This window comes from Callospermophilus lateralis, chromosome 6 (genome assembly GCF_048772815.1).
Source record: "Callospermophilus lateralis isolate mCalLat2 chromosome 6, mCalLat2.hap1, whole genome shotgun sequence".
NCBI lineage: Eukaryota > Metazoa > Chordata > Mammalia > Rodentia > Sciuridae > Callospermophilus > Callospermophilus lateralis.
In genome coordinates, this window is record NC_135310.1 from 149,944,317 (window position 1) to 150,066,212 (window position 121,896).

The window sequence follows — 121,896 nt, forward strand, 5'->3', positions numbered from 1 at the left end:
TCAGCAAACAATCAAATGATTGTTTCCTGTTTATATACCTCTTATTTCCTTCTCTTGCCTAATTGCTCTAGCTTAAATTTCAACTACCACTGAATAGGAGTGGTGGGAGTGGATATATAGAAAGGAACATATATTAGAGGAAATGCATTCAGTTTTCCCCTATTCATTGTTATGATGGCTTTGGTTTGTCACATGTAGACTTTGTGATGCTAAGTTCCTTCTATCCTTAATTTATTCAGTGTTTTTTATCATGAATAGGTGCTGAATTTGTTAAAGGGTTTTTCTCTGTCAATCAAGGTGATTCTGATTTTTGTTCTCAATTAGCAAATTAAACTTATTGATTTGCATATGTGCATCCATCCCTGGGTCTCTGGAGTGAAAACAACTTGATTATGATGTACAGTCTTCTTAATGTGTTAAGAACATGATTTCTTAATATTTTATTAAGGATGTTGGCATCTATGTTCATCAGAGATATTGGCCTGTAGTTTCCTTTTCTTCATGTGTCCTTATCTGGTTTAGGTAGCAGGGGGATACTGGATTCATAGAATGAATTTGGAAGTGTTCCCTACATTTCTATTTCATGGAATAATTTGAGGAGCCTTGACATTTATGCTTCTTTAAATGTCTGATAGAGTTCAGTTGACAATCATCTGGTCCTAGTTTTTCTTTTTTGGAGTTTTTTTTAATTATTATATTACTGCTCCAATCCCATTGCTTATTACTGGTCTGCTCAGCTTTTCTATATCTTCTTGGTTCATTTTGGTAGATCATTAGTATCCAGAATTTATCCATTCCTTCTAGATTTTCTAATTAATTGGAGTATAAGTTTTCAAAATAGTCCCTAATAATCTCCTGGATTTCTGCAACACTGTGATGTTATCTCTTTTTTCATCTCTAATTTTATTAATTTAGGTCTTTCTCTTTCTTTTGGTTACTTTAATCTTGTTTATTTAATCTGGTTTATCTTTTCAGAGAAACAGCTCTGTTTCCTTGATCCTTTTAATTTTTTTTAATCTTTATTTCATTACTTTCAGCTCTGATCTTATTTCCTTCCTTCTGTTGATTTTGGAATTGGTTTGTTCTTATTTTTCCAGGGCCTTGAGATGCATTATTAGGTTGGGTGTTGTTTTTTTTTTTTTTTTTGTAGGCACTCACAGCTATCAATTTTCCCCTTAGAACCATCTTCATAATGTTCCAGAGATTCTGATATGTTGCATCTCTAGTCTCATTTTATTCTAAGAATTTTTAAATTTCTTCTGATTTCTTCCTTTACCCATCCATAATTCTTTCCATTGTGATCTGATAAGATGCAAGGAACCATTTTGGTTTTTTATTTGCTAAGACATATTTTGTGGTGTAAAATTCAGCTGTTGCTGGATGAAATATTCTATAGGTATCTGTTAGCTCCATTTGATTTATAACATTTTGGGTCTGAAGAATCTTTACTGATCTTCTCTTTGTCTAGATTACGTATCTATTTATGAGAGAGGTGTGTTGAAATCACTTAGTGTAGCCGGTCATAGTGATGCATGCCTACAATCCCAGTGAATCAGGAGGCTGAGGCAGGAGGATCACAAGTTCAAGGCCAATCTCAGCAACTTAGTGAGAAGTTGTCTCAAAATTAAAATTTAGTTTTACTCACTCCAGGAACAATGGCAGCCAAGTTTAAAGTACAGATTCTGGGAGTGTAGCTTGGTAAAAAAGAACCCTAAGTTAAGCCTTCTATACCAGAAGGAGGAGGAGGAAAAGAAATAATCTAGTATTATTGGGATTATTGTATTCAGGTCCATGTGAGTCTTGTTGAGTAGTGTTTGTTTTATGTAATTAGGCACATCAATATTTGGGAGACAAATATATGTTTTTATGAGATTGTTCAATTAACCAGTGTAAAGTAGACTTCTTGCCTCTTCTGATTAATTTTGACTTGGAGTCTGCTTTGTCAGATGAGAGAGTAGCTCCTCCTGCTTGTTTTCAGGTTTCATTTGCATGGAATATAATTTTCCCTCCTTTCACTTTCAGCCTGTGGTTGTCTTTGACTGTAGGATGAGCTTCTTGCCAACATATAGTTGAATCTTTTTAAAAAATACTTTCTTCAAGTCTGTGTCTCCTTTTAATTGGGGGCTTGAATCAACTGGCATCATTATATAGGGAGACTGAGTGATTCCTGTCATTTGATTCACTTGTTATGTTTGATTTGGTCCTAGTTCTCACTTGCTTACCTGCTCTTCTAATGGCCTTTCTTCACTCAAAAGTTCTGGGGTTTGTATTGATTTCTTGTGTGTGCAGAATGTTTTTTGTCTTTATTTTTATTGATCCTTTTTACTTATACAAGACAATAGAATTTATTTGACATAATTATAAAATCATGGAATACAATTTGTTCTAATTCAGTTCCCAGTACTGGCTCTTCTCCTCCCTTCCTCTCACCCCTTTCTCCCTTCCCTCTACTCCATTGATCTTTATGCTGTTTATTTATAGTTATTTTTTAAAATTAGTGTCTTACTGTGATCTATTTATATATGTACCTAGGAAAGTTAGGTCAGATTCATTCCACTGTCTTTCTCTATCCCACCCCTTCTCCTTTCCTTCATTCCCCTTGGCCAACTCCACCAATTTTTCTTCTATTATTTTTTTGTCTCCCCACCTTATTTTGTTTTTATTGGTTCTTTTTAGTCATACATGACAGCAGAGTCCATTTTGATGCAATTATTATAAGCATGGAATATATGCTTTTCTAATTAGTACTCCCTTCCTGTGGATGTACATGATAGTGAGATTCACTGAGGTATGTTTATACTTGAACATAGGAAAATTATATCAGATTCCTTCCACTGTCTTTCCTATTCCCATCCCTCCTCACTTCCCTTCATTACTCTTTTTCTAATCTACTGCACTTCTATTCACCCTGTGGGTTAGCTTCCACATATCAGAGAAAACATCCAACCTTCAGTTTGAGGGAAGTGACTTATTTTGCTTAGCATGATAATCTCTAGATCCATCCATTTACTGGCAAACATCATAAAGTCACACTTTTTAATGGCTGAGTAAAGTTCCATTGTATATTTACACACCACATTTTCTTTATGCATTTATCTATTGAAGGACACCCAGGTTGGCTCCACAGCTTACCTACTGTAAATTGTGCTTCTATAAATATTGATGGGGATGCATCACTGTGGTATGCTAATTCTCAGATCCTTTGGATATATACCAACGAGTGGGATAGCTGGATCAATGGTGGTTCCATTCCTAGTTTTTTGAGGAATTTCCATACTGTTTTCCAGAGTGGTTGCACCAGTTTGCAGTCCCACCAATAATATATGAGTGTACCCTTTTCCCCACATCCTCACCAACATTTATTGTTATTTATATTCCTGATAATTGCCATTCTAACTGGAGTGAAATGAAATCTCAGTGTAATTTTAACTTGTATTTCTCTAATTGATAGAGATGTTGAACATTTTTTCATATATTTGTTGAGCGTCCATATTTCTTCTTTTGAGACATATATGTATAGTTCCTTTGCCCATTTATTTGGTTTTTTTTTTTTTTGGTGTTAAGTTTTATTAAATTCTTTGTATATCCTGGATATTAATTCCCTATCTGGGGAACAGGGAGCAAAGATTTTCTTCCATTTTGTAGGCACTCTCTTACACTCTTGTTTTTAAGAAGCTTTTACATTTGATGTCATTCCATTTATTGATTTTTAAAATTTTACTTTTTGTGCTTAGGAGTCTTGTTAAGAAAGTCAGTTTCTAAGCCGATATGTAGAAGTATTAAGCCTACATTTTGTCTAGCAGGTGCAGGGTTTTTGTTCTAATTCTTAGGTCTTTGATGTACTTTGATTTGAGTTTTGTACAGGGTGAGATAGAGAGGTTAAATTTCATTCTACTACATATGGATTTCCAGTTTTCCCAGAACCATTTGTTTAAAAGGCTATCTTTTCTCCAACATATGTTTTTGGCAGCTTTGTTTAGAATGAGATAACTGCATTTACATGGGTTTGTCTCTATGTCTTCTATTGTGCTTCCTGCCAGTTTGGGTGCTAGAACCCTGCTGTTTTTGTTACTATAGCTCTGTATTATAGTTTGAGGATTGCTATTGTGATGCCTCTTGCTTTGCTTTACTTGCTAGGAATTGCTTTAGCTGTTCTTGGTCTCCTCTTTTTCTAAATAAATTTCATGGCTGCTTTTTCTATTTCTGTGGAGAATGTTATTGGAATTTTGATGGAAATTGCTTTGAATGTATAATGCTTTTGGTAGTATGATCATTTTGACATTCTGCCCATCCAAGAACATGTGTTTCCATCTTCTAAGGGCTTCAATTTCTTTCTTTATGTTCTTTATTTTTTATTGTAAATATTCTTCGCCTCTTTTGTTAGATTGATTCCCAAGTATTTTACTTTTTTAGGCTATTGTGAATGGGATAGTTTTCCTACTTTGAGTAGAGTCATCATTGGATTACAGGAACACGATTGATTTTTTTTTTTTATCCTGCTACTTTGCTGAATTCATTTATGAGTTTAAAAGCCTTCTGGTGGAATTTTTTGGGTCTTCCAAAAGTAGGACTGTGGCTGGCAAACAGATAATTTGAGCTCTACTTTTTCTATTTATATGTCTTTAATTTCCTTCTCTTATCTAATTGCTCTGGATAGTTTCAAGGACTATTGAATAGGAGTGGTAAAAATGGATGTCTTTATTTTTAATTTTTTTCTGTTTTTAAAGGAAATGCTTTCAATTTTTCTCCATTCAGAATAATGTTGGCCTTGGGTTTTTCATCTATAACCTTTACAATGTTGATGTTTATTCCCTCTCTCCCTAGTTTTTTTAGTATTTTCAACATGAATGGTTACTGTTTTTTCTCAAATGCTTTTTCGGCATCCATTGAGATAACCATGTGATTCTATTTTTTTTAAGTCTATTTATGTGCTGAATTACATTTATTGATTTCCATTTGTTGAACCCACCTAGCATCCCTGGAAGGAAACTCACTTGATTGTGGTGCACTATCTTTTAAATGTGTTTTTGTATGTGGTTTGCCAATTTTATTAAGAATTTCTACATCTATGTTCATCAAGAATATTGGTCTGAAGTTTTCTTTCCTTGATGTGTCTTTGTCTGGGTTTGGTATCAGGGTGATACTGAGTTTGTAGAATGAGTTTGGAAGAGTTTCATCCTTTTCTATTTCATGGAATAATTTGAAGAAAATTGGAATTGCTTCTTCTTTAAATGTCTGATAAAACTTGATTGAGAATCCATCCAGTTCTGGCTTTTCTTTGTTAGAATGTTTTTGATATCTGCTTCAATTTCATTACTTGAAATTGATGTCTAAGTTTTATATATCCTCTTGGTTCAATTTGGGTTGGTCTCATGTCTCTAGGAATTTGTCCATATCTTCAAGATTTTCTAACTTATTGGAATATAAATTTTCTGATATAAATCCAGATGTTTCTGATGAGCATCTGGATTTCAGTAGTGTCTATGGTGATATCACCTTTTTCAACTCTCAGATTTTATTAATTTGAGTTTTTCCCCTCTTTTTTGATTAGTTTAGCTAAAGGTTATCAATTTTGTTTATTCTTTCAAAAAAACCCAATTATTTGTTTTATTCTTTTACATCTCAATTTAATTGATTTTTAGCTTTGATTTTCATTATTTCTTGTTTTTAACTATTTTGGCATTGGTTTGTTGTTCTTTTTCTAAGGCCTTGAGATGTAATGTTAGATTATTTATTTGATATATTTCTATTCTTTTAAGAGCTATGAACTTTCCTCTTAGATCCACCTCCATACTGTCCCAGAGATTCTGATATGTCATATCACTATTCCCATTTACCTCTAAGTATATTTTTTATTTCTCCCTTAATTTCTTCTGCTCTCCATTCAAAGATATATTATTTAATCTTCAGGTGTCAGGGTAATTTCTATTTTTTATCTTATTGTTGATTTCTAACCTCATTCCATTATGATTTGATAGAATGCAAGGTAGTATTTGTATTTTTTTATTTACAAAGATTTGCTTCATGACCTTAAATATGGTCTCTTTTAGAAAATGTTCCACATGCTGCTGGGATGAAATTGAGTTTAGTCATTGATGGATGAAATATTCTATAGATATCTGTTAAGTCTAAATTATTGATTATATTTTTTTAATTCTATAGAATCTTGGTTTTTGTTTTGATGACATATTCACTTATAAGAAAGGTGTAGCTTACCAGTGTTTTTGTATTGTGATCTGTTTCATTCCTAATATTGAAAAGGGGTTGTCTGATGTACATTGATGCTCCATTGTTTGGGGCACAAATATTTATGATCTTTATTTCGTGTTGCTGTGTAAATCACTTCAGTCAGTATGAAGTGAGCTTCTTTGTCTTTTCTGATTAATTTTGGCTTGAAATTTACTTTATCTGAAATGAGAATAGTAACCCCTGCTTGTTTACAAGATCCATGTGAATGGGATGTTTTTTCCCCCATCGTTTCACCGTTATACTATGGGTGTCTTTGCCTGTGAGGTGAGTCTCCTGCAAACATATTGTTGGGTATTGGTATTGATTTTTATCCAATCAACCAACCTGTGTCTTTTGATTGAAGATTTTAGACCATTTATATTCATTATTATTATTATTGAGAGATGATTTTTATTTCCTGTCATTTTATTTCTAGTGTTTAAATTGGATTTAATTCTCTTTTGATCGACTATTGTAATTCCTTCCTATGCTGGTCTTCTTTTTATTTTTCATTTCTTCTTCATGAAATATTTTATTGAGTATATTTATAGTGCAGGCTTTCTGGTTATGAATTCTTTCAGCTTTTGTTTTTCGTGGAAGATTTTTATCTCTTCTTCAATTCTGGAGCTTAATTTTGCTGGGTATAGTATTCTTGGTTGGCATCCATTTTCTTTCAGAGGTTGGTAGAGTCTGGGTTTAGAAATCAGTTAAAATCCAGAATGGTTTATCTGTGACCAGTCATTTTCCCCTTGCAGCTTTTATATTCTATCCTTATTCTATATATTAGGCATTTTCACAATAAGGTGCCTTTCAGGGGAGGGAAACGACAGCCAGTGTCTCAATAAGGGGGTCCTTCTTTCTGCCCAGGAATCCAATCCACCCTAAAACTTACAATCTCAGATAATTAGCAAGTAACAATACAAAAGATACACAGAAATATATTAACATAATGCAAAACCCCTGATAGATCTAGTCCACCTGGGTTCTGGAACTAGACAAAAAGAAAATAGCTCTGGTGGTTTATTGAAGACAGTACATCAAAGGTAGGGTTGAGGTTTCCAGGGCAGAGTCTTGCTTCATGATGTCTTGCAGTCAGCAGGTTGATTGACATCTTGGCAGGTCACACCCATCTCAAGTGCTGTGTGGGCTACAGGCAGAGTGGGAAAGAGATTCACATTGTCCCTGGGCAGTTGACCAGAGGAAATGTCCACTGGTTATTCCCAGATACCAGATGTCTCTATCTACAAGGCTTCCATGCACGGTGACCCACATGCAACCCATGAATGGCTCATGACAGGTGCCTTGGAGTGGATCTGTTGTGATTTTGAATATCTGGAGTCCTATATGTCTTCTGAGTTTGAGTTTCCATTTCATTCTTAAGGTTTGGAATTTTTCTGATATTATTTCATTGAAAAGATGTGCATTCCTTTAGTTAACCTTCATCCACCCTGATGAATCTTAAATTTGGCATTTTAATGTTATCCCAGATTTTTAAAATATTTTTATTGTCTCTTAATATCTTTTCTCTATGGTCAACTTTATTTTCAAGATCACATACTTTGTCTTTGAGGCCTGAAAATTTATTTTCAAAGTTTTCTAGCCTATTTTGATACTTTTAAATTGACTTTTGATTTCTGTTTGGTTCTTTTTCAAAATCCAAAATTTTTCAAATTTTGAATTTCTGTTTGGTTCTTTCTCAGAATCTCTATCTCTTTATCAAAGTGATCTTTCACTTCCTATTTTTTTTCTCTGATTTCAGTTTTTACATGGTCTTTTAGCTCATATAACAGTTCAGTTAAGAACTCTCTACATTCCTTCCCTGACATTTCCTCCACTGTGGTGTCCATGAAGTCTGTTGTTGACACATTTGGGGTGTTTGGGATGGTTTGGTCCCTTGTTTTTCATATTGTTTGTATGTCTACTCATTTATTGGTATGGTTCTGATTTATTTTAAGTGAAAGACTACTTTGTAAAGTTCTTTTTCTTAAGAGCCCTGGGTCAGGTGAATATCAAGATAAAATGATATTTTAATTCAATGCATGACCTCTGTTGATCCCAGTATCAGTACCACTTTAAGAGATGCCACTGATCTACTATTTATCGATAATCACTTATTTATCATAATCACTTCTGAGCCAAACCTCATTCTATTCAACCTTTATAAGAACAAACACTTGTTGCAATTATTCTCTGCAGTTCCTCGAATTCAGGTAAGTACTTATAATAAAGTTGTAGAATATGTTAAAAATTTAGTTGTTAAATTTAGTGAACTTAACTGTACCCTTAAGTGAGGGCCAAAAGGAGGGAAGAAGAAAAATGGGCAAATAGGAGACAGAAAAAGGGAGATTTTATATTTATTATATATATATATATATATATATAAAATGTTTGTGTGTGTATATATATGTATATATGTGTGTGTGCTTATATATATATGAGAGAGAGAAAAGCTCTAAAATGGTAACTTACACTAAGATAAAAAAGAGTGATTGATGGGCTGGGGATATAGCTTAGTTGGTAGAGTGCTTGCCTTGCATGCACAAGGCCCTGGGTTCTAATCCCCAGCACAGGAACAACAACAAAAAACGAGTGATTGATGAATGGGTATTATTTGAGGTTGTAGCAGAGTGCAAGAGGATGAGTATGGGGTAAGAGAAGCCAGTGTAAACTAGAACTAGGAAAACAAAGATACAAAGATTGGTTCCAGTTAATGCTTTAAACCATTAAATAAAACACATTCAAATGAGTTGAAGGTACAAGGTTGGCTATTTGGTTAACAATTATCATTCAAGGAATTATTTATATGATCAAAGTTATCTAGGTGAAGAAAATTCTTGTTGAATCTTGATTTGGATTTTATTGGGATTTGGACATTTAGCAGATGCCCTTTAGTTTTGGGCTATGGATCTCCCCTGAGTTGCAGTGACACAGAAGTCGACATCTTAGTTGATGTGAACCTGCTATTAGAGGCCTGCAGCTGACTGCTCAGAGGATGGAGTGTAGTGGGTTGGCTGTTTCTGATGTGTGCAATAGCTCAGTTCACAGGTTCTGGAGTGTCCCTGTGATTGCTGTGGGTCATTGTGTACCTCTTTCTCTCTACTGGATCCTTTCATAGTAGTGAGGATCCTGGTGGTTGTCAGTGAGTGCCAGAACTCTGGTTGTGGATTTTCCATGGTGTCCTGTGGTGCAGAAGCATCCCCCACAGCTCACACAGCTCTCTGAGGTACTATAGTCAAGGGTCGCCAATGGTTCACCTGGACTTTAGTATCCACTGTTACAGGTTGTGAATGGTATGCATCAATTTCCTTTGCTTACTAAGTCTGATGTAAGATCCCACAACTATCTGAACAATGCCCTGTCACTTGTCAGTTGTGGTCACGGTTCAGGCTGTGCACCTGTTAAGCCTGGTATCAGCCCCTTTCTTCTGCATAGCTGCAGGCTCACTTCCGCCATCTTCCGTTCCCTTCTGTGTGAAATATTTCTTTAAGTACTTACTGCAGTGATGGCTTAGTAGTAATGAATTCCTTTAGTTTATGCTTATCTTGCAAGGTTTCTATTTCTTCTTTGATTATGAAGGCCAGTTTTTCTGCATATTGAAATCTTGGTTGACAGTTATTTTCAAGGTTTGGTAAAATTCAGCAGTGAAGCCAGCCAGTCCTGGACTTTGATTTGTGGGAGACTTATTACTGATTCAGTCTCTTTACTTTTTATCAATCTCTTCAGGTTTTCCTGATTATCAAGTTTCAATTTCTGTGGGTTACATGTATCTAGAAGTGTATCCATTTCTTCTAGATTTCACAATTCCTTGGCTCCTAGTTGTTCACTGTGGTCCCTAATGACTATTTGTCTTCCTATGGAGTCTGCTTCTGTTTGTGTTTTGTTTGTGTTTGTCTGCTTCTGTCTGCTTCTGTTTGTGTTTTGTTTGTTTGGGTCTCCTCCCTTTTTTTCTTGTTTAGTCTAGCTCAAGCTTTGTCAGTTAATCTTTTCCAACAAAACAACTCTTCATTGATCTTTTGTAATTTTTTAGTCTATTTTATCTATTCATGTTCTGATCTTTGTTATTTCTTTCCTTCTACCAATTTTTGGTTTGGTTTGTTCTTGTTTTTCTATTTCCTTGAGTTGCAGTGCTACCTTGTCTATTTGAAATGTTTTTATTTTTTATGTAGGCACTTATTATTTCCTTCTTAATACTGTCTTGATTATATCCAGCAGGCTTTAGTATGTTATGTTTTCATTTTCTTTTGTTTCAATAAATTTTTGACCCATTGGTTATTCAAGAGTGTTGTTTAGATGTTTTTACAATTTTTAAAATTCCTCTTGTTGATTTATATTAATATTCCATTGTGATCAGAAAAGGCACATGCTACAATTTTAAATTTTTGCATTTTTTGAACTTTTTGAAACCATAAATATAGTCTACCCTGGAACTTGTTCTAGGTGCTAATGAGGACAGTGTGGGTTCCACAGCTGGTGAATGAAATGTTCTGAAAATGTCTGTTCAGTCCAATTGGCCTGTGGTAAAGTTTAACCCCAGAGTTTGTTTCCTTATTTACTTTTTGGTCTAGATGATCTGTCCATTGATGAAAACAGGATGTTGAAGTCCCCAGCTACCATTGTCTTGAGTCTCTCCCTTTAGATATAATAATGTTCACTCTATAAAATTGGGTACTGCATCATGGGGTGCATATATATTTAAAATTGTGGTTTTCTCTTGTTGGGGTACCTTTATTATTATACAGGTGACCTTCACAACTTGACGTCAGGTCTGTTTATCTGATATAGGTTCAGCAGCTGGCTCCTGGTTTCCATTGGCAACATGTGTCCTTCCATCCCTTCACCTTCAGTCCATGTGTGCGTCTCTTGCGGCAGCATATCACTGCATCTTTTCTTTAAGGGTCCATTCTGCAAGTACATATATTTTTAATTGGGAAATTTAATCCATTTCCATTTGAGGGTATTATTGACAAGTAAAGATATACCCCTATCATTTTAAATTTTTTTTCTGGCTCTTTTGCATTTCCTTTGTTCTTTTCTCCCTCTCTTGTTGTTTGGTGGTTTTCCTGTGCTGATAAAGTGATTCTCTATTAATTAACTAGAATTTTAATGCAGATTTCCTTTAATACAGTCATTAAAATAATTAGGTCAATCTTATATGCTGATGTGAAGAAATGTCTTTAAAAGCCATATTAGGCAAGCTCCAGAATAGTGTGTAGTTTATATACAGTCAGAGTTTAGGCTCAGAAGTCTTCAGTAAGACAGGGTTCAACTCCTCTAGAAATTGGAATTGAGGGTTTAGGATGGAAGGGATTTTAACTTTTATTGTATACTTTTTTTGCACTGTTTGGGTTAACAGATTCCTGTGTTATTTGAACTTTAAATTTTTCCACTCATTTAATCATTTTATTTGGTGTGCTTACTGGGTGGTAGTAATTAGAGTTGGGATAGTGTTGGGATCCAGTTTCTACCTGAATATTGATTCAGATTGTGTGGTTTAGTGCCCAGACCTGCCTGTATTAAGATGGTCCTTTTTGATTATGATATGCAGCTTTTTGATTATGATATGGCTTCAGAACAAGATGTACCTATAGAAGATGTTTGTGGGCTTAAATGATCAGAGAGTTCTTTGTATGTCAGAATATTTATTTTAAACTAATTATGTCATTATTCAAATCATATTTAGTAAACATTGGAAACTGTATAGTCTGGAATAAGGATTAGGCAAAGGCCATTTCTGCCAAATTTGGGGTCTGAACTTTTTTTGGTGCCATATTTACCTATAATCTGGTGAGATTAGTGATTAGGAATAATGACTTCCCTCTCTCCCTGAAAAAGTTTTTAAATGTGTAAAATAATATGCATATGTTTTCAAAGTATCAAGTTATATTGCCACACAGTTATACAAATTCAAAAGGAAATTGTTGGTAGAGCAATACGAGTTGTTTATTGAAATATTAAATGATAAAATCTGGTTCTACTCTAGTGATTTCCATAATTTCAGAGAAGTGATGAAAGTAACTGATATTTTAAGAAATCTCAAAACCAATAATGAAATCCAAAAATATGTATGAGTTCTGATGGTGATAAAATCACAGATAGTGTCTTCTTGTGATTCTTTTTTCTTTTTTTCGTAATACTGAAAGGAAACACTAAATCTCATTATTTAGTGAAAATCAAAATGCGTTTTCCCCATCTAACTTCAGAGCCTCCTGAATTCATCCGCCAGGCCAGGAATCATGGGTCTCACTGAAGGATGGAGGGGCAGGGGCAGGTAACAGAGCGAGGGCAAGGTGGGACAGGAGAGCAGGCTGGGGAGGAGCAAGATCCAGCATCAGGGAAGGGCTGCCTCTGCCTTGGTGTCCCCCTGGAGGATGGGGAAGAGGTGGACGCACATACGTCAGGTGATGGGACAGGGAAGAGGCTCTTCTTGAATGGCTTCAGACTGGACGCATGGATGGATGAAAGAAGAGGTGGTTGTGTTCAGGGAGGGAGAAACCTGCACATCACAGAAAGCCAGGGAGTCAGAGGACCTAGGGTGGATCTGGGGATTGAGTCAGCGAGTCCAAGGCAGCAGAGACCTGGCCTAGATGAGGCCAATGAGCTCCCACTTCTGCCAGGCCTGCTGTGCTGCTGAGGAGAAAGCAGGTCCCAGGGACAGGTAGAGGGGAGGTTGTGCGAAGGCCCCAGAGGCGTTGGGGGTGCCCACCAAGTGGAAAACCACTGAGTGGAGAGGGTGTCCAAGGGGACGAGCAGCCTGGGAGAAATGGCAGATGTTGAATCCATGAAGATGTCAGGTTTGGGGGATTTGCAAGTAGGAAAAGGAACAAGAAAGGGGGTGGGGACGCAGGTTCACTGGGGGTCTTAACACAGTGTGACACCCTGGAAACGTCCCAGCCAACAGCGTGGTAGCTCCTGTCAGAATTCCTCCCTGGTTCCTTCTTATCTGCCATCCTCCTCCTCAGACAAGCTGTTCCCGGAGCAGAGTTGCAGGCCTGCCAGCCCCAGAGGAAGCAGATTTCAGAATCTTGTGCCAAGTGTACTGATCTCCACAACCTCCGTATCTCAGATGCACAGCCCTTTGGCCTTTCATCTGTTCATTCCCTTTTATCTATTTTTACCAGTGGCTTGAGTCAGCCTCTGCCTGCGCTCTCCTCCCCTGGCTGCCCAGTACCACCAGCTCCTTCCTCTTTTTTTTTTTTTTCTTCCTCTAGCATCTTCTTATCTCCCTCCTACTCCTACTTCTCCATGATCTGTATGATTCTAGCACTCCACAGCTGGATTCATCCACAGCTGCTCTCACGGGGTTAGCTCTGTTTTCCGCTTCGTGGCAGAAACCTGAACTTCACGCTCAGATTTCCACATCTGCACCCTGAGGACTGCCTCAGAAGACACAGTGGGCCCTAATTCTGCCTTCCCTGGGTTTCAGTAGCCATTGTGTCTGCTTGGTTTTTGCTTGTGAGAACTCTGGAGTGGTTCACCAGTTTCCAAAGGAGACTCAAAGAGCCTCCGTCTGATTTAGTCCTGATTGAGACCCTTACGTTTGCCTAAGAGAGAGTTAGTGACTTGGGGAGAAGGGTCCTGAACCGAGCCTGACCTATGAGCTCGGTGCATGTGGTCTGCACAGTTGCTGTAGCCACGTGAGGCCTTCTCGCAGCTCCTCCCTCCTGGGGCACTTGACAAATGGGTTGGAGACAACAGGGCGCACATACAGTGCATTTCAGATTGTGATGCTAGGACTGAACCCCATCTATGACCAAGGAATGAGTTAAGCTATACAGGTGGCCCTCCACATCTGTTGGTTGGCTGCAGATTCAACCAACCATGGATCGAAAATACCCACCCTCCAAATCACATAGCTATAAAACATCTAAACTTTTTTCCTTTCATTATTTCCTAACCAATATAAAATAACAACTGTTTACATGGCATTTACATTGTTTGGGGTATTATAAGTAATTATGAAATTATTTAAAGTATACAGGCTATGCATAGGTCATAGGCAAATGTTACGCCATTTATAGAAAGGACTTCAGAATCCATGGATTTTGGTATCCCTGAGGAGACCTGGAATCAGTCCCCTCAAAGATATTAAGGGACAATATAACTGCCCAAGAAAGGCTCCAAAACAGTTATTTAATTTTTCATTTTCACACATGGCTGAAGGGAAAGAGTTTTGTTTGACCCAAGGGGATCAAAACTTGCATAAAATTAGGAAAGGTATTTCTGTGCTTAGTGTGACATTTTAGAGGAAGCCTAACAACTAGGTGAGCTATGGTGGGGTGTGTCCGGCAGAGCTGTGGTCAGACCTCAGCAGTGCTACAGAAGCTGACATGGCGAGTCTTTACCCAGTAGATGGAGACTCGGAGATAAGATAAAAGGAAGCATGACTGAATGAATGAGGCAAAGGATTTTGAATGGTTTTAACTTGCAGCAGTATTTTTGTTTTGTAGTTTGGGATCAAGTAAGCTGCAACACTGTCTCTCTGATTGTGACTTGGCACCAACCGTTTGCAGTGATGCCTATTTTTCATCTCTGTTGTCTAGACTTGTTGGACAACCTTCCAGCAAGAGTTGGGGCAAAGCCTAGGGGGAGATCTGGGCAGAGGGGTCTTTTCTGCTTAGCAAAGAAAAAGGTGACTGTGGGCCCATAAAATGTGGCCCCCTATTCAAGGTGAGGTGAGCTTTGTGTTTTCATTTCTATACAGATTTCTGCAGACTTTGCACATATGTAATTCATTCTCATAGCAATCATGGGAGTTAGTTTATTTTTCAAACTGAATCACCCAGCCTTATCACAACAGTGCTAAAAAATACATGAGATAAAAGCAGCAGGCAGCGAAACAGAAGAATGGTTGTGTTTCTAGGTGGTGGGTGGACAGACGTGCAGAGTTCTCCTTTGACCAGCAAAGAATACCCTGAATGATCTGCTGTGCATCTGACTGTTCATTTCAGGCAACAGTTTGGAGATAGTAAAAGCTGTGCTCATCATATTTTGCAATGTAGTAGGAGGCAAGGCCAGTTGAGTAGTCCTTATACAAGATACTTGGGACCCAGTGTTTTTTAGATTTCAAACTTTTTTAGATTTTGGAATATTTGCAAATGGTTGAGCATCCCTCATCTGCAAATCCAAAAATATACAAAATCTGAGATGTTTTGAGCATGATGTTGCTACTCAAAAAATTCAGATTTCAGAGTATTTGGGGTTTCTGATATTCAGATTAGAGTGTCAACTGTATATTCTCTGGTTTATGTAGCGGGAAATAGACCTTAACTGGGAGGAATCAACATCATGGAGAACACTTACATAAATGCTCAGAAGATATGAGGCCTACTGAAGGTTGGTTGGTTCTTCACTCTGATGGAAGATACAGAGAGACTGGACCTTAGACCCCATCTCAGCGGTTCTTCACACCAGGGCAGATGGTGCCTTCAGCTGTGACATAGCATTTGTCCTCACTGCCCTAAGCAGAACCATTATGAGAGTCCCTGCTGATTGCGCACAGCATGGAACATTCTCAAACTTTATGATCTCTATGGATGCAGGGGTTTGCAGCAATCTTATTATCTTATCAGATAGACTGAGTTCTGAATGTTAGGTTCAGCCTGCTTATGAAGGAGAGAATAATGAGATTTTAGGCCTTGTGGTGGTTAATTAACTGTTTATGTAAAAGGAAAACATGGACCAGAAGCAGCACTGTGCATATTCTGTAAGATTCAGCAGAGTGTGGAAAGGAAGGGGCCGCCCATCTGTGGGAAAGTCACATATGCAAGCTTCAAATTAGGTTCACAATGGCTGTCCTTGAACACCGATACAAAAGTAAGCAAAGATACTCTCTTACATAATCAAGTAAGTGTCTTCAGAGCTAGGTTGTGGGAACTTAGGGTGTAATATTAAGATGACAAGCAAATTTCAAATTTATTCTCCCAATCTAAAACTGTGTCGCCACCCTCCTCCCTGGTCTAGCTTTTGACACACGCATGAACGTATACACGCATGTACACACACACACACACACACACACACCAAGAGGCTCTAGGGAGCTTCTCTCCTCTCCATTTCCACTTTTCCAAAGTGAGGGTTTGAAGCAGTTGGCTGTGAAGTGCCTCCCACTCTCACATTCAATGATTCCTGATCAAAAGTGGAAGGTGATTTGACCCCTGGCTCAGCTTCCTGGGTACTGACACACGAGAGCCGCCTCCAGCACACACACCCCTCTGACACACCCATTCACGCTTCACATCCCACAAATCCTGTAGGTACCTAAATTATGAGCACCTGAGCTTAGAAAATGAGAAAGAACTGGGACGACTGCTGCTGCTTTTAAATCTTTATTTGCCACTTGTATTCTTTATCCCACCAATGCAAATTGTGGAGAAGAGCGAGGGGCCGCGTTTGGAGCCACACAGGCGAGCAGGCAGAGGGATGTGAACCCCTGGCCCCAGCGTCTTGTAAGCAGTAACGGAGATCTGCTGGGTGGGCCAGGGTAATGGCCGCCGAACCTGCTGGAAGACTGCCTCCCAACTCCCACAGTAGTTTGTCTTTTAAAACACTAGGAACAGTTGCATTCATTGTCCTTTTCTTTTTCTTTTTTTGCTTTAATAATAAAAAAGAAAAACCAAAATCTTCTATAATTTATAAGCTATTTTTGCTATCTACATTATATATAAAATATAGACTCTGTTTATAACACACATCTTTTCCCCTTGATAAATAACTCTTTAAAATATCTAGTATACATGCCTTGACTTTTTATATATAAGTCTGCTTTTATACATATACATACATATATACTCATGTTTGTAAAACACAATAAATACATACTCGACAATGACGACCCAACCAATGCAATTTTGGTTTTAAAAAAAAAAAAACACGTACACGCAAAACAAATGAAAAGCACCAGGCAGCAAACAGAGAGTCAAAATTGCTAGAAACTTCTCCCACCCCTGGACAAGGCACAGGGCAGAATAAGGAGCAGGTCAGATCACAAGCTTTTGTTTCTTAACCTGGGATTAGACTCAGCATCACAAATAAATTACTGCGTTTATAAGGAGGAACCAAGGGGCTCATTCAATGATTTAGCCCTTGAGGTGGCTGCAGAGGACAGCAAGAACTGGACAGAGAAGGGGAGAGACAGAGACGTCAAGACTCCATGGCTCTGTGTACTTCCTGCCAACACCTGCCCAGGTGAGCTCGGATTGCTGCACAAAGCATCAGGCCAATGCATTCAGCAGGTTCTTTTTGTTATTCTATTCACTGCTGGTGGAAACAGAGAGGACTGTAGCAGATTCCAGAGTTTTCAATAATGCAACACCTCAGGAGCCTGAAGGAGAGCCAGCCTCTTCGGCCTGCCTCGAGGGCTCTAGCAGATAAGCATGGGGACACCGGGGAGGAAAATGTCAGCAGTCTACTACTTTCCACTCCTAACTGATGTGATCGTGCTCACTCAGCTATGGCACTGGCTTTACAGCCAGATTCCAATGGGAGCACCAAACCCATCATTTACTTAGAGAAGCACGGGAGGTCTCAATTCCTCTGTAGAGAAGTCCCAGAGACCCAGTCCATCTGGACTGTCCCCACTGGTGGAGACTGGGCTCACAGTGCAAGTCCATAGGACTTATCTTTCATCACTCTCCTTCCTCTCCCCCAAAAGGAATTGAAATGAGTAGTTCTGATAGTTGATCGCCCCTCACTCCACAAGCTACTCAATGTCATGATTTCTGCCCTGTCAACTCCAGGGCTTTACAGGCACTGAGTGACGAAAGAATCCTGAGCTAGTGGGAGCGAGCCTCAGGAAATCCCAAAGGTGAATGTCCCCTATCCTTGCCAAAGAAAACGCCAATTAGAGATCATTCACATTACAATTACAATGGAAAATTTTTAAAAGCTAGTTTTCTGAGTATATTTGAGATATAACTGAGTTCATGAAAAATGAATTTACCTGTAAGAGCTCAGGGAATGCAGTGCAATGGAGTCCCAACCTCTCTACCAAATAGCTACCATTCCCCGTCCAAATCTCTGAGGGTGCTGTGTGAGGCAGGGTGAGACTGGGCTGGGGTGACATTAGCCACCATTTACCCTCTCTGGGATACAAGATGAGGGACTAAATGTATTAGCTGTTGAAGTCCCTTCACATGAACTGGATTTACTTTGTCCCCATGATAACATCAGCAAAGCTGATTTCCTCCTATGCCCATCAAAAGAAAAGAGATCAGATCAGAAGCCCCATCTATAATCACAGGTCAAATCCAAGAGCTGCAACTATAGGATAAGATGGAGAGAGTAAAAGAAAACAAATGTACAAACGCACGGCTCTAATCCCAGTCACAAGAAATCAACCCTGAAAGCCCCCCTCCCTGAGAAAGATATTTTCCTATATTATACTCAGCCCCTCAAAGCAGAATCTAAGGCCATCTCTGACAGTCAGCCAACAATGTTTTGAACATCTCCAACTCTGTGGTTTGTCTAAGTTTTTTGTACATTTTTTGTACTACAACCAAAAATAAAATTGGGAAGTTCGTTTTAAAAGAAGTTGAGTGCTATTTCCATTTGGGGAGGAAAAGAAAAATTGATCATTTCTATTTGCAGCTCTAATAACGAACTTTCTGGCAAAACACCAAATGTTGCATCCTGCTCGACAGGAGGGACGTCAGCAGTGAAGTGGGCTCCAGGTCTCACTGGAGTCCACTCAGCACAGGGGGAGGGCAGCCCCTCTCCAGGGCTTGAAGGGCAGAAACAGAACTGGGTTTGGAGAAAAAGGTGGTAAATTCCGGTGAGTTCACTTCTGCTTACTGGCTGATTTTTGGACAGTTGCTTTCCAGTGTGTCAAAAGGGATGATAACCCCCGGTAGGGCTGTTCTTATGGACTGAATGAGACGCTCTGCATACTCTATCTGCTGCCAGGTAGGCCACCCTAGATCTGAGGTGCCCCACGATGCAATCCTCCCAGCAAGGGGAGAAGTCCTGGAGAAACAGTGACCACAGCCTCCAAAAGTTCCAAATAAGCCCAGGGCATTCCCTTCTTAACACTGTGCCTGCCTGAAAAGAACCCTGACCTGCATCTTCTCTGAGAATTTGGAATTTAGGACTTTTGTAGAGGCATCTACACAACGAAGGGTACCAGACAGTCAAAGGGAAACTGAACGTGAAGACCTTAAAGGGCTGCCTCCATTACAGCAGGCCCTTGAAACACATTAAAGAAATGCGCTGGGTTATTACTGGGAATTAGTCCTAGATCAAAGTCAGCGGAGGGTACCCAGACCCCTGAGGGTGCCAAGCTGAAACAAAGTCCTCAGGAATTTCAGTCTCACCTTGCTGCTTCCCACCAGTCTTTGCATGTGGTAGGACAAGTGCAGAAGGAACACTAAAGTATCTTAAACTCATTTGCTGTCATTTTTGTACTAAAATATGAGCTACCTAGGTCTTTTCTTCGTTTCTGTATCAACCTACTACATTTATCTATTTCAGTAGATAAAATTTGAGTACACTTACTAAAAATATTTTTCATGCTTCTTTTAAAGTATATGCCTTTTATATCCCCTGGCCTCAAACAAGAATTTTTGTTTATCACAAAGCTCAGAGACCTTTGCGTGGGGTAGGGGGAATCTCTAAAGTACTATGGTTAAGTACAGAAACACAAAATGGAAACTCCAAGAATATCTACTTAGACTACAAATGATGTAGAAAAATGAAACCTGTGGAGTCACCTAGTTTTATTTCCCTTCATCCTTAATCACAGCCTTTCAGGCAAGCTAGGAAAAAAAAATTCTTTCTACAGTTTTCACAAAAACTACTTCTCCAGAGGGCAATTTAGAACAGAAACCCAAATAGTCCAGAAATGGGGGCCTTTGCTCCAACTAGCACTGGGACACTTTCCATCCACTACATCTCCCAATTTTTGAGTGTGTCAACCTATCAGGGAACATAACCATGTCATGGAATTTCTGCTAACAAACCCCACCATGTTGCAGTAGGGGAACAGGGTGATTCTTCCAAGGAAAGCAAGATTTATTCTTTTGTCCTAGAAGATGAACATTTCCCTGGTGCTTAGATACATCCAGGATTATTCCTGTGTGTAGGAGCAGCCTGGGGGCTTTGAAGTGTATCGACTCCAGGGAGGAGGACGGAGGACACCTCTATTGGGACTGTTCCTTTCAAATGTTGCCCATTTAGAGGCTGGGAGTGGGCTCCAGGGCCTTTAATTTCCTTCTAGTTCTATTGCTGGTTATCCAAAAGAAAGTCTACACCCCGGCTATATGCCAAAGACACCTGTTTGACTTCAGAAATCTGTGAACAAAAGCTACGTAGACTTACGAGGACTAGTCCCCACACCCAGCCTCACAAATGTATTATGGGATGGGTGTGTGTGTGAAAAGTTAGCAAAGACAACAATAATTCCACATTTCAAAATGTACTTGACTTGGTCTTTCTTTCAAGATCAGACCTGAATTTTAAAAAACTGATTTGGGGGACATTTGATGATGGTAAGTATTTACAAATGAGTGTATGGGCCCATGCGACTAGCCGTTCCCTTTTGGCACTGCCCACTCTTGAGCTTGCAGTTGGCTGTCGCTAATGGAAGCTCTAAAAAGTGGGTGAAAATACAAGAGAGCCAGGGGGCAAGTAGAAGATTTTCCACCTTCAGCCTGATCTGCCCTGACATACAGCCCTCCGAGGCCTCCAAACCCCCATTTTAGAAACACTGAAAATCATGTTCCTTGATATCTTTTTTGATAGGTATTAGTAGTTTTCAGGTGTCGGAATTCTAGAAGCCAAAGCTAAGGGAAAGAGCCTTGGCTTCTCATCTTAAGAGAATTCTGAGTGGAAATGAAGGCTTCCCTTTTCAATCTACCAAGCTGGGAGGCCCAGCTTGGTGTTGGAGCCCAAAGCAACTCCAGGGCTATGCTCATTTTCCCTGTTTGGGGACTCACACTGCAACCCTGGGGCACAGTGGCTGACCCAGCTCCGGAGGGCAGTGTGGGAACCTGCAGTCAGACCCACACTTGGTGCGGTGCTGTCTGAATGGCTCTCACTCATTCCGCCTTCCTGGAAAGGTTATAAATCAGTTTTTGCATTGTTGACAAGCTCAGAGGGAGGGTTTACTCTCTGCCTCACCTGTTCCCATGCAGTGTGTGTTCTTGCTCACCCCTTTCAGCTTAAGGGAACGCTGCTCTCTGCTGCCATTCCTGATCTTTCCAACATCAGCCAAGGGACAATACTTCCTTACCCCACAGGGAGAAGGATAAGGAACCAGACATGCCCTAGGGCTCCCCATGAGGAAGATCAATCAAGGAAGCTAAACCCTTTGCTTCTAAGGAGTTTCCCTTCAGACACTTCAAGTAGACTAAAAAGTGCCTCACTAACCCAACCCACTTCCATCTCTCCCTAGACTGTTAGGCTTATGAGGACATGAGATGATGTGCCATCTCCTGCCAGTGGCAGGTGTCGGGGGAGCCTGGCTCCCATGGCCTTCCCCCTGATGCAGGGCCATTTGTCTTGCAAAGGAGGCCAAGGTGTGGGGCTGGATGAGGTAGGGAGGGAAGCAACCCCTCCTTGCTTCTCAGTAAAGGGCAGCAGAGGCAGCAGCCTCCTCCCTCTCATGCAAAACCTGGCAAAAGACGTGTGGAGGATGGCAGGCCCTTCTGCCTAGGCCCTGGCTGTGAGCTCAGCCCACCAACACTCTTTATTGGGGGCCCTTACCTGGACTGGGGCTCACCTTCTCAGATACCATCTACCCGTGTTCTGTCCCCAACTCCCACGATCCCCGTGACCACCACCCTCTCACCCTATGTGTTTCCCCTTCTCTGGGCCCCGCACGGAAGGTCTAAGTCCCGCAGGTCCTCGGTCTGTGCTAACAGTAAAGGGACATCCGGCTGCGGCGCATGGCCTCGCTGATCAGGTAGGCGGGACTCAGCTCCGGCTCCTCGGTCATGATGGCAATGTTCTGCCACTCGCCGGTCTGGCTGGACCTCTTGATGGTGTCCACCACACACAGCGCGTACAGGCAGTCGTCGAAGGTGGCGGCCATGGTGAGAGGCCGCCCGTCCCACGTGCGCCGGTCGTCCTGGTCCTGGAAGGCCTGGCGCACGGCCTGCATCATCTTCATGGTGCCACGAAGGTAGGGCGAGGGGATGTCGCTGAAGGCCTTCTCGGGCAGCAGGGAGTTGCTCACGGGCGTGGCATCCTGCAGCAGCAGCTCCTGCTCGGGGGCACTGTTGCGCTGCCCGTACAGGTCGGTGCCCACCGCCAGCAGGCGCCCGGCCGAGCCCACCACAGTCACATCCTGCTTGAACTCGCCGGGCACGTTGAAGTTGAGGGTGACGGTGCAGCACACCCCGCCCTCCAGCACCATCTGGAAGGTGCAGAAGTCGTCACTGGTGATCTGGCGGATGCCCTTGATGTGGTCTGTCTGCTTGACGAAGGTCTTGAGCAGTCCGTGGACCTTGACGGCTTTCTGGCCCGTGAGGAAGGTGAGCAGGTCGATGATGTAGGTGCCCACCGAGTGCAGGCCGCCGCCGCCCATCAGGTCGTCGCAGCTCCAGTTGTACTTCTTGCCCAGCAGGCTGCCGCTGTGCACCTGCACCTCGCACACCAGCAGCTCGCCCACGTAGCCCTCCTCGATCAGCTGCTTCATGCGCACGAAGGCCGGCAGGAAGCGCAGCACGTTGCCCATGATGCTCATGAGCTTGGGGTAGTAATGTGCGGCTGACATCATGCGGAAGGCGTCCAGCGGCGTGGCTGTGCGGTCACAGATGACGTTCTTGCCGATGCCTGCGGGCGGGAGCAAGAACAGCGGGTCAGTGTTCACGGTGGAGTGAGCGGTAGGGGGCGCTGTGGCCGCCGGGGCGGGAACCACACCTGAGCAGAGCGCCCCCTGCCAGGTTATTTTTAAAAAATATTTCCTAAAACCTTTCATTTATATAAAAAATACATCCTACATATTTCAATATTAATTTGGGGAGTATTGGGGATTGAACCCTGGGACACTTTACCACTGAGCCACATTCCCAGCTCTTTGAGATAGGGTTTCAATATTATTTTAAATAAGTTAAAGTATTTAATTTTAATATAAAGCCATGGTATTGACTTAAATAGTAAGTTTTACTTTAATGTATTTATATAGCCTGTGTTTTTAGAAATATTTTAAATGGCATAAAATGCTCTAATATTAATATAAATCTATATGCATTTTACATGTATAAAATATATTAATTTATATTTTAATATTTACATATAAATTATGGTTGTATTTATATATACAAAATATTTTGCTAAAATATGAAATGTTTTACAATAATTTTTACTAAAGATGCATTATTTTAAAAATCCTACATAGAATATAATCTGATAGAAACAGGATGTAAGCAAATCCTAGCCCAGGGAGTGTGATTGACACCCTGTGAAGGTATAAGCTTTGGGTGCTGTCTTCCCCCTCCCCCAGGTCCCCAGGATGGTGTCTGGAATGTTATCTTGTTTATTTTGCATTCTGGATTAAGACTGCCCTAGTCCCATAAAGAACACATATTCATTACATTTGGGGTGGGCAGTGCCTGGTTCCTCCCCCACCCCCATCTGTCTCAGGGTGGAGTCAGTGGAGTGCTGGCCAAAAAAGAATTAGTCTTGAGTGATGTCTATCATGGGTTTATAAATTACACGGAGCTGCAAGTTGCCTCTCTGAGCCCTTTAGGAGACTAAGTGGTTCTGGGTCTGGAGAAAACAAAGGATCAAAGGAAAGCAGAGTGACAGGGAATGAGAAAGGGATTTATTCTGCAGAAGCAGAGTCAGGGAAGAAGAAAAACAACCCTGCTAGCCTGGGGAAACAGCCAACTGGAACAACAACAGAAAACTGTACAGGTGCTAGCAAGCCAGATAAGACGGATGCCAGGTGAGAGGACATGGGGGGCGGGGACTCGGTCAAGGTGTGTTGCCTGCCTGGAGCAGTTCTCTGTGATGCTGTCATTAAACCTTCAGATGGAGACCCAGGCACTCCAGCCGCAGATGAGGGAAGGACCCCAAAGAAATTGGGGTAATGAGACACATCCCCTGGTCCTACCTGTCCTAACTGAACATTTGATTGACAAAAATTGATAAGCTCTTGAAACAAGTGGAGCTGAGATGGGGTTTTGCCCAAGTCCTTCAATTAAAGATGCCTGACCAGTAGGGGGCATCACAACAAGGCTGCAGACTGGCACTTGGCACTCTCATTTTCTCCAAGGAAGAATCAGCTGAACAGCAGAAGTGATGGGGCAAAGGGGAGAAAAGACGTACAAACGATAGTCACCAACTTCCACATGCACACCTAGTTCTGGCCCCAAGTGGAAGTCTGGAGCCTGCAGAGTGATCAAATACCCTTTTAACGCCTAGCAGCCAGGTGCAGACTGAAGCACTGGCAGTGACTGTATCACTGGAAGTGCCACGTACCTGCATGACAGAATGTTCCAGCAAATATGATCTCGTAGGCATTAAGTTCATGTTGCCAGGTCAGAGTTATATGTAAACAGGTTGGTAGGTCACTGAAGGGGCAGGTAAAAATTCTGCCAATCCCTGCCTCACACCTGTTGGGTGTAGGCTCCGGCCTCTGCTACACCCTGACCCAGTCCCTGACGGCCATCTCCTTAGTTTACTGGTCATATGAATGACACTCAAAGACGTTTACTTTTTCTATTATAAAAACTATAAAATAACAAAAGGAGAAAAGGATAAGTAGAGGAAAACATTCACCTTCCTCTAAACACTCACTCCAAACAATCATTGAATGGGTAATTATTGGTCACTCTATAGATGAAATGATTCTGCTGAAAGTTCCAGAAAATGCAAGAGGATCACACAAATTGTGCTTCATCCTGAAATTTGTGCCGGGATTCCCATGAATATAGGAACCCCTCTCCTTGGACTATTGTTATATATTGTGGTTGCAAACTATCCAGTAGGGTCCTCAAGGATAAAGACCGGGTCTGTCATTCATGAAGTCTTTCCTATGCTCACAATCCTAACAGTATGTCCTGAATGGGGCAGAGACACAGCAAATGTTGTCACCTGACCTCACCTCTCTGCCTGCCATCTTTTGTGACGTCCATGCTTTATCGATGGGTCTTGGTAACACCTTCACATACAGAAGTCTCAACAATTGGAAGAGATGTCTAGGAATCCATCTAAGCTTTGTGCCTGAAGATGCTGTTCACTGTGTGACAATCTAGGAACACCGCAACTGCCCAAGAATGGGTAAGAAAACTGGAGACCAGCCATATAATAGAATACTGGGCAGTCACAGAATCTGATGCCTAGGAAGACTGTCCAGGGGCCAGCAAGATGACTGTGAGATCACGGTCCTCGAAAAGGCTCTGTTCATAAACTACTACGATCTCAATTTGCCTTAAAGAGACAGAAGGAGAAACCACGTAAAGGAATACCTCAATGCTTGGAGTGGTGAATGCTGATCAGTAGGACGATGAGTGGTTTTTCTTTCTCTTATTTTTGGAGCTGGGGATGGAACCCCGGGGCCTTGTGCATGCTATCAGGTGCTTTACCACGGAGCTACATCCCCAGCACCAACATTATCCCATAGTTTCTAACGTTAAAAAAAAAAAAAAAAAAAAAAAAAGACTAATAATCTTTTTTTATCTTAACTGGTGAGATGGGGCCTTTGAAGGACAGCACTTGCCCTGACAGCAAAAAGACCTTCGAGAATCTCTGATGGACGGGCAGCTCCAGTTCTTACAGACCAGAACTTCGTTAGCTTCAGTAGCTCAGGCTCTGTTACCTACTCTGCGGCTCCAATTGCTCAGAACCTCTTTATAAGGGGGAAAAGACTGCCCTGGTCTCACCTTGCATAGCCCAGGGGACAGTCCACTTCCTCACTCCCAGAGAACAACTTTAGCAAAGGACAGGAAGGCCATCCCTGCCGCCCTATATCCATATGCCTCACAGAGAACCACACCAGACACGCCTGCTTTAGGTTTCAATTTATGTCGTCTTGTAGCAAAATGTGGTGCCCTCCTTCCAAGACAAAAGATCAAAACCTTCAGGCCTTCAGACACTCTTACAGAAAATCATGCTGCATAGAATTCGGCAAAAGCACTTCAAACAGATGGATTCCATTTCACTCCGAATACAGTCAGTGCTGGGAAAACAAGAAGTGCCTGGAAAACGTGTTTTGTGTTTTGCCAAGGGCTGATCACTTCTGAGCAGGGCAGTTCAGCTAAGCCCTCTGCAGTCACAGTGATATCAGAGGAACAGGCGAGCTGTCGGGCATGCTGGTGACAAGTGGCCGCCCCTGCCTGCTTCCACCCAGACCGCATACTCCATGCTCAGCTTGCTCCCTTGGTGGTCTGTCCCTGGGCCCAAAAATGGATGTCGTGGTGGTGGCAAAAAATACACAGGGACTGCCCTGGATCTTCTGAGGAGCCCTGCTAGCCCTCCTCTGTATAGACCATGACCCCTTTGTAAGGGGAAAGAGGGCTTACGCCAGGTCTTTTGGGGAGATTTGGACTTGAACCAACCTGATTTTTCAAGACAAGACTCATTCAGCAAATAAAGTAAGAGCTATGTGCCATCAAATAGAGTCGGATAACTTCCCATCTATTCACGGAGCTGAGGTTGGAACAGTGGGAGACTAACAGGGAGCCCTCAGAAGGTGCAAGTTCTCCCAGCAAAGCAGGGTGCTTGCTTTCTGTCAGAAGCGCTTGAATTCAGTAATTTCCGTAGCAACTACACTGCCCTCCTGGGAGATAGGGGCACTTGGCTTCCTCCAAGCTACAGAGCATGCTTTCTGTAACTGAGCTGAAGTACCCATGGCCCTCTTGAGCGTGCATGCTAGAGAGAAGACACCAAATACCACCTGCAATCGGCTGCCCCTTCACTCTCTGAGCTCAGGCTCTGCAAGTCAGAGGTCGGTCCTGGCTCACATCTGTGCATCTCTTGATGCAAATGTTGCCCCCTGGGAGCTTGGGCAACGGCTTTTTCATTGACACCTCTAGACAAAGACACAGGCCCTCTGCTCTCCCACAGAGCAGGTGCTCTTTGCTGATCAGGGAGGCTCTTGCAACCCAGATACTGGACCTATTCCCTAACATAATCAGCCTGGAACTTCAAAGCATGTCTCCCTGCCAGCACATTTCCAATTACATACTCCCTTATCTAATCACACTAGAAATCTCTGAGGCCAATGCTACTTTCCCACCAGTTCTTCCTGATTATTCCACTTGTGTTGACAGCCCCTTATCTTGTGGAAGCCAACACAGATACTGGTCCTACAGACCAGCTTGCAACTGTCCCAGCATACAGGCAGAGCCCTCCAAAGAAATCCCATCAGACAGGGCTTCCCAAGTTTCCCTACAATTCGCAGAGAGATGTCTTGCTCTGCATTTCAAGGAGGGAACTCATTATCTTCAGGATATCTGATACCTGTTCCTTCAATGTTCCTGGCACTGGGACCAGTGAATGAAGAGGAAAGCTGATTGGGAGCCATAACCTAGTAGAGAAGAAGAACCCAGGAAGTGGGAAAATACAGGATGCAAATCTAAGAGACAGAGGAGCAATGAGAAGGTGGGCTGCTCAGCTGATTTGGACCAGGAAAGCAGCTCTACTGGATAGATGACATGTCAGCAGGGTTCTGAAGCATGTGCAGGAGTTTGCCTATTTATCAGAAGTTCAAGTCATCCTTCAGATGTTGCTCCGTTTAGAAAGTGGGATCTGAGAAATCTCTACAACTGGACTGTTCACAAAGATTGTGTCTGTCCTGATGTGTAATTTTCTGAGGAAAAGGGCCATTGGATTCTTGAGAATCTTGCATTCAAACAAAGATTAAGCAGAACTGGGGTTCAGAAGAGTAAGGAGGCACATCAAAGACCAACATCTGGTTTTAGCAGAACTAAGCACTGTATGTGAACAGCCGGGGTTACTTGTGATCTCTCCAGCCAGCACCCAGAGACCTGGGACCTTCCATCGGCTTCATTGGCTCACGACACTGGCCATGTAGTCCAATTCTGTCTCCTGTCCTTGCTCCAACACAGGTGCACACACACCACTTCCTTTTTTCCACTTATAAAGTGCAAGAGAGTGGCCTTATTGTAAGCAGAGATGACTCATCTACTCCCACACTGCCCGGCCCAGTGTAAGCTGGAGAAGAGCCCCACGCAGAGATGAAATCCCCAATCTTTAATCCCTACGAGAGTTCCTGACAAATACAACTCCCCAGCTCAAACCATTGGTCTGATCTGCGCAGAGTAATAATGACACACGATAGCAACTGCCGCCGCTTATTGAGCACTTTATGCAAGGGGGAGGGGCGAGTGTCTTCCATGCGTTTGCATTTTTCAGCCGACATAACCCCCATGAGATGACACTATGACTGTCCCCACCTTCCAGAGATGGGAACTGAGCCTCTGAGTAGGTGAGCATCTGGATTGAACCTGGATTGTCAGGCTTTGGAGCCAGCCTGGCCTCTGCCATCTGCCCACCCTGTCTTAGGTGTATCTAGCACCCATGTCACCCCGAGACATGCCGCCACCCCCGCCAGTTCACACAGGTGCAGCGTCTCAGCTCACAGCACAGGAGGGCTCAGGACAGCCCAGTGAGTGGCTGGCTGCTGCAAGGAGCAGAAACCAGGGCAGACTGGTGGGGGGCTGCTCAGCTGGGGGACAGCTGAAGGCCCAGAACAACTTAAGTTTCCATCCTAATTTTGAACTTGAGATGGAAATGGGTCAGGGTGACCCACATTCGACTCCTTTGTCAAGGCCCCGTGTCATCAATGGGCTCTGAAAGGAAGCAGCCCAGCTGGCGGTGATGGTGACGGGCTTGAGGCTGAACTGAATGATGGCCAAGGGCTTCTAGCTGGAATCCGTCTTAGGGCAGCTCCTCTCCCGCCCACCCCCTTGATGCAAGCCTGTTTGTTGGCCAAGCCCTCTTTCTGCACAAGAGCCCACATCGTTCTTGGATTTTCTCAAGCTGCCTCCTCTGCATTAGTGTCACCTAGCCGCCAAGTCTCTCACATCCATAAGAGGGACAGGGCCAGGGGATCCCGCACATCTCCATCACTGCAGGTTCTGGATGAGACTGGGGTGAAGATAAGATGTTAGGGAGCCCCTGGCCAGCTGCTTCTCACTGGGCATTCCCAGGAGAGAGAAGGAAAACTACTTTTTACCATCCCAGGAGAGACAGACAGAGGGAAGCAATTCAGCATCAGCAGATAGATATGCAGGAGGCAGAGCCCTGCAGGCTAGGGGCCAGCTCCCAGGTAGATGGGCCTGGGCCACCCTTCCCTGCCTGTCGGTGGCACACACTGACTGGAGTGGAGGGGGCATTGAGATGGTAGGAGGTCAGAGGACTGTGAACTCCAAAAGTTGAGTCCTGCTGCTTTGTCTTAAATAGCCAAATAACACCCACTGTACTTCAGTGGTCACTACGCTGGGGGTCAGCCTGGAGTGGACACTCTTGAGCCTATACTGCCATTCCACACATGGACAGGCCAGAGGGCACCAACTGGATCCAAGGGACATAGCTAGAGCCACCAAAGCCACCCTTTCTCTGCAGAAAGTAGCCACCCCAGGAGAGGAGGGTACAAGGGGTGAAATGCAGAACCAGAGCCACCAAGAAAATGAGCTTCTCAAAGCAGAGATGGTGACGGTTGGATGAGACTACAGGAAGGGACCGTCATAACAAGACAGAGAAATGCTGGGTCTCTTCTCCAGAGGAGGAAACTAGCACGGCAGTAACGGGCCGAGCTGTGTGCTGCCTCTGTAGTCAAACGGCAGGTGCACCGGTGTGTGGCATGGCAGTTCTCTAGTGCCACCACATTCAGCTACCACAGACACGCAGCAGCTTCACCCAACACCCGCTCGCTATCTCTCAGGTCACTAGGTCAGAAGTCCAGAGGGCTCAGCTGGGTCTCTGATTAGGGTTTCAGACAGCCATTCTGGAGAAGAATCTGCTTCCACACACATTCAGGGTGTTGGCTACATTCGGTTCCTTGGGGTTGTGGGACTGAGGTCCGTTTCCATACCAACAGTCCAGTACATCTCTGCCCTGTGCCCTGCATCCTCCAGACAGCGAGAGAACGCGGACACCATATCCTTCTCTCACTTGGCGTCTCTCTGACTCCCCTGGAGCCACCAGCTACCGAGGCCTTTCCACCTTTCATGCCCTCTGTGATTAGATCATGCCCACCCAGACGGCCTCCTGTTTGAGGCCACCGAACTACTCACAGGGATCTTTCCAGAAGGCCAAAGTCACGTGCCCACCAGTGACTCTGGCCCAGCCTGCGCATTTGTTCTGAGCTCTGGAAACTTTAGAAAGGCTTCCCCCGGGGAAGTCTCTAGGACTGGGCAACACAGAGTGCCTCTGACCTGTGCCTGCACTGCGTTCAAATCTCCCTTTGTTTCTGGATCTTTCAGTCGGTTTTACTCCATCGAAAAGAAAGTCTCAGTGAGGTACTCTGGAGTTTTAAAAATCTTTTCGCACCTTCTTGTTAACAGGAGGTTGTGGCCCTGAGGCCAGGCTCTCTGGGCAGTAGGAACAGGTGCAGGGTAGGCGATAGAGAGGGAATAACAGTGTTACATGCCCACTAGGTGTCATGGGTTCCCACCGGCTCATCTAAACACCACAAGGGCACCATTAACCCCATTTATACAGAATGGGGAAACTGAGGCTCAGGGACTGGGGTTGCCCAAGCTCTGCTCTTGTGTGGCAGGTCCAGGCTGCACAGCTGTGCTACCATCCCCAGCCCTGCGTGTCCCACCTAGAGAGTAGCTCCCTGCAAAGGATGGGAGCAGGACTAAAGCCCGAAGCTATCAGAAGAATTAAGAAACCCTAAGCCCTGGATTTGTTGCAAAGTGACTGTGGATGGCCTTGGAGGGAGGGCAGAGTCTTGCTAGAAGCGGGAAGGGTGGAGAGCAAGAAGAGCCAGGGGCTGGACGTGGGGGAACACAAGGGTTGTTCCCCTGGAGAGCAGCCATTGAGTTGCTCCACATCCGGGGCAGAAAACCAGCCAGAGAGCAACTGAAAGATGGTTATCAGGAAAGACAGTAGCTGGGGAAACTGGCCATCGTGGTGATGGGGTTGGCACAGCAGAGGAAAGGAAGCCCCCAGGGGCTCCAGCCTGCTGCAAGTGGGCGCCTGCCATCTTGGCCAGAGGAACTGGCAGTAGTGGCCGTGCCCCATGCTTCACTTCCATGAAAGTGGGGTAGCGGAGGAAAGTCACAGTGGGCCGTACTCACATGGCCTCAGAACTGCAGATCATTGGGGGGGATAAATACCTCGGGGTGGCCAAAACCCACCCAAACCCAGCCAGTGCTTCACACTTCCTCCCAAAGCCACAGGGAGCCTTGTCCTTCAGCCAGAGGGGAAGGAAGGGTGTCAGCAGGAGAACCATGTTTCTTTACAGTCTTCAACTAGAGCAGTGTGACCTCTCCCACAGCCCGAGGCGAGCATCCAGGCTCCCCCAGGACAAGTGGTGGTGACTACCAACATGGGGTTCCCAGAGCGTCTCCACCAAGTCACGGCCACAGTGTCCACAAGTCAGACGAGGCTTGGGGAGTGGGGGAAAGGCGCTGAGGCTTGGAAACTGACCGTATCCTACTGAGCCACGGGTGTCTGGGATGTTGGGGAGCTGGGTATGTCAGCGGGGGAGTGGACATCTGCCACTTGGAGAAGTTGCCCAGCCTCTGAATCTCCTTGCTATGCTGGGCTTGGGAAATTCCCCTCCTGAGGGTCTTGGTGGGAGGAACGGCTTCTCTCCCCTGCAGCAGCCAAGCCAGCAGCTTGTTTACCCAGCAGCCTTTGCAGCAAAGGCAGGGTCGGGCACACGCCCGGGTTTGCCCAACCAGGGACACCACCTGGGCCTGGTACACAAGGAGGAAGGTGGAGATTGGGGTAGCAGTGGGGAGCGACTTCTAAATTCTAGGCTGGGGTGGCAGCCCTGCCCATGATGGCTTCTGTCACCCAGGGCCAGTATCACCAATTCCAACCATGGAACCAACTCTGACCGTGCTGGATGGGGTCCCTGGGCCAGCTGCCGAGCCTTTCTTTGTTCCTCTGGTTTTCCAAGCCTACTTCCTCAGCCCCCTGGATGTGTCTGTGAGGCTCTCATGTCCTTTCCGAAAATTCCATTCTGCTCAAATCAACCCCATGGTTGGTTTGTTGGGATGTTTCTCGAGTAGCACAGGTTTCCAAGCTTTCTGGACCTTGTCTGAAAAGATTGATTTGAGTGCAGAGGAATCACTGAGTGCCTATTAATAAAGGAGCCCGGGATCCAGAGTGATTTATTAGACAGGGAGGGGAAATGGGGACCAGGGGGTGTGGATGTTCTGATTCCTGCGTTTGCAACATCTGTGACCTGAGCCATTTGACATTGAGGAAACTCGGTTTCCATATCTATAAAAATCAGAATAATAACGCCTGCTTCAAATGGCTGCTTTGAGGATGGGACAACACAGGCACTGTCCGGGCCCATGAAAAGTGGCCACAGATGTCTACTGGAGTCAATCGTAGATCCGGAAATCAACGGCACAGGTCAGCTCTGAGAGCTGCAGGAATTCAAAACAAGCCAGAGGCAGGGAGGGGCGTGTGACAGCGTGGGGGTGGGGGAGGTACAGACTCTAAGCAGTTCCAGGCCTGCCCTGGTGCAGAAGCCATCTGGACCCAGAGCTGATATCTGGCCCTCCAGCTTCCCAAGATGCGGACAGTCTGGAAGGCGCAGCGCAGCCTATAGGAAAATAAGCCTCTCACCAGGACCAAGTCACTGCCGAACACTGCTGCAAATCAAATCCGCGCTCCTCGCCAGGGCCCTGTGGGCTGGGTCCTGACGCCCCTGTGAATGAGAACCACAGGCAGAGCCACAGCCGAGGGTTGTGCCTGGGTGAGCGTTGAGAGGGAGGCTGGCAGGAGAACTTTAGCCAATGTCAAGTTCGCTCCGCGCCCCTCACGGCCTGGCAGAGGCTTGGGCTGGCATTACCGGCTGTCTGGGGTGAACCCAGGGAAACGAGGCTGGGCAAATGTAGGGCAAAGGCTGCCTGAGCGTTTAACTGAGCACCTCATTAGCTGCTCCTCATAAATAAAGCTCAGCTGGACGTGGAAGGCTACCGGTTAAACCTCTCCTGCCAAGGGACAAACTTTGCCCCGGGTCACAGCTGTTGTTTGGACAGCTCTGTGTTACTAACCTCCCCGGGCCTGGGTTCCTTGGGAAATACTCATGTCCTGCCAACAGTGCTTGGAACCTTGAAACTCGAAAACTGGGGACAAGGAGTGAATGACCAGAGGAGGTGTTTACAAAGCCTGACCCCTGACCCCTGACCCAAGCTTCCCTCTGCAGCTCCAAAGCCAGCAGGTATTTTTACTTCCTGTGTCCTCTTCTCTTAAAGGGATGGTGTTTAATTTTCCACCTCAGGACCAGGTGACGACAGCCTGTATTAGGTGGACAGGGTTTTGGCAAGCCCAGCCACTCCAGGCTGAAACACTGCTCACTGGGGATGGAGACCAGTCACATGGCCCTAGGCACTGGCCACCGGTGAGTCCTAGTACTTTGTTTTCTTTTGCAACAATTTGCAAACAATACAGACTGGTGTGTGTGTGTGTAACTGGGATGGAACCCAGGGACACACTGCCACTGAGCCACATCCCCAGCCTTTTTATTTTTTATTTCGAGACAAGGTTTCACTAAGTTGCTGAGGCTGGCTTTGAACTTGCAATCCTACTGCCTCAGCCTCTGGAGGTGCTGGGATTGCAGGCGTGTGCCACCACGCCTGGCTACCAACTGTTTTTAAAGGCAGAAACCTAGTTGGCAGGAACTCCCAGAAAACTGGACGAAAGAGAGTCTGTATTGGCCAACACTCCCTCCAAGCTGCGAGCTGGAAAGCCAAGGCTGGCCTGGTGAGGGCAGGTAGCTGCAGCTCCTTCATACAGATGAGGAAGTGGGCTGGGGATTCAGGGTTAACTCTTTCTCTTCCGCAAAATACTGTGAGGCCCGAGAAGAGGCTGAACTACAGGACAAGAAAGTCCTCAGCCCCTGGAAACTGAGCCCCAATAGGACTGTCACAGTTCCCCATACATCTGAGGGCACTGCAGGGGATTGGGCTGGAACAGGTCTGGCTGGGGGTCCTGAAAGCTCACTCCTCAGGCTGGCGCAGGACCTTGTCAAGCCTGCGGAGAGACGTCTGAGGTCTTGGGCACCAGAGATTCCCTTACAGGTGTGCCAAAGACAGAGAGCAGGGCGCTTGATCTGCTCCACCACAGGGGAAGAGGGTGTCCCTCTCCCACCCTCTTCTCATTGACAGCAGCAGATGAGGCCTTGACATGCATCACCCTGATGGGACAGCCCACCCTGGGGGAAATAGTAAAGACTCGCACAGATGGATTGGAGCACTTACGAGCACCAGGCAAGCGCGGCGCACAAACCATCTCCCTGAATCCTCCCAACAACTGCAGAGCTTCTGTCCTCCCAGCCTCACTCCCACACCATGAAGCCAGGGCCTCGCCCGTCGAGGCCCAGAAAGTGGTGGAAGCAGGGTGCAAGCGCCTCATACCAGCTCTGTGCGTCTGTGCCCATCTCGATTATGCGGCATTGCAACTTCAAATGCAACTCGAGAAATGGTAAAATGTGACTGCGAAGGAATAGAGTTGTAAATGTGGATTTTTTTTTTCTTTTTTCTGTACTGGGCATGGAACCCAGGGTCACTCTACCACAGAGTCACATCCCCAGCCCTTTTTATTTCTTATTTTGAGAGAGGGTCTGGCTACATTGCTGAGGCTGACCTCGAAGTTGCGATCCTCAGCCTTGTACTCCCTAATCGCTGGGATTACAGGTATGGACCGCCGTGGCTGGGGTGCTGTGTCTCAGTTGCATCAACTGAGCAGCTGACCTAGACCAATTATGTACGTACACTCGGTGACGTTCACACAGATCACCTGAGGATGCAGTTCTTAGAACACATGCCTGTCGTTAAGTAACCCGTGACTGTATTTTAACTTTCTGAGGAAAACATTGCCACACTCAACATCTGCTGGATGCTGTAGGAACTACTCACTGAGGGAGGTTCAGTTGCAACCTCAGCAACACTTAGGTCCCTGTCAGGAATATTCCTCACTTGGCTTTATGGATCTCATGGCCAGGATCCGTCTTTAATTGTAAATTGCCATCAAGTACTAAAAAAAGTCTCTACAAGAGGCCAAGAACTATGCTGAGTGTCGATGGACATAAGATGAATCCCCCTTTAAAGAACTTATAACTGTGGTTGGGGGCAAGGGATGCACAGAATGTTCTAGAAAACAGGTTCCCAAACATTCTATGAGTTTTGGGCAGTTGCTGTGATTAGAAACAAACACACCAGGCAAAAACCAAGGTGGGAAAGAAATGAGGGAGGAGGGTTCTATCTGATGCCAAGTTTGAGAAAACTGTTCAGTGGCTAACAGGAACATTTGTACCATTTTAAGTCATAGTTATTATTCAACAGTGAAATAAAATCTTTTTACTCTAAATTTGTGTGATTTTTCCCCCCAAGCAACTGCAAAGTTGTTAGGACACAAACACTTATTAAGTTGCGTGGACCTAATTGCTTACTAAATTGAGATAAGAGTGAACAGAGAATGGTTGTGAAGCTGTGTTCTAGAACATTCTGGGCAGCCCCTATTCCCAACCACAGACACACAGGCCCTCAGCTTGGGAGCCAACATGCTTTGAAGGAAAGAGGGTAGGAAAAGAAATCTAAAGGAGAAGTGAGCTGAGTAGACCTTCTCGACCTCCAGAATACATACAATTTTCTGAGCTCTCTGATGCAAAATAAAATAATCAACAGCCTCTGGTGACCACTGGGGTAGCTCCATCAGGGCTCTCCAACAGGGGTGGAGCAACGAGCTGCCCCAACACAGTCTCCTCCCGCTCTCATTTCTTGAGTCTGGCAACACCAGAACTTACTGAAGTACACGGTTTCACTTACATTGTCTTCAATTACCCATAGTCTACCACAGTCTGAAAATACTAAATAGAAAGTTCCAGAAAATATGTCATAAGTTTTAAATTGTGTGCCATTCTGAGGTCTATGATGAAACCTCATGCCTTCCTGCCCAGGATATGAAGCCCAGCTTGTTAGCCAAATAAACCTGTTTTCTTTATATATTTCCCACACCCAGGTATTTTGTTATAGCAACAGAAAGAGACTAAGACAGGGCCCAAGTTTTGGAAGGGATGGATTAAGCAGGGACTGGCACCCCCCATACAGACACGACAGCCATGGCCTTTGGCACAGCCCTCTCCCAAGAGGAACTGGATGTGCAATAAAGAGCCTATAAACCACCACCTGATAAGCTCATGCGTTGTGGCCTTGCCTCTGATAGGGGACTCTTGTTCCTCCTTTCTTGTAACACCATAGGGATTCATGTAATAGCCACAAATTGAGGTATTGCAGGGTCATGGGTGGGTCAATTAGAAGCTGGACAGAGGCCAGGCTTGCCCCTTCCCAGCTGTGGGAACTCTGACGAGGGAGTTAGTCTCTCAGGGTTCCAGCTTCCTCATCAGTAAAATGGGACAGGGACATGCTGATGATCAGATGACCTCTGGAAAGTGACAGCCAGAACTCACACGTAAATGTTAGCCCCTTCCCCTTGAGATAAAGAGCCCAGGGTGGAGGCTTCATGATGTCCCTGGGCTTTGTTCCCACTGGAGAAACTCCCGGGGCATAAGTGCCAAGTCTCTTCCGCCTCCTCACAGAGTCGTTCCCAGCCGTGGGCAAGGGAAGCCCAGAACCTCCTCGGGCTGCACTGCCCGGTCCAGAGGCACAGGGTGAATCCAGGGTGAGCTGGGGGTGTCACTCAGGCGGGCAGAGGGACTGCAGGAAGGTCCTCCAAGGGTGGCTCTCGCCTGCCCTTGGTCAAATTGCAGCAGTGGGTTTTAAGAATTTGGAAGTCCGGGGAACAGCCTTTCACTTATTTTTAATAACCATGGAAACACCCATGGAGGCCCATCCAATGCGCAAACAAAGCCGAGGAACGAAACTCCTCCCAGGAATCGTGAGACACCACTTATTGAGCACCTACTGTTTGCCAGCCACAGTGCTAAAGCCCTTCTCTCATTTCTCAGAGTCAGCTCAGTGTCATTTTATAGACGGGGAAATGGGGGCTTAACCTGCCCCAGGTCACACAGCCCAACAGTGAGTCAGGAGCTGGGCTCCTGTCAGGTGCCATGGACTTCCAAACGCGCTCACCTCTCCCAGGGAGCACTGTGTGGCTGGGTGACAGAGCTGTACCCACAGCACCATCGCCGGCAGGACAGGTGGCCTTTCCCAGAAGCTGGTGGCGAAGCTGAGTCCTGCAAGGGCTCAGAAAATGGTCCCCCAAAGACTGCTGCTTTGATCCCTGCAGAGATCTTGGAACCCACCTCGGGATCCCAGCCCCAGACCTCCCCGGGGGTCTCCCTGTCCCTGACAGGGAGCATTTGTCTGTGAAGTCCCTTGATCAGCCTGAGGGCTGGTTCCACCAAGAGAACACCATCGACCTTGGACTTCTTACTGAAATTTCATGAACCACGAGGACCTGGACAGACTTTCGTCTCACACTGGCCTCGTTTGGTCCCACAGAGGATCATTTACAAACCACTGTCTGTTTTGTGGACAGGTGGACTATCCCGGGCCACCCTATGTTCTCTAAGCCCTTGAGTTCCCCTAAAATCCATTTACCATTCCCCTAAATTTGGTCTAGGCTCCTGACTCTCCCCTCCTCCTGGGAAAGCCTGTAGCATCTTCTTCTTCTTTTTTTTTAAAGAGAGAGAGAGAGAGAGAGAGAGAGAGAGAGAGAGAGAGAATTTTTTAATATTTATTTTTCAGTTTTCGGCGGACACAGCATCTTTGTTTGTATGTGGTGCTGAGGATTGAACCCGGGCTGCACGCATGCCAGGCGAGCGCGCTACCGCTTGAGCCACATCCCCAGCCCAACTGTAGCATCTTCTTGAGCTGGTGGCCACTGCTCTGTGATCGCCCCTTGCAGATAATACATTTGAGTGATTTCTCCTATTCATCTTTGTCACTTTATTCCAATAAACCTGCAGAGGGCAGAAAGAAATGTCCCCTTTGCCCCTTCTCCTGGCAGGCAGACTGTCACCTTTCTAATCCCTCCAGCCTGTGACTGTCCCCTTTGTGATGGCAAGGAGACTTTGCAGATGTGTTGAAGTTAAGGATCACGCAGGGATTATCCCGGATTACCCAGGTCTGCCGTGTCTCACAATGCTCCCGATAAGGAGGAGGCCAGAGATCAGCATGGACGCAGAAGGCAGAAGGGAGCCCAGGTGGGTAAGAGCCAAGACATGCAGGCAGCTTCTAGAAGCCAGGAAAGGTAAGGGACAGCTTCTCCCTGGGAGGAACGTAGCCCTGCCCTGCCAGGACGTGCGGTTTAGACTTCTTGCCTCCAGAAGCGCTTCAAGAGTAAATCTGCACCATTTTAAGCCACTAAACCTGTGACAGCAGCCAAGAGGAAACTTGGATACCTGGGGATGTTGCACGTCAGAGGGAGGGACAGGTCTCACCCAGGAGGAAGGGTGGGATCCTGAGTGGCGGTGACCAGGGGCGCACAGTGACTCCCTTGAAGACCCAGGCTGCAGAGCCACAGGGAGGCTGCGTGCTGGAGAAAGTGCTGGGGAGGGAGGAGAGAGCCCACAGCAGCCCTCAGGGAGCTCAGAGCCACAAGCGGGGACCTGGGGACAGAAGGGCAAGAGCAGACACTCTGAGGGACCCTGCAGAAGCTGGTCCTCAAAGGAAAAGGGACACCAGGCTCCAAGCCCCTGGCTGCTCCGTCAGAGCACAGGTGAGAAATTGACCAGAACCTGCATCGTATGGCTCTCCAGCCCGGGATGGTCTGGGGGCAGCCTGTGCCATATCCTGAAAGGGGGGACTCTGCTGTGTCAGGAAGCCCAGAGCTGGGCCACAGGAGGGCTGGGCTCTGTTGGAACCTGGTAGGGAACCATCTGGCCTCATCTGCTTCCATGGTTAGAAGCCAACACAACACAGGAGAGCAGGGTGGGCAGGGGACACACGATTGGCCAAATACCAGTTCAGCCTTAGGAATCACAAGAAGATGGTGGTGACCCACTGTGGGTGAGCTGGAAATGACCCCCGGCCCAGGTGGCCTCTCTGGAGTATCATCCTTTTACTTGATGATTTGGGGAGGCATTGAGAGCAGATATTTATAAATTAAACATCTTATAAGAAAATAAACAGGTTCCCTTAGAACCAAAAACAAAGTTTGTATTCATTTTTTAAAATATTTTTTTAAGATGCTGATGGACTTTTATTTTATTCATTTATTTATATGCGATGCTGAAAATCAAACCCAGTGCCTCTTGCGTGCTAGGCAAGCGCTCTACTTGTATTCATTTTTAAAACCACAGCCCCAGCCCTTGTATTCATTTTTAAAAGAAGAAATTTCTGAGTACAAGCCAGGTCCCCAGATACAGACTCCCTCCGCCTCCCAAGGGATGCGTTCCCTTTCTCTGTCCTTGACAGACAGGAGGAAGTCTGAGAAGCCGACTGCTGCCTTCTGGGGCTGTTCTGAGGATGAAACCAGGTCAGGTACAGGCATGCTTTGCAGGCATAGAAGGATACCTGGTTTCACTCTGATTTGCTTTTTTACCACTTCAAAGCCATTGCACTGTTTGCATGTTCAATGTTGGTGGTGACCCTGTGTCCCTTGCATTGAGCAGATCTACTGGGACCATATTCCCAATAGATCAGATGATCACTAGCAATTTTTTTTTAGCAATAAAGTAATTTGAAATTAAAATATGTGTATTTTTTAGACAGAGTGGTATCACATGGTAGACTATAGTGTAGCACAAACATAACTTTTATATGTACTGGGAAACCAAGCTTCTGTGTGACTTGCTTTATTGACACTTTCACCTAACTGCAGAGATCTGGAGTTGAACTCTGGAATATTCCCCCACCGAGGACCCCACCCTAGTCCAGCACCTTGAACCCTGGCAGCTGCCACAGCAGGAGCCACCCAGACCCTAGTCCCGCTCCCAGGCTGCTGCTGTGCTAACGGGCCAGTGTCGGCCATGCTGGATAAGGAAATACTTTCGATGTCCCCTGCCCTCTGGAACACGATTTAGGAGTAATCCACAGCAGATCGTGACCGAAAGAGCACACATTTTGTCTCAATGAAGTGCTGCCAATGGTGGGGGGTCGGGGAGACTTAAAGTGGGAGACACACACCATGTGAAAACTCTTTGTAAGATTTCTCTACTTCTAAGCTTTGCATCAACCCTAATTGCAGACATATGTCTGTCTTTCAGAACGACATTTTAAATGAAGGGAAGAAGGAAGAGTCTTGGAGGACCCAAGAGAAGACCATATCTGGAACTGTATGTGGGCAAGAGGCTCTGAACAATCAGCTTCTCAAGGAGCGAGGCGCCCGGTCCCGATTCCACCCTATCAAAGCATGTGAAGTGAGCGGCGGCCTCTCCATCGCCCTGGGTAACAACTGTCACTGATGCTCGGATATTGGGCAGGGGTGGGGCACCTGGTGTTCTGTCCAGGGTTTTTGCCAAGGTTGATTCTCCCAGCAGGTGCCTGGAGAGCCAACAGCAACATCTCCAGCATCTCGCTCTGCAGGGACCCATGGCCTTACTGCTGCAGAAAACCACTGTCTGTCTCAAATGTCTTTCTAGGAAATGAAGTGGGGAGAGACAGAGCTCCATTTAATGAGGATCATCTGACTGCAGAATTACTCTACGGGAGGTTATAGCTCTGCCTGGAAAATATAAATTCAAACCCTCCAAGCATGAAAAAGAAATAAGGAAAGAAGGGGGGAGGGAGGAGAGAGAGAACAAAGAAAAGAAGAAAGAAGAAAAGACAGACTGTTGGAAAATGGAGAAAAACTGAGAAATGTCATTGCCGAGTGTAAGGTGTGGGCTTGTCTGGACCCTGGCTAGGGAAGGCCACTGTCAGAAGACATTGCAGAGATGATCCAAGAAATGCAAAGCTGAACCACCTAGGAGAGGAGAGCCGGGAATTTGTGCTCCTTGTCGTGGGAGCAGTAGCCGTGGTGTGGCGGCTGTAGGACAGATGAGGAAGGAAGGACTCCTTATCAGTTAGAGATGCTAGCTTCCGTATTGACAGACAGAATGTCACTTAAGTATTTACGAATGGTATGATGCTGTTTCCTTAGAAATTTTTGCAGAAAAATGGAAAAATCTTAAAATTAAATGTGGAAAGCTAGTCCAGTTACAACAGTATCAGGAAGAATAAAATACTGAGAAATAAATTTAAGAAGTGAAAATTAAAAGACATTGTTGAAAGCAATTAAAGATGCCAATAATGGAAATGATACTCGTATCTGTGGATCAGAAGACTTCAGTGGTTAAGATGGCAAAGGTTCCCAAATTGGTATACAGATCCCATGCAGTTCCCGTCAAAATCCTAGTTGCCTTCTTTAAAAACTGAGAAGCAGAAACTATGGGCCCAGAATAGAACAATCTAGAAAGAGAACAAAGGAGAAAGATTTATACTTCATGATTTCAAAATTTATTACAGCCGGGTGAGGTGACACACACCTGTAATAGCAGCAGCTCTGGAGGCTGAGGCAGGAGGATCATGAGTTCAAAGCCAGCCTCAGCAATGGTGAGACGCTAAGCAACTCAGTGAGACTCTGTCTCTAAATTAAATACAAAATAGAGCTGGGGATGTGGCCAAGATAATTCAATGGAAAAACAGTCTTTTCAACATAGGTGCTGGGATGACAGGATACCCACATCTAAACAATGAAACCAGACCCCTTCCTCACACCACACAAAATTAACTCCGTATGGATCAAGGGCCTAACTGTAAAAGCTAAAAGCTATAAAGTTCCTAGAAGAAAACAGAAGAATAAAAAGCTGAGACCTGGGGTCAGGCAAAGCCTTTTCAGAAATGACACTCAAAGCCCGACACTAAAAATTTAAAGAGAGAAAGCAAAAGAGATAAATTGGACTTCCTCAAATGAAAGTACTTGTACTTTAGAGGAAATCATCAAGAAAGTATAAAACAACCCAGAAAGTGGGAGAGAATGTTTCAAATCCTGTATCTGAGAAGGAAACTATATCCGTAATATATGAATAATTTTACATCAATAATAAAAAGGTAAATGAAATCAAAACAGGCAAAGATCTGAATAGACATTTCCCCAAGGAAGACATTCAAGTAGCCAATAAACTAGTGACGATACTCAACATCATTAGTTGTTAAGGAAAGGCAAATCAAAACTACAAGGAGATACCAATTCACTTAGACTAAAAGTGACTTTAATCAAAAAGAAAATCTCAAGAGTTGGTATAGATGTAATTAGAATACTGCTGGTAGGAGTGGACCACGGCATAGTCGTTTTGGAAAACATTCTGGCAATTCCTGAAAAAGTTAATCATAAAGTGACTACATAACCCAGAAATTCTACTCCCAGGCATCCATCCAAAGGAACTGAACACAGGTATTCTAACCAATACATGCATGTAAATGTTCCCGGCAGCACTGTTAACCATAGCCACAGACAGAAACAACCCAAATGTCTATCCACTACCGAATGGGTAAACAAAATGCAGAACATCCATACAAGGGGACATATTTAGCCACAAAAAAGAAAAAAGTTATGATATATGCTACAATGTGGATGGATTTTGAAAATATATGACATCTAGAAAGAGCCTCACAGAAAAGCACACGTGATCTCTCTCATATGAAATTTTCAGAATGGGCCAATCTATAGAAACCAACATTACAGTTGCCTAGGGTTGCAGTAGAGGGAGAGTAATTACTAATGGCTTCTTGTTGGGCTGATGAAATGTTCTAAAGTTCGTTGTGGTGATGGTGGTACAACTGTAAATACATGATATTTTTTGGGGGTGGGGGCAGGGAAAAAAAGTGAAACGATTGAATGCTTCCATATTTTTAAAAGTTAAAAAATGCTAAATGATGACAGTTTGAAATCAAAGTCTAATTTTAAATGAAACCCGAAATAAATTCCTACAATGTAAAAATATTGACTTATCATTTAATGCACAGAGGAGCTGTCTGGAAAAGACTTTGCAAAATGTTGTAAGATAGAGAGCCAGTGAAGGAGTCCCAAGGGGAAAAGTCTGGACCAGGCTCAGCCCTTTCTTGTGACTAGGAAGTCACAAAGACAAGGACTCATCAAATGGTCACCTTGTCCAGAACCTTCTTAGAACTGAGAGAAATTGCAACCAGCCAGCAGTGCTAAGGACTTGCCCAAGCTTCCTGCCTTTCATAAGAGTTTTGTAAGGAGTAAATGAGACAAGGTACAAGATAAAGCTTTAAAATTCCTTGGAATTCAGCCAGGCGGAGTAGTGCATGCCAGCTACTGGGGAGGCTGAGGCAGGAGGATGACAAGTTCCCGGCCAACTTAGTGAGACACTGTCTCAAAATAAAAAAATAAAAACAGCTGGAGATTTAGCTCAGTGATAGCATGCCCCTGGGTTCAATCCCTAGTAGAAAAAAAATGTACCTCTCCTCAGCACTGTGACTATGGCATCTAAAATATGGGGGCTCCAACAACAGTCCTACTCTCTTGTTATGGCCAAGTAGGAGGCTTGATTTTCCTAGACCTCACTTAAAAAGGCAAAGAGGAGCAGGTGGAATTAATTTTAATTGTACAGTGCTCTTCACCCAGTCTCTCCAAACTTTTATTAACATGTAATCAGTTTAAACATGAGACATTTTACATAGATCTTCCAGACTCAGCCCTAGAGATCTGGTATGAATTTTAAGTGGTGGATTCTGGGGCTTTGGTATTAATGGATATGATAGAGCTGGAAATGGAGAAAACTGAGATCGCATTAGTCGTGTGTGTGTGAGTGTGTGTGTGTGTGTGTGTGTGTGTGGTGTATGAGTGTGTGAGTGTGTGTGTGTGTGTGGCATTCAGGGCTTCTATTTTGTGTGGAGTCTTCTCTTTCCTATTTTATGTGCATAAGGGGTGGGGTAGGGCAGGGTTAAAGACAAACAAATACAGAAGTGTATCTCTGTCCCAGAGGTCTGAAGGTCCCGGGGCCAGGAGGATTTTTCCTGTCCCTCCTGGCCTCCCCTCCCCAAATTTGGAGGCAACATTCTCTATCTCCAAAGAACAAGCCTGCTACCTCTGCTATTCAGAGAATATTCTGTTCTCCCAAATGTGACATTTTGGGTCATTTTGGCAGGAGGAAAGATGGGCAGTGGTGGAAAGAACTCACAAATTTTCTCTGAATTGGGAACCTGTGAAGTACAGACATCTGGCCGTAGGATTTTGCTGGCTCCAGGACATCACTGTAAACCCACTAACACTAATTGCTTTCACTTCTGCTCCCATTTCTAGTGGCAATGAAATGCTTCTCTGGCTAATGGAAAATGAAACGCCCGTTTGCTATTTACCACATTACATAAGAGCTCTCTGTGCTACCTCTGCTCCCTGCAGCCCCTGCCCTGAAACCCTTTGAAAGGCATCTTGTGTGAAGCCCGAGAGGGCTCCACTTGGACGGGTAATAAGGCCCCAGAGAGACACCTCATTCCTGCTAGGGCTGTGGAACTCCTGCATCCTAGCCTAGATGGAGTGGAGGGGAGGGGAGGCAGATGGAAAACGGGGAGATAAAATGAAAGGAGCCTGCCTGTTTTAAATTCATGCTTTCTAGAGTATTTTGTACATGTGTACTTGATGTTAAGTACAGAGGCCGAGAGAGTAGCTCCTTGACACTCAACATCCAAGTTCAACTTCTCTGAGCAAGAAGGGGAAATGTGGGTCCAGCTGGAATGGAGATTTTAGAAAATGGACTCTGAACCCATAGGCCTACTAGAGTGGTTCTGAAAATGCTTTACAGATGGTCGCTGGGAAGCTTTGTTTGGGAGTCCTGTTGTAGTTGCTGCCTATATTCATCCCAGGGTTCTTTTGTTTTTTGTTTTTATTAATTAATTAATTAATTTTAATTAGGTATATATGACAGCAGAATGCATTTCGATTCATTGTACACTGGGTCAGTTCTTATTACACAGGGTGGTGATGAGTACAGAGGGCAAGGGCTGTCCTTCTTCTCCTTCCAATCTCTCTCTCCTTCTCTAGTAATAGAACCATAAATTTTTAGCTGGACCCGTGGATTCCAAGAATGGAAACTACATTTCCCAGTCTGCTTTGCAACCAAGGGTGGCCATGTGACTAAGTTCTGGCCAATGGGATAAGAGTAGAAGGGACATGTAAATTTCCCATGGTGCAACTCTCCATTCCCTTACCTTCCTGTGTCCATAAGCACAGGCACAGGGGTGAGGCCATATTGAACCACATAGTCAAGAAGAGTGGGGCAACAAGATAGAGGGTAGTGTGAAGCCACGAGATTGTTACAGAGGGCTTACTGTATGAGAAAGAAATTGTGATTTTTGGATTTGGGATACAGTAGCTGAAGTTGTATGCTTGGGATTTATCTGTCAAAGAGAAGAAAAGAGACTATCCATCCTCATTAACATTAATGATGACACCTTGGGCTTTCCTCTGGAAAAGTCGACCTCTAGCTCCTCCTACCTTTCTCAAGGATAAAGAATCTCACCCTTACTAGCTCCTGGACTACAGAGACTGTATCTTCCCTGTTTCCTTCTTTTTCTTCACCTCCATTTGCCGTCTACTTTAAGAGCATCACTCCTTGACCAGACTGGCTCAGGCTCCCGGAATAAAGGACCGTATTAAAAACCAATGTCAATGTCTCTTTGGAATGCCTTCCAGACAGCCTCTTACAAAGGCCAAGAAAACTGTCCAAGACAGCCAAGTTCAAAGGCCTTCTCCTAGAATTGAAAACCTCCTCAAAGCAGAGATTGGGTTTCTGAGGAAACATCACCTTCTGCTCAGCTCTGAGGCTGTGTGGAACAAACCTGGGGACAGGGAGACTGAGATCAAAGGGACCCAGAGGATCAGCCGTTACAACAGGACCCAGTCACATGGCTTTTCCTGTCAGTGGATTTCATCGTCAGGGAATTGCAAACACAAACCCTTTGTTTAACGTAGACAGTGATGAAATAAATAGGGTGACTCCGACTCAGCCCCGCCCTTCCCCGGCTCACCCAACTGACTTTGGGAGATTGCCCAACCCGAGAGCAGAAGTTCACACAATATCTCTTCTGGGGTCAGCTCCCAAAGGATGGGAGCACTTGGCTTAGCTCCCAGAAAAGCTGTGATCTGGCAAAGGTATGTGAGAAATGCACCCTTCCCTGCGGAACAACGCAGGAGAGTGGCAGGAGCCCTGTCTGAGTGGCATTTGTCCTCCACATGGAGGCTGGCTTGGGAAACAGCCACCTGATCAGAACACAACTGAATGTGACCTTAGACCAGGCTGTGGCCGGCAAAGTGTCATTTCTTTTCCTTCTAAGGGCAGGGCCCAGTCTCAGTTGTCTTGTTTTGCCTAATTAAATCTGCCACACAATATCACAAGTATCTGATCTTGGACAGGAGGCAAAATCTTCCCAGCGAGGGAAGGTTTGACCAGGGGCACGTTTTGTTCACAGACAACATGGACTGCGGGGGGGGGGGTGTAGCTTCTCTACTAATGGCTGCTGTTCTGGTAAACGTTTGTACTGGGCGGTGAGGACCTCCTCAAATGACCCCGAAGGGAGAAAAGATACAGCAACCTGGTAAAGAGCTCAGGTGAGCCAGTCAGGACCTGCAAGAAAGTAGGTCACTGGGTCGAAATAAAACCCAGCCACAGCAAACAACAGATTTGATAGACAGAAGATAATCGGAGGCCCGGGGTAGACCTGGAGCCCTCTACCTCGATGATTTTATGACTGACACTGCTCAGGGCTCACCTGGTTCACACAACTCTGTTAAGGAGTGTTTGTTTACTTTTGGAATGACTTGATGGATTTTAGAAAAAAATGACACCTGCCCAAGTTTTTTAAAAAAAATTAAGACAGGCAAATCTGAAGAAGAAAATGAAACCAGTCCCCAAATCCCAACACCCATCAAGTTCCTATTATTAGGTAAGGGGACTAATTTCAGTTACCTCGTTACACACAGACAGAGCTGGGGGGATGGAGAGATCTATAGGTGGAAATGATTTCCAAGGGAGGATACCACATTCTTCTCTTGAATGAAGGGGTCTGTTGTTTGAACTTGGATAAATCAGGAACTGAAATGAAGTGGAATCTGCTGAATTTATAAAGTGATAGAGACCTTTAGCTTTTTTAGAATTGGAGGGATTCTGCAGGCAGGGTGAACGTCCAGGGCCAACCCGGTCAATGACATCAGAAAGGCAGGTAAGTTGGGGAAATGAAGTCCCAAGCCCCAAGTGATTTGAAGATGTTTTTTCTTGGACTTCTGGAAAGATGCCTTGACTTCAGATAAGGGTAGCAAGCTACCCTGGAATCTGTATTCTAGGAGTCCAGGGTCCTGAGTCTATCAGTGCCCCTGGCCCAGCTGTTTTGGATGGTTATTGGACCAGGTCAGGAAGAGGTGTCCCTCTAGTGCTTGGGAATTCATGTTAAAGTCCCAACCCCCAGGCCCATAGAATGTGACTGTATTTGGAGACAGATTCTTTAAAGAGGTGCCTAAGATGAAGGTTGCTGGGGTGTCCCTAATCCAATCCGACTGATGTCCTTAGGAGATTAGGACACAGACACACACAGAGGGAAGACCACATCAGGACACAAGGAGAAGATGCCATCAGCAAGCCAAGGAGAGGCCTTAACAGAAACCAACCCTGCTGCTACCTTGATCTCAGTCTTCCAGCCTCCACAAGTGTGAAAAAAAAAATCAAGTTCTGGTGTTTAAATCAGTGTGTGGTACTCTTTGTTATGGCAGCCAAAGCAAACTGATACAAACCAAGGTTGACTGTAATTTTATTGGGGCTGATATTCAGGTAACAGGAACCAGTATGGAAGCCAAGCCAACATCACTTCTGATAGGTGTCAGCAATTGTATTTCCAATATTTTTAAGGTCTGCCCCTGCTCCCATGCATTAGTCTTATTCCTGTGGTGTGGGCTCTCCAGCCAGAGAACGGGCCTTGGGCTGGAGAAATCCGTGAGGACACGCCTGCTTTCAGCTCCCCTTTCCGTGCCTTTCCTCCTGGGCTTACACAAGTGCTGAGCGCTCCCCCACTCTTGGGAAGCTGTGATGACCAAGGACAGGGAAGGGATACTCCTCTGAGCAAAGCCATTATCAAACCCTCATCTGAGAAGTCCTTGGGGATCCCGCCTGCTTCAGAGAGTGCATGCTTCTGAGGACTGTGACACGGTTGCTATGACAATGAGCATGATCGTGTTTGCTCAGCACTGTTCACAGTCTCTCAAGCAGTCTCAGTGGCACCCACTGTATACACGAGAAGGCCAAATACACCTGAACTGGGAATGAAGTTTTCCCAGAGCATCAAAGAAACCCAGGCAGATGGCCGACCCCCTTGGTCTGCCCCTGCGCCAGCCTTTATCCACATGTTTCCCTAGAACATCTGTACCTGAGACCTATGTGCTACTTGCACCTGATATTCTCCCTCATTTTTCAAAATACCAGCCACACGATTTGGTGGAGTATTTATCCACCTTTATGAAGGTGCCCCGGACCTTCATGTTCTTTTTGTAGCAGGAGGAAAGAACGGAGGTGACCTGTCCATCATAAAAGTCTGCCTGAGGCCGGGCATGATGGTGCACACCTATAATCCCAGTGACTGAGAGGCTGAGGTAGGAGGATCAAGTTAGAGGCCAGCCTCAGAAACTTAGTGTGGCCCTCAGCAATTTAGTGAGGCCCTGTCTCAAAATAAAAAAAATAATAATAATAATAAAAAGGGCTGGGGATGCAGCTCAGTGATCAAGTACCCTGGGTTCAACCCCCAGGACCAAAAAGAAAAAAGTCTTCCAGGGGACAGACACCGTGGGGACTAGGCTGCCTGTTTGCCAAGGTTCTTCAGCCTGTTGCTGGCCCACGGCTCGCTCTCCTGCCACCAGGGCACTTGAGCACAGCCAGAGTCGGCCTCCACAATGACAGCTAATAAGCATGCATTCCTTGTCCACAGGGTAATCAAAAGAACAGGTCTGATCCAAGAACCACCAATGAAGCCCGGCTGATGGGCAGCCCCCTGGTGGCACTCAGCTGGGTACAGTGTGGCCCTTCACTCTCCTCACCTCAGGAAGCCCAGGATGAGCAGGTTGAAAAGAACAAGCCTTCCGAGGCCAAAGTGGGTGGAACCACCCTCTAAACTTCATTCCAAGGCTGCGGTAGCTGTCACCCCTGGACTGTCGACAGCCTGGGCTCCCTCTCAGACATGCCCAGTGCAAAGCAGCCCACAGCAAAGCCAAACAGACGGCCCAGCCAAGCAGACCAGGGCGTCCCAGAGCTCCACCTGGGTCTCTGCTCTGTACAGAGTAATGGGAACGGCAGCCCCTGAGGGGTGATAAGGGGCAGAGATCCCCAAGACAAAGAGGCCAATACAACAGGCACACAGTGGCTAAGGCCTGAACCTCTCCCAGCAAGTCTGGATTCTACACGTGACGTCTCCATCTCCTGAGCAGTTGCCAAAGCAAACCACATTGTTCTAAAAAGAGATAAGGACTTGTTCATGCCAACTATTACAAGGCAGGTCTCTACCCACCACCAGAAGGGCACCACCCCGCGGAGACCATTCTGTTCCCCAGTTAGGCTGAGTGACACCGAGCCACTTCTCAGTGCCATTCTGGGTGTCCTGGGTAAACTGGAGGAAAAAGCAAAGCTTGGGCCCTGTTCCGTAGCGTCTCGTGACCTGCACGGGGAGAAAAGATGTGCATATTTGGGAATGACTCACGATGGCAGCGGTCACACTGGAGGGCCTGCCAGGTTTGTGACGCAGGTCTGTGAGGGCTGTGAAGCATTTGGCAGAGGCAGCCTGCCCCACTGCAAACCCAACCAGCCGAGTCAAACCAGCCAGCAGGGGCTCCAGAGGCTGGAGTGAGCGGCTTGTCTTGGTGGAGAGTGTGGTCCTTTGGGTCAGCCAGAATTAACCTGCTGTCTCCGGCAGGACACGCAGCCGGGCGAGTCCAAGAGCCGCTTTGCTTGGGTTCAGTTATAGGCACGGCCACCTGGGCCACCTCATATGATTTCTCTGGGCCACAAGAGCCTCATCTGGAAAATGAAGACCAAAAAATGGAGCTCACATCACGGGGTTGCTGGGGGAAGCACATGAGTGTGGTGCCTGTCACTCAGGAAATGCTCAATGAACACTTCAAAAGGGACCCCTCAGTTTACAATCACAGGAGGAATCAATTATATCAGCCCAGTCACATAAGACAAAGTGATTTAAATTTCTAACTAGATTTCCCTGGGTGGTTCCTGGAGTTTGGACCTGAAATGTCCCCCGAAGACTTATGTACCCAAGGTTTGGTCCTCAGTGTGTGGTGCTGTTGGGAGGTGGCAGAACCTTTAACAGGTGGGACCTACTGGAGGCAAGTTAGGTCACTGGGGGCGTGCCCCGGAAGGGGACTTTGGGACTCTGGCCCCTTCTCGTCTCTTTGCTTCCTGGCTGCCATGAGGTGAGCAGGCCTCTTGGGCCACACGCACCCCCGTGATGTGGCACGTCACCACAGGCCCGAAGCAGCAGGGCCAAGCGACCAGCACGGATACCTCCCAAACTGTGAGTCAGAATGAACCCTTCCTCCTTTTAGGGTGATCATCCCAAGTATTTTGATTTCTGTTTGTTCACTCAACAACCACTGGCCATGTTTTTCTAGCCTCAACGGCGTGCAGGACACACTGTGACAAAGGACAGACACGGTCCCGATGTCATGGAATTTCATGTCCCCGACAATAGACAACAGAGAGACCACCTCAGGTGGTGGAGGTGCTCTGGGGGAGACAGATGGAGTGTGGCAATGACAAGAAGGTGTCAGGGGAGGCCTCTCTGAGGTGGCATTTAAGATGAAAAGGATGAGGGACGTTCCCCCATGGAGAGGAGGGGCAGGTCCAGGGAAAGCTGAAGTCATCGCAGGGGAGGTACCACTCGGGGAGGTGGGAGCCCTGGGCAGGGGCCACATCTGTAGGCCTCACAAAAAGCTCAAAGTTCCTCCTACAGCAAGTGAGGAGTCTCGGAAGGTTCTCGTCAGGAGAGGGCAACTCAGCTAGACGTACTTGGGTTGCTTTGGTTATTCACAATAGAACTTGGTATCCACCTCTTACCCAGCACTTATTTGCTCCAGGTGCTCGATGAAAAATTTTACATGAATTATTCAAGCACGACTTGGCAGGGATGAGCCCCAGGGAGGTGGAGATGGGGACAGAGGAGGAGGAGATATGAAAAGCATGAGAGAGGGCTGTCCAGCTTTGCCAAGAGAGCAAACAGGAACAGGGAAGAGCCTGGCCAGACACTGCCACTGGCTTCTCCAGCTCCCCGGGATCACCCTCGTCTCTCAGGCAGAATTATCATTGACCTACGAACAAGACTAAATCAGTCGCTCAACTTCCTTATAAAGCACCTACTGTGACACTGCACAGTGTGTTCAAGAAGAAGCACATGCTAGGTTGCTCTGTACAGAAGTAGCCCCTCATCCAAGGGGGAAACGTTCCAAGACCCCCAGTGGATCCCTGGAACTGTGGATGGTCTAGAAGCCTAAATGTGCTACATATCTTTGCTGCACATACACATCCTCAATAAAGTTTAATTCACCATTGAGGTATTGCCCCGTGTGACTATCCCAGACAAAGGGATGATTCACATCCTGGGCAGGATGGACCAGGGTGGTGCGAGATTTCGTCATGCTATTCAGAATGGTGTGCAATTTAAAACTTAAGAAATATTTTATTTCTGGAATATTCCATTTAATAGTTTTGGACCATAGTTGACCACAAGTAACTGAAAGTGCAGGAAGCAGAACTAAACAAGGGGGTTCACTTACTCTAGAGAACTCTCTAGTACCCTTCACTTGGCTGCTTCTTTTTTACCTACTTCCAATGGTGGAGTCTAGCAATCCTAGTATGTCTATGCCTGTTGCTGTTGACCAACTAGAGCAGAGCTGCTAGTACAGATGGTGCACTGAGAATGGAGGGCTGCTTGTCCTTCACACAGCCTGTCAGGCAAAGACCTCGGATGACATCAAGTTCAAAACAGCATGGAAACCCTGAGCCCAGGGGCACTTCTCATAAATGCAATGGGAATACGGGGTTCTTTAAACCACACCTCAGTAACAATATCAGCTGCCACCTCATCATTCATCAAGACAATAATGCACATCTGGATTTGGAACCTGTTCAGAAGAATTATTTGAAAGAGTCTAACCCACCCCTTGGGTAGCACCCAGCACGCTCGTTTGAATAACAATGCAACAAGATATGTCCCCTGCTTTTATAATTATATCAAAATGGATTCTGCTGTCATGTGTAACTAAAAAGAACCAATAAAAAAGTAACAATGCGACGTGGAAAGCACCGACCACGCCCACTGGTGCACAGTAGAATTTCACAACAGGTGGCAAAGTAAAGAAACAAGGTGAGAGGAGAAACTTTCTAAAGGTGACCACCCTGCTGCACTGGGAAGGAGGTTTTAACTTGGCAGAAAGAAGAGGGAAAGGGACTGGGCCAACCCCAGCTGACTTCAGCCCCCAACCTGGACTGAGGCTGCCATTTACCTGCTCACTCAAACCTCACACCTCTCCATGCAGCAGGCAGAACTAGAAGTCATAACAGGAGGAGGGACGGATCAAAATAGGTCGAATGAAGGCTGGACCTGCAGGAGCACAGCAGTCGTCTGGGTGGGTAACTGTCCTACTTGCAGTAATTCCTCTCCTGAGATGCAAAACTCCAACCCAGACAGAGCCAGGTTGACACATGACTGATTCAATCAGACCTTTTTGCAGAATATGTGGACATCAGCGATGATTCTCCTTGACTGCGAGTTTTATTTTCTTATCCTAGCTTTGGTTTCTCGCATCTCCTTCAACAGAATGAATCCATCCATGCAGCCTTGATGTCCTAAATACAAACAATCATGGAGGACCAAAGAGTGGCACATAGACGGCCCTGAATTCGAACCTGGGACACCACCATCAGGACTCTCCCAAAGCCCCAGGTGTTGGTTTCCTCCGCTCCTTATTTCCTGCTCAGTCTTTCAGCTTAGGATTTCTAAGATGTCAGTTTCAACATCTTAGAAGCCAAACTAAGACTTGGCCCACACATCTGGCCAGTGGCCGAGCTGGCATGAAAACTCTGGTCTCCTGAGCAGTGGTCGGTGGAGCAAGGGCCACCCCATCACTTGGGAAATGTTTCTGGGCCCTTTTCACTAAACTGTCAATAACCCAGAGGCCAGAAGGAAGCCGAGCAGGGCTGAGACGGGTGGGCATTCAAAACACATCCTGCCCATTGTCCGCCTCGTGTTTCCTGGTCAGACGGGCAGCCTGGGGCCTCGGCAGGTGGTTCCTGGCTTTGTGTTCTCTCAAGTTCCCATCCAGCAGAAGCTTGGCCTGGAGGAAGAGCAGCAGATGGTTCTTGCACAAGTTCAGTTTGCCGTGTCGGACTCCCATGCACTTCCTGTTGAAGAAAGAACTGGGCAAGGGAGAAGTGGGCCCATGAGAGGCGAGCATCCTTCCAAACGGACAGGGATACAGGGATCACCACAGCCGTGACTGAGACCTGGAAGTCAAGACTCCAACGGGGGCGACCGGAAAGTTCCTACTCTTCCCTTCCAAGCCCTCTGCAGGCCGCGGCTCTCCTCCCACGACAGAGTGGAAGCAGATAACATCTGATCTCCCCGCAGCGTGTGTCCCCCCCCAATGGGCCACTTCCCTCGACACGGCGACCACCCTCCCTCTCATCTGCACTGAAGCAGGAGTCGCTTCCAGCCCTGCCAATTGCTGAGTCAGAGCCAGGCCAGCCTTCAGGAACAGCACACCAGGCCGCCCTCTCCTGCCACCAGCCCTCAGGGCCCTGCGATCCACACAGGAGAGAAGCCCAAGGCCTGCTGGGGCTCTGCAGGGCCACCTTCCTCCAGAGCTCCCCGCACTGCTCTTCTCCCTCCGCCTTGCTCCCCCTCAGTCCACAGCCCCCCTCGTGGCAGACCTGCAGCCCACTCGCAGCGCTGTGGGGACGGCTGGTGCCTCCACCTGCGGGTCCATATCCGCGGGCCTCCCTTCCTTGCTGCCCTCAGATCTCTACTTAAATGTCATGTCTCTGGAGACCTCCCTCTGCCACCTGTGGAAGCCAGTGCTGTCCCACCCCTCTCCCCCATCACTCTCTTGATGTTGCTGCTCAGTTTGGGTCATGAGCCTCTCGCCTGCCAAGGGCTTGCAGCGATCTCTGTATGTTACCCTCCCCCCACCAGAAGGTACCGAGCTCAGTGTGGCAGCACCTGGTCTGTTTGCTTCTGGGACGGTGCTCAGTACAGACTTGCTGGCTCCGGGGGAGCCAACTCCACCCCTTTGTACTAGATTCAGGGACAGAACATGACTTTCCCCCAGAATGCCCCAGGCCAGTGCGCTCCTGGTGTCTTTGCATACAGGTTTGTGTCTGAATGGATGCATGTCCAGTCTGTCCAAACAGCCCTGTTTCTGAAGGATGACAACGGAGCCTCAGAACACTGCACAGGGCCTGGCAGGGAACTGAGAGCCAGGACAGAGTGGACAACTTCTAGAGGCAGAGGGCCCAAGAGTGGCCCAGATTCTAAGCAGCCCATGGCCTCTGCCACCCAGACACAGCCAGCTTGAGGGTGGGATGCTGTGGGAGCCAGGGTGGAGGAGTGAGCAGAGATACAGAGGGAGCCAGACAGATGCGCTTTCCCTTTCCGCCCAGTGCACTGGATTTGCATCTGATGGAAACCCGAAGGCTCTAGAATAAACTTTGCCAGTGTTTACCTTAAAATTTCAGGACACCTAGCTGTGCCTCAGGTCCATGCCTCTGTTTCAACAAAGCACTGATCTCTCCCGAGTCTTTGAGAGCAAGTGGTGTGGGCATGCTCCTTCCCATGGTAGCCTGTTGTGACACCAAAGCTGCAGAGTGTTTCAAGGACGCCTTTAGAAACTCCACGCCCAGAAACTCTGCCTAAGAGAATATACTTGAAATAGGATGTCCTAAATCAGACAAAAAGTTACACGCAAAGATATTCACCCAGGCACTATTTATAATGAGGAAAAAGTTGAAAACAACCTAAATGTCTAAAAATAAGGAGGATAAAATTCTTATCCCAGTGTCTGGCACAGAGTGAGCATTCCATAAGGGGTAGGTAGAACATTTTTATTTTGAGTAATTAAATTAAGTAGAGTACATCTATAAGATTGTATCCACATGTGCCATCAGAAACCCCATCAATCTTTTCCACTACTCCACCCTCCGTATTTGACTACTGCACAAAAGGAATGTGCCACCCACCACATCTATTCTCTCCACTCCAACCCTGTCTTTATTAGTGCCCCCTCTCAGGGACGGGGTAGTGGTGGAGGGGGCTGTGGGGGTAGCCTCCTGTAATTTAATTGGCTATAATGTCTGTGATTTTCTGAGCCCAGGCTAGGAGGGACAACAAAGGGGTGATCCTTGGACTGCGGCTCAGACTGTTGAAACCAACTTAAGCTGGGTCTCTAGTGAGGGTCCAGAAGGTTCTGCTGGGCAAGCATGACCTCTCCCCAGGGCTCAATCAAACACATGCAACTGTTACAGGGCCAGGGCCTTCTGGGAAACTGAGGCAGGACAAAGACCGCTTCAACCCTTGTGATCAAGTCAGAAAGATTCCAGACATGTCACTCAGAGCAGCAGGAATAAGTTTATGGAAGGAGTAGAAAAAGGGAAGGGGGACACTCTCAAAGGAGAGAGTGGGTGCTCTCAGAGAGGAGGCGGGCAGCATGCCTCTCCTGCACTCCAGTTTTATTGGGGATCCCAGGGAAATTCCCAGGGAGTCCCACCCAGGTCCACCTCTTGACTTGACTGACAGCAAGATGACATCAGATTTCAAAGACCCCATTGACATGACAACTCTAGGTCACCTTGGCCCCTGCTGGCCAGTTCTAATTGGAATCTTAACCAGAAGATTCGTATAGACTTTATGGTCAGGAGGAATTACCCTTATCTCAGGATCTGGTCACAAAAGTCTCCCCACATCATCTTGGGCCTGCATTTCTCCTGCAGTTAACAGGCAGTTTGTGGAGGAATGTGCCATAGCCTGTCCACTAAGGCCAGGCGAAGCTCCAGGTCGGTTGCTTCTTGGAGGAGAAAGCCTGCGGGGTCAGCATAGTGGGCCCGTTTTATGGGATCATCCCCTTGACCTCGTGTTCCCACCACTCAACATCTGTCTGTCCCCTAACGCAGCAACTTGGGGTGGACAGAGCAAGGGCTGGCTCCTTTCTCCAGGGAGTACCAGTGGGCCCCAATCTGAAGTCATGAGCTATAATTTCTTTGAGGAAATATAACCAGGGAAGGAGGAAGAGAAATCAACAGACCCTCAGGAAACTGGGGATGGGGTGGGACCCCTCCCCCATGGGGTCCTTCCCCTTTACACCTACACACACACACACACACACACACACACACACACACACACACAGAGTTTTCCTCTGGTCATGCCCTTCTCCAGTTAAGTTTGTCATCCAGTTCTCAGGCTCTGGTGACAACAAAAAGAACAAGAAGCTCACTCATGTGGTTTGTGATGTTGTAAAAATACCAAGTGGAGCCAGAGGTCATGGATCTCAAGCTGCCCAGTACCTGGGTTCTCAGGAGAAAAAGAACCGACCCCCAGATGCAGAGAACAACGTGGCTGGAGGGAGCTTGAGAGCCCACACACCCTGCGAGGAGGAAACTGGGGTTGACCAAGTGACCCCTGGTGTCCCCAGGCTGCCACACAAGAGCTTCCATTCCCTCCCTGGCTTCTCAAGACCCATCCCTCCTGCTTCATCCCACTTCTGCACTTACTCATGATCTATTTTAAACAATGCCTCAATATTCAGGAGCAGACACTTCCCCAAAAGTAAGGGCACCTAGTATGGACACTATGACCCTTTGCCGTGAGCCTCTACCATTTCAGGTGGATGATGGAAGAAAAAAGAGAAAACAAAAGGAAGCCCAGATCCTTCTGGTTCAGATCATTCCATCTCGGTAGGAAGCCTGCGCGCACCCGATACCAGGGCTGGTTCCTTTGTTTAAACAAAAGGCTTTCTGCAAGCCGCAGGAGGAGGGCACGCTTTCTCAGCAAGGACCTTCCCCTGGTGAACAGGGAGGTGCCCTGGTGGGAAGGCCCTGGCCTGGTTTAACAATTCTGGAAATTCAGGGTAGCAGGGAGGGCTTTGTGTGAGTGTAGATGACCCTGCAAGCGTCACCAGGGGAATTGTTTTAAATACAACTTCCTCTAATTGGCTGTTTCTTCTGTATCCAACGCCATGTTAAATATACCCGCTAGATGGAAGAGCGTGTCAGGGAATAAAGGTGGCATTCACAAGGCACCACAGGTCCCAAGGGGCTGGAGATGCCTCCTGTGGCTGGTAAAATAGGCACTTTCTTAAAAATCAACCAAGGGCATACCTCTGAAAGCCCGTTTCACTTCCAAGATAAAATAATGGAGAGAAACCCCAGAAAATGTCATGTTTGAGATTAACTATAAGGTGTGTAGAGTAGAACCCAGCACAGAGATAACAGCTTATGAATAACAGAACCAGGGCGGGGTGTAGCTCAGAGGTAGAGAACATGCCCAGCAAGCGCAGGCCCTGGGTTCAAGTCCTGCAAAAAAACAACCAACCAACAACAACAGACCCAGAAGCCTTTGACCAGATGACAGCCGAAACTCACACCACGACACGGACACAGACACTCCTGAGAAGGAGAATGGTTGGTTTCTTCACTGGGCACCTGCCAAGAGCAAAGCATAGTGCTAGCTGCTCTCCTTCAGTGTCACATGCCTCCTGGGGATGTGCCCAGAGTCCCTGCAGGATGCAGAGCAGGATGTCCAGGGGTCAGCCAAGGCCACACAGCAAGGAAAGAGCCCAGCTTGGGCTGGACCTGCTTGATCCAGACGCACACCTCCACTAGCCTGCCTGGGGTGAAGGTGCCTCTTTCTTTGAAATCCTTTGTGACCTACCTCCTCTCAAAGTAGGAGCATCTCCAACACACGGCCATTCACCCTTTCCTGAAATAATTACGGTGACACTGGGCTCTGGGAGTCACCTCTTCAACAGATGACCTTCACCTAACTCGATCAATTGGATTTTCAGTGCATTGGCTTCTGTGGGAGGCTTTAAGAATATGAAGAAGATGATGATGATGATGTCATGCCGATTTCAAATTTTCCTCAAGGAAAAGTCATAGTCAAGGGTTCCCCTGAATCCTTGCGCCCCATCAAGTACATCTTGGAACAAAAGAAAATACTTAAATACACGTCATTGTCATAAGGATGGAATACCCCAAAGCTATTAAAATAAGGTCCCAAAGATACCCTGCATCACGAGAAACACATACTGCTGGCCTCTGGATCTGTGGAGAGCGTGGATTCAACCAGCTGTGGATTGAAAACACTCAGGGGAAAAAAAACTGCAACTGTGCCAACCAGGTATAGACTCTTTTCTTGTTACATTGTATTTTAAGGGAATAATGACGACAATTTATGTAACATTTATATTATATAAAAGTAATCTAGAGATGACTTAATCTGGAGGATGTATGTAGGTTATGTGCAAATAACTACGTCATTTTAGACTAGAACTTGAGCGGAGCACCTTTGGATTTTGGCATGGGAGATAGTGGTTGGAAGTCATGGTACAGTCCCCTGTGGATACCGCAGGAGGACTACAATCACTCTTGTGTCCAAAAACAAAAAAACACTCTATGCATATAAAAATGTATAGAAGGAAACTCAAAAACTATATGAGTGTGTTCCCCAAAGGTTCAGGTGCTAGAAGCTTAGTCTCCAATATAGTGATGCTGAGAGGGGGCCCTTTAAGAGGCGGGGCCTAGCTGAGGTAGGGCTTTAAGAGGATTGGTGCTTTTCCTATGGGGGTGTGTTCTTGCTCTCACAGGAAATTCCCTGAGAGTGGGCTGTTATAAGTGAACCCTGCGTCTCTCTCGCTTCCTTGTTCACACAGGTGTCCTTTTGTACATGGCTGTTTCACCTTCTTGTCCTCTGCCAGGCTGTCATGCAGCCAGGTGGCAGCACCATGCCGTTTGGCCTCTCCAACTGTCAGAATGGTAAGCCTAAGAAACCTCTTTTCTTTTTATATTACACAGTGGCAGGTATTTTGTTATAGCAACATGAATCAGACTAAGTGATTATCTGATTGATAGAAAAAAGACTTTTAAAAATGTCCTTTTAGATTCTGCTATCATTTTGAAAATTTTCAAAGTTTTTAAACATTTTTTTGACTTATTCATGCAATCTAGAGCACAGCCCACAAGAGCACCTTCTATATAATAACAACAACAACAAAGGTGTATAAATAAACATCGCAGCACCAAACCACACATGGCAGCTACCATATGCCAAGCGTCTTCTTCAGGCTGTTACATAGGAACACACTTAATTCTTACCTCAGCCCCTAGGGCTAGGAGCTGTCATTGTCAATTTTTCACAGCTGAGAAAACTGAGGCCAGAAAAATTAAATCAACTGTCCAAGACCCCAGAACTAGTAGGAAGTAGGGGCAAGACTGAACCGTGACAGACTGGCCCCCCCCCAGGCCTTGCCAGGGGCCACTACCCCAGAACTAGCTGAGGGCTTACGCTCCCCAGGCCAGAGCTACAACAGATGGCACTCAAAAGAGCAGGAAATGTTTCCAAAGCCATCTGGGGACAGAGAGCTTGCCGAAGTCCCTCTGGTGTTGCTCCAGTATGGCTCCGGTCAGCTGTCCGCGCTCGGCTCTGAAAGCTTCAAGATCTGCCCTCCGTGTTCTTCCTGAGGAGGTACGTGGCCTACCTGCTCCCGCCCTGGTCCTTGTCCCGTTTCACCAAAGATGTGGTCTCCATGTGGCTCTGATAGAAATCAAAATTCAACTGAGAGCCAGGCATGGTCGCGCACGCCTATAGCCCCAGAGACTCAGGAGGCAGAGGATCGCCAGTTCAAAGCCAGCCTCAGCAGCTTATTTTTTATTAATTATTTATTTTTAATTAGGTATATATGACAGCAGAATGCCTTTTGATTCATCATATGCAAATGCAGCACAACTTTTCATTTCTCTGTTTGTACATGATGTAGTCGCACCGTATGTGCAGTCAGTCATACATGTACCTAGGGTAATGATGTCCTTCTCATTCCACCATCTTTCCTGCCCCCATGCCACCTCATCACAGCCTCAACAACTTAGCGAGTTCCTAAGCAACTCAGTGAGACCCTGTCTCTAAATAAAATATTTAAAAATGGCTAGGCAATGTGGCTTAATGGTTAAGCACCCCTGGTTTCAATCCCTGGCACACACACACACAAAAAAAATCAGATGACAGCCACGTTCCCCAGTCTTCCAGAAGGCAGGAGAGGCCTGGCCAGCTTGCTCACATGACAGCAGGCTCAGGCTGGAGACCCTGCACGGTTTTTCCCCCCAAATGGCTGCATCTCAAAGTCTGCAGGACACAGGTTGCCAACGTAGGAAGCAGGTAAGTCAGGCTGAGACTCGGTCACTCAGGCTCTCTTCCCTCCCACCAGCCTCCTAGGGAGCACCTTCTGGGCCAGGAAGGCCACAAACACTCAGAGAGAGGCCATGGGCCAGCCTGCCAGTCCTACAATGCAGTGGGCCAAGCCACAGAAGCAGCCATCAACAGGGCTTGGTGTCCCACACACAAGCCCAGATTTACCCCCCTGCAGACTTCACTGTCCTCTGGGTGACAAGGTGACTGGACAGCAGGGGAGTGGTCTCTTGACCGAGTGACACAGACCTGCCCTGATCCCAGTGCGGAGACTGCAACCTCTCCTTCACCTCTTACAGCCTGCCAAGGTCCCTGGCTCCCAGGCCGAGTGTCTAGAAGCCTGGGATGTCACCTCTGCTCCCCCAGGAAGGTGAATGAGGCCCCCACTGGGGTTCTGCAGGCAGCCAGGGTGGGTCAGGTCACACGAGGAGCCTGCAGCAGGCAGGAGGGACAACTCCTGAGAACCCAGAAGCAGAGGCTAAGTGGACGACAAGGCATTCTGGGAGCAAGGGACAACCCTGTGCCTCAGGAGCAGAATGGGGATAGGAACTAAGCCAGGCCGGAGGACAGAGAGCCATGGGCCAAATGTTTCACATTCTTCCAGCTTTCTTTGGCTCTGGCAATGACTGTGTATCCATTGGGAAAAGGACAGGCCAGACTGGAGCCACAGCCCCCTCCTGCCTCCCCTGCGTCTCGGAGCACAGGACTTACTTTCTCCGTGTTTCTTGGCTTCTCCTCTGTAAGAGGGTGTGACAGTGTTTATCTCACGGTGGTACATCATGAGGAAGCTGACGATGGCCCTGCTGTTGTGTGTTGTGGGAACCCACGGGACAAAAAGAGGTGACAGGCTCACAAAGTGCTGAGTTTTCTCAGGTGCACACAATCATCTTGAAAGTACATTTTCAAGGTTGTCCCGAGTTTTCCCAGAGCCCCAGGCGTGAGTCTTTCATCCACCTCCAGCCTCCGAAGAGAGAATGTGCCTCCAGAAGGGCTCAGCTTTGGGAAAATCCAGGAACCAAGCAAAAACTCAGAATGACAAGTGGGAGGCTCACAAGAGAGGACAGAGGGAGTGACCAGGAAGAACCAAAAACAGTGAGAAAGCACTAAGCTCCTCGGGGTCTTTCTGAATTCCATGAGCACCGAGTGTGAGCGCGTCCTCCACCTGACAGCCAGGGGAGGGTGGCGCCTGCGGGGTCGGGTCTGCAACCTGCTCCTGCAGGACGCCCAGGGCACCCGACAGCACCTTGCCACTCTCTGAGGAGCTCGGCAGGCCCAGCGCACCAGGCTGAGAGCCTTGAAGCAGGAGGCCCGGAGCACGGGAGGGGACTACCACAGTGTGAGGTCAACAACACCAAAGGAGAAAGCTGACAAGTCCCCCGGAAGCTGCTGGCTGCTCCCTGTTGAGAGGGCTGACGCCTGGCCCACCCCAGATGACACTCACAGGGACACCCTTCCAAGAGTCTCAGCACTGAGGATGCAGGCACCACTGAGGTGGCAGGTCCGGATGGAACCAAGTGGCCCTTCCACCCACCAGGCTTGAGTCTGAACTGCTTTTCTTCTTCGCGTTAGAAAGGAAAGACATACTCGCTGCCCTTTGGGTCTCTGCAGCCTCTTTAGAGGCCAGGTCCTTTCTGAGCCTCCAGGCCTGGACTGAACTAACCCCCTGCTGTTTCCCAGGCCTCTTCTGAGAAGCCTGGAGGGCACTAGTCACCTGTGGGGCAGGGACTGGGGCTGGGGAGGAAGTGGGAGGGTGGCCGGGAGGGAGGAGGCACAGCCACAGCCCAGTGGAAACGCAACCCCACATTTTCACTTTCCGATAGACACCTTCTGATCTCAGGTACCCAGTGTGGCTGTACCCTGCTCCTCATTTCCATTTCACACCCAGAACGTTAGAGAAAGTTTCAAGAAGAAGAGGAGGAAGGTGGGAAGCTCAAGGTTAAAACCTTGACACCTGGGGGAATCCAGCGCAGTTCTCCATTCCACTTCCTCTATCCAGGCACCCAAAGCCTTCCCCAGGGGTCCGGACCCCCCAGGCAAGAGATATTTTTATATGTATTATTTTAATTTGCTACTTACTTTATTATCTCATTTATCTCAATTTTTCCTATTTAAATTTATTTTTTATTAATTTCTAATTATCTCATTTATTCCTTTTTATTGATCTTATATTTTATCATATGTTCATATTTATCATTCTCTCATCTGTTATCTTTGTATTATTTATGACCTCCATTTCTTTTTGGGGGGGTACCAGGGATTGAACTCAGGGGCACTTGACCCCTGAGCCACATCCCCAGACCTATTTTGTATTTTATTTAGAGACAGAGTCTCACTGAGTTGCTTAGTGCTGAGGCTGGCTTTGAACTTGCGATCCTCCTGCCTCAGCCTCCCAAGCTAGGCATGTGCCACCTCTACAGCACCCTTTCCTGTTTCCCTCCCTCAACACCACAGCCTAGATGTCAGCTGCAGGGTTCTCCTGGGTCCTCTCTCAGAAGCAGAGAACGTTCTGATCATTTAGCAATTCCAGTAAGAAGTTCCCTAAGGATCGTGAGCCATATGGCTTCCGGCCTGCTTCTTCTCTGGGCTGGTTAAACAGTGCCACGCTGCACACACATCCTCTTCACCACATGGACCAGGCACTACTATCTTCATTGGTGCCAAAGACCCCGAACATGTAAGTTATCCTGCCAGAAACTCAGTCGGTGCCCTAAGAACATGGCCAGGTCACATACCTATGAAGAAGGGCTCTGAGGGGCTCCAGATGGACCTGGAGGAAAGACCCAGCAGAAGTCGGGGGCCGGGGTCTGCCTGATTCACAAAGGGAAACCAACGAGTTTCTTCTTGTTCCTGTTCTCTCTGTAGGCCCAGAGTTCCTGGTGCCAGAGCCCACTTCTAGTCACCTGTTTCTGCTGCACATGAAGTTAAAGAACACAAGGAGCCACAGGAAGCCAGTCCCCATGAGGGACAAGCTGGTCCTCTGAGTGGCAGGCGCGGGTTCTGTAAACGGGTTGTGTGGTCCTCACACCAATTGGCGACTCCACCCATGAGTTGCTCCTTCTGCAGACTGTCAACCTGCTTGTTGCTCTCAAGAGCCACCTGGCTACACAGACCACAGAGGGGCACAGAGACTGTGAGGGTGAGGTCCCTGGTCCTCTCAGGGCACTAGGCTTGCATTTCCTGGTAGCCAGGAATAAGGAGTTGGTTAGGACCTGCTCGACGTAAAAGGCTTGGCCAGAAACTTACTCAGGTGGTGTCCTGGGCCTCCGGGCACAGCGTGGTCACTGGGGTGCTTAGAAACAGCCCTTCACAGAGCTGTCTAGAAGAAGCAGACCAGGCCCAAGACCATGGAGTATCAGGAGATCAATGGAGGGGGCTGGCAAAGAGCCTCGTTCTCAACAGGACACAGAATGCATGATATGGGATAAGGGAGGACAAGTTTGTAAACGTTTTATTTTTATATATCCAAATATATGAATATTATGCAAATATGTGCGATTATACCAATATATAGAGACATGCTATATACCAATATATAAAAGACATGCTTTTCTTCTCCTATATTCCACTCATGGGTTAAGATCTTATTATGTGCTTCATCTGACTTATCAGTCACCGTCTTATTTATTCTTAGGGAAACTGAGGCACAGACACCTAACTGGGACAGAACACGGGCTGTTTGATTCTGCAGTGTCCTTATGATCACTTTGCTGTACTCTGAAGAAAACTGAGTTGGAGAAGGAAAACTGAAATGGGTGGTGGTGATGAAGGTAGCACCCATTGTGCCATGGTTTCTCATTGTCACCGATCGAGACAAGTAACATGATTAGTCCCTATTTTGCGCATGAGGAAATTAAAGCACAGAAATGGTAAGCAACTATTTCAAGGTCAAGGGCCAAGACGGAACCCCAGACCTCCTATTCTTCCCATGTAGCCACTTCTCATAGTCTCTCCTCATCCAGAAGAGCATGGTGGCCCCCTACCCTGACCAGCTAGGTTCACATGACTAATTCAGACTGTCATTTTCTCTGTGCCCTTGCCTTAAAGACACATCTCAGTCCCTCCTGCCTTCCTGCAGGCTGACACATCTCTAAATCCCACAGGGGATGCCCCTGCTGGTGTACCCCGACTCCAGACTCCCTGAATCCCAGTCCTATCCTGGGGGAGTAATCCCCTCACTAACCAATAAGGCACAGGGCTCTTTTAGCCACAGAGTTTGTGGCACTTTTCCAATTAAAAAATCGGTACCTGTCCTCTTCTGCAGGACTCTACTCTAAAAGGCACCGTGTAAATTGCATTTTAAGGGGGAAAAAAAAAAACGCTTTTAATTAATGATGAGAAAAATCCAAAAGCAATAATCTGGCACCTCAATACAAATTTTAATGACCACTTACTTAACTCCCAGGCCACCATCAAGTGTGAAATGTCACTGGCTAAGAACGTCTAATGAAACTCCTTCTCCTTTGCGTTCTTCCTCCTTCCGGTCTCCAAAACCCAAAGCTTGGTAGGAATAGGGGACTGTTGACAGCCTGCGCTTCCAATGGTGCATTCTGTTCAAAGAGCAGCCCTCTCCACCCTCCATATTCAAATTCACTAAGACAAAGGCCACCCCCCTCCCCAGGCACCTGGCTCTGATGTAAGGTAGCCCCAGTCTTCTCTCAATGACTCTGTCCCAGCCTGGTCCACTCTGCTTGCTGGATGACCTCTGACCCCCCTGAACAGCCAAACATCAAAACAAGTTCTGGGTGCGATTTCCTGGATGGGTTCAGAGTCGTCAGACAGCCTTGTCACAGACAGGTCACCAGAAAGCAACCTGGTTACAGGATGTTCTGAGGAGGTGAGAATCTTAGGAAGAAAACAACCCAAAGTGACCACAGCCATCTCCTTGTCAACCAGTGGTGACCATGAGACTGCAGGGAAGGTAGGGTCAAAAAGAAAAAAAAAATCACCCCATTCAGTCCCCTTCCCCAGCTGTCAAAGGCCTGTGCAGGACCCCAGGCCGCCATGGTTGTCCCCGGAGTGGGCGTCACAGAGGAGACCTCGGCCGCCTCCACACCTTGCTCTACCCCGGAGCATCTCCCTCCCACTCCCACCACACGTCCCACCACACCTGGGGCCACGAGGTGACAGAAGCAGAGGTGTCAATAAACACAGGCGCAACTTCGCCCAAACCCACTTCCTCTCCTGCATCTCTGGTCATAAAATGTTCCCCTAGGGTGACATGAGTCATCTGCGTGTGCGAATCGATCAGAAACACGCCTCACACCGCAGGCAGCCCGTCCAACAGTCGGCAGGTGGCCAGGCCGTCTCCTGAGCTGGTTCTGGACCGTCCCCACAGGCCCGTGTTTTGGCAGGCTGGCCCACGGTGTGGCGCTGCTGGGGAGCAGGGGAGACTTTCAGAGGGGACACCTGGGGAGGGTCTTCTGGTCACTGGGGCTGTGCCCAAGGGACTGCAGAACCCAGTTTCTTCCTCCCCCTCATGTTTCAGCCATGAGGAGAACAGTTTGCCACACCATGGGTTCCCACTATCATGTCCTGCCCATTACCCAAGGACTTGACACAGCCACCTCAATGTTTATAGCAGCTCAACTCACAACAGCGAAATTATGAACCAACCTAGGTGGCCTTCAACTGATAAATGGATAAAGACAATGTGATATAGATACACAGTGGAATATTATTCAGCCTTAAAGAAGAATGAAATCATGGCATTTACTGGTAAACAGATGGAACTGGAGACTATCTATCAAGCTAAGTGAAATAAGCCAGTCCCCCAAAACCAAAGGCTGAATGTGCTCTCTGATAGGCAGGTGCTGACTCACAGCATGCTGGGAGGGCGATAGGAATAGAAGTTCATTGGATTAGAAAAGGGGAATGAAAGGAAGGGAGGGTCGACAGGACTAGGAAAGACAGTAGAATGAACTGGACAGAACTTTCCTAGGTTCATATGTGAATGTTCCAGAGAAACTCCACATCCTGTATAACTGTAAGAATGGGATCCTAATTAGAGTAAGTTATACTCCATGTATAATATATCAAAATAAAACACCCTACTGTCATGTATAACTAAAATAACAAATAACTCCACCACAAGAAGCCTAAAAGCAAGGGGTCCACCCAACATGGGCTGAAACCTCTAATACTATGAGCCAAAATAAACCTTTTTCTCATCATAAACTCACTTATCTGGGGTACTTGTTACAGTAATGGAAAGGTGACTAGCATATCCAAGTTAAGTGGTCCACTTAACTTAGGGTTTTTCAATAGCCACATGAGTGATATTTTGTGCTGGGTCATTTTTTGATGTAGGGAACAGACTTTCCCATGAATTTTAGGATATTTCGCAGCATTGCTGACCTCTACTGACTATAGATGATTGAGCTCCCTAACTGGAACAATCAAAAATGTCTCCAGTCATTGCTAGATATTCCTGGGGTCAGGATCTCTGCCAGGTGAAAATCACGAGCTTAACCTGAAGGAGGGCTTCCCCGGGGGAAGGCACCATGGGGGGCTTTTTACAGCTGCACACCCTTTTGATCTCACCCACCTTATGAGACATTTTTTCTTCCTTCCTTTCTGGGCATTCTACCACCTTCGCCTAGAATACTTATCACTTCCTCTTTATTCCCTCCATCCAACGGGGATGACGAGGATCAGCCAGAGACTCCTCCACTCAGCCTTCATGAGCTCTCCCAGCCTCACACATCACCTGCGCCAGTGCCTAAAGGCATTGATCTGCAGACCACTGCGAACATTTCCTGTCTTCGTGGACAGGCTATGCCAGGCCCCTGAACACAGTCCCGAGAAGCATTACAATGACAAATAGTGTCATAGCCTGGTGCAGGGGGAGAGCGGGGCATTATCGGAACTCAGACATCGAGTGCAAAGCATTGTGGGAACATAGAAGTCAAGTGCAGGGCATTATGGGAACTCAAGTCAAGTGCAAGGTGCTATGGGAAAAGAATTCAAATGCAAGGCATTATGGGAATTCAGAAGTCAAACTCCCAACTCAGACTGGAAGGAAAGGGGGAAGGAGAAGACGTCCACAGAAGCAATTGCTCAGGCCAAATCTTAAAAGATCAGTAGCCATCAGCCGGACAGATGGAGTAGGGAGGGTACTCCTTGATGACAGGGTAAAGGACACAAATTGAGTTCCAGAACAACAGCAGGCCAGAGGGCAACCGAACCAACAGGAACTGCAAGGCCAAATGTTGGAAAGCCAGAGTCCTGGGAGATTCACCGCATGCTGAACCAACATCTGAGTCCCTCCAGCAGGTCACTTGTGGCCCCAAAGCCATTGCAGAAACTCACAATCCCCAGGCAACCTCAGAACTACCTCTTTCTAGAGCTTTCTCTTTCTGGGCATCTCTGAGTTCACGCTGCGTTAGACTCAAGACCACCGTACTCGTATGTCCCCACGGAAGGGCTCTGGTTTGCAGTCTTGGGTTACAGCTGCAATCTATCCACCTAGCTGGGAGACAGTGCTAAGGAAGGAAAAAAGCAAGCAACTGGACTCAAACACAGAGAAACAGAGAGCCCTCGGAAAGCGTGTCTCCCCACCCTGGCTGCATCCGGGTAATTTCCTGCTCAGACCCTCCTCTCAAGACTTCCTTTGCTCATGAGCTGCTTCAGACCCTGATCCGTGCTCTTAGTTTTCCTTTCTCTCTCTCATTCCAACTGTAATTAAATAATTGTTTGTCTCCACCAGACCATAAGCTCCAAAAGAACAGAGCCCACATGTGTTGGGCACCACCTCTCCAGGGACTCTGCCCCCGGATGATCCCCCTACACAAAGCAGTTTGTTAAGTGGTTAAGCTACTTCTAAATGGGTTGGTCAACAGCTACTGCTTCAAGCCCACTGAATGCCTTCCCCACAGGACCCAAACTCGTCCAAACTGTAAAATGCTTTTTTTTTTTTTTAAACAGTACTAGAGACTGAACTGAGGGCCTTGCTCACACTAGGCAAGAGCTCCCCCACTGAGCTAGCAATGAAATGCCTTTTCATGATACGGTTTCATTGTATTCCCTGGAAACAAAGTACTGGCTCCAAGAAATGGGCTAGCCCAGCACTTTGATCTTGCCTTCTGTCTAGCACTAATAGCCTTGGGAAAGTTGGGTTTCTTTCTTGACTAGCTTTATTTTTTAAAACCTAATATTGGGGGCTGGGGCTGTAGCTGGGAGGTAGAATGCTTGCCTCGCACATGTGAAGCACTGGGTTCAAACCTCAGCACCACATAAAAATATATATAATAAATTAATAAACAAAGATATCATGAGTCCATCTACAACTAAAAAATTATTTTAAAAAAACTTAATATTGGGTCTGAGATCTGTTAGCTCGATGGAAAAGTACATGCTCAGCAAAGAGCAAGGATCTGGGTTTGAGCATTTAAAAAAAACAATATTATAAATATAGGAGTGGGGTAGAGGCAGGGAGAGTCAAAGGGGATTTCAGTATGCATGCATGTTTACATGTTTAATTAGAAGCTAGATTAAGGAACTTTTGTTTTGTATATATGCAAAATACATCTGGAAGCACACGCAAGATAACTGTTGGCTCCAACAAGAGAAACTGACTAGGGGCTGGGATTGTGGCTCAGCGGTAGAACGCTCGTCTAGCACAGGTGGGACCCGGGTTCGATCCTCAGCACCACATATAAATAAAGGCATTGTGTTGTGTCCATCTACACCTAAAAAATAAATGTTTAAGAAAAAAAAGAGAGAGAGAAACTGACTAACCAGAGGGGGAGAAGGAAGGAAATTCATGTTTCATTGTTGTCTCTTTTGAATATTTGAATTTTGAATCACGTGTGGGTCTTACCTGTGCTAAGGGTACAAAACTAAGCCAAGTTCAAAAATTACACCTTGAAAGATATATAAATAAAACAATTTTAAAATAAAAGTAAATCCCAGATACGTTCTTTTAAAGAAATATAACACGAGGATAGGAAATAAAACTAAGTTTTTCCCTTCGCAACCCTGTATATACCCCAAGTAAAATGGTTGCGAACAGTTTTTGGCATATTCTCCTGGAATAGAGATTTTTGAAAAATAATTAACCTAAATGGATTATGCTATACATTTGATTCATTTTTAAAATTTTTCACTTAGTATGACTTAGAAATCTTTCTGTAGCAAGACACGCAAACCTAAGTTATGGTTTTGCAGATTGCATAAAGTTGTATTAATACGACATGCTTCGCTGAACCCTCTCCCCCATGCAGGGACATATAGGGCATACCCATTTCCTGTCATTCAATACTATAACTAACGCTGCAATAAACAGTTGTGCTAATGTGGATAAATAAATTCTCAGAAGTCGATCAGGGGTGAGGGCGGTGCGATTTTCAACCCTCACAGCTATTGCTGAATGGCTAGGCACACACTAAATCATTCTATAGCTTTATTTTCTCCATTTGTAAAGCAGGAAAATATTGATGGGCTATCAGATTACTCCTGTAAAAGTCTTGGCTATCCTGAGAAATGCGAGGCCAGATCATTTTATGTGACATTCAGTCAAAGACACTGTGTTTGTACAGAACTCCAAGTCAGAGCTTTGGCTGGGGCCAGCTTATACTGATGGCTCCTGGCCAAGCGGCTGGTCCAAAATCCTCAGGAGAGCAGGGTGTGCAGGTCCTCCGGCCAAGGAACAGGGCTGCTGTGTCCAGGAGGACCGTATGTTTACCTCCTCAGGTCACTTTTAGAGAAAAAACATGTTGTCATGAGCAGAGGATAAAGAGAAAGGGATCAGGCCCACTCCAAGGTCATAGCAGAGACAGAGGTCAAACACTGCAGCCTCAATACCCGAGTTGGTTCTGGATTTCTGCTGCTTTCCCGGCTCCAACACATTTCCAGGATGAGACGCCAAGTGTCACTGAAGATTTTTGTCTTTGAAAATGTTCTTCCTCTAACCACGGCAAATGCAGGAGGCGGGCTTGAGAAGGACTCTCTTACTCTAAAAGTCACTCTGAAATCTCTTCACAGCCACCTCCAAATGTAGCATTGTCCAACAGAACCTTCTGCGATGCTGGAATTGCTCTCTCTCTGCTCTGTCCAGCGTGGGAGCCACCAGCCAGGTGTGACCTTTGTGATCCTGGAATATGGCTGAGAAATGAAAATGTTCACCTTGTTTTCTTTTCATTAATTGAATGTAATAAATGGACGTACAGGGATGTACAGCCATGAGCATACCATGGGCCAACGTCTCAACTGTGACCTGTGGCAGTCCCTGCTTCCCTCTGGCCACTCGCTGCTGTACTCCAGAGCAGGACACACCGCGGTCCACTTAAGCCTGTGGAGGAAAAGACGCCCTCAACTCATCCTTCATTCAGCCAACATCTGGGACAGGTGGGCCACGCGGCACTGGTACCACAGAGAAATAAGATGCGGAGGGAACAAGTGGGCAGGGGGTGTAGGGAGGGAAACACACACACACACACACACACACGGAGAAGAGAGCAAGAAAAGTCACAAACGGTGTGCTGAGCATTCATGGGCATTGCAACAGGTTGCTCCATTCCTTGAGCTGAGTCAATAAGACACATCAATGTCAACGGCAACCTGGTGTGAAGTGGGTGGGCCACCATCAGAGGACACAGGGAAATGCAAGGGGCCTGCACTGGGTTGAGCCTCCACTCCCATCTGCAGATTTGCAGATGTAAACCTGACGAGCCCAGAACTGGACATCCCCCGGCCCACTGCTGTGACCACTCTGTTACAATCTTAAATGAAGAAACTGTATAGATCCCTCTTATACAAGACCAAGAAGAAAAGAAAGTTCTGGAAGGCAAGGAGTCAATGAGGTACTGAGGAGGCGATCCCCTTATCAACAAGGAAATCCGCTGGTGACCACACACAGACTTTTGCCATCGCTTATCATCACTCAACACCAGTTCCCACGCCCCAGAGAAAATTCAGTGCTATCAATATAAGATTATACTTTCTCACAAATGGATGGAAAGTTTAAGTTTTAAAACACAAATGACCGGTCTTTAAACTAATAATACTTTATCCAAAACGCTTGGGACCATAAGTTCATCAGATTTTGGATTTTTTGGAGCATTTACACAGACTTTCCTGGCTGAGCATCCTAATTCAAAATCTAGAGAGCTCCAAAAATCCATAGCATTCAACAAGTTCTAGATTTTAGAGCATTTCAGATTTTGGATTTGGGGGTTAGTAATGCTTAACCTATATTTTGACATTAATACATATTTTACCTACACTACTGAGCACTTATAGCAGACCTGACATATTTATATTATTCCTAATTTTCATTGTTATCCTGCAGAATTAGCATGGCTCTCACCATTCCAGAGATGGATAAACTGAGGCTCAGTGGCTAATTACTGACCCAGGATTCTAACTCAGACCTTCTGGGGTCTGAGGTCCACACTCTAACCCAGTAATGAACACCCTGGGGCTATGCACGATGCCCATGAGACCCTCTGAGTGAGTTTGGGTGGGAGCTGGTAGTATGGATGAGGTTTAGCTGGTAATGTTCAGACAGCAGAATTGTTTCCCCAGACACAATGGATTTTATAATTGTTATGGAAGTAACTGAGATGGAAATTAACATCATGTCATTGAATGAGGACAGAACACAGAAATGAAAGCCCATTTGCATTTTTGACTTCTAGAAACATCCATCTCTGCAATGAGGGTACTTGGGAATTAACTGTCCCAGATATGCCAGGTAGAAAATCAGAGGTGCATTTACCCCAATTTCCCTCATTTGATTTTCTTGAGACTGCCTTTTGTCAAACACTCTAACAGGATTTTGTGGTGGTGATGTTGTGCTGGGTACGCAAATCAGGGCCTGGCACATGCTAAGTGTGCACTCTGCAACTTACACCCTAAGAGTCATTTTTTTAAACACTTATCACAGTGCCTTGGCAGAGGAGAGGGAGAATCATAAAGTAAACAATTGAAATGAAAGAATGTCATCTGTAATTCCAAACAGATATGGATGTGCCTGCAGGTCTGAGAAAGTCAGACACTGACAGTGTAGCTGCGCTAGGAGAACCCAGCCCAGAAGGCGCTCTGACACTCAGGCTTCCCTTCAACTCTTCTTTGCAAACACCAATGCAGACTTAGAGCCTAAATGAATCTCTCAAATAAAGCCAGAATGGTGCTCCTTTGCCTTCTACAAGATGTGGAAAACATGACATTTGCATTTCAGGGGTTCTGTTTGCATATAGAGAAGCTGAGCTGGTGATGCAGGTTGGAATTTACTGAGTATTTACTATGTACTGGGCAGTCGACCAAACACCAGGCATGTCTAGTCTTCATCTGTACAGCAACCGTATATGCTAGATAACATTATCCCCACTTTCCAGATGAGGTTTGGAACATTTCCATAGTGTTACTTATGCAGTGGTTCTCAACATGTCTATTCAAAGGGAAGAGGGGAACACTTTTAAAAAACATCAGTACCTGTGTTTTACCCCGAGAGGTTCTTAAACCCCTTGCCCTAGGATGCAGGCTGAGAACCCAGAGTTTTAAGATCTCCTTGGGTGATTCAAGATTGAAAACCAGTTTGGGGTGCTGCTCGGTGACAGAGTGCTTGCCAAGCATGCACGAGGCCGTGGGTTGCATCCTCAGGACTGGGGGGCGGGGGGTGGGTAGATCAAGAACCACTCTACAAAAGCAATTCACTGGAGGAGGTAGAGGGGGACCAGACTCCTCCAATCCCAGGACCTGAGGCCTTAACTGCTCACCCCACTCTGCGCTCATGCTGACATAAAGAACATGAGGTGACAGGTGACAGTGATCAGTACAGGTGTTCTAGGAAATCTAAGCTAGACTAATTCCACCATTCCAGGTGGCCCAGCCTCCCTCACAGTTCTAGGTCTTTCCATATAGGGGTTAACGGGAGTTCTGTGTGTGTGAGCCGTGCCCACTGCCTGGAAGGCCCTCTGCCAATCTTCCAGTGACAGCCATCAGAGCCCTGCAGCCCTGGACAGCACTCTTCATCCCTAGCAGACCAAGAGTTCAGACTCCCTCTCATTCCAGGACTGGCTTGGTCTCCTGGCAGCAATTTTTGCTAACAAATCTTTTCAGAAATCAAACCCAGACATGTTTCCTATTAGATCAGAGAACAGCTTTCAATGTAAACAGTGCTCAGATGATTGCCCAAACAGCCCGAGTTCATTCCAGAAACGCAGAGCCCTGTGTGTACTTAAAGTAAGTGCTCGTGCGGTTACCTTCTGCCAGACCGCCTCACTCCCGAGGCCCGCTCCCCGGCTGTCAGTCCCCCACTCTTCCTCCCCTCAGCAGACAGGAACCGCTGCAGTGGTCTGCCTCCTCAGGCTGGGCCTGTGCACAGTCCCTCATCTGCTCATCTAAAGACTCAGATCATGGAGAAAGCCGTTCCCCAGGCCGCATCTGCCAGGTTGATAGGACTTCACTGGATCATAAGCATTTGATGTTAACCTCTCCTTCTTCAGCCCTCCCTACGGAGGCTGGCAGAGTGGCTGTGCCCACAGTAGGCCAAGTTTTGTCTTTTAAATGGATTCTCTTTTTTACACACACACACACACACACACACACACACACACAACACACACACCACACCTTAGCACCAAAGGTCCATGAGGTCTACCATGGACATCTGCTCTTCTTTGTCTCTCATACCCGTGCTATTATCCTAGATCTACAGATTTTGACTCTCCTTACTTCTGAAATGGCTGGATTTGGGATGAAAGGTTCCCTTGAAAACAACAAATCCAAGATTTCTGCAAGTGACAGATCCATTTCAAATGAAATTCAACGCCCATGACTGATCCCACCCACAGATAAACCCTTATCCAACAGAATAGGAGAAAAATCTCTGAATTCAAAGTTCTCTCCAATCTCATATTTCATGTTAAAACGTTTTCTTTTGTGAAAATTGCTAAAAGTATAGATGTTTTTACAAAGTATTTTATCTTTTTAATTTTATTTGAGAAAGAAAATGTTATTCCTGATTTATTGCATCTTATTCTGCTTTTGCTTGCCTATAGCATAATGCCACAGACTAAGTTATAAAGAAAAGAGGTTTATTTTAGCTCACAGTCGTGGTCCAAGATCAAAGGACCATATCTGATTAAAAGTGTAGATTTTTTAAGAGTTGTCATCACATACCAAAGGATAAGCATGTGAGGTAACCTAAGGCGTATGCATATTAGCTTGACTTAACCACTCAGCAATGTGTACAATTCTTAAAACAGCAAACACTGTGACCAGCGATCCAGCTTCTGGTTGTCTGCAAAGAAACTGAAATCAGTAAGCCAAAGAGACATTTGCACCCCTGAGGTCATTTCAGCATTGTTCACCATCGGCATGATAGGAAGCAGCCCAAATGTCCATCGAAGGATGGACGCAGAGAACACATGGAATAAGATGTGGACAGATTGGAGGACATCGTGCTAAGTGCAATGAGCCAGGCACAGGAAGACAAATACCGTGCCATCTTACTTATTCATGGAATCCGCACAGAAATCCCTCATAGAAAGAGAGCAGAAAGGAGGTCCTCAGAAGCTGGGGGACATAGGGGGGCTGGGAAAAGAAATGTTGGTCAAAGCACAAAGTTTCATTTAGACCGGAGGAATAAGGTCAGGAGCTCCATCACACTGCATGGAGACCACAGTCAATAATAATTACTGTGTATCTCAAAATTGCTACAGGAGATTACTAACATTCTCATCCTAATAGAAGGATAAGTTGGAAAGGCGATGGGTATGGGGCTGGGGTTGTGGCTCAGCGGTAGAGCGCTCGCCTAGCTCGTGCAAGGCCCTGGGTTCGATCCTCAGCACCATGTAACAATAAATAAATAAAATAAAGGTATTACATCAATTACAACTAAAAAATAAATATTTTAAAAAAGAAAAGAAAAGGTGATGGGTATGTTAACTAGGTTGACATACCTAGTTAACATATTTTCCTATAATGTATACTTAGCAAAATACATTGTATCCCATAAGTACACACAATGTTATTTATCAATCAAAAGTAAATGTTTATAATTATGCATAACGATATCCAATTTTCATTTGTGTATTTTTAAAAATCAAGTAAAGGGCTGGCTCGGGGATGTAGCTCTGTGGAAGAGCGCTTGCCTAGCCTGAGCGAAGGCCTGGGTCTGCTCTCCAGCCCTACAAAACAATATTTCTTCATCTTCTCAGTTCTACTGTAAATATCAAGCCCCTCTAATTATTAAACAAATCTTCCCCAGAAAGAAACTTAATAATATGCAAAGCAGCCTTGCCGTAACAGCACACCGATGATCAGTGCCACGTGACACCCAGCTTCTGCACACCCCAGCAGATGCCACACACAGTAGCCGGCTGTGGGAGGCAGTCACTCTGAATGATGAGCATTTTCCTTCCCGTGATTGGTAGAGGCTCTGTTGGTCACTTTCTTAGTTATCTGGTCACCTTCGTAGTGGCCCTAGACACTGCCCAGATCCTTGAAGTAGCAGAATGTGTCTTCATGCGCAGGCCTCCCTGAGCCCCATGGATCAAGCTACACTCAACTTGTTCCTTTGTGATTCACCCCTTTGCCCTGTTTGGGATAGAATGTTCCATGGAAACACCCTTTGGGTGTCCCCTTCTCTTGCTCTGCCTTTGGGTGTGGCCTTCCTAGATGTCAGTCAACCTGCTGACAGTGGACATCAGGGACTCAGTCCCCTGAAACCTGACTCCTTGCCTCATTTGAATGGCTTCTCCTCAATAAAAGGGTTAGCACATGTTGGGTCTCGCTCTTTCTGTGGACACTTAGGGTCAGAGGAGCCATCACAGGACCCCAAAGAAAAAGGTGTCTCTTGTGTGGTTATTTCATGCAGCCAGTTCCCCTGGAGTGACCCTGAGTGTTTTTGTCATGAGGAACGTGACAGCCAGCTGCAGGGACGCGGCAGGGGACCGTGAGCAGGAAGCAGTTAGCGTTCTGTGACAGCGTTCCAGGCTTCCTGATGCTCAGCGACTCCTGTCCTCCCAGTGGAGGGCTCCTGAGGAGTCGAGCACGGAGGAAATAATAAGCCTCGAAATGAGACCTGAAGCTGCCTGTGGCTACGATCTCCCCTGGATCATGAGTCATAACGTTCTGCACTTGTCCTGAATCTAAAGAGATCAAGACCCACCTTGTTCCTGTATCAGAATAGCCGTAGAGTTAGAACAATCTGGAGAAACACAGTGTTACCCCATTTTTTAAAAATACACAAAGAAGTCATAGTTCTCTCCATGAAATAGAAGAGTCCGATGGCCCACGAGCCTGGAGGGAAGACGGCCAGCTCCGGCACCTCTCATTTCCTAACGGGATTGCTGTCAAAGAAGGCCAATATCTTCCTGCATCCCTGCAGGATCAAGAGGTTCTCTGGAACAAGAGATCCTAAGAGCCCAGTAGCTCCAGGCCAGGTGGGATGCTGGCTTGTCCCGCTGGGTGGCACAGTCTGTGTGCCCAACCCTTAGGCAGTCCTGCACTGGACACCACAGCACAGATCTGACCTCTTAATACAGCATCCCACCAAGGAGCCAGCTAAGTGTAGTGGCCTTGATTAGAAGAAGGGCACTAGTGTGGCCACGGGAAGGTGGGAGAATGACCATTTGCTCAACCACAAAAGGAAGGGTCAAAAGAGGAGGAGCCGAGGGAGAGGGGGGCGAGAAGGCCACCTTGCTGGGTTGGACTCCTGCACAAAGGGACTCCCTCAGGGCAGGGCAGGCTCTGGGACAGACATGTCATTAAGTGGAATACATTTCAAATCACTTTCAAACCCTCAAATATGGGCTTATTGGCCTGCAGCTCCCCAAACTGAACCTCAGGACCAGCATCCTGGCCACCCAGGAGGATGAGGGGAAAGTGTCCAGGAGAAAGGAGCACTGGCTAGATCCCTGGGTGGGGTGGGGGGGATTCTATCCCCTGGGGATCCTGATTCGCCGAGATGGAGGCTGTGCCTTCTGAAAAAGCCACTCAGCCTGGACAGAGCCTGGGAGAGGAGGCTCAAGACAGGGTGAAACCGGGAGAGGCAGGTGAAGGCCCAGGTGAGGCTCAGGTGGAAGGCCAATGGCTACTCCCACAGCAACCTTCCCCCACGGCAGCGGCACACACGCCCCTGACGTTGGCAGCAAATCACTTGTGTAGGCCTCATCTACTCCCTTGAGCACATGGGAGCGGGCAGCAGCCACATATAGCACAGGAAGCCTTGCAAAGAAAGGGAGGTCTTGAGAAAGAGGGGGAAGGCCAACATGATGCCACTAATCCATCCCTCTGGGGGTGGGAGGGGATTTCAGGGGCTGGAAGCACACCCTCGGCCTGGCTGGCATGGACATTAGCCTCATCACACTCTCCTCTGCCATCTTCTGGGTGCCCAAAGCAGAGGTGGCTTCCCAAATTCTGGGTCCATCCAGCTCCAGGTGTCACAGATGACTGGCAAACATTTGCTAATATGAAATAGAAACCAATGTTCTAAAACGTTGAACCTAAATGCTAAAATAAGCAGATCACTGATTTTGCCATCATTATATAGGTCAGAAAAGATTCAAGGTAGAAGATGTATTAGTGTGTGAAGGCTGCTGTAACAAAACACTCCAAACTGGAGTCTGAAACAACAGATTTATTGGCTCACTGCTCTAGAGTACGGAGACCCAAGATCCAGGTGAGGGCAGGGTTGATCCTTCCAAGGGCCGTGAGCTGTTCCAGCTGCTCCTGCTTGTTGTCCATGTTTGACACTGCTCAGCTTGTAGATGCACCACTCAACGTCTGCCGGGTGTTCGTAAGCATTTCCTCTGTGTGTATGACTGTCTGAATTTTCCCATCTTATAAAAACACCAGTCATATTGAATTAGAGCCCACCCTAACGAACTCAACTTAACTCAATGACTCTTTTTCCCAACAAGAGATTCTGAGGTCCTGGAGTTGAGAAGCGCACTTCAATCCATAACAGAATGGAATCTCAGAGATCCAGGGATTTCCAAACTGTGTTTTGGGGAGCACCAGCTTTTTTTATGGGTAGGTACCAAGGATTGAACTCAGGGGCACTCGACCACTGAGCCACATCCCCAGCCCAATTTTGTATTTTATTGTATTTTAGAGACAGGCTCTCACTGAGTTGCTTAGCGCCTTGCTTTTACTGAGGCTGGCTTTGAACTCACGATCCTCTTGCTTCAGCCTCCCAAGATGCTGGGATTACAGGCGTGCACCACCTCGCCCAGAAGGCGCACCAGCTTTTATAAATTCTCTTTAAGTTGAGAACCAGCACATCTTAAGTCCAGCACGTCTGAGGAAATCTCAATCTCCATCCTAGGAATTCACTACTAAAATACATTCTAGAAGCATCTACTGTATGCCAGGCACAGAGCTCCCCTCGAGAATCCAGAAAGAAGTCTGGTCACTGTGGAGGATCCACAGTTTTCTTGGGGAGTTGGAGTCAATGCCAGGGTAAATTGCACATATTATCCATATTTACAGGGTCCAGTGTGGCATTTCAATACATGTATTCAATGTGTGACGATCAGACCAGGGTAACTGGCATTCCAATCATCTCAACATTTATCATGTCTTTATGATGGTAATATTCAAAAATCCCAACAAACCACTAGTGGTTTTAAAGTATTCAGTTAATTGCCGTCAGCCAGAGTCATCCTACGGTGCCGAGAGCATTAGAAGTCATTCCTCCTGGCCGACTCCACCCCTGCACCGTGGCCACCCTCTCTCCAACCCTCCCTCCCTCTCTCTCTCCCTCCAGCCTTTCGGTCTCTGGCAACCACTATTCTACTCTCTGCTTTCATAAGAGCCAACTTTTTTTAGTTTCCCCACATAAGTGAGATCATGCAGTCCTTGCCTGCATCTGGCTTATGTCTCTTAACATAATGTCCCCCAGTTCCATCCAGGTTGCCGCAAATGACAGACTTCATTCTTTTTTTATGGCTGATGAGTTTTTAAAGTACCTAGGAGTTTTCCAGGCAAAGACACTAGGAAAAGACATCAGCATCAAGAAGGCAAGGGGCAGAAAGGCACTGGACCCTTCCATTGGAGGCAACATTACAAGCCGAAGACGTTTCAATGACAGAGGACGAGGCCAGGGGTACGGGAGGGGCAGATGAAGAGGCCCTGGAGGTCAGGGAGATACTGAGGCATTTACAGTGTTCTTTCCAATCTGCAGAATTTCCCAATTTTGGTTTCTGCAGTTTCAGTTACCCATGGTCAACTGCAGTCCAAAAATATATTATATGGAAAATTCCAGAAATAAACAATTCTTAACTTTTAAATTGCATGCCATGATGAAATCTCACACCACCCCGCTCCAGCCCACCCGGGATGTGACTCATCCCTTTGTCCAGCGTACCCAAGCTGCGTACACCACCCACACCTGCCAGTCACTTAGGAAGAACGGGGGTGCCTGTGATCCCCAACCCCCTCACCGTTTGTGCTGGGATGGCTCTTCCACCAAATAAGGAGACTGTGAACAATCTTGAAAAGAAAATGAAAATTTCCAACTACCATAGCAACACTCAGCCTTTCTCACAAATGCCAAGAGGGGATCTGCCCGGGGGATCTGCCTACTCGTGTGTGCTGCCCGCAGCAGGCCCCTGGGACGCTCCACACATTGTCTCCGCTCTCCAGGGGAAACGAGAAACGTGCTTCAGATGCTCACAGGTCCAGTCGGTGTCTCAAGCCGCTACATTGCCACGGATTTTTCAAGCTCTCTTTAAACAGCCTCCAAGGGTGATGCTCTGCTCTTACAGCTGCTGGTGTCCAGCACTGGGGACTGAGCCAAGGCCTCTCTGAGGCAGGGGCTAATTTTAAATGCTGGGATACAAAGAGTGGTGGGGCCACTCGGCCCTCAGAGAACCAAGTTCTCGACCACCAGGGCCACGGGGGCCAGAGTCAGAATCAAATACAGACGCTCCTCTACTTCAGCAACTTGTTGACAAGTGGCACGGTGAAAATGCACCCATACCCCTCACCGAACCACCATCCCGACTCAGCACCTCAGCTGAGTGGCCGCCATTTCCCTCAGGATGGCAGGGCAGACTGGGAGCTGTGGTCATTGCGGTCACTGCCACTCAGCACCATGAGAGAGAGAGTTGAAGCCCAGGAAAAGATCCAGATCCAAACTTCCAAGGATGGCTTCTGCTGAGTGCATGCTGCTTTTACAAGGTGATAAAGCCACAAAATCAAACTGGACCCAGGTAAGTCAGGGACCATCTGTACTGGATTTGGGTTCTCACGATCCACAAATGCAGAGCAACCAACATGACAGCTCATACCCCTCTCCGTTTCCTTATACGCCTGCAGTTCCCGCCACTCAGATACCAAGCTCTACCTGCCCAGGACAGAACTGTGGGTACCTAAGGCATCCAGGAGGCCGTGTGTAACTTCTAGTCAAAGTTCAAAGAAACTGTAAGTTTGCCAGGAAGAGACCTTGTACTTCCTTGCAGATGATCTTTCCTTCAGGGGTAATTTTTCCTGACTGGGCCCTGGAGAAATGCATAACCAGCGATTGATTGGAGAGTCCGGTCCCATTCTTCCCAAAGCCTGTTGCCAGAGTTGTCCATGGGAGAAGGCACCCCAGCCAGCTCTGTTCCGAGGGTTTTCCTCCACATTCTGGAATGTCAGCTGAACCACAATCTCCTGATTTTCTACACCTGGCCCACGAAGGATCTGGCTCCTCACACAACATTTGGACTCGGTGTGGGGTAGTGGGGACAGCAGTACTCAAGAGGCGATGGTCATTAATGTTCATTTCACTGAATTATTGAAAAGGCAGAGGGGACCCGCTCTCTGTCCCATGGATCAGCACTGGGGTGGGGCGTTTCCTTGCTCTGAAGTCACTTTGAAAGGGGTCTCAAGGACCACACCCAGGTCTGTCAGAAGTGATCAACCAGCGTGACCCCGAGTTCTCTCTCCTGGGGGATTTACACAGAACGCGCTCTGCTCCCCCAGCACATAGCTGTGACCACAGGCATGAAGTGCTGCCTACCAGGGACACTGGTTAGGAACTCACCGTCCTGGGTTTTTATTGTGGGGCTGTTTGTGTAAGCCAGCTGCCATGTCCCCGGATTCCAGCCTCCCAGATGGAAAGCAAGTGTCTGGCAGAATGCACACTGTTTGCACCAGCAGTCCACGCACAGCCAACCCTCTTGTCTTTTAGGGCAAGTTCTGCATCAGTGCGGTGAACTGTTTACTGGTCAGCTGCCCTGCAGAGCCCCTAAAGGTCAGCTTACAAGCAAGCCCTTCTAAGGACAGCAGTCATGGGCCTCTGCAAGGGAAAGAGGGCTCAGGCAAGGCATGTGAACCTGGGCACAGCTGCCTGGGGATCATCCTGCCACACCGTGGCACTGCCTGGGGGTCATATATGCCACTCTGTGACAGTCTCTCTCACCCACGGACTGGCCCATCTGACATGACACAGTGGTACTTGCTCTTGGTACACTCTTAACAACTCCTGCCAGGATTCTTAGTGGAACTCAGAGCCAGAAAGGTCCTCGGGTCCCTTCCCGTCAGGTTATAGGAGAGGGGAGCACCCTGCAGGAGGTTCCAGGTCAGTCTGACATTTAAGCCTTTCTCAGTCTGGGGATATAATTCAGTTGGTAGAGTGCTCGTCTCACAGGCACAAGGCCCTGGGTTCAATCCCCAGCACCACAAAAGAAAAGAAAAGAAGACCTCTCTCCTTTCCTAGACTCTCTGGCCCAGGCCTGGAAGAGCTTCTGACATGGACCAGGCCCTAAGCCACAGCCCTCCACCATGACCCACAGGCCTGGGAGCAGCTCAGAGGCATGATTCTAGGGATCCGCTGGCTATGTAACTGGTGTGGTCAGGGAGGAGTAGCCTGACCTCAGTCACACTCAACAACAGCCCGTGAGAACAGGCTCCAGGTCCGGCCACCTCCAAAGTCCTGGAGCCACCCGGCAGCATCCCGAGGCTGCGCAAAGCCCCTCCGAGAGGCTGTGGGGCAGATGGTGCTGAGGAAGCTCCGGGGGGCCTCAACTTGAAGCCTGTATCTTGGAGGATGGGAACAACCAAAGCCACGCAGCTGGCCTTGGGCTCAAGCAAATGTGCCACATTGTCAGAGAGCAAGAGGACAGGTCATCAACAAAGAGAGAGGCATCAGACTGAGAAGCAAGAGCCAGGATTGGGCCATTTGTACCCACCAAAGACAGGCGGGGCACGGGACTAAGGTCAGCAGACTAATCATCCTGGGTGAAGCCACCCTGACGTGTGGCCCACGTTGTCTGTTGTCCCTAGGACCCCACCACCGCACGGGAGGGAAGCAGATGTGGGGATCAAGATGGGATTTAAGACACTCTGGCTGAGTCCCTTCTGCCCACACGGAGAGCTGGTTCCATTTGTCAGAGGACTTTTTGTTTAAAAATTCAGAATAGTGGAGAAGCGGCACCTAACCCATCGGGGTAATGTGACCCTCACGCGGGGCAATCCAGCTGTGGTGCTCCGCAGAAGCCCCCTCCCCGACACGTTCCTGCCTCTCCCCAGGCTGTGGGCTCCCTCAAGCCCAGAGACCTCAGTCTAGCTGTTCTGTATCCACCTGAGCACCTCGCCAGTGCTTTGTGTACAGCCAGCCTTGAATAAAGGGTTTTTTGTTCAACATTCTTCACGAATTCCATGAAGGGGGATTGTTTAGTCATTTGAAGAAAAATAAATCCAGAAATTCAGGCAATAAGGTCCTTACTCCTTTCAATTCCTTCATTCATTTATATGGGCTCTCACTATGTGGCCCAGACTGGTCTCCAACTCCTGAGCCCAGATGATCCTCCCTAGTCTGGGAGCCCAGGGGTGGTGGCCCACTCCACTGGCCGCTTCTAAGACGTCCTTAAGAAGATGATGTTTTCATAACTGGAGGCAAACAAGTGGGCTAGCATAGGCAGTGGCAGCAACTTAGGTCGAGTGAGAAGTACACTAAAGTATTAGCTGCACTTTTAAGTTTTATAGGAATATATGTAAATCCACATACCTATATAGATACAGGTAATTGGTGACAGCTGTCCATCTCACGCCATCACAACCCGTAACCTGTTTCCATGGCCTCCCACATAGGGAAAGCAAAAAACCCCCCTTTTGCCCTTATTATGGGTTGAATTGTCTCTCTCCAAAAGACACTGATGTTTCCAGCCCTGGTGGCGGTGAATGTCACCTTATTTAGAAGTAGGCCTGTGGCAGATGTGATCAGTTCAGGTGAGGTCATTAAGGTGGGCCGTCGTCCCCTCTGACTGGCGTGCTGATACAAAGGGGAAATCTGGGTGCAGACAGACGGACACGCACACAGTGAGATCATTATTAAACATGAAAGCAGAGACCAGGTGGTGTGTCTGCAAGCCAAGGAGCATCAGAAGTCGCCAGCAAACCTCCAAATCTACAGGGAGGCCTGAGCAGACTCCCTGGCAGCCCTCGGGAGGAGCCAGCCCTCTCAACGCCTTGATATGTTGGGCTTCTGGCCTCCAAAACCAAGAGAACACATTTCCGTTGTTTAAGCCGCTCAGCTTACGGCTTGTTACGTTAGCTCCTGGAAGCAAATACGCCTCCGTCAAATGGCTACACAAACTGGTTGGGATGAACACTACCAATAAACCATGGCACAGAGGCGCATGCAGAAGGCAGTAATCGTGCCCTTGTTGGACTGAAAAGATACCGAGCATGGAGGGGACTTTATACTCATTGGCACCCCCCCAAATCCTACTTCCTGGCCTCTCCGTGACTACTTCTTTTCAAAGAAACCAAAGAGGAGACACTTTTCCAGGCTGCCCATCGGCTCTTCAGAATGAGCAATGCCACCCTGCTCAATGGCAAGCACACACGTTGCCACACTCACTCGTCACGTGCCACCCTGCCCAATGGCAAGCACACACGTTGCCACACCCACATGTCACCCACAGAAGAGACGCTTCCCACTCTCCTCTGTGCAAATCCACCGATGGTATTCTCCACCCTCCCACATACCGCCTGGGATGCAGAGAGGAGAATTGGCAGCAAGGGACAAGGTTGATGCTTCCCAGCTGCAGGAGGGAGAGAGAGATGGCCTCACAGGGGATACCAGAGCAGGAGTTGGGGCAGGGGGTGCTCTTCAGACCCCAGGACCTTGGCTTCACCCTCTGGCTATCACAACAAAGCCCTGGTTTCCCTGGGATGAAATCCTCGAATAGATACTAAACGCATTTAGGCAGGACTTGCTGTCCTCTGATGCTGTGGCTTTCACTGGAACTTAGGGTTCCGTCATCTGCAGCTTCTGATCTGCCCGTGAGGCTGTCACACGGGGGCTCTGCGCACACGCGCAGGCACAGCTCCCATGCCGTCCTGGCAGGTGTCTAGCCAGAAGCACACAGCTCCTGGAAGACTCTGGAAGCTTGGCAGCGAGCAGAGGCACCCCTGGAGGTGTGGGGTGGGTTGAGTTTCTCACCCGCTCTGAGTCGAGTTTTACACCCGGGGTTCGCCGTTTCCGAAGTCCCTATCACAACATCACCGTGGTAATTCCAGACGCCCGTCCTGGGTTTGGTTTCTTGAAAGGAAAGCCAACCCCGGCTCACAGACACCAACAGAATGGTCGCCGGCCGGGAGGCCCCTGGGGTGGAAAGGCCACCTCTCACTGGCTTCAGGAAACCAGGGACAGGAACAGGTGTCAGGGAGAAAATCCTAGGCTGGCTCACCCCAGGGTGACAGCTTGCAGGGCCAAGGGGGGCCTGAAGCCAGAACCGCAGCCACCTGAGGTCCTGCTGCTGCCCACCAGCAGCACCCGACGTCCTGCGGACCTGGGAAGTCAACTCGGAACAGAAACCAACGTCTCAGCCTAACAAAGCACAGACACCCACACAAAGAGCCACATTCAATCTCGAAAGGCACCAAAGGTCAAATGGCCGCGGGACCTGCCTCGTGTAGGTGTTGCGGTGCCTCCTACGGGAACCCAGCTGAGAGGAGGAAAGCCCATCGGTGGCCCAAAGCGACCTCTCCTGAACCCCCAGGTGGTGATTTGGCAGCTGCCTCGTCACCCCTTCCAAGGACACAGAGAAAAAGACCAACAGACTCAGTTTCTCCTCTGCGCCCCCCAACAGCTCCCCACCCCAGGTTCGTGTGGCTCCCCCACCGGAGCCACAGCAGCAGCCACCAATGCCAGCTGCACCCTCTCCTTCATTTCATTTTGACATGAGGATTGTGGAGTTGGTGTCAGCCCCAGGTTTAGCACTCAGTTCCCAAGACTCCCCCCCCCCCCGACACGCTTAGATGCCAATCACAGCCCCAAGTTGTTCTACTGGTTCTTTCCAAGACCTACTATGAACCGGGGTTCCGACAGCCTCTTGCTCTGGTTCAATTAGCTTGTGTACCTCTCAGCCTCGGGGTCACTTTCACTTACTGGCTTACTCTAACGGGTGCTCCAGAGGAGCCCGAATACCAGGTGCAGAGGGCCAAGGGTGGGGAGTGGGCATGGTGTTCCCCCAGCTCCATGGGTTCAGCCATCCAAACACTCCCCCATCTTGGTCCTCTTTGGGGTTTTCGTTACAAAGACATGATGATACAACCATCAGCCATCGGTGATCTACTGAACCCCCAGATTCCCCTCCCTGGAGGCTGGGGGCTGGGCTGAAAGTCCCAACCCCCCCCCCCCCCCCCCCGCTCCCCCGGTCCTGTCTCCGTCTTTCCTGCGACTGTCCTTATCCAGGCTTCAGCCAACTCCCTAGTTTACAAAAAATATTTATCACTTCGGAAATTCCAAGGATTTTAGGAGTTACGCCCCAGGAAATGGAGAGGAGGATCAAATGCAGGCTTCACAGCACCACAGCCCTGTTTGGACAGCGTTTTCAAATAGGAAGGGAGCTTAGTGGAACCCTCCGTGTGGCCCGACTGCTCTGCTTACTCTGAACATACCGGCAGGCGTGATTTTGACACAGCAGGCCTGAGGCTGGGGGCTCTGCTCATTCAGCCAGCTCCAGCCAGGAAGGCTGCTACCTCCCAGGGTCTCAGGGTGCTGATCACCCCACAGCAAGACCCCAAAGGCTGAAAGAAGGAAGTGAAGTTTCTTAGAGTGTGCCTCCCCCCCACCCCCACCCCCGGTACTGGGGATTGAACCCGGGGTGCTTTACCACTGAGCTACGTTCCCAGCCCTTTTTATTTTGAGACAGGATCTAGCTAGTTGCTTAGCGCTTCACTAAGTTGTTGAGGCTGGCCTCAAATTTGCCATTGTCCTGCCTCAGCCTCCTGAGTCACTGGGATTACAGGCATGCACCAACATGTCAGCCTAAGATTGCCCCAGCTTTCTAAAAAATTTCCATTAGCCGGGCACAGTGGCACACGCCTGTAATCCCAGCAGCTCGGGAGGCTGAAGCAGGAGGATCACAAGTTTAAAGCCAGCCTCAGCAATGTCAGGGTGCTAAGCAACTAAGTGAGACTCTGTCTCTAATAAAATACAAAAAAATTGGGCTGGGAAGGTGGCTCAGTGGTTGCGTGTCCCTGAGTTCAATGCCTGGAACCGCCCCTCCCCCCAATTTTTCCCATTAATACTGTCATGAATACAGGTGCAGCTGATCCCACTTTCTTTCATCTATTTAAATATAGGTCCGTTGCAGCTGCCTCCAATCATTTCTAGTTTAAAGCAAGAATCGAAATAAATATATCTGCTGATCTCAACTGCTCTTTTGTTCCAGGAGATGAATGCCGAGCAGATGTTCAGTCCGGACGCAAAGCCTGCCAGAGCTGGGCTTCCCACCCAGGACACCCTACCGCACGCCACAGATGTGTCTTAGGGACCCACAACGGACAGTAACCCCCTGGAAAGAAAAGATTTTCAAATTCAGACAATCCCAGGGACATTACTGAGCAGAAGAAAAGTTCACGTGAGTTTTCCAAGAATGAGAGCTGGGCACCGTGGTGCAGGCCTGTAATCCCAGCAACTCCGGAGGCTGAGGCAGGAGGGTGGCAGGTTCAAGGGCAGCCTCAGCAACTTAGCAAGACCCCCAGCAACTTAGTGAGACCCTGTCTCAAAAAATAAAAAGGGCTGGGAATGTGGCTCAGTGGTTAAGCATCCCTGGGCTCCACCTTCTGTATCCACCCCCCCCCACCCAAAAAGAAGCTTCAAGGAGACTTTGCTGTCCCTGTAAGAAGCTGTGATCTGTGCCCTGACTTGGGGTACCTGAGCATGGAAGTTGGGGAGCACCATCCAGAGCACCCCTTCTGGAGACACCTGCCTGCTCTCCCTGTTCCCATCATCAGCAGGTCCTGTTAGAGGCCTGCGTGAGAGAATCGTGGAGCCTTTCTCTCATAACCAAGGAGTGAACGGACGGAGCTGCCTCCGGCCCACAGCTGTGCAGAGCAAAGCCGCCTGCTCCCGGCACGAACAGCAGAAAAGACCACAAGGGGAAGGTCACCTCCCAGACACTCCCTGCTGCGGATCCCGAGTCGGGCTTCGCCAGGAGCAAATGGGCACCTGCCAGGGATGTGAACTGTGACCTGGACTTTCTGGAATTTTCCAGAGTCTAAAAATGGAGAAAAGTGTTTGGAAATTTCTGTCACAGCCAAAACTGTGCCCTACAGACATCAGGTGTCCGGCCACCATTGGGTGATGTGGACAAACCAGCCCACTACGAGCAAAGAGCCAGCCAAGGAACTTGTCCCCAACCCCTGGTGGCACCTGATATGCTGGGGCATCCCTCCAGGGTCCTCACCAAGTGGTCCTCAGATGCACTTTGGAAAGCACTGATCCAGAGAAAACAGTCGCACACCTGGGGAATGAAGGGGCTGGGCCGGAGCCAGGTCTGGGTGATGCCACACGGCGCCTCCTCTCCTGTGCCGTAAACATAATCGATTATTGATGGAGGCCGGGTATTTCCCTCTCAGCACTGTGATCATCAGTAACAAATCCCTGTAGATGGATGAGATTCAGAGCAGCAAGCGATCCTCAGGGTAGCTTTAAACTGGACTCACGACTCCTGTTCTTTGGAAGTAGCTGAGGGGCCTGTTCTCGCAAGACAAATGAACACCAGGGTTTTCCCTGGCTGGGTGCTGGGAGTTTCGAATCATGGGCTTGGGCTGCTGCAGCACCAGCTGCCAGCTGAAATGAAGTATTTTCTATCCAGCCAGAGCAGAGCTCTCTTGGTTTTCTTTTTTTTGTTGTTATTTTTTTGTTTTGTTTTGTTTTGGTACCAAGGACTGAACACAGTGGTGCTTAACCACTGAGCAACAACCTTAGCTCCTTTTTATTTTTTTTATTTTGAGACAGGGTCTCACTAGGTTGCTTAGGGCCTCGCTAAGTTGCTGAGGCTGGCTTTGAACTCGCAATCCTCCAGCCTCAGCCTCCTGAGCTGCTGGGTGCACCATCATGCCCAGCATAGAAGAGCTTTCTAATAGGATTCCCAGTGTGTGTGTGGGGGGCCTCCGCCTGGAGTCACTGGTTCAAAAGAATTACGTCAGTCCTTCCCACGAGCCTCTCCATCCCCTAACCTAGAGGTTTCAGCCCATCGAAAAGGATATTTGAACTCTGGACAATTAAAACCTAAATGTAGTTTACTGGGCCCCAGCCCTTGGGCCCTATTTCCTCAGCCATATTTTTTCAACCCTCTGTCTTAGTTATACATTGACTTACAAACCACCTCTGAAGTCCTTTGAAATAATGACACCATCAATAACGCTCACTGGATTTGCCAGTCGTGGTGAAGGAGTCCAGCTGAACTTGACTTCAGTCCAGGGCCTTCCTTCCTTAGCTGTGTGACCTTCCACAACTGTCCTCCCCTTTCTGAGCTCCATTTCTTCTGCTGCAAAACGGTATTAACACCTGCACATATGGGATTGTTGCAAGGATAAAACATGAGATGACACAGAAGTGCTTTGTGAGGCTCTGGTAATTATCACGGTTCAGGCAGCCAGAAAAAAGACCCCACTTCCCCTCAGGCAAAGAAGTGACAGGGAAATGGAAGCGTTTTTTGCATGATTTCTTGTAAGAAGTGACGATGGAAGAGTGGGAAGAAAAATACCCAGGACTGCTACACTGGCCACCAGGTGAGACCAGTGCTTTGCTTCTCAAAGGCAGGGTGGACGGGAGAACAGGGCAAGCAGAAGGACCCAGAGACTTTGTCCTGTCTTGCTACAGTCTGAACATTCTTGTTGCCCTAAAATGCATGTGCTGGAAACTTAATCCCCAGCTCGGCCATCCTGGGACGTGGGATCATAAGGGAGGCAGTCACGGAGCCTCTGCCTCTCGAATGGACTGCTACCAGCACAGGAGGGCTTGCGCGGCTCTCTTCTGCCACCCGAGGACACACGTTCATCAAACGTGCCTTTCCACTTTCCATCATGTGGGGACGCAGCAAGAAGGCCCGTCACACACCAGACCGCGGTGCCTTGATTGGAGTCTTCCAGTCTCCAGAACCATGGGAGATGAACTTCTGCTTTATAAATTACCCAGTCTGTGGTATTCTGTCATAGCAGCACAGAGCAGACTGTCACTGGCATGGTCTGGAGTTGTGTGTCAGGTCCATCTTCATCTCCCATCTGGACTCCACGGAAGCAGGAAGTCCATCTTGCCATGTTTCCAAGCCTTCTTAAGAGGGGAGAGGTTTGTGACTCATTTTTGTTGTGTTGATCCTCGGCGCTGGGGATGGAACAGGGCCTCGCGCAGGCCAGGCAAGCTCTCTACCACTGAGCTGCTCTCCCGGCCCTGGCAGGGTGCCCTGGGCATGGTGGGCCCTCAGTAAAAGTGCCGCTATCATGACGATCAAGGGCGGCTCCCCGTTTCACGTCACTGAGGAGTGGCTGGGGAGACAGGAGGGTTCCACTTTGCTAGCACGCCACCTGAGCTGTCCTGGGCTCCTCTGTGCAGCCCGATGCAGGCTGAGTTACGTCCCTTGTTTTCACAGCCACTGTCAGCTGGCGCCTCCCACCCCAGGAGCAGGGCGGGACCCTCTGTCCCACGCCCGGCTCCTTCAGCAGCTGTTTGCTGTCAGCCAAGTCTCAGGCCATGTGCTAGGACAGTCTTCCCCTTTAGACCCACTCTCTCCCTTGCACGGACTCCCCCTCTCCAACCTCAGGATGAATGAGGGCCCCCCTGTTCCTCCACCTTGCCCAGGCTCAAGTCTCCCAGAAAACACAGGAGGCAGCCTCGGCCTCCATGGAGCAAGCCGCGGCTCAGAGGACCAGACTCCCACTGGCCCGGTGACGGGCACCAGGATTGGTACCATGAGCCCCGCAGCGGGCCAGGCCTCCAGTGGAGAGGCAGCACAGCCGTGTAAAGGCTCCAGTGGTAGACCTGGGCCCAGACTCCACCAGTCCCTGGGTGACACTGGACAAGCCACCGTAGGAGCGAGGAAACTCCCCTCCCCCTCTGAAGGTTTCAGTCAGTTTAATAAAACTGACAAGTGACAGAGGGAAGAAGAAAGGACCCACAGCTCCGTGAACGTGCCCAGGGGCATGGCACCCTGTACCCAAGGCAAGTCAGAGACTTATATACGTCCTTAACATGGCAGAGAGGGTAAGAGGGCGTGTGGGTAACTTCAGGAGGCAGATTTCTCAGGGAAATGGAAGGGCATTAAGATGAGACAACAGCTTAGTGATTCTCTTTGGAAACAAGGGGGTCGAGGAGCAGAGAGTAGCTGTGGCAAAGTCTGTCCAGGGCTGGTGACACTCCTGTGTGCCTTCCTGTATATGGGATCAGTATTTCCAGACTGATGCACGTGGGCGAGGTGGTTCAGGATGGTTGCATTTCTTTTAGAAGCGTCTCCTCCCATTCTGCAGGAGAAAGGAAGACTGGAGACGCCTTCTCGCTTCTCGCTTCTCCTCCAGCAAGATGTGTCAAAGCAACACGCTTCGGAGGGTCGCTTTCTGAGCCCTGAGCAAGACCTCACCTCTCGGTTTCCCCAGCTGAGAATGAAGACTGTCAGTTGCTCAGACTGTCCCGGGAGAACTCAGCGAGATGCCTGGCCCTCGGCAAACACTCCACCTTTAACAAAACGGCTTGCATTCACGTGGGGGAGGGTCTGACCTGGCTCATCTTTAATGCCACAATCGCACTATTTTTGTAAACACTCCTCTTATTACCGACCTGCAGAGAAAACAGGGGGTCCACGGGGGAGATGCTCCTGCAGCCCCCGGGCCACTGAATCCCGCCGAGGGCAGGCTATTTTAGCTCCCAACCTCAACATCAACGAATCAAGACTCTTCCTAGGATTTCTGTCCCTCTCTTTATGTCTCCCGTCAGCCAAGACGACGCCTCAGCCGTCTCAGGCACTTCTGGGCCTGGCGCAAGTCAGCAGGCTGCGAGCTCCACGTCCACCGTCAGCTGGGCAAGGACGTTCAGTTCAACGCTCTGCCAGACCCAGCCCATCGCTGAAAGTTAGGAAGAAATTGCCCTCCTGCTCTTTCCCGGGCCCCTTGACTTCCCCAGCAGGGTCAGCGAAAGAGGGAGTCTTTTCTGGTTCCAACTGATGGAATCCAAACAAACAATGTCCACCACACCCCAAACGGAGTTGCAAGCATGATGAACAACATATAAATCACATGAACCAAAGGCAGCCTGAGCCAGACATGCCTCTAACCCCATCGACTCAGGAGGCTGAGGCAGGAGGATTACAAGTTTGAGGCCAGCCTCAGTAACTTAGCAAGGTCCTAAGCAACTTAGAAAGACCCTGTCTCAAAAAATAGATAAATAAATAAATAAAAGGCCTGGGATGTGGCTCAGTGGTTAAGCACCTCTGGGTTCAAACCCCAGTATCAAAAAAAAACAACCAAAGGCATCCTGATGATTTAACCTATGTCCCCAAATGCCCACTGTCATCGTCATTTGGGCCATTCTACCCATCTGGCCAGCAGTTTCCTCTCCTTGAGGCGAAAGCAACTAATGAAAGCAGAGCCTCTCGTATTCGGGTTGCACACGGCACCCTGAGCTCAGTGGCCGGGGAAGACGAGCTGCTAAGATGTCACCGGGCAGAGAGCATCTATCTTTTCAAACTCAAGTCACACAGGCGAGCAATTAAGCAACTGAAAGGGAAGAAGGAAAAGGTTTCTCAAGGAGCAATTAAAAATGCAAAGCGTGTTATCTGTAACACGGCCCCGGGCACTTAATCAAGGGTGTCCCTGCAGAAGCATCCAGCCTGGCTTTCCTGACCCTCAGAATGCAGACAGGGGGAGCCGGTAGCCTCCGCAGAGACCCCTGCTGACGGGCCAGAGTTCACTGCAGTGAGCCGGTTAGGGGCAGAGGGAGGGCGTCTGTGCCATGCAACCCAGGAGCCACAAGTCGACTAAAGCGAAATAAAACTGAAGGCCCAGCCCTCATTCTCACTAGCCGCATTTTCCATGCTTGGTGGCCACGAGGAGTCAGCCGCTCGGGTTGGACTGGGCAGATCAGAACATTTCCATGGCCACAGAAATGTCCAGAAATGGGGTGGTGCTGCCCCAGATCCCAAGACCCTGCAAGACATTTTCACTCCGTCCACCAAGACTCGGGGCTCTTATGTGCCCAAGGTGTGGATCCACTATTACTGAAATGGAGAAAATAGAAAATACCACAGGGCATCACGTGCCGAAGGAACAAGGGCAAACGTCATGTCCTAAAAGCCATGTTCAGTTGTACTGACGCGCATCTGTACGTTTACCCGGGCACCCAGGTGGACTGGGTCACAATGTGACATCGGTATCTTCCGGGGCATCGAGGTCAGGAAAAGCGAGGTTCTCACATCGGCACAGAGACAGCTGGGTGATCCGTCCCTGCTCATTTTCCCCTTTTCCGGATGACTCAGCTCACGAGAGAATGAGGCCCGGCGTCTGATTCATGGGACCACACGCGGGTTTCCCTCTAGAGGTGACTTTCCACGTGCTTTTCCTTGTGAATCCATTTCCTCTGGGCACACAGCCAGGGAGCTGGATGGACGGCTCCAGATGCCCAGCTGGGCTCCCAGTGACCACAAGGACAGACGGGAGGTGGACAGACCCACCCACAGCCAGGCCCATACCCACTCTGGGGCCTGTGAAGTCCAGCTCTTCTGTATTTAGCAGAACAAAGGCTTGCCAGAACCCCAACAGCAGAGTCCGAGAAGAGGCCGTAAGTCATCCTTGCTTCCTTGGAACTCAAGTCTTGCCTCTTCACTACTGTTCTGTGGTTACAGAGCCCAGGAGATACTGGAGCACCTTGCCCTGAGTAAAGGTGGTGAATTCCGCTTGTCAACATGGCTAGGCCAGGTAGCCAGGGGTTGGGCCAACATGTTTTTCTAAATGTCTAGGTGAAAATAAATGTTCTGCTGAAAGCATTTTTAGATGAGATTAGCATTAAATTGGTAAACTGGGTAAGGCAGATTACCCTGTTTCACATGGGTGGGCCTCAACCAATCAGTTGAAGACCTTATTTTATTATTTTTTTTTTGAAGACTGATCTCCCTTAAAGAAGAGGCACCGTACCAGCACACCTGCCATGGATTTGAACTACATTATCAACCCTTCCCTGGTCTCTATCCCTCTGTGCTGGTGTACCACTCACTTGTGTGCATGCATCCTCTCTTGCTACCTGCTGCACACACTTGGTCCATGTATGTGGGTGTCTCTATTAGTCAAGGAGACTTCTGTTTCTCAGGAGAAACACGAGACTAATAACCCTTGACTAACAACCCTCCTCATCCTGGAACACCACGTCTCACGTGCAGCCACCCTGATTTGGTCAGCTCCTTGACCTCTACTCACCCCTGTAGGATGCCCACTACGCCACTTTTTTGGCAAACATAATGACTGGGCCCCCACGGTGGCTTGTTGGCCAGCCGAAGCTTTGATTCCAAACCTTATTCTTTAAAGCTGGGTCCAGCAGCCGCAGCAGCCCCTGGAAGCTTGTTAGAAACACAAAATCCCAGGCCCCACAGAACCAGGATCTACGTTTAAGCCAGATGCCCAGGGGACTGTCTGCATGTTAAAGTCTGAGAAGCACGGCTGGAGCAAGAGGTTTTTAACTCTGAGCAGCATTTTTAAAAAAAATTTTTTTAAATGCCCATGTTCTTTTCTACTCGCAGAGACTCTGCTGTAACTGGCCTGGGGTACAGCCTACACACCCCGACCTTAGGAGCCTCCTCGGGATCCCAATAGACCTTGTAAGGAAGCTCTCATTCTGTTGGGGGGGGGGTCCAGGAAGTGAACTCAGGGCACTCGGCCACTGAGCCCCCTCCCCAGCCCTATTTTGAATTTTATTTAGAGACAGGGTCTCACTGAGTTGCTCAGCGCCTCGCTTTGGCTGAGGCTGGCTTTGAACTCCCGATCCTCCAGCCTCAGCCTCCCAAGCCACTGGGAAGGAAGCGCTAGCTTTATGAGAGGAGTCAAGGACGGCAAAGCTGAGAATTTGTAGGAGACCACAGGTGAGTCAATGCAAGGAATAAGAACCTTCCTACCAAGATTCCACATCTCCCTAAAAAACATTTACAGGAAAGAGCAAACAGATCCGCATGCCCTGTCAGCACATTTAAAATGAAACCCAGGTCATCTGACACCCCACTGGGGGGTCGCTGTCAGCACACCAAGTCATCTCTGCAAACAAGAACCAACCGAACTCTCTCTAAATGCAGGCCTACTCATTTAGGGCTGAATCTTAGGAAACCTTCCCATTTATTTATGACCGTCAAACGCTGAAACTAAGCGCCAAATTAGGGCTGGGAAAGATGGGTGTCACCCCGAGGCTGGACGACCCAAAAATGTCCCCCGGGGATGCAGGGAAGGCTCACTGGCTCCCTCATTCTGTGCTGATCCTGAGCCGCTCTGGTTATGTAACTTGGCTGGAAGGTACAGGAAGATGAGACTGTGCCTTCTCCTGGTGGCCATCTGGTGTGGGTTTTTAATCTGAGGAGCAGGAAGGAGAGAGGAGAGGGAACCGGGTTTCTCTTCCTTACAAGGCGCTCCCTGGCTTTTATCTTCTTACTGGTTTGGTGAGGTTGACTAATTCCTCTGCCCGGGTCATGATCAGTAACAGCAAAACTCTCCACCCACAGAGATCATCAACGTCACGTCCTCCTCTCCCTTTTAGGAAGGGTGACTACCCACCAAGGGAGCCCATCTGCCACCAGCACCCACATAAGCAGCCCTGCACCTGCAGATGACTCAAACACAACAGGGTGACATTCTCCCTCACCTCCCTGCCTGTGGCCTCCCATAAACTGTCCATGACACAATTTCTGACCTGGAGTCGGTTGGCGTGAATATTCCTGGATCTGCTCAGGGCCACGCAACCACGTCAAGGTGCAAAACCACGTCATTCCTCGGTGCGATGGAGAACAAGTGGTTTCATGAAACGCCTGCAGAAGCAGCTTCCACAAACGCCCACCATGCTGGTAAATTTGTGCCCAGCGATTAAGAGGCGCCCCACTGAATTGCTGGCTTGACAGCTGGTGAAAACACCTACCCATACAGACATGTTCTTGGTGCAGTCATCAAGGAAAATTTAAGGGGGAAAAAGAAACCCACCATGGAGGGCACAACACACGTGGGCAGGTGCACACGCCACACACACGCACGTCCACACACAGAAGGGCATGTGTGCCTGTAGGCACGCGCTCTCTGCTGTCCCCGGGAGACTCGCCAGCCACGCCCCTTTGCCCTGGAATGCGTCTTCTCCTCCCCTGAAGATAAAGGGAACAGGGCTTCCTGGTGTGCAGCAGAATCCTGTAGGTTTGTGCAACTGATCGGGAAAAGTGAATGCCAAGCTGATCAACCGTGACAGCGGCGGCAATAAAACAACACCTTAAAATATTTACCAACCACCAATTTGGCCTGTCGGTGCCAAGCTCTTAAAGTGAGTTATTAGACACACAGGGTAGGGACTAGAAGGAGCTCTTAAAAACCGGCTCTAGCGTCTGCATTTTACAGGAAGAGAAAGCCTAGGCCGGGGAGGTCACTCGCCCAAGGTCATAGTGGGTCCAGTGAGGTGTTGGGACAAGAAGCACCCCGTCCAGGTTCCCAGGCCAGCACCCTTTTGGATGCGTAACACCCCACGCAGGAGGTGACGGGTTTTCTCGGGGTCAGCGTTCTGAAGCTGCAAACCATAGACACCAATGTGGGTTTGGCTGAGCAGCAGCTTCCTGCAAAGAAAGGGGGGAATAGAACCTGGAACAGGGCAGGCGCACCATCCCTCCGCCTCTGGGAAGCTGCAAGAGCCTCTTCCCACCCAGGGGCAAGCTCTGGAGGCAGAGGGAACGGCTGGGTGTGCCCAGCACAGCGCGGGCTTTGGCCACACACGGTGGGATATAGACAAACCACCCTGCAGCCAGGCACCTGTGGCCCATCCAGACCCAGAGACATGCCCACGGATTCACCCAGCAGCAGCAATGCCCCTGGACTACAATCACCCGCTTCTGCTTCCCCAAAGAGGCGGCCTTTCCCTTGGGACAATGTGGGACTCCTTTTTCCTTCACCAAACACATGTACAGACACCTGGGGACAGCGCCCAGGCCCAAAGGATCACAGGACGGAAGAACTGGAGAGTCCCCCAATCAGACCATGCTACTGTCTCTTGGTTTGGTGGGGCTGGGGATCGAACCCAGGGCCTCACACGTGCTCAACACTGAGCCATAGGCCCAGCCCTTTCTCTTTCTTTTGAAAAATAAACTTATTTTCCCCACCATCTGCCGCAGTCAGGCTGCAGCAAAATAGCTGGGGGGGGGGGGGGGGGTGACGAGGAACTTGTGTACATGGATACAGCAGGAGTGGGAGCCGTTTATTGTAGGACAGGAGGGGTGTATATACATTCCACACAGCTTATCTTAATTAACATAAACTAGATACAGCAGTCAACCAATAAGGAATCTCCACACTTAATGGCTCGCTGGCGTTACTTCACAAACCACTCCCTCTGGCAAAATGCCAGGCGCCATCCTGACTTGTTTACAGACCCTAACAGCTATGACCATAACTTGTGTGTATGTGTGTTTTACTGGGAATCAAACGCATCCTCAGTCCTTTTTATTTTGAGACAGAGTCTCTCTCTCTAAGTTGCTCAGGCTGACCTTGAACTTGTGATCCTCCTTCCTCAGCCTCCTGAATCGCTGGGATTATAGGCGTGTACCACCTCACTGGACCCACTATGACCATATTTTTAAAAGATTGAAAATATAGACGAGAGGGAAAAAAAAAATCCATAATTCCACAATTTGGAAATAACCATCATTAGGATTTGGCCCTCTTACCTTCCAGACTTGAATTTTCCGGGCAAGGGTGAGTGTGTACTAGGAAGGCGGGATGCACCTATCTGCTCTGAGATGGAGTGATATTTATTGTTTCTAGTATTTCACTGATTACCAATAAGGCATCGGTGAACACTACTGAGTCGGTGGGTGTTTCCGTCACCACTATTTGATGCCATTTCCTTAGGGGAGCTTCCTAGAAGTCAGCCTCGCCATTGCTGGGAAAGCAGAAGCCCCGAGGGAGTCAATGATTCAACAGGGTAAGAAACGCGCTCTCCAGAGACCTGGGTTCGGCCCTAAGGAGGCTGGCCAGCCACTCCCCTCCTCGGCAACTCGATTTCTCTTGGGCACCAGGAGACAGTCCTCCTAAGCTAACAGGCGTCCACTGTTCTCTGTGGCCTCCCAGCCAAGGTGCCAAATTCCCCAGCCGGTCTCCCTTCTCCGCTTTTCTTGTTAGCTGCTCAGAAAAATGACTCGATTAGAACCCACGGAGGGACGCTGTTGCTTTAAGCACGTAGGGGGCCGTGCCCACCAAGTCTATGGAGCATACCTGGTCACAAGTGGTCACTCCTCCCACAGAGCCCTTGCCACCGCTCTCTGAATCCAGGTCAGCCACGGCATTCACAGACCTTGCTTCTCGTCTGCCGTGTTGGCCACGGGGCACTGTGATAATAATGAACACACAGGCCCGCACCTGGGGACTTCTCAGGACTCAGTCAGGCATGGGCAGCAGTCACCTGTATCTCCTAGGATGGCCCTCGCCGAGGACAGAAAAGCCTCCACTGGTCACATCTCACCCTTGCCCCAGAACACGGCTACACTGATGCAGGGACGCAGCCCACTCCTCAGGTCCACCTTAGCCCTACACTCCAGTGGGCCATTTAGCTTCACTTCAATTTTTTAAAAAATGCAATACAATCATTCATCTGGGAGCAGTGGCGCTGGCCTGTATCCCAGCAATGCGGGAGGCTGAGGCAGGAGGATCACAAGTTCAAAGTCAGCCTCAGCTACCCCGCAAGACCCTGTATCAAAGTAAAAAGAAAAAAAAAAAAATGCATCCACATTTCAGATGTTAGAATGTGAAAAGAATCCATGACTTAGATTCCACGATGTAATATTTAACTTCCCTGTAGTTAAATTTCTTACTAGCAAGAGGGAGAGAGATGTAAATGTCCACCTGGGAGTCAGCTATGCGAGGTTACACTTGTATCTCCAGGCCTGCTCCTCAGAAAATACCCTTCACGGTGTTAATTTCCCTAAAGAAGAGAGATCAGGGGAATAGAGGAAGGGTATCGAGGGGGACGCAGGAGGGATGAGAAAAGGGAGGAAGGGTAGAATGAATCTGGCCTAACTTTCCCAGGTACATACATGAATAACCACAGTGAATTTCACCTTTATGTATATCCATAATGCACTAATCTTTAAAAAAAAAAAAACCCTATATATAAAAACCCTATATATATAAAAAACCCTATATATAAATATATATATATATTTATAAATATATAAATGGAGTAGAGGAAAGGGAACAGAGATAGGGAGGAGGAAAGGGGAAGGGGACATACTAGGGACTGAATTGGAGCCAATTATATTCCAGGCTTGTGTAATTGTCAAAATGAACCCCAATATCATATGCCTCCATAGTGAACTAATTTTAAAAAATATTAATTTCTCTTCTCATTTCAAATGTGATGGGTAGGTTCCGGATGGACCACAAGCTCCTTCAGAGAAGATGTCATATCTTCTTGGCCTTGACCTGTTCGCTTCCATGACCAGGATGTCTCCTTACACCATGTAGGTACTCAATTAACCGGTGGGAAGACAAATGTTAGACTAGTTTGAAAACTGCTAGGTATGTAAGCCAGGGACTCTTGTCCGAGGATATAGCATGGGAGTCCCACTGGCCTCCCCAGGGCCTGAATGTGACAGCACATCTGTCAGGGTAATCCTGCCTGGGTCTGGGGGCCGGAGGAGCCAATGTCAGCTCTGGAGGCACCGAGAATCCCCCACCCCCACAGCCTGCAGATGGAGGCAGCTGCATTCAGGCAAGAATGACTGGCTAAATCGTACTTCTACAGACAAACGTGGCATTGTGGTACCCAGAGGCCTCCCGGAGAGAGCCAGACGGCCTTCTGCACCCATATGAACGGCTGTGCATATTAAGTCAGGCAGCTACATCCCCTGGGGCTGTGAACCTGTCCCCCAGGACTCTCTGGGAGCAGCAGCGTGAGGTGTAAACAAATGTCCCACGTGGGTGGCTGGCGCTGCAGGGAGCAGGGCTCACACAGACAGCCATGTGCGTTTCCACCTAGGTCTGCCGGCCTGCTGCCGTGCCTCTCCTCCAACGCCCCAGATCCTTTGGAAAGGGAAAGGAGACAGAGCAGGGGAACTAATCTCGCTTTCCCCACCCACTTTTGATTATTTATATTCACATAGGAGATGAGCAGGGCTTCCAGGGACACATTTAAATATCAAGTCGTCTCAAATCATTGCTTTGCCCTTGACTCCAGTCGAGTCATTCTGGCAGAAGCGTGCTCCTGTGCGTGTGTGTGTGTGCACGTGCGTGTGTGTGTTCACACCTTCACAAATACACACCCATCCCTGCCTCCAGCACGGAGCTCCAGCAAGCCCGAGTTCACAGTCCCAGTTCCCCAAGGAGCGTGTGCACAAACGGATACGGCTTTCTCGGTATCACAAAAAGCAATAATAATTAGCAAAATGGCAATGACCTATTAGTCGAGGCTTCATGCTCTAAGTATTTATTTAGCCCCTCCCCTTAGATGATGGGAAGGACAGGGGTAAGTGAAGAGAGGGGGAATAAGTCAGGGCCCCTGTGTCCCCCACTGTCACGCAGAAGTAGAAAACCATCTTAATGGGAAATCGGAATTCTTCTTCCCCTCAGCCCAAGTCCTCGGGAACTGGCTGCTCAGTGTTCTCACAGGTTCTTGAAAGATCAAGAGTCCTGGCATCTAGAAACTTCCCCACATATTCTAGTAAGTCCCTTCGCTTCTCTCTGCTTCCGTCCCTACACTGACAGAATTCCTACCCTGGCACACTCCTCCCTGGTCTGTGCCATCTGCTACCTAAAGTCCTGGGGTGAAACGGAGGAAAGGTGGGGGCCGGGTCGTTTACTTGATGGATCATTCCCAACTTCTCATGGGAAATTTAGGAAACTTTCCACACCTGACGCCCTTCTTATTAATAAGAGTCCTTCCTAATAAATCCAGAAGAATGTGCCTGGACCTCGTGAAACACCTACTAATTAGTTCTGAGACACAAGCATCCCAAGAGTTGACGCCCTATTATCCCATTCCTTGGAGAAAATGAAACACATCCAAAAATTTGGATTTCTCAAAAAAAAAAAAAATCTATGTTTAGACTAAACACAAGCAACTGCTCTGCTCATAGCTATATCCCCAGTTTCAGGATTAGTGCCGTCCAACAGAATTTTCTTCAGAGATGGAAATGCTCCATGTCACGCCATCCAATATGGCAGCCACGAGTGGCCTTCCAGCACTTGAAATGTGACGACGGCAACTAAGAACTGAATTTTCCCTCTTGTTTAGTTTTAGCTTATGTCAATTTAAAGAACCACATGTGGCTAACAGCTATTCCATTGCTCAGCATGGATCCTGACAGTGCAGAGGGAAGGGAAGAATGAATGGACCCCAGTTCACCCCAACGTGTCCTGATTAAGCAGGATCTTCATGTTTATTGAGCATTCAAGTTGAACAAAGCCCTGTTTAGGTCAACAAACTTCAGATCTAGTTATTCTTATTATCTCTGTTTACAGATGAAGAAACAGAGACTCCTTAAGTGAAGGGGTCAATAGCTCATGGCAAGGCCAGGATCCAACCCAGGTCTCCCACACCCACATTGCCACAGTCCCCCAGGCGTTCTGGGATCTGATGGAACCGTCTCCTAAAACTGGCTGGGTTTTCCTCTGATGAAAAACATGGGGGTGCACCACTTTCAACAGAGTGAGATCAAATTTCACAGGGAAATTTTCCTTTTGAAATACAGCAACAAAGATACGTGAGGTGTCTCATCTGGGGATCTTCTAAAAAATCTACCTGCGGCAGTAGCCTCACAGGGTGCTGGTGACTGAATTGCAGATCCCGAGTCAAGAATTAACTACTCATTCTACCTCTGTGGCCTCCTCCTGAAGCCATCTCCCACAAGGGCAGCCACTCTGAGACGGCCCAGAGTCACTATCTCCTCCAGCTCTAGAGGAACGCAGACTGGCACGTCCCCACGTCACACGTGAACGTCCTCCAAGGGCACGAGTCACCAGCACCACCCAACAGCAGCACAAACCAGGGGCGAGACCTTCCCACCCTCCTGTCCCCAGCTGCCCGACTCCATCACACACAGGACTTTTATCTTCACAGCGTCTCCAGCTGCTCTTTCCACCCCCTCTAAGGCCACCATCCGGCTCCTCTCCACCAGGTCCTCTCCAGCGCCCTGCAGGCTGTCTCCCTCGCCCACCCAAGAGCGCTGTCATTTGTTACTGTCACTGTGTGGGATCCTAGGGGAGAGGACCTCGCAAGGGGCACTGACCGCTGCTGAAGAAAAATAGTTTTAGGATATCAGACATTCTTTTTCCTAATTTTGAAATCGAAACGTGATATCTGTACTTATCAATGCTGAACTGATGGGTAATTCCATACTTGTCTTTGATGTGCAATGATCAGAGCAGGGTAATTAGCATTGCCCCAAAGACTCTCCATCCGGTGTGTTGGCAGCCTTCAAACCCTTTTCCTTTGGCTATTCTGAAATGTATAGTGGACTGCTGAGAACCTTGGACACCCTCAGACCACTCTAACATCGTCCTAGGTGGCCAACGGTGCGCAACACCAGGTAGCTCCCGGGGCAGCCGTGGAAGACTCCAGAACATTCTACACCTTCCCTTAAAATTCTTTAAACCTGGCCCCTCTTCTTGCTCCAGGGGAAGCCCCAGCTCCTCCCAAAGATCTCCCAGACTTTCCAGCTCTCAGCTCCTCCCCAGCCCGCAGCACCCCAGGGACCACACAGCTGTCCCAGAGGAAGGGCAGTGGGGACTGCAGGGCCCTTCCCCACAGGTCCTGGACATCTTATCTCTAACCCCAAACTCAAGTTCCCCCCTGGTGCTTGGCAGGGAAGAGGAAGTAATCATTCACCAGCAATCAGCAGGCGCCCCTTCCAGGTCCCAGCCCGATGAGTATCTCCCATATTCTCTCTCGCGCGCACACACACACACACACACACACACACACACACACATTTATGGAGGCTTCTGTCACAACGTCTGCTCCGTCGCCTTCCTTTGTTCCAGTGCCCTCAGCACACTGGCCCTGGGAAGCTCCCCCCGCCCCCTGCACTCTTCACCCAGGGCTGACCTGGGAGGGGGACCATTCACTTGCCTTAGGTGAACCCCTCCCTCCGGGCACCACACTGTGTATCTGGGTCCTTTCGCGGGGCATCGTGATTTCCACGTTCACCCTGCTCCTCGCTACACACCCCGCTGCCTCCGTGTGTCTGCCTATGGTTCTCTTTTCCCAAGGACAAACCCATGTCTTACTCTCTGGGCTGTTTCTCACCACAGCCAAGAGCGAGAGCTGCAGGCATCCAAAAGGCACTAACTGAATAAAAATAAATGGAAAAAAGAGAAATAGTCTCCAGGCGCTGAGAAAAATAGGGGATTAGGAGACCCCACGTGGGCACTGGAGATAATCTGTAAATTGCAAACATGCCCAGCAGAGTGCATTTATCAGGGCTCCGTGCAGGGCTGCAGCCCCAGGACCAGCCCCTCCTGAGCCTTCTCCGCCTTCGACATAATGAGCCATTTTAGTAAATATTTGCAAAGCTCACTTTACTTGGATTGGAGAAATAGTCCCACTGTACTAGTTCCAGAAATCAAAAACAAAGGACAGGGGATGGAGGGGGGGTGACTCTACCCCTTCCCCAAATGAAGCCTGCTACTATAACAAACTAAGAAAAATCACAAAACCAGCACTTACAACTCAATAACAGGATGACAAAAGCCTATTTAAAAATGGACAAGAGATTTGAATAGACATTTCACCAGAGAGGAGGCGTGACTGGATGATAAACCCAAGAAAAGACGCCATTAGTCATTAGGAATATGCAGATCAAAATTCATGAGACACCGCAACACACCACCTCTAATGGCTCTTATCAGAAAGACTGACAATAGCAAGTGCTGGGGATGAGAAATCAGAACGCTCCTACATCACCGGTGGCAGAGGAAAAGCGTGCAGTTGCTTTAGAAAAACAGTTTGGCAGTTTCTCCAAAAGTCAAATATATACACTCCCTATTATCTCAACAATTCTAGTGCCAGGTGTCTGATCAAGAGAAATGAAAATGAGGATCTGCGAAAGACTTGTATGCAAATGTTCACTGCAATGTTATTCTTAATAGCCAAGCCCGGAAATAATAAGAAGACCCATTAGATGATGGGTAGAGACACGACATGTGTTATATTCATACCATGGATTATTCCATGGCAGTAACAAGAAATGTACTTCTAACACTCGCAACAATATAGATGAACATGGAAATCACGATGCCCCGTGAAAGGACCCAGATACAGAAGACTACACATTATGAGGCTGCATAAGACTACACATTATGAGATTGCATTTATATGACATTTCTAGGAAAAGCAAACTGTAGAGACGGAAAGCAGATCAGTGGCTGCCTGAGGCTCATGGTGGGAACAGGATCATCTGCAAACAGGCAGAGGAACCCAGGGGATGGAGATGCTCTAAATGTTCTTTTGTGTAGCGATGGGTTGCATAACTACATACATTTACTAAAAATCTTTGGAGTGCATAGGTGAATCTTATAGTATAAAGCTAGCTAGTTAAAAGCTTTCCTGGAAAAAAAAAAATGCTAAAGCCACAAACCGACTTGATTGGGGGCTTCAGAATCTTCTAGTTTTCGCTGATGGCTATTACGCTAACCAGAAGAGTGGCTGAATGTTCCAAGGGCTGTCACAATTAGAAACTGGAATTTTTGAAAACTGTATTATTTTCAATATAAAGTCATTTTTCTGGGTTTTTAAAAACTACAAAGTAGGACAGCAACAATTGTCAAGAAAAGTCTAAACCCCAAAGCATCTCAGACCTGAGCAAACCCCAGAGGCCCTGTAGACAGTGTAGAATCTGACAGGGCGAAGCATCAAGGTGGGTGACAGGGCTTCCCCCAAGGCTCCCTCAGGCTGAGTCTGAACTAAACAGGACCTTCACCTACAGGGCCTCCTGCTTGGAGGGAAAGTGCTCAGAGGCTCACGGCTGAACTGGACGGGGCAGTTGCTCCAGCATGTCTTTCTAGACCCAGACTTGTGGGACCTGACTTTCAGGTACTCCATGACCAGTTTACCTGGCCAGGTGGCAAAATCTCTATCAGTCAGGATCCTCCTGAGAAACAGAATCCATGGGATGTGTGTGCAAATAACAAAGGGTTTTGTCTCCAGAGACCAATCGGGAATTGAAGACCTCATCAGTGGAAAAGGCACTGACTACCCCGCACGGTGGTGCAAGCCTATAATGCCATCTGCCATGCTGTGACGCAGCCAGAAGGGCCTCATCAGAGCTGAGCAGAAACCAGTGGCAGGCTCCTGGACCTCCAGAACCCTGAGCTAAGTAAACCTCTGTTATTTACAAATTTCCCAGCCTCAGGCATTTCATTGTAGCAATGGAAAAGGGACCAACACATCCCTGGCCGTGACATACACATGGTTTGAGTGTGTCCCCCAAAGCTTCATGTGTTGAAATTCAGTCCCCTTTGTGAGATATTTAGAAGTGGAAATTGGCCAGGCACAGTGATGCACACCTCTAATCCCAGCGGCTCAGGAGGCTAAGGCGGGATTGAAAGTTCAAGGCCAGCCTCAGCAATTTAGCAAGGCCCTAAGCAACTTAGTGAGACCCTGTCTCTAAATTAAAAATAAGATGGGACCAGGTGTGGTGGTGCACACCTGTAATGCCAGTGGCTCGGGAGGTGGAGGCAGGAGGATCGTGAGTTCAAAGCCAGCCTCAGCAAAAGTCAGGCAGTAAGCAACTCAGTGAGACCCTGAATCTAAAAAAAAAAAAAAAATACAAAATAGGGCTAGGGATGTGACTCCATGATCAAGTACTCCTGAATTTAATCCCTGGTACCCCACCCCACAAAAAAAATTAAAAAATACAAAGGGTTTGGGAATGTAGCTCAGTGGTAAAGTGTCCCTGGGTTCAATTCCCTGTTGCAAAAAAGAAAAAGTAAAATAAAATAAAATGCACTGACTACCCCTGATGTCCTAATCTTCACAGCTTAACAACATGGTGCACTGTAGAGTGTTGGTTGCAAAGGCAGGAGGATGGCAAGTTCAAGTCCAGCCTTAGCAACTTAGCAAAACCCTGTCTCAAAATAAAAAAATTTAAAAGGCTGGGGATGTGAATCAGAACCACTTGCTGGGTTTGATCCTCGGTACCCCCACCCCCCACTTTCCTTCCACTGCTTCACTGCGGTCATTAAAAAGGCAAAGAGATACCAGGTGTGCACTTCATTCAGTCAGGACTCGACACGGTCAAGAATCCTCTACGTTTGTAAAAGCGTCCACTCGGCCCTCCTCCACCCACTGCCATCCAGCTGAGTGGGCCCAGCAACATTTTTGATGAGTCCCTAGTTTGTGAGTGACCCCAGAAAATACAGAGCCAGGAGTGCAGCAGACACAAGCCGAGACAACCGGGAAGACGGGGCTGTACTTTCCAGGTGACACGCCTGTGATTTGTAGATCTGGGAGCTGCGGCGTGTGGACAATTATTTTGTCCACCACATGGGCCCGCGAAGCAAAGGAGGCTGGTGTGAAAAGGGGTGGGTGACGAGGCTGTCAGAGGGGAACCGAATGACCCCGGGAGTCTATGGCTAGGTGCCCGACACCTGGCCCATCCCTGCTCCTGGGTCCCATGAGATGGCCAGCATCCTCAACACAAGTGACCACAAATCTTCCTAGGAGCACAGTGAGGACCTGACAGTAGCATCAGCACCTCTACCAATCACTTATCTGTGAATCGAGGGCTGCTGTCCCTTGGTATCTGCCAGGGGCTGGTTTTAGGACCCCCAAGGATACTAAACTCCACGAATGCTCAAATCCCTTGTGTAAAACAGCACAGTATTTGCATACAATCTACACACATCCTCTCGTATACTTTCAATCATCTCCAGATGACTTATAATACCTCAGACAATATAAACAGTTTTTCTATTGTATTGTTTAGGGAATGATGACAAGGGAAAAAAGAAGTCTGTACATGTTCAAGGCAGATGCAATTTCTCTTTTAAAATATTTTCAACCGGTAATTGGTTCAAGCTTGTAAAACTCTCAGTCACAGATGGCCAGCTGTACTAGATTTGCAGCAAATGCCTGTAATCCCAGCATCTCAGGAGGCTGAGGCAGGATTGCAAGTTCAAAGCCAGTCTCAGCAACTTAGCAAGGCCCTGTCTCAAAATTAATTTTTTTTTAAATGGCTAGGGATGTAGCTCAGTGGTTAAGTGCCCTGGGTTCAATCCCCAGTACCAAAAAAAAAAAAAAAAAAAGGAACATCTGTCAAAGCACCAATTGAGACAGGCTACAGAACTGATCATACTCAGGAGAAGTAAAAAGGAATGTTTGTTGAGCTGATGCAGATAACTGACGGAGGACAAAACCCAAGTATTTACATACCCCTCATTTTAATCACCACACCATATGACATTGTCATTTCCTCCATTTTATTAAGAAAACTGAGCCATAGGAAGGACAGGTACCTCTCCCATAGTCACATGGTAGTAACTGGAAGTCTTTCCTATCATTGGTTACCTTCTAAAACACACATCCAATAATATTAGGATGCTCTTTGCTGGGCCATGATTGCCCTGGATCGAAATCCATAATGAATTGCCTTCTGTATTTCATTCTTGGTGAAACCCTCAAAACATGCTATTTACTTCTACTTTTTTTGTTGTGGTCATTCTCCCTCAGTTTCAGGTACCAAAATGTTCAGTGTCTTCATCTAGCTTCTTACTCCAATTTAAACTTCTGCAGAATTATCTGTTTTCAAAGTCAGATATCGCCCACAAAAGGGTCGTTCAACAGCACCTAATTTCAGTGAGATGAAATGAGATTGGTGAGGCTTGACTTTTCCTAACAGTGAGCAGGGTAATTTCTTTCATTTCCATAATGCCCCAGGGCTCCCTCAACTCTTCACCAAATTGATAGACTGAAATCATTTCCTGCAGCGCACAGGGGCAGGAACCCATGGAGAAAAACTAGAGTCACCCTCTTCCAGAGTGTTAAGATAGGAGCAGATCCAAAAGAAACCTTGAGGATGAACTGGGCCTGCAGCGTTGGCTAGGATTTCAGCATGGTCACCAGCAAGTCCCAGTCCACCCTCGTCGTCCTCTGCAGCCATGTCTTGGCTGGCGTGGCAACAGTGGCCTGCAAGCCTCAGCCCTGTTTCCTCCTGTGTCACCTCTATCCGGGCTGCCCTCCTTAGCATTAAGCAACTGCTGCTGCGTGAAGTGGAGCAGGGAGAGGCAGGATGCTCAGGTCCTCGGCTAACGATGCCAAGCAAGTTGGGGCAAGATCAATGTGCGGCTGGATCGGAGCTCAGTGAAAACCTCTAGCCTTCCTCACCGCCCCAAGGGAGGCTTCCCGGGGAAAATCTGCACCGCCATCTCCAAAAGCCAGGATAGGGATCAACAAGACAGATGTCATCGCATTCCATGCAAGGCAGAGAAATGATGGCAGGAGACATCCTGGTTTCCCAAAGGCAGAGGGTCGGTTCACCTCCAGTGCCTGGCTATTCCAGTGTCTGCATTAACAGAGACCTGGACAGAAACTGTGACTCTCAGGTCCCATCCAGGTATCTGCACCTTGAAGAGATCCCCAGATAAGGTGACTGTGTGTGACAGCTGGGAAGGCAGAGGCTACGGCAGGTAGGACCAAAAGTCTGCAGGTCGGTGGGCGCCGGGTGTTTGCAACTCCTCACCTTCCCCCAGGGAGACATGCACGCAATGGAAACGGGTTGTGCCTTGGTGCATCCTTCAACAAACACTTACAGCGTGTCCACCAGGTGACGAGGCACTGGCACTGTCTGGAGAGCAAGACAAAGGCCCCATCCTCCAAGAACTCACCTTCTAGCTGGAGAGACAAAGAGCCCTAAGAAGACAAAATTGCAAGCGAAAGGGATGGTCACAAACTGACAGTGTCACCAAGAAGAGACAGAGGGTGACAGAGGCATGACCGGGAGGCGAGAGCCTGGAAAGGCCTGGCTCCTAAAGGACAGTTCAGCTGGAACTGAAGTGACAACGAGCTCGTCTTTGGAAGCAGTGAGGAACCAGCCTTCCAGGCAAAGGACAGCGGCCAGGCGGGTGGGGGCCTGGAGTCACGGAAGGGGATGTGGCCCTGGGGGAACAAAGAAGGGGGCTGGAGGGCAGGGAGTCCCAGAGGGGAGCTGGGCCAGGCAGGGCCATTTCCGGCCAGGTAGATCGCAGTGAGGCACTTGGTGTAATTCCAGGTGCCGAGGGAACCTTCAAAAACAAAGAGCAAGTCCGAGCGAGCGTAGGTGTGCGTGCACATGCATGATCTGTGCGCCCACACACACCCACTTTTCCCACTGTCTAGCAATCAGACTGGATGGGAGACAGGCTGGGCCCCGAGGTGGTTGGACAGCTTACTGTGTTACTCCAGGGAGACTGGCAGTGGGCAAAATATTGCCAGGCTAGGCTGACCCCACAGGCTGGCTGGGGCCTGGTGCTGCCCCTGAGCCCCCTTTGCTCTGGACACAAAGGTGAGTGAAAGCATCCTCGCTGCCTTGGGGACCTGGCAGTCAAGAGCCTTGTCCGCAGAGGTGCCGGGGAAATTGAGAAAGTGCAGTGCCACTTCGGGCGCCAGTTAATCTGGCAACACTGTGGCTAAATGACCAGCTCTCAGTCCCCACAGGTATCCTACAAAGAAACCTTCGTGTGCAAAACAACACATGCTCAATAATTAGATCAGTCTCATGCTCAGGATTATTTATGCCATGTTTGCATAAGCAAAAGATTGGAAACAACCTGAATGTTGAGTCATAGGGAACAGGTTAAATGAATTTTGACTTTTCCATACAATGAAATACATATAGCTAAAAACAGGAACAAGGATACGTTTGCATTCTGCATTTTATATGTGTGTATGATATAGATATATACATGTGTACACAGTTATTCTGCAGAATCTCTGGGTAGTTGGTTCCAGAACCCCCTCAGATACCAAAATCCATGGATGCTCAAGTCCTTCATAGAAAAAGCATGTCCTTCCATATACTTTAAATCACCTCTACATTATTTAGAATACCTAATACAGTATAATGCTATGTACATAGTTGTCCTGCTGTATTGTTTCATATTTTACAGGCACATAAAATAATTTGATCAGTCTTATTCCCTAGTACCTAATTCACACATGTGGAACCCAAGGAGATGAAGGACCAATTATATGTGTAAATATTTGTATATTTTATGAATACATTAATATGTATTTATATATAATATTTATATGTATATAAATATGTGCTCATATACTTATGTACTTTATATATATTTATAAAACATACAATGTATCTAAATTTTATATAATATTAAATTAAGATATTACCTTTTTTTTTTTTTTTCCTCATACCAAGGATTGAACCCAGGGGTGCTAAACGGCTAAGCCACATCCCCATTTATTTTTATGTAGAGACAGGGTCTGGCCAAGTTGCTTAAGGCCTTGCTAAATTGCCGAGGCTGGCTTTGAACTTGCAATCCTCCTGCCTCAGCCTCCCAAACTACTGGGATTATAGGCATGAGCCACCACAGCTGGTTAAGATATTATATTTTTAATATATACAAATTTCCACAATAACACCGCATAACAATATCAAAGTATTTAACCGTGTGAACTGGATATTACCAAGTGTGTAAAAAAGGGTTTAAAAAGTCTCCCACATGTATTTTCAGTATATCCCTAGAAAAGTCTTGAAGACGTGTGTATGTGTGTGTGTGTGTGTGTGTGTGTGTAAAACAACATGGATGGCTCTGATGGAGACAGCGACTGGGGGACATTTACTCTTCACTGTGTACATTCACAGCATTTGAATTTTGTGTTTTGTGAATATCCAGGGGGTGGGACCTACCAAGCGCCGACATACTGGGTCTTGAAGGACAGAGATCATGACCTCAAGGGACAAGGGTCTTCTGACAGAGCCACGGACATGACAGCCAACAGGGTCCCTCCAAGGAGACAACAGCAGTGTGTCTCTGCTGAAATCTGGGGCTCCCATCACCTGCAGGACGAGTTACTTCCTAGGACGGGACAGGGAGCCTTGAAAGGGGAAACAGGGCCAGCGGCAGGCAGGGGTGAGCTGGAACCTAATTCAAAACTAGGGGAGGCCCTGGATTCTCTGGGGAAGCGATGACACAGAGGGGGAAGATATACAGAGAGATTCAGGAGACCGTGTGGGAACCGATTCCATGGGTGGGGCCGCCAACCAACTCCTTTGCAATGCCATTATCTGGAACGGCCGTGAACAAGGTAGAGGTGGTAAGAAAGGAAGAAATGACCACGGGTTCAAGTCTCTAGCTGTGTGTCCTTGGGCAACCCATCCCACGTCTCTGAACCTCAGTTGTCTCATTGGGGCTAGTTAGTATCGATCTTAGAGGATTACATTAGTCACAAAACAAGACACTATGCCCAGCACCTTCCACACTACCTGGCACACAGCCGGTACTTAGAAGCATCCTTGGGCAGTGTAGAGATTCTATGGAGTAGAAACATCTCCATAACAGAAGGCCACGGGTCTATCACCATCTCTACACAAGGCAACTCAAAGCCCAGGCTTTTGCTAAAAGAATTCACCAGGACTGGTGAAAGGTTGGCTGGTTTCAATTCCAAGCAAACACCAGCATCTGTAAACCCCAACAGCCAGGCCAGCCTGATAACTGTTTGGGGTTTTTCACTTCCTGCACCGGGTTGAACTTCTAACCAAGACGACTGTGAAGCCGACCAAGACGACCACCTCATATGTACTCGCAGGCCCGACCAAAGGGAGCCCTACCCGGGGATTTTCCAGGAAAGATGAGGCTTAGCACAAAAGTCCACATCTAAACCCGGCCTCTCCGTGTTTTTCATATGCAAGGACCACCTTGGCTTGCCTACGAAAGGAGGGCTTAAAAAAGAGAGCCTCCAGTCTACCTCAAAAACATGAACAAAATCGTATTCCTTAGTTAAACTTATTAAACTAAGTCAATTATGCCGTCTCTATTTGGTTCTGAAGAGATAACTCACTTTAGTCTTATCAATGAAAAAGTCATGGGGATGTTCTTTTTTCCTGGTTGTAGGGATGAGACTCAGGGCCTTATGCACGCTAGTCACTACCACTGAGCTCTATCTCCAGTCCTCCTGGGGATTTTGAGAAATAAGCACAGAAGTATCCAGAAATGACTCCTCTGGCCAGCTCCCCCAAGTACTTTTCACAGTCCCAGTGCCGGAGATGGTCAGAACCCAAGAACATCCTTGTTCCCCAAATTGGCACTCCCCTGCTCTGGGGATGCTCTGTGGGTCTGCCCTGCTTGGGGGGGGGGGGGCGGTGAGGAGCAATGTTCCAACAGGGCCTTTCTAGTAGATGCAGCTTAACAGGGACCAGTTTTCTACAAATTGCCCTATAGATGCGTCTATCGCTTGGTGGTAACCTATCTGCTCTGCACAGATCCAATGTAAATAAGGGACTTTCCCACCCGGCATAAATGTCCCATCAAAGAGAAAAGACATATTGGCCAGAACCCAGTGGAATTCAATTCAAGACCAAAGGGACAAGGCCACAAAGGCCAGAGGCTCGTTAAAATTGCCAACCTTGGGCACATGCTCAGGCTCTAACTCATCAGATATCCCATCTCCTCTTGTTAGAAGCTTTGCTTCTTTCCTCACTGATAAAAACTCCAGCTCCCCAGGATGGGCTATTAAATGGCTTAGGGTAGGAAAGAGTGAGCCATGGCCCTGGGGTTGTTTGAGGGGTGCCTGGAGCTGCTGGGGGGCAAAACACCTGCACTTTTCTGTCCTCAGCACAGCATGGAGATTGACAATGCAGTTCGGAGGCTGTTCAGCCCCCTGGAGGGAGTTGGGGGGGGCGAGGGTGGACCAGATGAAGAGGGAGGGTGACAGTCTGTTTGTCAACACCAAACCTCAGAACTATTCCTGAAGGAAATGAGGGAGATCCCATCACACCCTTACAAAACAAACTGGCAGCTTTGGGCCCTTTTCCAATACAAAGTATCCAGGCTGCTGAAATGAGAGTGCCCCATCCCCTAAAAATAAAAGATTATTCCAAATCGGTGGAGAAGTCAACTCCCAGGAGGCCGCACTCAAAGGTTAAATTACTCTGGTTTTACCTATCTTTAGTAACCTATGACATCTCTTAAAATATTCTAATAGTCAGCCCCATACACACACACACACACACACACACACACACACACACACACCTCCCAGCCATCCTTCCTCCTGCCTGGAAGGAAATCATTCCAGCCGATTGTCACATCTCTAATCTCACACTAAACTCACTCACAGTGGAAAGAAACAAGTCACCCTAGTAGGGCTGCACAGCTGCTGAGAAGCAGGTACTCTACCGCCCCCACGAAAACCCAGACACGTGTGCGGCCCTTTATTCAGGCCCTTTTATTGCGGGCTGCGCGCTCCCCTCTCCCAGGTGCGTACTCGGCACTACACACACACATACACACACACTCGGCACTACACACACAGCTGAGGGCAAAGTTTCCTCTCCGGGAGTAGCAACCGAGCTCCTGTTCTCGGCATCCACCTGATTTGCATCCCCCGAACCCACGCACCTCCATTCTCCACGCCGCGCACCTGGGGAAGCGCGTTCAGGTGGTGCCAGGAGAAAGGGCAGAAGCGCGCAGGTGGAGAAGGGCAGGCAGTAGGGAGGGGGAGCTCCGAGTGGGACCCGGGATCCCGGATCCCTGGGGCGGTTCAGAGGCTGGGTAAGCCTCCGGGATGTGGAAAGGGCAAGAAGAGAGAGAAAGGCATCCGGAATGGAACCGAGAGAAGGCGGGGCGGGGGGGGGGGGCGCTCACCCAGGGTTTTGACAGCGATCTGCCTCGTGAGTGGCGGCGGCAGGTTGATGCACACTAAGTCCACGTCCTGATGCAGCAGCACCTCGTCGATGCGGCTGGTGTAGAAGGGGACGCTCATCTCCTTGGCCAGCTCCTCCGCTTCTTCTTGCGTGCGGCCCCACAGCGCCTTCACCGCGAAGCCCTCCTCTTTGAGCAGCGGGATGATGACACGGGCCGTGAGGCTGGTGCCGAACACGCCCACCCCGGGAAGCATGGCTGCTCAGGTTCGCCCGGTTCTGCTTCTGCCGCGATCTCCAGGCCAACGCTCGCGCACACACACCTCTTTAGCCAATCGTGCACCCGGCTCCCGCAGCAGACCCACCACGCCGCGGTGCGCCCGGGTGCCGACAGCGCGCCGAGCTGCGGGCGGAGCAGGCTCTGGGCTCCTCAGCACGGCGACTGCTGCAGTGTCCCCCACGCAGGGCTCCCGTCCTTCCCGGAGGCAGCGTCTGGGACTCCCCCAGTGCGCCCGAGGCCCCGAAGCCCCGCGGAGCCCGGGCTCAGGCAGCGCTCCCGCTGTGGCGCCGGCCGGCTCCGTGCGCCCCGCCGAGGCCGTTCCATGGCCGGCTCATCCCCGCGTGCGCACCGCCGCAGCCCGGGCCGGTTCTCTCCCGCGTCGCTTCAGCAGCCGGCGGGTCGCACACACGATTCGACACCCAAAGCACGGACTCGCTCGGCGGCGGGGGCTTCTTTCCCCCCCGCCCTGGTTCCCAATGAAACAATCCAGCGGCCACCGGGAGGCCGCCTACGGATGCGATTCGGAGCTCGCCGGACGCGGATCTCGAGCTGCAGCGCGGCCACGGCGGCCACCCACCGGCGCCAGCCTTCTCATTCTGCTGCCATGTTCGCTGGAAGCGCGGCTCGGGCGGCCTCGGCCCCAGGCGGGCTCGGGCTCCGGGATCCCGCGGGGCCGAAGGCGGAGTTGGCGAGTTTGGCTGTCAGCGACCGGGGTTCCTGCACCGCCCTCGCCGCAGCGCCGCGCGCCATTGGCCGCGGCGCCCGCTCCCGCCCCCGCCCCGGCTCCGGGTGCGCACTGCGCCGGGCCTGGGAGCGCAGCCTGGCTCCGCCCCGGCCCCGCCTCGCTCGCCTCCAGCCCCTCCGCTTCTCGCCTTTCTTCGCCCTCACCTCCTGCTTCTCCGGGTAGCTGCGCTCCAAGCCCCGCCCCAAGCAAGCAAATAAATCTATCAAAGCAGGGCGCGCCCTAATAGCCTTGGAGGAGAGCAGGGGCGCCCGGGCCGGGGAGGCCGGGATCCGGCGAGGTGTGAGCAGCGGGTGATTACAACCTCTGCCCCGGGAGTGTTTCCTACGTGCCGGGCACCACGCTAGGAGAGCTTCCAGCATTCGCCCCTTTAATCCTCGCACTAACCCTAAGGTTTTGGAAACCCATTTTACCGATGATGAAAATGAGCCCCAGGGAAGCTAAGGGTTTGGATCAAGATGACTCAAGTAAGCAACAGGCCTGGGACTGGAACCCAGACTCCAAGTCCAGGCGCTGCGCCCTGAATTCCGTCTCCTTCCGAAGGATCCCACTCCAGGCGCGAGTCAGATCCCCCACCGCCCACCCCGCGTCGCGACACGCGGTCCAGCCGCCTTCCTAGCAGTCTGGCCTGAGTAGCTCAGCTTTTCCCGGCACCCCAGGCCGGGGGCCCACTTAGACCGGGTGGCGAGGAGAGCCACAGCTGGGCCGGGTCTCCAAAGCCGGGGTAGCGCGTGAGTCTAACGTCTGATTTGCCAAACTGATAGGTAGCCCTGGCCAGATGCCACGCCCGCCTCTCCACATCTGCTTCGGCTCCTATCTCCTCCGCCTCTTGAGGCCTTTATGTGCCCACTTTGTCCCCCACCCACCGGGGACCAGGAGGATGCTAGGAACAGGTGGAGACTCACCCCAGCCCCTGGAGCCATAAGGCCTCTGAGCCTCTGATTTCCTACCAAATCTTCAGCAGTCACACTGCTTGCCTCGTAGATAGTAGGCGCTCAATAAAAGGCTGGGGATGCTAGCTTTGCGCCCCTTGGTGCTGGGAGCGGGGCCTAGGCTGAAAGGCCCAGGGACCAGCCCTCTGACTCAATGTCTCTGGAAAGGTCAGGGGTCATGTCATATTTATCTCTTGCCTTCAGCATTCAGCTCCGTGTGGCACTCCTGCTTCAACACAGGAGTGAAAAGGTGACTTTTGCAAGAATTTAAAGCAATTGTAACAACTGGCAGCGAGGCAGCGAGGCAGCTCGGGGAGAAAGGAGGACACCAAAAAAAAAAAAAAAAAGCTTATATGTGGCAATGCTGGGAGGAGTCTGACCTCAGGACCTTAGAAGAAAGGACAGGGGGTACTTTGGGTGACTGACAGTGGCCTGAGGACGGCTGGGGGCAGGGGCTGCCTTCCACTGGCTGCTCTTAAGCCGAGGTTTGGTAAAACCCAGGCAGGACGGTGCCTGGGGCAGGGCTGCTGGGGCCCTGGGAGCCGGGCTTGTGTGGTCCTGTCCCCCTGCCTCTTGCTCAGAGCCTGGGTTGTGCTGCTTGGCACAGAGGGTACGAGCAGAGCCAGAGCCGCAGGGGTTGACTCCCAGCTCGGCCCTTTATGAGCGGTGACACCTGGAACCACTTCTTCTCCAGGCCATGGTTTCATCTGCAAATGGGGGGGACGGTACCTACTACAGAGGCCGCTGTGGGTCATCGTGGAATCCTGAGAACAGCACCTGCGCACAGGCTCCACATGAATGCCTGTGACCTGTATTTTAATTATTTATTACACATAACCTATTTAAATGCCCCATATATGAATGTTATCCTGTATATAAAACCTGACCTACAGAAAAGCTCTGTTATAAATGTAAAATAAATATGGAGAGTGAGCCTATTAACAACATCATCCCTTTTTTTTGAACTAGGGGTTGAACCTTACCACTGAGGACATCCCCAAACCTTTTTTTTTATTATTATTATTTTATTTTATTTTTAAAAGGATCTCATTAAGTTACTAAAGACTTCACTAAATTGCTCAGGCTGGTCTTGAACTTTCAATCCTCCTGGCTCAGCCTCCTGAGTGACTGGGATTACAGGCGTGCACCACCGCGCCCAGCCCAACATCATTTCTTCACTGTACAAGTGCAGGAGCATCTCGCTAATAAGAGGGGGGTTTCCTCCTGTTCTCTTAAAGGGAACTCTATCCTAGCTTCAGCGTGACAGAAAAATAGACCTTCTGTCTTCATAGCATCAAAACAAAATGACCTACCTGGTCGGTGGCACGCACTTGTAATCCCAGAGACCGGGGAGGCTGAGGCAGGAGGATGGGAAGTTTTAAACCAGCCTCAGCAACTTGGCGAGAACCTGTCTCAAATTTTTAAAATCAAGAAGGCTGCAGAGGGCTTGGGTTGTGGCTCAGTGGTAGAGCGCTTGCCTAGCACGTGCAGGGCCCTGGGTTCGATTCTCAGCACCACATAAAAATAAAAAAATAAAAGGTATTGTGTCCAACCACACCTAAAAAATAAAATATTTAAAAAAAAAAAAGAAGGCTGCAGAGGTAGCTCAGTGATAAAGTTCCCCTAGGTTCAAACCCTAGTAACACACACACACACACACACACACACACACACACACACACACGTGTGCGCACGTTCACATCTACATAAAATGATCCCGTTTGTTTCTTATTAAATAAATACTGTCCCTATTTCATAGAAAACAAAACCAAATCCTGGCAGCAACTCAAACGGACAGATCTAAAATAGAATGCTTCACTCCCAGCCCTACCCCCAACCGATCCTCCCTTATCAACAATGGCATCGCCAGCTCACCAGTTGGCCCAAAGCCTCGACGCCGTCTAGGTCCCCCGTGTTTCTCATGCATTCTGCAGCCAACCACCAGCAGATCCTGCCTGCTCTGCTTGCGAAGCACATGCAGGGCCTGACTACTTCTCCCTGCCCTGGGAGGTGGACATCCAAGCCACCATCATCCATGTCGGAACCACTGAGCTGTCTGGTCTACCTCCTTCCGATATTGCTCCTCACAGTCCCTACCCTCTGCTCAACAGCCAGGGCAAAGCTTTGAAAGATAAAAGACCCACCAGGATCCAGGCCTACCAGTGAATGCCCATCACACTTAAGCTCCATAGTCCTTAACATACCTGAGGCCCCACCTGATCTAACCCCTGGCCTGCATATGTCAGTACCACTTAGTGCCACAGGCCCTGTATTCCAGCATGCTGGCCTCCTCCCTGTGCACAGTTTGGCCCCAGGGCCTTTGCACAGCCTTTGTGCCCTTTCCTGATACCCTCCCGCTCCACACACCCATCCACGGGCCTCCCTGCTTACTGTACTCAGGCCTCTGCTCAGATACCCCTCCTCAGGTTGCCTGTTATTTTGTCCCTTTATCCAGTACTTTATTTTTCCAGAGCTGGGGGTCAAATCCAGGGTCTCACACATGCTAGGTGAGCGCGCCACACTGAGCTCCAGCCTCAGCCCTGTTTTTCATTAGAGCTCTGAGCACGGCTCCATATTATATTATAGACCTGTTTATCGTCTGTTTGATCCCATGGGTCATAAACTCACTGCCATCAGAAGCACTTCTGAGCCACTTCTGAACGCCCGGCACCTAACGGTGTATGTGGCACCTGCTAGACCTCGATATGTCTCTGTGGAATGAATGTCAGCACATTCTTCTACCAGTCTGTATTGTCATGGGGATGGGAAGAGCTGACCATTTGAGCGTGTCCCCGAGAGTTTCATGTGTTGAAATTCAGCCCCCAGGGCTGGGGACATAGCTCAGTTGTAGAGTGCTTGCCTCGCAGTCCCCAGTGTGAGATACTAACAAGTGGAAATTTGCCAGGTACATGCCTGTAATCCCAGCCACTTGGGAGGCTGAGGCAGGAGGGTCGCCATTTGAGGCCAGCCTCAGCAATGTAGTGAGGCCCTAAGCAACTTAGCAAGACTCTATCTCAAATTTTTAAAAAATCAATAAAAAGGTCTGGGGATGTGACTGGGTGGTAAAGACCCCCTCCGTTCAATCCCCAGTCCAAAAAAAAAAAAAGCGGACCTTGAATCTCTGATGATGAGAGGTGGGTCTTCAAGGGGTGACAAGGATGAGATAAGGTCGCCCCATGATTGAATTCTGGTGGCTTTATACAAAGAAGAGAGACCATTTAGTTTGAGGCACCCAAACGTCGGTCACCATGTGATGCCCTGCATGGCCTTGGGACTCTGCTAGCAAAGACGGCCTCTCCAGATGGGTACCCTCCGCAACCTTGAAGGAACTGGGAGCCAAATAAGCCTCTTTCTTATATTTACCCCTCTGTGGTATTGTGCTACTAGCAACAAAAGCAGAGTAATACTGTGAGTATTTAAAGTCTTCACAGGTGCGCCAAGTGCCACGGGAATGATTTTGGCACTGGAAAGGCCAGGCGGAGAGGGGAAGGGCCTCGGGTCGCATGTGCCTGGAGGCCCCTTGGTGGGGACAGGATGCACCCCAGGGAGGGGGCCGCGCAGTGGATTCCGGAGCAGAGGAGGCCTTTGAACTGGGAATGGAGGCCTGTGAGGGTGGGCAGAGAGATGGACAGTGCTAGCCGGGAGAAACGAGAACTTTCTAGACAGGAAAAGTCAGGGTGGAAGGGCCTGTGGAAGGCAGCCAGGACTATCCCAGATGGGGGCTTGGGACCTTGTTGCTCGGCCTCCGGGAGGGAGGGGCTCAGGAGGGCTCCAGGCACAGCCCTGGGGAGAGAGCACCCAGTCCCCCAGAGAAGGAAGGGGGGCCAGACAGAGGTGGCCGCTGAGGGGATCGCAGGGTGCTCCAGAGAGCGCGGCAGGGGACACTCCCAGGCCACAGGAGGACAGTGCCCAGGAGCGGGGGCTGCTCTGGGGGCAGTGGACAAGCCAGGGGTGTCTGTGTCTTGCAGGGCTGGCTTCCTCCTGCCAGGCCTGCTAGGATACCTCGGAGCACGCACCTGTCTGGAGCCTCGCTTGGAGCAGAGCTTTGACGTGGGGTGCTCGGGCAAGGTGGGGCTCAGATACCTGGGGGCATCCGTGTGAAGCCCTGGAACCCCTGGCTCCTATATCGCCCCCCATGTGAGCTGACAGTCGACATTTTAAAACAGTTCCAAAAGTAAGCCTGAGATTTTCTTTCCCCTGCTTTAGTTTGAGGGTGGAATGGCCCCCCAAGGTCCGTGTGCCAAAGGCTTGGTCCCCAGGGTGACGCTACTGGGAGGTGGTGGAAACTTCAGGGGGTCGGGCCCAGCGGGAGGTGCTTGAGGCATGTGCTTGGAGAGGACTGTGGGAGCCCACCCCCTCTCTTTTTGCTTCCTGGTCACGGGCTATGCCATTTGTTCTGCCATTATCATGCAGCTGCTCCACCAGAGGCCCAAAGCAATGGTTCTGCCCCATCTTGGACTGGAAGCTCCAAAACTGTCAGCCATAATAAACCTGCTGTCTTTATAAGTTAACTGCCTTAGGTATTTCCTTATAGTGATGGGAAAAGATCACACCCCTCAATTCATGATTCAGCCGCAGACCTCTGTTTTCATTGGGGTGAAGGTTTTGAATGTCACTTAAAATAATTGGCCAGGTGCAGTGGTGCATGCCTGTAATCCCAGCAGCTCAGGAGGCTGAGGCAGGAGGATCGCAAGTTCAAAGCCAGCTCAGCAAAAGCGAGGCGCTAAGCAACTCAGTGAGACTCTGTCTCTAAAGAAAGTACAAAATAGGGCTGGGGGTGTGGCTCAGTGGCCAAGTGCCCCTGAGTTCAATCCCTGGTACCCACCAAAATAAATAAATAAATAAATACCATGTGGTTCCAATGTTTAGGTCCTTCTAAGCCTTTCAGAAATAAAAATAGGATTAGGTGGGTTTTTTTAAATTTCTGTATCTAGGCTGATGCTAAAATGGAATTTCTATTAATGTAGTTCAGTGATAAATGAAAATGTTTTCACTGTATAAGTCATTTGTGTGTATTATAGACGTTTCAGATGAAATCAGTCTTAATCGCTCCGTGCTGACAGCTACCGTAAATAATCTGGATCACTTCCACAGTTTCAGGGAATATGTTAATATTTTAATAAAATATAAAAGAAAAGGTTTTACTCTTTACATTTGTTTTTTGTTCCTTTTGACACAAAGTAGAAATGGCCGTTGGTTATTTTTAGCCAAGTTTCCATAAATACCAATATCCTTATAAACCTGAGCATCTGTAGGATACGCTTTCGCCATTTGCAAACCACGCCTTTGCCAGGTTGGAAGGTGGACAAGAGTCGGGCGGCCCAGCGCCCAGCCCTGAGGTGTCGTCCTGAACTGGTTTGGTCAGCAGAGCTGCGCGGCACCTCTCCTTCCTCTTCCAACTCCTGGGCTTGGGCAGGAGCTGCTCGGGGAGGCTGAGCCAGCCCCTGTGTCCGTCACTCCTCCTCCCTCCCTCTCTCCGGGAGAGACAATCAGCCCATTACCCAGGTTTAAAGACCAGCTGACCAAGGTCAGTGCGCAAGCCGCCCTGGAACTTCCTGGGCCGGTCCTGCTCCTCATCTGCCCGCCACCCACGCTCGCGCACACAGGCTCCTGTCCCCTAGGGAAGGGAAGCACTTATTTCCCCTGAGGACAGGGCCACCAGAACTGTCACCCAGGGCAAGAAAAGCAGTGCTGGGCTGGTGCTGCTGCCCCTTGGGGACAAGAGCATGGGACAGTAGTGGCCACTGGCTCCTCAGCTTGTGCCTCCTCCAATCTGTAAGTTCTCTAGGAGCTTCTAAAAGCACGGTTAGGTCTCCACCTAAAGCCCCCAGTGCTTTCCGGGTTGCAGTTGCAATTCCAGCAGAAACCCTTAAAGCTCCCGGGGCTCTGCCAATGCTCTGGCTTTGGTCTGATTCCACTCACCCTTGACTTAAAGCCCCTTTGGCTACAGTCACACTTGCTTTCTTCAGATTCCTGGGACTAGCCT

At 48.2% G+C, this 121,896-nt stretch overlaps 1 protein-coding gene across 1 annotated transcript; it reads right to left on the reverse strand.

Annotated features, from left to right (window-relative positions):
- Positions 1–16,544: 16,544 nt before the first annotated feature.
- Gfod1 (Gfo/Idh/MocA-like oxidoreductase domain containing 1) lies at positions 16,545–114,893 on the reverse strand. Its single transcript, XM_076859206.1, has 2 exons — positions 113,961–114,893; positions 16,545–22,995 (listed from the first exon to the last, which is right to left on the reverse strand). The coding sequence occupies exons 1-2, from the start codon at positions 114,211–114,213 to the stop codon at positions 22,076–22,078; spliced, it is 1,173 nt and encodes a 390-aa protein (XP_076715321.1). The 5' UTR covers positions 114,214–114,893; the 3' UTR covers positions 16,545–22,075.
- Positions 114,894–121,896: the final 7,003 nt, after the last annotated feature.

Bases quoted from the DNA above. Each gene is read 5' to 3' on its own strand.
- Gfod1 (XM_076859206.1), bottom strand. From the start codon at position 114,213: ATGCTTCCCGGGGTGGGCGTGTTCGGCACCAGCCTCACGGCCCGTGTC. The intron at 22,996-113,960 runs GTGAGCGCCCCC...TCCCGCCCGCAG, and splicing joins GATCGCTGTCAAAACCCTGG to GCATCGGCAAGAACGTCATC.